Raw genomic sequence first — 144,179 nt, 5'->3', positions numbered from 1 at the left:
CCTCGCTTGTGACTTTATTTAGCCACAATCAGTGAGTAAGTGATCCCTGAAGACCACAAGTATCCTTCGTCTGGGCCTGTTGTCGACAGAAAAGTGTACTTGGCCCTTTGCACACCACCATGTTTGAGGGACATTGGCGTGATCACTGCTGATAGGTTGAGGGACAAATATGAATTAACACCTATTTCTGGACAGGAGCAGTTGGGAACAAAGAGTGTGTTGTGGAGTGAAGTGTTTATTTGAGTGTCCAAACTTCCCTCTTTAGGTGGTTATTACTTCTTTACATTCGTGAACATGATAAAAAGCAATGATTATAAATGCCCAGACGCATATTATTACAGCAATTCATTTGATGAGGTGAGAGGAAATGAGAAGGAAGTTGCTGCACCACTAAATCTATGCCTGAGCACTGCTGAAACCAAACAAAAAGAATTCACGGTGGCTAGATAGGGCTATTTTCTACTGACTCTCTCTGGGGTCCAAAACAGAATCCATTTCTTTCTTTGTTTCTCAGTTTCACTTGTGTAGGGTACCTGTCCCCGCCCCTTCAGCTTGTAGTATGTCTGTGTCCTTGGATCTCAAGTGAGTCTCCAGTAAGGGAGCACGTAGGTGGTCTTGAGTTTTCATCAGTACTTCTTACCCTGTGTCTTTTGATTGGAGCACTCAAAGGCTGTACTTTTATTCTGATATTTGAGAGCTGTGCTCTTACTGCACTTTGAAATTCTTTTTGTTCTCATTAATATACAATCACATGCAGAAAATTATGTTATTCTGTCTACCCTCTTCACCAAGTGACCCCAAATCCCAGTTACAGCCGCTCTCCGTCAGCATGTACTAAGATGCTGTAGAATGACTACATGTCTTCTCTGTGTTGTACAGCCCTACCCATGACACCCCACGCTACACGTTATACTTGCTAATCCTAATGCCCCCATTCTTTTTCCCTGCACTTATTACTCCCTTCCCACAAACTCTACCCAGTCCCTTTCTCTTTGGTAGCTGTTAGTCCACTCTCTGGTTCTGTGAGTCTGCTGCTATCTTTTCCTTCAGTTTTTCTTTGTTATCATACTCCACACATGAGTGAAATCATTTGGTACATGTATTTCTCCGCCTGGCCTATTTGACTGAGCGTAATACCCTCTGGCTCCATCCACGTTATTGCAAATGATAGGATTTGTTTTCTTCTTATGGGTGCTTACTGCACTTTTTAAACTGGATTTCATTCTTCTTTTTTGTTTGTAGTTTTTCTATGTGATTTCACCATTGCTCTCCTTGTTATGAGCAGTAGATTTGTGTTAACCGATATGTACCTATATCTATCTATCTGTCTGTCTGTCTATTTATCAATCACTCACTCAATCATCTTTTTGTCTGTCCATCTGTCCATGTGTACAGAACGGTTAACCATATACCCTATAGCACTTTCCTACACTATGCTCCCAAATATCCTGCAAAGTATCTAGGCTGCAGAGGGATCACTGGGTTCACCGAGACACTTGCAGTTCGAGTCGGCCGCCTGTACCTACAAAACCAGGAAATGGTTTTGCTGGGACTTGAACCCGTGTCTCTATCCTCTGTCCTCTTTCATCTCCTTCTAACTTGCTGTCTGTATTTAGCCACATTCATTGACTAAGTGCTCCCTGAAGATCTCAAGTATCATTTCTCTGGGCCTGTTGTCGACAGAAAAGTAAACTTGTTGCTTCGCTCACCACCATGTTTGAAGGACATCAGCGTGATCACCGCCGATAGGATGGAGGGTCAAATAAAAAGGAACACCAATTTCTAGACAGGAGCAGTTGGGAGCTAACAGTGTATTGTGGAGTGACGTGTTTATTTGAGTGTCCAAACTTCCCTCTTTAGGTGGTTATTAGATTTTCACATTCGTGAACATCATAAAATCCACTGATTTCAAAGGCCCAGATGCTTATTATAACAGCAACTCAGTTGTTGAGCTGAGAGAATATGAGAAGTATGTTGCTGCACCACTAAATCTATGGCTGGGAACTGTTGAAACCAAACAAAAAGAATTCACGGTGGCCAGATAGGGCTATTTTCTGCTGACTGTCTCTGGGGACTCAAACAGAATCCATTTGCTTGATTGTTTGATTTTCAGTTTCACTCGTGTTGGATACTTGTCCACACACCTTCGGATGGTAGTTTGTCTGTGTCCTTGGATCTCAAGTGTGTCTGCTGTAAGTAAGCACGTAGGTGTCTTGAGTTTTCATCCCTTCTTTTATCCCTGTGTCTTTTGTTTGCAGCACTCAGTGCCTGACCTTTTATACTGATGATTCAGAGCTGTGCACTTATTGCACTTAAAGAATATTTTTTATCATTAATCTACAATCACGTGAAGAACATTATGTTTACTATGCTCCCCCCTTCACCAAGTCCCCCCGAAAAACCTCTTCAGTCACTGTCGATCAGCGTAGTTGGATGCTGTAGACCCCTTCACCATGTCCCCCCCAAAAGTCCCCGTTACAGTCACTGACCATCAGTGAGTAGTAAGATGCTATATGATCTCTACTAGTCTTCTCTGTGTTGTACAGTGCTCCCCATGCACACCCGACCCCGCGCATTATACATGCTAAACTTAATGCCCCCATTCTTTCTCCCCACACTTATCCCTCCCTTCAGACTCACCCTGCCCAGTCCTTTTTCCTTTGGTTACTTTTAGTCAACTCTCGGGTTCTGTGAGTCTGCTGCTGTTTTTTTACTTCAGTTTTTCTTTGTTGTTATACTCCACACATGAGTGAAATCACTTGGTACTTGCCTTTATCCGCCTGCCCTATTTTTCTGAACATACTACCGTCTTGCTCCATCCACGTCATTGCAAATGGTAGTATTTGTTTTCTTCTAAGGCTGCTTACTGCACTTTTTAAACTGGATTTCATTCTTCCTTTTTGTTTGTAGTTTAGCTCTGTTATTCACCATTCAACTCCTGGTTATGAACAATAGCTTTGTGTCAATCGACATGTATCTGTATCTATCTATCTAAAGGTCTGTCTGTCTATCTATGTATCTATGTATGTGTATATCTATGTATCTATGTATCTATCTTTCTATCTTCCTATCATCTATCTGTGATGTCTATCATCTATTAATCTATGTACCTATCTATCTCTCTTTCACCTGTCGTCTGTCTACCTATCTATCTATGAAACAATCATCTTTTTGTCTTCCCATCTATCCTTATGTACAGAACAGTTAACAACATAGCCTATGTCTCTTCCCTACATTATGCTTCCAGAAATCTTGCAAGGTAAATAAGCCATAAGGAGAGCACTGTGTTCACCGATACGCTTTCAGGTAGAGTCAGCAGACTGTGCTAACAAAACCAGTAAATGGAGGTGAAAGGACTTGAACCCGTATCTTTGTCCTCTGTCCTCTTATACTTCCTCCTCGCTTGTGACTTTATTTAGCCACAATCAGTGAGTAAGTGATCCCTGAAGACCACAAGTATCCTTCGTCTGGGCCTGTTGTCGACAGAAAAGTGTACTTGGCCCTTTGCACACCACCATGTTTGAGGGACATTGGCGTGATCACTGCTGATAGGTTGAGGGACAAATATGAATTAACACCTATTTCTGGACAGGAGCAGTTGGGAACAAAGAGTGTGTTGTGGAGTGAAGTGTTTATTTGAGTGTCCAAACTTCCCTCTTTAGGTGGTTATTACTTCTTTACATTCGTGAACATGATAAAAAGCAATGATTATAAATGCCCAGACGCATATTATTACAGCAATTCATTTGATGAGGTGAGAGGAAATGAGAAGGAAGTTGCTGCACCACTAAATCTATGCCTGAGCACTGCTGAAACCAAACAAAAAGAATTCACGGTGGCTAGATAGGGCTATTTTCTACTGACTCTCTCTGGGGTCCAAAACAGAATCCATTTCTTTCTTTGTTTCTCAGTTTCACTTGTGTAGGGTACCTGTCCCCGCCCCTTCAGCTTGTAGTATGTCTGTGTCCTTGGATCTCAAGTGAGTCTCCAGTAAGGGAGCACGTAGGTGGTCTTGAGTTTTCATCAGTACTTCTTACCCTGTGTCTTTTGATTGGAGCACTCAAAGGCTGTACTTTTATTCTGATATTTGAGAGCTGTGCTCTTACTGCACTTTGAAATTCTTTTTGTTCTCATTAATATACAATCACATGCAGAAAATTATGTTATTCTGTCTACCCTCTTCACCAAGTGACCCCAAATCCCAGTTACAGCCGCTCTCCGTCAGCATGTACTAAGATGCTGTAGAATGACTACATGTCTTCTCTGTGTTGTACAGCCCTACCCATGACACCCCACGCTACACGTTATACTTGCTAATCCTAATGCCCCCATTCTTTTTCCCTGCACTTATTACTCCCTTCCCACAAACTCTACCCAGTCCCTTTCTCTTTGGTAGCTGTTAGTCCACTCTCTGGTTCTGTGAGTCTGCTGCTATCTTTTCCTTCAGTTTTTCTTTGTTATCATACTCCACACATGAGTGAAATCATTTGGTACATGTATTTCTCCGCCTGGCCTATTTGACTGAGCGTAATACCCTCTGGCTCCATCCACGTTATTGCAAATGATAGGATTTGTTTTCTTCTTATGGGTGCTTACTGCACTTTTTAAACTGGATTTCATTCTTCTTTTTTGTTTGTAGTTTTTCTATGTGATTTCACCATTGCTCTCCTTGTTATGAGCAGTAGATTTGTGTTAACCGATATGTACCTATATCTATCTATCTGTCTGTCTGTCTATTTATCAATCACTCACTCAATCATCTTTTTGTCTGTCCATCTGTCCATGTGTACAGAACGGTTAACCATATACCCTATAGCACTTTCCTACACTATGCTCCCAAATATCCTGCAAAGTATCTAGGCTGCAGAGGGATCACTGGGTTCACCGAGACACTTGCAGTTCGAGTCGGCCGCCTGTACCTACAAAACCAGGAAATGGTTTTGCTGGGACTTGAACCCGTGTCTCTATCCTCTGTCCTCTTTCATCTCCTTCTAACTTGCTGTCTGTATTTAGCCACATTCATTGACTAAGTGCTCCCTGAAGATCTCAAGTATCATTTCTCTGGGCCTGTTGTCGACAGAAAAGTAAACTTGTTGCTTCGCTCACCACCATGTTTGAAGGACATCAGCGTGATCACCGCCGATAGGATGGAGGGTCAAATAAAAAGGAACACCAATTTCTAGACAGGAGCAGTTGGGAGCTAACAGTGTATTGTGGAGTGACGTGTTTATTTGAGTGTCCAAACTTCCCTCTTTAGGTGGTTATTAGATTTTCACATTCGTGAACATCATAAAATCCACTGATTTCAAAGGCCCAGATGCTTATTATAACAGCAACTCAGTTGTTGAGCTGAGAGAATATGAGAAGTATGTTGCTGCACCACTAAATCTATGGCTGGGAACTGTTGAAACCAAACAAAAAGAATTCACGGTGGCCAGATAGGGCTATTTTCTGCTGACTGTCTCTGGGGACTCAAACAGAATCCATTTGCTTGATTGTTTGATTTTCAGTTTCACTCGTGTTGGATACTTGTCCACACACCTTCGGATGGTAGTTTGTCTGTGTCCTTGGATCTCAAGTGTGTCTGCTGTAAGTAAGCACGTAGGTGTCTTGAGTTTTCATCCCTTCTTTTATCCCTGTGTCTTTTGTTTGCAGCACTCAGTGCCTGACCTTTTATACTGATGATTCAGAGCTGTGCACTTATTGCACTTAAAGAATATTTTTTATCATTAATCTACAATCACGTGAAGAACATTATGTTTACTATGCTCCCCCCTTCACCAAGTCCCCCCGAAAAACCTCTTCAGTCACTGTCGATCAGCGTAGTTGGATGCTGTAGACCCCTTCACCATGTCCCCCCCAAAAGTCCCCGTTACAGTCACTGACCATCAGTGAGTAGTAAGATGCTATATGATCTCTACTAGTCTTCTCTGTGTTGTACAGTGCTCCCCATGCACACCCGACCCCGCGCATTATACATGCTAAACTTAATGCCCCCATTCTTTCTCCCCACACTTATCCCTCCCTTCAGACTCACCCTGCCCAGTCCTTTTTCCTTTGGTTACTTTTAGTCAACTCTCGGGTTCTGTGAGTCTGCTGCTGTTTTTTTACTTCAGTTTTTCTTTGTTGTTATACTCCACACATGAGTGAAATCACTTGGTACTTGCCTTTATCCGCCTGCCCTATTTTTCTGAACATACTACCGTCTTGCTCCATCCACGTCATTGCAAATGGTAGTATTTGTTTTCTTCTAAGGCTGCTTACTGCACTTTTTAAACTGGATTTCATTCTTCCTTTTTGTTTGTAGTTTAGCTCTGTTATTCACCATTCAACTCCTGGTTATGAACAATAGCTTTGTGTCAATCGACATGTATCTGTATCTATCTATCTAAAGGTCTGTCTGTCTATCTATGTATCTATGTATGTGTATATCTATGTATCTATGTATCTATCTATGTATCTATCTTTCTATCTTCCTATCATCTATCTGTGATGTCTGTCATCTATTAATCTATGTACCTATCTATCTCTCTTTCACCTGTCGTCTGTCTACCTATCTATCTATGAAACAATCATCTTTTTGTCTTCCCATCTATCCTTATGTACAGAACAGTTAACAGCATAGCCTATGTCTCTTCCCTACATTATGCTTCCAGAAATCTTGCAAGGTAAATAAGCCATAAGGAGAGCACTGTGTTCACCGATACGCTTTCAGGTAGAGTCAGCAGACTGTGCTAACAAAACCAGTAAATGGAGGTGAAAGGACTTGAACCCGTATCTTTGTCCTCTGTCCTCTTATACTTCCTGCTCGCTTGTGACTTTATTTAGCCACAATCAGTGAGTAAGTGATCCCTGAAGACCACAAGTATCCTTCGTCTGGGCCTGTTGTCGACAGAAAAGTGTACTTGGCCCTTTGCACACCACCATGTTTGAGGGACATTGGCGTGATCACTGCTGATAGGTTGAGGGACAAATATGAATTAACACCTATTTCTGGACAGGAGCAGTTGGGAACAAAGAGTGTGTTGTGGAGTGAAGTGTTTATTTGAGTGTCCAAACTTCCCTCTTTAGGTGATTATTACTTCTTTACATTCGTGAACATGATAAAAAGCAATGATTATAAATGCCCAGACGCATATTATTACAGCAATTCATTTGATGATTTGAGAGGAAATGAGAAGGAAGTTGCTGCACCACTAAATCTATGCCTGAGCACTGCTGAAACCAAACAAAAAGAATTCACGGTGGCTAGATAGGGCTATTTTCTACTGACTCTCTCTGGGGTCCAAAACAGAATCCATTTCTTTCTTTGTTTCTCAGTTTCACTTGTGTAGGGTACCTGTCCCCGCCCCTTCAGCTTCTAGTTTGTCTGTGTCCTTGGATCTCAAGTGAGTCTCCAGTAAGGGAGCACGTAGGTGGTCTTGAGTTTTCATCAGTACTTCTTACCCTGTGTCTTTTGATTGGAGCACTCAAAGGCTGTACTTTTATTCTGATATTTGAGAGCTGTGCTCTTACTGCACTTTGAAATTCTTTTTGTTCTCATTAATATACAATCACATGCAGAAAATTATGTTATTCTGTCTACCCTCTTCACCAAGTGACCCCAAATCCCAGTTACAGCCGCTCTCCGTCAGCATGTACTAAGATGCTGTAGAATGACTACATGTCTTCTCTGTGTTGTACAGCCCTACCCATGACACCCCACGCTACACGTTATACATGCTAATCCTAATGCCCCCATTCTTTTTCCCTGCACTTATTACTCCCTTCCCACAAACTCTACCCAGTCCCTTTCTCTTTGGTAGCTGTTAGTCCACTCTCTGGTTCTGTGAGTCTGCTGCTATCTTTTCCTTCAGTTTTTCTTTGTTATCATACTCCACACATGAGTGAAATTATTTGGTACATGTATTTCTCCGCCTGGCCTATTTGACTGAGCGTAATACCCTCTGGCTCCATCCACGTTATTGCAAATGATAGGATTTGTTTTCTTCTTATGGGTGCTTACTGCACTTTTTAAACTGGATTTCATTCTTCTTTTTTGTTTGTAGTTTTTCTATGTGATTTCACCATTGCCCTCCTTGTTATGAGCAGTAGATTTGTGTTAATCGATATGTACCTATATCTATCTATCTGTCTGTCTGTCTATCAATCACTCACTCAGTCATCTTTTTGTCTGTCCATCTGTCCATGTGTACAGAACAGTTAACCACATACCCTATAGCACTTTCCTACACTATGCTCCCAAAAATCCTGCAAAGTATCTAGGCTGCAGAGGGATCACTGGGTTCACCGAGACACTTGCAGTTCGAGTCGGCCGCCTGTACCTACAAAACCAGGAAATGGTTTTGCTGGGACTTGAACCCGTGTCTCTATTCTCTGTCCTCTTTCATCTCCTTCTAACTTGCTGTCTGTATTTAGCCACATTCATTGAATAAGTGCTCCCTGAAGATCTCAAGTATCATTTCTCTGGGCCTGTTGTCGACAGAAAAGTAAACTTGTTGCTTCGCTCACCACCATGTTTGAAGGACATCAGCGTGATCACCGCCGATAGGATGGAGGGTCAAATAAAAAGGAACACCAATTTCTAGACAGGAGCAGTTGGGAGCTAACAGTGTATTGTGGAGTGACGTGTTTATTTGAGTGTCCAAACTTCCCTCTTTAGGTGGTTATTAGATTTTCACATTCGTGAACATCATAAAATCCACTGATTTCAAAGGCCCAGATGCTTATTATAACAGCAACTCAGTTGTTGAGCTGAGAGAATATGAGAAGTATGTTGCTGCACCACTAAATCTATGGCTGGAACTGTTGAAACCAAACAAAAAGAATTCACGGTGGCCAGATAGGGCTATTTTCTGCTGACTGTCTCTGGGGACTCAAACAGAATCCATTTGCTTGATTATTTGATTTTCAGTTTCACTCGTGTTGGATACTTGTCCACACACCTTCGGATGGTAGTTTGTCTGTGTCCTTGGATCTCAAGTGTGTCTGCTGTAAGTAAGCACGTAGGTGTCTTGAGTTTTCATCCCTTCTATTATCCCTGTGTCTTTTGTTTGCAGCACTCAGTGCCTGACCTTTTATTCTGATGATTCATAGCTGTGCACTTATTGCACTTAAAGAATATTTTTTATCATTAATCTACAATCACGTGAAGAACATTATGTTTACTATGCTCCCCCCTTCACCAAGTCCCCCCGAAAAACCTCTTCAGTCACTGTCGATCAGCGTAGTTGGATGCTGTAGACCCCTTCACCATGTACCCCCCAAAAGTCCCCGTTACAGTCACTGACCATCAGTGAGTAGTAAGATGCTATATGATCTCTACTAGTCTTCTCTGTGTTGTACAGTGCTCCCCATGCACACCCGACCCCGCGCATTATAAATGCTAAACTTAATGCCCCCATTCTTTCTCCCCACACTTATCCCTCCCTTCAGACTCACCCTGCCCAGTCCTTTTTCCTTTGGTTACTTTTAGTCAACTCTCGGGTTCTGTGAGTCTGCTGCTGTTTTTTTACTTCAGTTTTTCTTTGTTGTTATACTCCACACATGAGTGAAATCACTTGGTACTTGCCTTTATCCGCCTGCCCTATTTTTCTGAACATACTACCGTCTTGCTCCATCCACGTCATTGCAAATGGTAGTATTTGTTTTCTTCTAAGGCTGCTTACTGCACTTTTTAAACTGGATTTCATTCTTCCTTTTTGTTTGTAGTTTAGCTATGTTATTCACCATTCAACTCCTGGTTATGAACAATAGCTTTGTGTCAATCGACATGTATCTGTATCTATCTATCTAAAGGTCTGTCTGTCTATCTATGTATCTATGTATGTGTATATCTATGTATCTATGTATCTATCTTTCTATCATCTATCTGTGATGTCTATCATCTATTAATCTATGTACCTATCTATCTCTCTTTCACCTGTCGTCTGTCTACCTATCTATCTATGAAACAATCATTTTTTTGTCTTCCCATCTATCCTTATGTACAGAACAGTTAACAACATAGCCTATGTCTCTTCCCTACATTATGCTTCCAGAAAACTTGCAAGGTAAATAAGCCATAAGGAGAGCACTGTGTTCACCGATACGCTTTCAGGTAGAGTCAGCAGAATGTGCTAACAAAACCAGTAAATGGAGGTGAAAGGACTTGAACCCGTATCTTTGTCCTCTGTCGTCTTATACTTCCTCCTCGCTTGTGACTTTATTTAGCCAAAATCAGTGAGTAAGTGATCCCTGAAGACCACAAGTATCCTTCGTCTGGGCCTGTTGTCGACAGAAAAGTGTACTTGGCCCTTTGCACACCACCATGTTTGAGGGACATTGGCGTGATCAGTGCTGATAGGTTGAGGGACAAATATGAATTAACACCTATTTCTGGACAGGAGCAGTTGGGAACAAAGAGTGTGTTGTGGAGTGAAGTGTTTATTTGAGTGTCCAAACTTCCCTCTTTAGGTGGTTATTACTTCTTTACATTCGTGAACATGATAAAAAGCAATGATTATAAATGCCCAGACGCATATTATTACAGCAATTCATTTGATGAGGTGAGAGGAAATGAGAAGGAAGTTGCTGCACCACTAAATCTATGCCTGAGCACTGCTGAAACCAAACAAAAAGAATTCACGGTGGCTAGATAGGGCTATTTTCTACTGACTCTCTCTGGGGTCCAAAACAGAATCCATTTCTTTCTTTGTTTCTCAGTTTCACTTGTGTAGGGTACCTGTCCCCGCCCCTTCAGCTTCTAGTTTGTCTGTGTCCTTGGATCTCAAGTGAGTCTCCAGTAAGGGAGCACGTAGGTGGTCTTGAGTTTTCATCAGTACTTCTTACCCTGTGTCTTTTGTTTGGAGCACTCAAAGGCTGTACTTTTATTCTGATATTTGAGAGCTGTGCTCTTACTGCACTTTGAAATTCTTTTTGTTCTCATTAATATACAATCACATGCAGAAAATTATGTTATTCTGTCTACCCTCTTCACCAAGTCACCCCAAATCCCAGTTACAGCCGCTCTCCGTCAGCATGTACTAAGATGCTGTAGAATGACTACATGTCTTCTCTGTGTTGTACAGCCCTACCCATGACACCCCACGCTACACGTTATACATGCTAATCCTAATGCCCCCATTCTTTTTCCCTGCACTTATTACTCCCTTCCCACAAACTCTACCCAGTCCCTTTCTCTTTGGTAGCTGTTAGTCCACTCTCTGGTTCTGTGAGTCTGCTGCTATCTTTTCCTTCAGTTTTTCTTTGTTATCATACTCCACACATGAGTGAAATCATTTGGTACATGTATTTCTACGCCTGGCCTATTTGACTGAGCGTAATACCCTCTGGCTCCATCCACGTTATTGCAAATGATAGGATTTGTTTTCTTCTTATGGGTGCTTACTGCACTTTTTAAACTGGATTTCATTCTTCTTTTTTGTTTGTAGTTTTTCTATGTGATTTCACCATTGCTCTCCTTGTTATGAGCAGTAGATTTGTGTTAATCGATATGTACCTATATCTATCTATCTGTCTGTCTGTCTATTTATCAATCACTCACTCAATCATCTTTTTGTCTGTCCATCTGTCCATGTGTACAGAACAGTTAACCATATACCCTATAGCACTTTCCTACACTATGCTCCCAAAAATCCTGCAAAGTATCTAGGCTGCAGAGGGATCACTGGGTTCACCGAGACACTTGCAGTTCGAGTCGGCCGCCTGTACCTACAAAAAAAGGAAATGGTTTTGCTGGGACTTGAACCCGTGTCTCTATTCTCTGTCCTCTTTCATCTCCTTCTAACTTGCAGTCTGTATTTAGCCACATTCATTGACTAAGTGCGCCCTGAAGATCTCAAGTATCATTTCTCTGGGCCTGTTGTCGACAGAAAAGTAAACTTGTTGCTTCGCTCACCACCATGTTTGAAGGACATCAGCGTGATCACCGCCGATAGGATGGAGGGTCAAATAAAAAGGAACACCAATTTCTAGACAGGAGCAGTTGGGAGCTAACAGTGTATTGTGGAGTGACGTGTTTATTTGAGTGTCCAAACTTCCCTCTTTAGGTGGTTATTAGATTTTCACATTCGTGAACATCATAAAATCCACTGATTTCAAAGGCCCAGATGCTTATTATAACAGCAACTCAGTTGTTGAGCTGAGAGAATATGAGAAGTATGTTGCTGCACCACTAAATCTATGGCTGGGAACTGTTGAAACCAAACAAAAAGAATTCACGGTGGCCAGATAGGGCTATTTTCTGCTGACTGTCTCTGGGGACTCACACAGAATCCATTTGCTTGATTATTTGATTTTCAGTTTCACTCGTGTTGGATACTTGTCCACACACCTTCGGATGGTAGTTTGTCTGTGTCCTTGGATCTCAAGTGTGTCTGCTGTAAGTAAGCACGTAGGTGTCTTGAGTTTTCATCCCTTCTTTTATCCCTGTGTCTTTTGTTTGCAGCACTCAGTGCCTGACCTTTTATTCTGATGATTCAGAGCTGTGCACTTATTGCACTTAAAGAATATTTTTTATCATTAATCTACAATCACGTGAAGAACATTATGTTTACTATGCTCCCCCCTTCACCAAGTCCCCCCGAAAAACCTCTTCAGTCACTGTCGATCAGCGTAGTTGGATGCTGTAGACCCCTTCACCATGTCCCCCCCAAAAGTCCCCGTTACAGTCACTGACCATCAGTGAGTAGTAAGATGCTATATGATCTCTACTAGTCTTCTCTGTGTTGTACAGTGCTCCCCATGCACACCCGACCCCGCGCATTATAAATGCTAAACTTAATGCCCCCATTCTTTCTCCCCACACTTATCCCTCCCTTCAGACTCACCCTGCCCAGTCCTTTTTCCTTTGGTTACTTTTAGTCAACTCTCGGGTTCTGTGAGTCTGCTGCTGTTTTTTTACTTCAGTTTTTCTTTGTTGTTATACTCCACACATGAGTGAAATCACTTGGTACTTGCCTTTATCCGCCTGCCCTATTTTTCTGAACATACTACCGTCTTGCTCCATCCACGTCATTGCAAATGGTAGTATTTGTTTTCTTCTAAGGCTGCTTACTGCACTTTTTAAACTGGATTTCATTCTTCCTTTTTGTTTGTAGTTTAGCTCTGTTATTCACCATTCAACTCCTTTTTATGAACAATAGCTCTGTGTCAATCGACATGTATCTGTATCTATCTATCTAAAGGTCTGTCTGTCTATCTATGTATCTATGTATGTGTATATCTATGTATCTATGTATCTATCTATGTATCTATCTTTCTATCTTCCTATCATCTATCTGTGATGTCTATCATCTATTAATCTATGTACCTATCTATCTCTCTTTCACCTGTCGTCTGTCTACCTATCTATCTATGAAACAATCATCTTTTTGTCTTCCCATCTATCCTTATGTACAGAACAGTTAACAACATAGCCTATGTCTCTTCCCTACATTATGCTTCCAGAAATCTTGCAAGGTAAATAAGCCATAAGGAGAGCACTGTGTTCACCGATACGCTTTCAGGTAGAGTCAGCAGACTGTGCTAACAAAACCAGTAAATGGAGGTGAAAGGACTTGAACCCGTATCTTTGTCCTCTGTCCTCTTATACTTCCTGCTCGCTTGTGACTTTATTTAGCCACAATCAGTGAGTAAGTGATCCCTGAAGACCACAAGTATCCTTCGTCTGGGCCTGTTGTCGACAGAAAAGTGTACTTGGCCCTTTGCACACCACCATGTTTGAGGGACATTGGCGTGATCACTGCTGATAGGTTGAGGGACAAATATGAATTAACACCTATTTCTGGACAGGAGCAGTTGGGAACAAAGAGTGTGTTGTGGAGTGAAGTGTTTATTTGAGTGTCCAAACTTCCCTCTTTAGGTGGTTATTACTTCTTTACATTCGTGAACATGATAAAAAGCAATGATTATAAATGCCCAGACGCATATTATTACAGCAATTCATTTGATGAGGTGAGAGGAAATGAGAAGGAAGTTGCTGCACCACTAAATCTATGCCTGAGCACTGCTGAAACCAAACAAAAAGAATTCACGGTGGCTAGATAGGGCTATTTTCTACTGACTCTCTCTGGGGTCCAAAACAGAATCCATTTCTTTCTTTGTTTCTCAGTTTCACTTGTGTAGGGTACCTGTCCCCGCCCCTTCAGCTTCTAGTTTGTCTGTGTCCTTGGATCTCAAGTGAGTCTCCAGTAAGGGAGCACGTAGGTGGTCTTGAGTTTTCATCAGTACTTCTTACCCTGTGTCTTTTGATTTTAGCACTCAAAGGCTGTACTTTTATTCTGATATTTGAGAGCTGTGCTCTTACTGCACTTTGAAATTCTTTTTGTTCTCATTAATATACAATCACATGCAGAAAATTATGTTATTCTGTCTACCCTCTTCACCAAGTCACCCCAAATCCCAGTTACAGCCGCTCTCCGTCAGCATGTACTAAGATGCTGTAGAATCACTACATGTCTTCTCTGTGTTGTACAGCCCTACCCATGACACCCCACGCTACACGTTATACATGCTAATCCTAATGCCCCCATTCTTTTTCCCCGCACTTATTACTCCCTTCCCACAAACTCTACCCAGTCCCTTTCTCTTTGGTAGCTGTTAGTCCACTCTCTGGTTCTGTGAGTCTGCTGCTATCTTTTCCTTCAGTTTTTCTTTGTTATCATACTCCACACATGAGTGAAATCATTTGGTACATGTATTTCTCCGCCTGGCCTATTTGACTGAGCGTAATACCCTCTGGCTCCATCCACGTTATTGCAAATGATAGGATTTGTTTTCTTCTTATGGGTGCTTACTGCACTTTTTAAACTGGATTTCATTCTTCTTTTTTGTTTGTACTTTTTCTATGTGATTTCACCATTGCCCTCCTTGTTATGAGCAGTAGATTTGTGTTAATCGATATGTACCTATATCTATCTATCTGTCTGTCTGTCTATTTATCAATCACTCACTCAATCATCTTTTTGTCTGTCCATCTGTCCATGTGTACAGAACAGTTAACCATATACCCTATAGCACTTTCCTACACTATGCTCCCAAAAATCCTGCAAAGTATCTAGGCTGCAGAGGGATCACTGGGTTCACCGAGACACTTGCAGTTCGAGTCGGCCGCCTGTACCTACAAAACCAGGAAATGGTTTTGCTGGGACTTGAACCCGTGTCTCTATTCTCTGTCCTCTTTCATCTCCTTCTAACTTGCTGTCTGTATTTAGCCACATTCATTGACTAAGTGCTCCCTGAAGATCTCAAGTATCATTTCTCTGGGCCTGTTGTCGACAGAAAAGTAAACTTGTTGCTTCGCTCACCACCATGTTTGAAGGACATCAGCGTGATCACCGCCGATAGGATGGAGGGTCAAATAAAAAGGAACACCAATTTCTAGACAGGAGCAGTTGGGAGCTAACAGTGTATTGTGGAGTGACGTGTTTATTTGAGTGTCCAAACTTCCCTCTTTAGGTGGTTATTAGATTTTCACATTCGTGAACATCATAAAATCCACTGATTTCAAAGGCCCAGATGCTTATTATAACAGCAACTCAGTTGTTGAGCTGAGAGAATATGAGAAGTATGTTGCTGCACCACTAAATCTATGGCTGGGAATTGTTGAAACCAAACAAAAAGAATTCACGGTGGCCAGATAGGGCTATTTTCTGCTGACTGTCTCTGGGGACTCAAACAGAATCCATTTGCTTGATTATTTGATTTTCAGTTTCACTCGTGTTGGATACTTGTCCACACACCTTCGGATGGTAGTTTGTCTGTGTCCTTGGATCTCAAGTGTGTCTGCTGTAAGTAAGCACGTAGGTGTCTTGAGTTTTCATCCCTTCTTTTATCCCTGTGTCTTTTGTTTGCAGCACTCAGTGCCTGACCTTTTATTCTGATGATTCAGAGCTGTGCACTTATTGCACTTAAAGAATATTTTTTATCATTAATCTACAATCACGTGAAGAACATTATGTTTACTATGCTCCCCCCTTCACCAAGTCCCCCCGAAAAACCTCTTCAGTCACTGTCGATCAGCGTAGTTGGATGCTGTAGACCCCTTCACCATGTCCCCCCCAAAAGTCCCCGTTACAGTCACTGACCATCAGTGAGTAGTAAGATGCTATATGATCTCTACTAGTCTTCTCTGTGTTGTACAGTGCTCCCCATGCACACCCGACCCCGCGCATTATAAATAATAAACTTAATGCCCCCATTCTTTCTCCCCACACTTATCCCTCCCTTCAGACTCACCCTGCCCAGTCCTTTTTCCTTTGGTTACTTTTAGTCAACTCTCGGGTTCTGTGAGTCTGCTGCTGTTTTTTTACTTCAGTTTTTCTTTGTTGTTATACTCCACACATGAGTGAAATCACTTGGTACTTGCCTTTATCCGCCTGCCCTATTTTTCTGAACATACTACCGTCTTGCTCCATCCACGTCATTGCAAATGGTAGTATTTGTTTTCTTCTAAGGCTGCTTACTGCACTTTTTAAACTGGATTTCATTCTTCCTTTTTGTTTGTAGTTTAGCTATGTTATTCACCATTCAACTCCTGGTTATGAACAATAGCTTTGTGTCAATCGACATGTATCTGTATCTATCTATCTAAAGGTCTGTCTGTCTATCTATGTATCTATGTATGTGTATATCTATGTATCTATGTATCTATCTATGTATCTATCTTTCTATCTTCCTATCATCTACCTGTGATGTCTATCATCTATTAATCTATGTACCTATCTATCTCTCTTTCACCTGTCGTCTGTCTACCTATCTATCTATGAAACAATCATCTTTTTGTCTTCCCATCTATCCTTATGTACAGAACAGTTAACAACATAGCCTATGTCTCTTCCCTACATTATGCTTCCAGAAATCTTGCAAGGTAGATAAGCCATAAGGAGAGCACTGTGTTCACCGATACGCTTTCAGGTAGAGTCAGCAGACTGTGCTAACAAAACCAGTAAATGGAGGTGAAAGGACTTGAACCCGTATCTTTGTCCTCTGTCCTCTTATACTTCCTCCTCGCTTGTGACTTTATTTAGCCACAATCAGTGAGTAAGTGATCCCTGAAGACCACAAGTATCCTTCGTCTGGGCCTGTTGTCGACAGAAAAGTGTACTTGGCCCTTTGCACACCACCATGTTTGAGGGACATTGGCGTGATCACTGCTGATAGGTTGAGGGACAAATATGAATTAACACCTATTTCTGGACAGGAGCAGTTGGGAACAAAGAGTGTGTTGTGGAGTGAAGTGTTTATTTGAGTGTCCAAACTTCCCTCTTTAGGTGGTTATTACTTCTTTACATTCGTGAACATGATAAAAAGCAATGATTATAAATGCCCAGACGCATATTATTACAGCAATTCATTTGATGAGGTGAGAGGAAATGAGAAGGAAGTTGCTGCACCACTAAATCTATGCCTGAGCACTGCTGAAACCAAACAAAAAGAATTCACGGTGGCTAGATAGGGCTATTTTCTACTGACTCTCTCTGGGGTCCAAAACAGAATCCATTTCTTTCTTTGTTTCTCAGTTTCACTTGTGTAGGGTACCTGTCCCCGCCCCTTCAGCTTCTAGTTTGTCTGTGTCCTTGGATCTCAAGTGATTCTCCAGTAAGGGAGCACGTAGGTGGTCTTGAGTTTTCATCAGTACTTCTTACCCTGTGTCTTTTGATTGTAGCACTCAAAGGCTGTACTTTTATTCTGATATTTGAGAGCTGTGCTCTTACTGCACTTTGAAATTCTTTTTGTTCTCATTAATATACAATCACATGCAGAAAATTATGTTATTCTGTCTACCCTCTTCACCAAGTCACCCCAAATCCCAGTTACAGCCGCTCTCCGTCAGCATGTAATAAGATGCTGTAGAATCACTACATGTCTTCTCTGTGTTGTACAGCCCTACCCATGACACCCCACGCTACACGTTATACATGATAATCCTAATGCCCCCATTCTTTTTCCAAGCACTTATTACTCCCTTCCCACATACTCAACCCAGTCCATTTCTCTTTGGTAGCTGTTAGTCCACTCTCTGGTTCTGTGAGTCTGCTGCTATCTTTTCCTTCAGTTTTTCTTTGTTATCATACTCCACACATGAGTGAAATCATTTGGTACATGTATTTCTACGCCTGGCCTATTTGACTGAGTGTAATACCCTCTGGCTCCATCCACGTTATTGCAAATGATAGGATTTGTTTTCTTCTTATGGGTGCTAACTGCACTTTTTAAACTGGATTTCATTCTTCTTTTTTGTTTGTAGTTTTTCTATGTGCTTTCACCATTGCTCTCCTTGTTATGAGCAGTAGATTTGTGTTAATCGATATGTACCTATATCTATCTATCTGTCTGTCTGTCTATTTATCAATCACTCACTCAATCATCTTTTTGTCTGTCCATCTGTCCATGTGTACAGAACAGTTAACCATATACCCTATAGCACTTTCCTACACTATGCTCCCAAAAATCCTGCAAAGTATCTAGGCTGCAGAGGGATCACTGGGTTCACCGAGACACTTGCAGTTCGAGTCGGCCGCCTGTACCTACAAAACCAGGAAATGGTTTTGCTGGGACTTGAACCCGTGTCTCTATTCTCTGTCCTCTTTCATCTCCTTCTAACTTGCTGTCTGTATTTAGCCACATTCATTGACTAAGTGCTCCCTGAAGATCTCAAGTATCATTTCTCTGGGCCTGTTGTCGACAGAAAAGTAAACTTGTTGATTCGCTCACCACCATGTTTGAAGGACATCAGCGTGATCACCGCCGATAGGATGGAGGGTCAAATAAAAAGGAACACCAATTTCTAGACAGGAGCAGTTGGGAGCTAACAGTGTATTGTGGAGTGACGTGTTTATTTGAGTGTCCAAACTTCCCTCTTTAGGTTGTTATTAGATTTTCACATTCGTGAACATCATAAAATCCACTGATTTCAAAGGCCCAGATGCTTATTATAACAGCAACTCAGTTGTTGAGCTGAGAGAATATGAGAAGTATGCTGCTGCACCTCTAAACGTATGGCTGGGAACTGTTGAAACCAAACAAAAAGAATTCACGGTGGCCAGATAGGGCTATTTTCTGCTGACTGTCTCTGGGGACACAAACGGAATCCATTTGCTTGATTGTTTGAATTTCCGTTTCACTCGTGTAGGTAACTTGTCCACACACCTTCGGCTTGTAGTTTGTCTGTGTCCTTAGATCTCAAGTGAGTCTCCTGTAAGTAAGCACGTAGGTGTCTTGAGTTTTCATCCCTTCTTTTATCCCTGTGTCTTTTGTTTGCAGCACTCAGTGCCTGACCTTTTATTCTGATGATTCAGAGCTGTGCACTTATTGCACTTAAAGAATATTTTTTATCATTAATCTACAATCACGTGAAGAACATTATGTTTACTATGCTCCCCCCTTCACCAAGTCCCCCCGAAAAACCTCTTCAGTCACTGTCGATCAGCGTAGTTGGATGCTGTAGACCCCTTCACCATGTCCCCCCCAAAAGTCCCCGTTACAGTCACTGACCATCAGTGAGTAGTAAGATGCTATATGATCTCTACTAGTCTTCTCTGTGTTGTACAGTGCTCCCCATGCACACCCGACCCCGCGCATTATAAATGCTAAACTTAATGCCCCCATTCTTTCTCCCCACACTTATCCCTCCCTTCAGACTCACCCTGCCCAGTCCTTTTTCCTTTGGTTACTTTTAGTCAACTCTCGGGTTCTGTGAGTCTGCTGCTGTTTTTTTACTTCAGTTTTTCTTTGTTGTTATACTCCACACATGAGTGAAATCACTTGGTACTTGCCTTTATCCGCCTGCCCTATTTATCTGAACATACTACCGTCTTGCTCCATCCACGTCATTGCAAATGGTAGTATTTGTTTTCTTCTAAGGCTGCTTACTGCACTTTATAAACTGGATTTCATTCTTCCTTTTTGTTTGTAGTTTAGCTATGTTATTCACCATTCAACTCCTGGATATGAACAATAGCTTTGTGTCAATCGACATGTATCTCTATCTATCTATCTAAAGGTCTGTCTGTCTATCTATGTATCTATGTATGTATATATCTATGTATCTATGTATCTATCTATGTTTCTGTCTAACTATCTTCCTATCATCTATCTATGATGTCTATCATCTATTACTCTATGTACCTATCTATCTGTCTTTCACCTGTCGTCTGTCTACCTATCTATCTAAGAAACAATCATCTTTTTGTTTGCCCATCTATCCTCATGTACAGAACAGTTAACAACATAGCCTATGTCTCTTCCCTACATTATGCTTCCAGAAATCTTGCGAGGTAACTAAGGCATAAGAAGAGCACTGTGTTCTCCGATACGCTTTCAGGTAGTGTCAGCAAAGTGTGCTTACAAAACCAGTAAATGGAGGTGAAAGTACTTGAACCCGTATCTTTGTCCTCTGTCCTCTTATACTTCCTGCTCGCTTGTGACTTTATTTAGCCACATTCAGTGAGTAAGTGATCCCTGAAGACCACAAGTATTCTTCGTCTGGGCCTGTTGTCGACAGAAAAGTGTACTTGGCCCTTTGCACACCACCATGTTTGAGGGACATTGGCGTGATCACTGCTGATAGGTTGAGGGACAAATATGAATTAACACCTATTCCTGGACAGGAGCAGTTGGGAACAAAGAGTGTGTTGTGGAGTGAAGTGTTTATTTGAGTGTCCAAACTTCCCTCTTCAGGTGGTTATTACTTCTTTACATTCGTGAACATCATAAAAAGCAATGATTATAAATGCTCAGACGCATATTATTACAGCAATTCATTTGATGAGGTGAGAGGAAATGAGAAGGAAGTTGCTGCACCACTAAATCTATGCCTGAGCACTGCTGAAACCAAACAAAAAGATTTCACGGTGGCTAGATAGGGCTATTTTCTACTGACTCTCTCTGGGGTCCAAAACAGTATCCATTTCTTTCTTTGTTTCTCAGTTTCACTTGTGTAGGGTACCTGTCCCCGCCCCTTCAGCTTGTAGTTTGTCTGTGTCCTTGGATCTCAAGTGAGTCTCCAGTAAGGGAGCACGTAGGTGGTCTTGAGTTTTCATCAGTTCTTCTTACCCTGTGTCTTTTGATTGGAGCACTCAAAGGCTGTACTTTTATTCTGATATTTGAGAGCTGTGCTCTTACTGCACTTTGAAATTCTTTTTGTTCTCATTAATATACAATCACATGTAGAAAATTACGTTATTCTGTCTACCCTCTTCACCAAGTCACCCCAAATCCCAGTTACAGCCGCGCTCCGTCAGCATGTACTAAGATGCTGTAGAATCACTACATGTCTTCTCTGTGTTGTACAGCCCTACCCATGACACCCCACGCTACACGTTATACATGCTAATCCTAATGCCCCCATTCTTTTTCCCCGCACTTATTACTCCCTTCCCACAAACTCTACCCAGTCCCTTTCTCTTTGGTAACTGTTAGTCCACTCTCTGGTTCTGTGAGTCTGCTGCTATCTTTTCCTTCAGTTTTTCTATGTTATCATACTCCACACATGAGTGAAATCATTTGCTAAATGTATTTCTATGCCTGGCCTATTTGACTGAGCGTAATACCCTCTAGCACCATCCACGTTATTGCAAATGATATGATTTGTTTTCTTCTTATGGGTGCTTACTGCACTTTTTAAACTGGATTTCATTCTTCTTTTTTGTTTGTAGTTTTGCTATGTGCTTTCACCATTGCTCTCCTTGTTATGAGCAGTAGATTTGTGTTAATCGATATGTACCTATATCTATCTATCTGTCTGTCTGTCTATTTATCAATCACTCACTCAATCATCTTTTTGTCTGTCCATCTGTCCATGTGTACAGAACAGTTAACCATATACCCTATAGCACTTTCCTACACTATGCTCCCAAAAATCCTGCAAAGTATCTAGGCTGCAGAGGGATCACTGGGTTCACCGAGACACTTGCAGTTCGAGTCGGCCGCCTGTACCTACAAAACCAGGAAATGGTTTTGCTGGGACTTGAACTCGTGTCTCTATCCTCTGTCTTCTTTCATCTCCTTCTAACTTGCTGTCTGTATTTAGCCACATTCATTGACTAAATGCTCCCTGAAGATCTCAAGTATCATTTCTCTGGGCCTGTTGTCGACAGAAAAGTAAACTTGTTGCTTCGCTCACCACCAAGTTTGAAGGACATCAGCGTGATCACCGCCGATAGGACTGAGGGTCAAATAAAAAGGAACACCAATTTCTAGACAGGAGCAGTTGGGAGCTAACAGTGTATTGTGGAGTGACGTGTTTATTTGAGTGTCCAAACTTCCCTCTTTAGGTTGTTATTAGATTTTCACATTCGTGAACATCATAAAATCCACTGATTTCAAAGGCCCAGATGCTTATTATAACAGCAACTCAGTTGTTGAGCTGAGAGAATATGAGAAGTATGCTGCTGCACCTCTAAACGTATGGCTGGGAACTGTTGAAACCAAACAAAAAGAATTCACGGTGGCCAGATAGGGCTATTTTCTGCTGACTGTCTCTGGGGACACAAACGGAATCCATTTGCTTGATTGTTTGAATTTCCGTTTCACTCGTGTAGGTAACTTGTCCACACACCTTCGGCTTGTAGTTTGTCTGTGTCCTTAGATCTCAAGTGAGTCTCCTGTAAGTAAGCACGTAGGTGTCTTGAGTTTTCATCCCTTCTTTTATCCCTGTGTCTTTTGTTTGCAGCACTCAGTGCCTGACCTTTTATTCTGATGATTCAGAGCTGTGCACTTATTGCACTTAAAGAATATTTTTTATCATTAATCTACAATCACGTGAAGAACATTATGTTTACTATGCTCCCCCCTTCACCAAGTCCCCCCGAAAAACCTCTTCAGTCACTGTCGATCAGCGTAGTTGGATGCTGTAGACCCCTTCACCATGTCCCCCCCAAAAGTCCCCGTTACAGTCACTGACCATCAGTGAGTAGTAAGATGCTATATGATCTCTACTAGTCTTCTCTGTGTTGTACAGTGCTCCCCATGCACACCCGACCCCGCGCATTATAAATGCTAAACTTAATGCCCCCATTCTTTCTCCCCACACTTATCCCTCCCTTCAGACTCACCCTGCCCAGTCCTTTTTCCTTTGGTTACTTTTAGTCAACTCTCGGGTTCTGTGAGTCTGCTGCTGTTTTTTTACTTCAGTTTTTCTTTGTTGTTATACTCCACACATGAGTGAAATCACTTGGTACTTGCCTTTATCCGCCTGCCCTATTTATCTGAACATACTACCGTCTTGCTCCATCCACGTCATTGCAAATGGTAGTATTTGTTTTCTTCTAAGGCTGCTTACTGCACTTTATAAACTGGATTTCATTCTTCCTTTTTGTTTGTAGTTTAGCTATGTTATTCACCATTCAACTCCTGGATATGAACAATAGCTTTGTGTCAATCGACATGTATCTCTATCTATCTATCTAAAGGTCTGTCTGTCTATCTATGTATCTATGTATGTATATATCTATGTATCTATGTATCTATCTATGTTTCTGTCTAACTATCTTCCTATCATCTATCTATGATGTCTATCATCTATTACTCTATGTACCTATCTATCTGTCTTTCACCTGTCGTCTGTCTACCTATCAATCTAAGAAACAATCATCTTTTTGTTTGCCCATCTATCCTTATGTACAGAACAGTTAACAACATAGCCTATGTCTCTTCCCTACATTATGCTTCCAGAAATCTTGCGAGGTAACTAAGGCATAAGAAGAGCACTGTGTTCTCCGATACGCTTTCAGGTAGTGTCAGCAAAGTGTGCTTACAAAACCAGTAAATGGAGGTGAAAGTACTTGAACCCGTATCTTTGTCCTCTGTCCTCTTATACTTCCTGCTCGCTTGTGACTTTATTTAGCCACATTCAGTGAGTAAGTGATCCCTGAAGACCACAAGTATTCTTCGTCTGGGCCTGTTGTCGACAGAAAAGTGTACTTGGCCCTTTGCACACCACCATGTTTGAGGGACATTGGCGTGATCACTGCTGATAGGTTGAGGGACAAATATGAATTAACACCTATTCCTGGACAGGAGCAGTTGGGAACAAAGAGTGTGTTGTGGAGTGAAGTGTTTATTTGAGTGTCCAAACTTCCCTCTTCAGGTGGTTATTACTTCTTTACATTCGTGAACATCATAAAAAGCAATGATTATAAATGCTCAGACGCATATTATTACAGCAATTCATTTGATGAGGTGAGAGGAAATGAGAAGGAAGTTGCTGCACCACTAAATCTATGCCTGAGCACTGCTGAAACCAAACAAAAAGATTTCACGGTGGCTAGATAGGGCTATTTTCTACTGACTCTCTCTGGGGTCCAAAACAGTATCCATTTCTTTCTTTGTTTCTCAGTTTCACTTGTGTAGGGTACCTGTCCCCGCCCCTTCAGCTTGTAGTTTGTCTGTGTCCTTGGATCTCAAGTGAGTCTCCAGTAAGGGAGCACGTAGGTGGTCTTGAGTTTTCATCAGTTCTTCTTACCCTGTGTCTTTTGATTGGAGCACTCAAAGGCTGTACTTTTATTCTGATATTTGAGAGCTGTGCTCTTACTGCACTTTGAAATTCTTTTTGTTCTCATTAATATACAATCACATGTAGAAAATTACGTTATTCTGTCTACCCTCTTCACCAAGTCACCCCAAATCCCAGTTACAGCCGCGCTCCGTCAGCATGTACTAAGATGCTGTAGAATCACTACATGTCTTCTCTGTGTTGTACAGCCCTACCCATGACACCCCACGCTACACGTTATACATGCTAATCCTAATGCCCCCATTCTTTTTCCCCGCACTTATTACTCCCTTCCCACAAACTCTACCCAGTCCCTTTCTCTTTGGTAACTGTTAGTCCACTCTCTGGTTCTGTGAGTCTGCTGCTATCTTTTCCTTCAGTTTTTCTATGTTATCATACTCCACACATGAGTGAAATCATTTGCTAAATGTATTTCTATGCCTGGCCTATTTGACTGAGCGTAATACCCTCTAGCACCATCCACGTTATTGCAAATGATATGATTTGTTTTCTTCTTATGGGTGCTTACTGCACTTTTTAAACTGGATTTCATTCTTCTTTTTTGTTTGTAGTTTTGCTATGTGCTTTCACCATTGCTCTCCTTGTTATGAGCAGTAGATTTGTGTTAATCGATATGTACCTATATCTATCTATCTGTCTGTCTGTCTATTTATCAATCACTCACTCAATCATCTTTTTGTCTGTCCATCTGTCCATGTGTACAGAACAGTTAACCATATACCCTATAGCACTTTCCTACACTATGCTCCCAAAAATCCTGCAAAGTATCTAGGCTGCAGAGGGATCACTGGGTTCACCGAGACACTTGCAGTTCGAGTCGGCCGCCTGTACCTACAAAACCAGGAAATGGTTTTGCTGGGACTTGAACTCGTGTCTCTATCCTCTGTCTTCTTTCATCTCCTTCTAACTTGCTGTCTGTATTTAGCCACATTCATTGACTAAATGCTCCCTGAAGATCTCAAGTATCATTTCTCTGGGCCTGTTGTCGACAGAAAAGTAAACTTGTTGCTTCGCTCACCACCAAGTTTGAAGGACATCAGCGTGATCACCGCCGATAGGACTGAGGGTCAAATAAAAAGGAACACCAATTTCTAGACAGGAGCAGTTGGGAGCTAACAGTGTATTGTGGAGTGACGTGTTTATTTGAGTGTCCAAACTTCCCTCTTTAGGTGGTTATTAGATTTTCACATTCGTGATCATCATAAAATCCACTGATTTCAAAGGCCCAGATGCTTATTATTACAGCAACTCTGTTGTTGAGCTGAGAGAATATGAGAAGTATGTTGCTGCACCACTAAATCTATGGCTGGGAACTGTTGAAACTAAACAAAAAGAATTCACGGAGGCCAGATAGGGCTATTTTCTACTGACTCTCTCTGGGGTCCAAAACAGAATCCATTTCTTTCTTTGTTTCTCAGTTTCACTTGTGTAGGGTACCTGTCCCCGCCCCTTCAGCTTCTAGTTTGTCTGTGTCCTTGGATCTCAAGTGAGTCTCCAGTAAGGGAGCACGTAGGTGGTCTTGAGTTTTCATCAGTACTTCTTACCCTGTGTCTTTTGATTGGAGCACTCAAAGGCTGTACTTTTATTCTGATATTTGAGAGCTGTGCTCTTACTGCACTTTGAAATTCTTTTTGTTCTCATTAATATACAATCACATGCAGAAAATTATGTTATTCTGTCTACCCTCTTCACCAAGTCACCCCAAATCCCAGTTACAGCTGCTCTCCGTCAGCATGTACTAAGATGCTGTAGAATGACTACATGTCTTCTCTGTGTTGTACAGCCCTACCCATGACACCCCACGCTACACGTTATACTTGCTAATCCTAATGCCCCCATTCTTTTTCCCCGCACTTATTACTCCCTTCCCACAAACTCTACCCAGTCCCTTTCTCTTTGGTAACTGTTAGTCCACTCTCTGGTTCTGTGAGTCTGCTGCTATCTTTTCCTTCAGTTTTTCTTTGTTATCATACTCCACACATGAGTGAAATCATTTGGTACATGTATTTCTCCGCCTGGCCTATTTGACTGAGCGTAATACCCTCTGGCTCCATCCACGTTATTGCAAATGATAGGATTTGTTTTCTTCTTATGGGTGCTTACTGCACTTTTTAAACTGGATTTCATTCTTCTTTTTTGTTTGTAGTTTTTCTATGTGATTTCACCATTGCTCTCCTTGTTATGAGCAGTAGATTTGTGTTAATCGATATGTACCTATATCTATCTATCTGTCTGTCTGTCTATTTATCAATCACTCACTCAATCATCTTTTTGTCTGTCCATCTGTCCATGTGTACAGAACAGTTAACCATATACCCTATAGCACTTTCCTACACTATGCTCCCAAAAATCCTGCAAAGTATCTAGGCTGCAGAGGGATCACTGGGTTCACCGAGACACTTGCAGTTCGAGTCGGCCGCCTGTACCTACAAAACCAGGAAATGGTTTTGCTGGGACTTGAACCCGTGTCTCTATTCTCTGTCCTCTTTCATCTTCTTCTAACTTGCTGTCTGTATTTAGCCACATTCATTGACTAAGTGCTCCCTGAAGATCTCAAGTATCATTTCTCTGGGCCTGTTGTCGACAGAAAAGTAAACTTGTTGCTTCGCTCACCACCATGTTTGAAGGACATCAGCGTGATCACCGCCGATAGGATGGAGGGTCAAATAAAAAGGAACACCAATTTCTAGACAGGAGCAGTTGGGAGCTAACAGTGTATTGTGGAGTGACGTGTTTATTTGAGTGTCCAAACTTCCCTCTTTAGGTGGTTATTAGATTTTCACATTCGTGAACATCATAAAATCCACTGATTTCAAAGGCCCAGATGCTTATTATAACAGCAACTCAGTTGTTGAGCTGAGAGAATATGAGAAGTATGTTGCTGCACCACTAAATCTATGGCTGGGAATTGTTGAAACCAAACAAAAAGAATTCACGGTGGCCAGATAGGGCTATTTTCTGCTGACTGTCTCTGGGGACTCAAACAGAATCCATTTGCTTGATTATTTGATTTTCAGTTTCACTCGTGTTGGATACTTGTCCACACACCTTCGGATGGTAGTTTGTCTGTGTCCTTGGATCTCAAGTGTGTCTGCTGTAAGTAAGCACGTAGGTGTCTTGAGTTTTCATCCCTTCTTTTATCCCTGTGTCTTTTGTTTGCAGCACTCAGTGCCTGACCTTTTATTCTGATGATTCAGAGCTGTGCACTTATTGCACTTAAAGAATATTTTTTATCATTAATCTACAATCACGTGAAGAACATTATGTTTACTATGCTCCCCCCTTCACCAAGTCCCCCCGAAAAACCTCTTCAGTCACTGTCGATCAGCGTAGTTGGATGCTGTAGACCCCTTCACCATGTCCCCCCCAAAAGTCCCCGTTACAGTCACTGACCATCAGTGAGTAGTAAGATGCTATATGATCTCTACTAGTCTTCTCTGTGTTGTACAGTGCTCCCCATGCACACCCGACCCCGCGCATTATAAATAATAAACTTAATGCCCCCATTCTTTCTCCCCACACTTATCCCTCCCTTCAGACTCACCCTGCCCAGTCCTTTTTCCTTTGGTTACTTTTAGTCAACTCTCGGGTTCTGTGAGTCTGCTGCTGTTTTTTTACTTCAGTTTTTCTTTGTTGTTATACTCCACACATGAGTGAAATCACTTGGTACTTGCCTTTATCCGCCTGCCCTATTTTTCTGAACATACTACCGTCTTGCTCCATCCACGTCATTGCAAATGGTAGTATTTGTTTTCTTCTAAGGCTGCTTACTGCACTTTTTAAACTGGATTTCATTCTTCCTTTTTGTTTGTAGTTTAGCTATGTTATTCACCATTCAACTCCTGGTTATGAACAATAGCTTTGTGTCAATCGACATGTATCTGTATCTATCTATCTAAAGGTCTGTCTGTCTATCTATGTATCTATGTATGTGTATATCTATGTATCTATGTATCTATCTATGTATCTATCTTTCTATCTTCCTATCATCTACCTGTGATGTCTATCATCTATTAATCTATGTACCTATCTATCTCTCTTTCACCTGTCGTCTGTCTACCTATCTATCTATGAAACAATCATCTTTTTGTCTTCCCATCTATCCTTATGTACAGAACAGTTAACAACATAGCCTATGTCTCTTCCCTACATTATGCTTCCAGAAATCTTGCAAGGTAGATAAGCCATAAGGAGAGCACTGTGTTCACCGATACGCTTTCAGGTAGAGTCAGCAGACTGTGCTAACAAAACCAGTAAATGGAGGTGAAAGGACTTGAACCCGTATCTTTGTCCTCTGTCCTCTTATACTTCCTCCTCGCTTGTGACTTTATTTAGCCACAATCAGTGAGTAAGTGATCCCTGAAGACCACAAGTATCCTTCGTCTGGGCCTGTTGTCGACAGAAAAGTGTACTTGGCCCTTTGCACACCACCATGTTTGAGGGACATTGGCGTGATCACTGCTGATAGGTTGAGGGACAAATATGAATTAACACCTATTTCTGGACAGGAGCAGTTGGGAACAAAGAGTGTGTTGTGGAGTGAAGTGTTTATTTGAGTGTCCAAACTTCCCTCTTTAGGTGGTTATTACTTCTTTACATTCGTGAACATGATAAAAAGCAATGATTATAAATGCCCAGACGCATATTATTACAGCAATTCATTTGATGAGGTGAGAGGAAATGAGAAGGAAGTTGCTGCACCACTAAATCTATGCCTGAGCACTGCTGAAACCAAACAAAAAGAATTCACGGTGGCTAGATAGGGCTATTTTCTACTGACTCTCTCTGGGGTCCAAAACAGAATCCATTTCTTTCTTTGTTTCTCAGTTTCACTTGTGTAGGGTACCTGTCCCCGCCCCTTCAGCTTCTAGTTTGTCTGTGTCCTTGGATCTCAAGTGATTCTCCAGTAAGGGAGCACGTAGGTGGTCTTGAGTTTTCATCAGTTCTTCTTACCCTGTGTCTTTTGATTGTAGCACTCAAAGGCTGTACTTTTATTCTGATATTTGAGAGCTGTGCTCTTACTGCACTTTGAAATTCTTTTTGTTCTCATTAATATACAATCACATGCAGAAAATTATGTTATTCTGTCTACCCTCTTCACCAAGTCACCCCAAATCCCAGTTACAGCCGCTCTCCGTCAGCATGTAATAAGATGCTGTAGAATCACTACATGTCTTCTCTGTGTTGTACAGCCCTACCCATGACACCCCACGCTACACGTTATACATGATAATCCTAATGCCCCCATTCTTTTTCCAAGCACTTATTACTCCCTTCCCACATACTCAACCCAGTCCATTTCTCTTTGGTAGCTGTTAGTCCACTCTCTGGTTCTGTGAGTCTGCTGCTATCTTTTCCTTCAGTTTTTCTTTGTTATCATACTCCACACATGAGTGAAATCATTTGGTACATGTATTTCTACGCCTGGCCTATTTGACTGAGTGTAATACCCTCTGGCTCCATCCACGTTATTGCAAATGATAGGATTTGTTTTCTTCTTATGGGTGCTAACTGCACTTTTTAAACTGGATTTCATTCTTCTTTTTTGTTTGTAGTTTTTCTATGTGCTTTCACCATTGCTCTCCTTGTTATGAGCAGTAGATTTGTGTTAATCGATATGTACCTATATCTATCTATCTGTCTGTCTGTCTATTTATCAATCACTCACTCAATCATCTTTTTGTCTGTCCATCTGTCCATGTGTACAGAACAGTTAACCATATACCCTATAGCACTTTCCTACACTATGCTCCCAAAAATCCTGCAAAGTATCTAGGCTGCAGAGGGATCACTGGGTTCACCGAGACACTTGCAGTTCGAGTCGGCCGCCTGTACCTACAAAACCAGGAAATGGTTTTGCTGGGACTTGAACCCGTGTCTCTATTCTCTGTCCTCTTTCATCTCCTTCTAACTTGCTGTCTGTATTTAGCCACATTCATTGACTAAGTGCTCCCTGAAGATCTCAAGTATCATTTCTCTGGGCCTGTTGTCGACAGAAAAGTAAACTTGTTGATTCGCTCACCACCATGTTTGAAGGACATCAGCGTGATCACCGCCGATAGGATGGAGGGTCAAATAAAAAGGAACACCAATTTCTAGACAGGAGCAGTTGGGAGCTAACAGTGTATTGTGGAGTGACGTGTTTATTTGAGTGTCCAGACTTCCCTCTTTAGGTTGTTATTAGATTTTCACATTCGTGAACATCATAAAATCCACTGATTTCAAAGGCCCAGATGCTTATTATAACAGCAACTCAGTTGTTGAGCTGAGAGAATATGAGAAGTATGTTGCTGCACCTCTAAACGTATGGCTGGGAACTGTTGAAACCAAACAAAAAGAATTCACGGTGGCCAGATAGGGCTATTTTCTGCTGACTGTCTCTGGGGACACAAACGGAATCCATTTGCTTGATTGTTTGAATTTCCGTTTCACTCGTGTAGGTAACTTGTCCACACACCTTCGGCTTGTAGTTTGTCTGTGTCCTTAGATCTCAAGTGAGTCTCCTGTAAGTAAGCACGTAGGTGTCTTGAGTTTTCATCCCTTCTTTTATCCCTGTGTCTTTTGTTTGCAGCACTCAGTGCCTGACCTTTTATTCTGATGATTCAGAGCTGTGCACTTATTGCACTTAAAGAATATTTTTTATCATTAATCTACAATCACGTGAAGAACATTATGTTTACTATGCTCCCCCCTTCACCAAGTCCCCCCGAAAAACCTCTTCAGTCACTGTCGATCAGCGTAGTTGGATGCTGTAGACCCCTTCACCATGTCCCCCCCAAAAGTCCCCGTTACAGTCACTGACCATCAGTGAGTAGTAAGATGCTATATGATCTCTACTAGTCTTCTCTGTGTTGTACAGTGCTCCCCATGCACACCCGACCCCGCGCATTATAAATGCTAAACTTAATGCCCCCATTCTTTCTCCCCACACTTATCCCTCCCTTCAGACTCACCCTGCCCAGTCCTTTTTCCTTTGGTTACTTTTAGTCAACTCTCGGGTTCTGTGAGTCTGCTGCTGTTTTTTTACTTCAGTTTTTCTTTGTTGTTATACTCCACACATGAGTGAAATCACTTGGTACTTGCCTTTATCCACCTGCCCTATTTTTCAGAACATACTACCGTCTTGCTCCATCCACGTCATTGCAAATGGTAGTATTTGTTTTCTTCTAAGGCTGCTTACTGCACTTTATAAACTGGATTTCATTCTTCCTTTTTGTTTGTAGTTTAGCTATGTTATTCACCATTCAACTCCTGGATATGAACAATAGCTTTGTGTCAATCGACATGTATCTCTATCTATCTATCTAAAGGTCTGTCTGTCTATCTATGTATCTATGTATGTATATATCTATGTATCTATGTATCTATCTATGTTTCTGTCTAACTATCTTCCTATCATCTATCTATGATGTCTATCATCTATTACTCTATGTACCTATCTATCTGTCTTTCACCTGTCGTCTGTCTACCTATCTATCTAAGAAACAATCATCTTTTTGTTTGCCCATCTATCCTTATGTACAGAACAGTTAACAACATAGCCTATGTCTCTTCCCTACATTATGCTTCCAGAAATCTTGCGAGGTAACTAAGGCATAAGAAGAGCACTGTGTTCTCCGATACGCTTTCAGGTAGTGTCAGCAAAGTGTGCTTACAAAACCAGTAAATGGAGGTGAAAGTACTTGAACCCGTATCTTTGTCCTCTGTCCTCTTATACTTCCTGCTCGCTTGTGACTTTATTTAGCCACATTCAGTGAGTAAGTGATCCCTGAAGACCACAAGTATTCTTCGTCTGGGCCTGTTGTCGACAGAAAAGTGTACTTGGCCCTTTGCACACCACCATGTTTGAGGGACATTGGCGTGATCACTGCTGATAGGTTGAGGGACAAATATGAATTAACACCTATTCCTGGACAGGAGCAGTTGGGAACAAAGAGTGTGTTGTGGAGTGAAGTGTTTATTTGAGTGTCCAAACTTCCCTCTTCAGGTGGTTATTACTTCTTTACATTCGTGAACATCATAAAAAGCAATGATTATAAATGCTCAGACGCATATTATTACAGCAATTCATTTGATGAGGTGAGAGGAAATGAGAAGGAAGTTGCTGCACCACTAAATCTATGCCTGAGCACTGCTGAAACCAAACAAAAAGATTTCACGGTGGCTAGATAGGGCTATTTTCTACTGACTCTCTCTGGGGTCCAAAACAGTATCCATTTCTTTCTTTGTTTCTCAGTTTCACTTGTGTAGGGTACCAGTCCCCGCCCCTTCAGCTTGTAGTTTGTCTGTGTCCTTGGATCTCAAGTGAGTCTCCAGTAAGGGAGCACGTAGGTGGTCTTGAGTTTTCATCAGTTCTTCTTACCCTGTGTCTTTTGATTGGAGCACTCAAAGGCTGTACTTTTATTCTGATATTTGAGAGCTGTGCTCTTACTGCACTTTGAAATTCTTTTTGTTCTCATTAATATACAATCACATGTAGAAAATTACGTTATTCTGTCTACCCTCTTCACCAAGTCACCCCAAATCCCAGTTACAGCCGCGCTCCGTCAGCATGTACTAAGATGCTGTAGAATCACTACATGTCTTCTCTGTGTTGTACAGCCCTACCCATGACACCCCACGCTACACGTTATACATGCTAATCCTAATGCCCCCATTCTTTTTCCCCGCACTTATTACTCCCTTCCCACAAACTCTACCCAGTCCCTTTCTCTTTGGTAACTGTTAGTCCACTCTCTGGTTCTGTGAGTCTGCTGCTATCTTTTCCTTCAGTTTTTCTATGTTATCATACTCCACACATGAGTGAAATCATTTGCTAAATGTATTTCTATGCCTGGCCTATTTGACTGAGCGTAATACCCTCTAGCACCATCCACGTTATTGCAAATGATATGATTTGTTTTCTTCTTATGGGTGCTTACTGCACTTTTTAAACTGGATTTCATTCTTCTTTTTTGTTTGTAGTTTTGCTATGTGCTTTCACCATTGCTCTCCTTGTTATGAGCAGTAGATTTGTGTTAATCGATATGTACCTATATCTATCTATCTGTCTGTCTGTCTATTTATCAATCACTCACTCAATCATCTTTTTGTCTGTCCATCTGTCCATGTGTACAGAACAGTTAACCATATACCCTATAGCACTTTCCTACACTATGCTCCCAAAAATCCTGCAAAGTATCTAGGCTGCAGAGGGATCACTGGGTTCACCGAGACACTTGCAGTTCGAGTCGGCCGCCTGTACCTACAAAACCAGGAAATGGATTTGCTGGGACTTGAACTCGTGTCTCTATCCTCTGTCTTCTTTCATCTCCTTCTAACTTGCTGTCTGTATTTAGCCACATTCATTGACTAAATGCTCCCTGAAGATCTCAAGTATCATTTCTCTGGGCCTGTTGTCGACAGAAAAGTAAACTTGTTGCTTCGCTCACCACCAAGTTTGAAGGACATCAGCGTGATCACCGCCGATAGGACTGAGGGTCAAATAAAAAGGAACACCAATTTCTAGACAGGAGCAGTTGGGAGCTAACAGTGTATTGTGGAGTGACGTGTTTATTTGAGTGTCCAAACTTCCCTCTTTAGGTGGTTATTAGATTTTCACATTCGTGAACATCATAAAATCCACTGATTTCAAAGGCCCAGATGCTTATTATTACAGCAACTCTGTTGTTGAGCTGAGAGAATATGAGAAGTATGTTGCTGCACCACTAAATCTATGGCTGGGAACTGTTGAAACTAAACAAAAAGAATTCACGGAGGCCAGATAGGGCTATTTTCTGCTGACTGTGTCTGGGGACACAAACAGAATCCATTTGCTTGATTGTTTGATTTTCAGTTTCACTCGTGTTGGTTACTTGTCCACACACCTTCGGATGGTAGTTTGTCTGTGTCCTTGGATCTCAAGTGTGTCTGCTGTAAGTAAGCACGTAGGTGTCTTGAGTTTTCATCCCTTCTTTTATCCCTGTGTCTTTTGTTTGCAGCACTCAGTGCCTGACCTTTTATTCTGATGCTTCAGAGCTGTACACTTATTTCACGTAAAGAATATTTTTTATCATTAATCTACAATCACGTGAAGAACATTATGTTTACTATGCTCCCCCCTTCACCAAATCCACCCGAAAAACCTCTTCAGTCACTGTCGGTCAGCGTAGTTGAATGCTGTAGACTCCTACACCATGTCCCCCCCAAAAGTCCCCGTTACAGTCACTGACCATCAGTGAGTAGTAAGATGCTATATGATCTCTACTAGTCTTCTCTGTGTTGTACAGTACTCCCCATGCACACCCTAACCCGCGCATTATACATGCTAAACTTAATGCCCCCATTCTTTCTCCCCACACTTATCCCTCCCTTCAGACTCAAGCTGCCCAGTCCTTTTTCCTTTGGTTACTTTTAGTCAACTCTCGGGTTCTGTGAGTCTGCTGCTGTTTTTTTAATACAGTTTTTCTTTGTTGTTATACTCCACACATGAGTGAAATCACTTGGTACTTGCCTTTATCCACCTGCCCTATTTTTCAGAACATACTACCGTCTTGCTCCATCCACGTCATTGCAAATGGTAGTATTTGTTTTCTTCTAAGGCTGCTTACTGCACTTTATAAACTGGATTTCATTCTTCCTTTTTGTTTGTAGTTTAGCTATGTTATTCACCATTCAACTCCTGGATATGAACAATAGCTTTGTGTCAATCGACATGTATCTGTATCTATCTATCTAAAGGTCTGTCTGTCTATCTATGTATCTATGTATGTGTATATCTATGTATCTATGTATCTATCTATGTATCTATCTTTCTATCTTCCTATCATCTATCTGTGATGTCTATCATCTATTAATCTATGTACCTATCTATCTCTCTTTCACCTGTCGTCTGTCTACCTATCTATCTATGAAACAATCATCTTTTTGTCTTCCCATCTATCCTTATGTACAGAACAGTTAACAACATAGCCTATGTCTCTTCCCTACATTATGCTTCCAGAAATCTTGCAAGGTAAATAAGCCATAAGGAGAGCACTGTGCTCACCGATACGCTTTCAGGTAGAGTCAGCAGACTGTGCTAACAAAACCAGTAAATGGAGGTGAAAGGACTTGAACCCGTATCTTTGTCCTCTGTCCTCTTATACTTCCTGCTCGCTTGTGACTTTATTTAGCCACAATCAGTGAGTAAGTGATCCCTGAAGACCACAAGTATCCTTCGTCTGGGCCTGTTGTCGACAGAAAAGTGTACTTGGCCCTTTGCACACCACCATGTTTGAGGGACATTGGCGTGATCACTGCTGATAGGTTGAGGGACAAATATGAATTAACACCTATTTCTGGACAGGAGCAGTTGGGAACAAAGAGTGTGTTGTGGAGTGAAGTGTTTATTTGAGTGTCCAAACTTCCCTCTTTAGTTGGTTATTACTTCTTTACATTCGTGAACATCATAAAAAGCAATGATTATAAATGCCCAGACGCATATTATTACAGCAATTCATTTGATGAGGTGAGAGGAAATGAGAAGGAAGTTGCTGCACCACTAAATCTATGCCTGAGCACTGCTGAAACCAAACAAAAAGAATTCACGGTGGCTAGATAGGGCTATTTTCTACTGACTCTCTCTGGGGTCCAAAACAGAATCCATTTCTTTCTTTGTTTCTCAGTTTCACTTGTGTAGGGTACCTGTCCCCACCCCTTCAGCTTGTAGTTTGTCTGTGTCCTTGGATCTCAAGTGAGTCTCCAGTAAGGGACCACGTATGTAGTCTTGAGTTTTCATCAGTACTTCTAACCCTGTGTCTTTTGATTGGAGCACTCTAATGCTGTACTTTTATTCTGATATTTGAGAGCAGTGTTCTTACATCAGTTTGAAATTCTCTTTGTTCTCATTAATATACAATCACATGCAGAACATTATGTTTTCCAGTCTACCCTCTTCAGCAAGTCCCCCCCAAATCCCAGTTACAGTCGCTGTCCATCAGCATGTACTAAGACGCTGTAGAATCACTACATGTCTTCTCTGTGCTGTACAGCCCTACCCATGACTCCCCACGCTACACGTTATACATGCTAATCCTAATGCCCCCATTCTTTTTCCCCGAACTTATTACTCCCTTCCCGCAAACGCTACACAGTCCCTTTCTCTTTGGTAACTGTTAGTCCACTCTCGGGTTCTGTGAGTCCGCTGCTGTCTTTTCCTTCAGTTTTTCTTTGTTATCATACTCCACACATGAGTGAAATCATTTGGTACATGTATTTCTCCGCCTGGCCTGTTTGACTGAGCGTAATACCCTCTGGCTCCATCCACGTTATTGCAAATGATAGGATGTGTTTTCTTCTTATGGCTGCTTACTGCACGTTTTAAACTGGATTTCATTCTTCTTTTTTGTTTGTAGTTTCGCTATGTGCTTTCACCATTGTTCTCCTGGTAATGAGCAGTAGCTTTGTGTTAGTCGATATGTACCTATATCGATCTATCTGTCTGTCTATCTATTTATCAATCAATCAATCAACTTTTTGTCTGCCCATCTGTCCTGGTGTACAGAACAGTTAATCACATATCCTATAACACTTTCCTACACTATGCTTCCAAAAATCCTGCAAAGTATCTAGGCTGTAGAGAGAGCACTGGGTTCACCGAGGGCCTTGCAGGTCGAGACGGCCACGTGTACCTACAAAACCAGGAAATGGTTGTGCCGGGACTTGAACCCTTGTCTCTGTCCTCTGTCCTCTTTCATCTCCTTCTAATTTGCTGTCTGTAATTAGCCACATTCATTGACTAAGTGCTCCCTGAAGACCACAAGTATCATTCCTCTGGGCCTGTTGTCGACAGAAAAGTAAACTTGTTGCTTTGCTCACCACCATGTTTGAAGGACATCAGCGTGATCAACGCCGATAGGATGGAGGGTCAAATAGAAAGGAACACCAATTTCTAGACAGGAACAGTTGGGAGCCAAGAGTGTATTGTGGAGTGACGTGTTTATTTGGTTGTCCAAACATCCCTCTTTAGGTTGTTATTAGATCTTCTCAGTCGTGAAGTCATAAAACCTACTGATTTCAATGGCCCAGGTGCTTATTATTACAGCAACTCAGTTGTTGAGGTGAGAGAAAATGAGAAGTATGTTGCTGCACCACTGAATCTATCGCTGGGAACTGATGAAACCAAACAAAAATAATTCACGGTGGTCAGACAATGCTATTTTCTGCTGACCGTCTCTGGGGACTCAAACAGAATCCATTTGTTTGATAGTTTGTTTTTCAGATTCACTCGTGTAAGGTACTTGTCCACACACCTGCTTGTAGTTTGTCTGTGTCCTTGGATCACAAGTGAGTCTCCTGTAAGTAAGAACGTAGGTGTCTTGAGTTTTTATCCCTTCTTTTAACCCTGTGTCTTTTGTTTGCAGCACTCAGTGCATGAAGTTTTATTCTGATGATTCAGAGCTGTACATTTATTGCACTTAAAGAATTTTTTTATCATTAATCTACAATACCGTGAAGAACATTATGTTTACTATGCTCCCCCCCTCACCAAGTCCTCCCGAAAAACCTCTTCAGTCGCTGTCTATCAGCGTAATTGAATGCTGCAGATCCCTTCACCATGTCCGCCCCCACAGACCCGTTACAATAATTTTCCATCAGTGAGTAGTAAGATGCTATATGATCTCTACTAGTCTTCTCTGTGTTGTACAGTACTCCCCATGCACACCCGACCCCACGCATTATTCATGCTATTCCCAATTACCACTATTCTTTCTCCCCACACTTATCCCTCCCTTCAGACTCACCCTGCCTTGTCCTTTTCCCTTTGGTAACTTTTAGTCAACTCTCGGATTCTGTGAGAGTGCTGTTGTTTTTTTCCTTCAGTTTCTCTTTGTTGTTTTACTCCACACATGAGTGAAATCACTTGGTACTTGTCTTTCTCCGCCTGGCCTATTTCTCTGTACGTACTACCATCTATCTCCATCCACGTCATTGCCAATGGTAGTGTTTGTTTTCTTCTTAAGGCTGCTTACTGCTATTTTAAACTGGATTTCATTCTTCCGTTTTGTTTGTAGATTAGCTATGTTATTCACCATTCTACTCCTATTTATGAACAATAGCTTTGTGTCAATCGATATATATCTGTATCTATCTATCTAACGGTCTGTCTCTCTATCTATGTATCTATGTATGTAAGTATGTATGTATGTATCTATCTTTCTCTCTATCTTCCTATCATCAATCTATGATGTCTATCATCTATCAGTCTATGTACCTATCTATCTTTCTTTCATCTGTCGTCTCTCTACCTATCTATCTATGAATCAATCACCTTTTTGTCTGCCCATCTATCCTTCTGTACAGAACAGTTAACAGCATATCTTATGTCTCTTTCCTACATTATGCTTCCAGAATTCTTGCAAGGTAGCTAAGCCATCAGGAGAGCACTGTGTTCACCAATACACTTTCAGGTAGAGTCACCCGCGTGTGCTTACAAAACCAGTAAATGGAGGTGAAAGGGCTTGAACCCGTATCTCTGTCCTCTGTCCTCTTATACTTACTGCTCGCTTGGTGACTTTATTTAGCCACATTCAGTGAGTAAGTGATCCCTGAAGACCACAAGTATCCTTCGTCTGGGCCTGTTATCGACAGAAAAGTGTACTTGGTTCTTTGCACACCACCATGTTTGAGGGACATCGGTGTGATCACTGCTGATAGGTGGAGGGACAAACATAAAGGAACATCTATTTCTGGACAGGAGCATTTGGGAAATAAGAGTGTGTAGTGGAGTGAAGTGTTTATTTGATGGTCCAAACGTCCCTCTTGAGATGGTTCTTACTTCTTCACATTCGTGAACACAATAAAACAGTGATTTTAAAAGCGCAGACGCCTATTATTACAGCAATTCATTTGTTGAGGTGGGAGGAAATGAGAAGGAAGTTACTGCACCACGAAATCTATGCCTGAGCACTGCTGAAACAAAACAAAAAGAATTCACGGTGGCTAGATTTGGCTATTTTCTACTGACTCTCTCTGGGGACTCAAACAGAATCCATTTGTTTGTTTGTTTCTCAGTTTCACTTGTATAGGGTACCTGTCCCTGCACACTGCTTGCAGTGTATAAGTTTTATCCTTTCTCCACACCCTTGCCGACATCTGTTGTTGTCTGTCTTTTCGGTGGTGGCCATCCTAACTGGTGTGAGGTGATAGTCCATTGTGGATTTATTGTGCATTTCTCTGATGGTTAGCGATGTGGATCGTCTTTTCATGTGCCTGTCAGCCACCTGAAATTGCTTCTGTGGAGAAGTGTATGTTCATATCCTCTGCCAATTTTTTAATTGGATTCATTTGCTTTTGTGTGTTGAGGTTCGTGAGCTTTTGATACATGTTTTGGATGCAACTCCTTATCAAATATGTCATCAGTGAATATATTCTCCCATACTGAAGGATGTCTTTTGGCTCTAATTATGGTACTCAAACGGAATCATACTGATCCCAGTACCACTTAATTCCTTATCTGACTAATATTTTCTTTCCCAGAACATAAACCAGCCAATAAAACTGGATCGAAGAGTAGAAATGTGATGCAGGAACATCTAGGATAAAACTGAGGGGTGAGGTGGTGTGGACACTGGTAGGTTTTATCTTTCCATGTGCTGCTTTCAAGGGTCATAGCAAAAAAAGATTGCTATTTAGAATAACCCGGGGTGTTGAGGTCACCTGGTATTGGTGGAGCCACGCAGTCTCTAGCCATTGATGGGAAGGCTAGGATGTGACACTGTTGTCTTTCCTGTGGTGTTAGATATGTGGCGTCCCAATTTGCAGTTCAGTCAGAGCCCTTGTTTGACTGTCCTGGCACTGGCCGGGGTGGAACCTAGAGCTGTGCCATTCCTGCTGGGCTGTCGCAGCACCCCTCTCAGAACAGGGCCTTAGCAGCGCTCCTGGGATAGAGAGAGAGAGAGAGAGAGAGAGAGAGAGAGAGAGAATTGCGCTCGAGAGACAGGGAACGTTTTATTTTCTGTAGCTCCCTGAGCATGCTACTGACGTTTATTTTGAGATCTCTTTCTCAGGAAGATTGATTTGAGTCCAGTTACCAGAATCCTTTGAAGGTTCACATTTGTAGGTGGCGTCCTCTAGCTCCCAGAAGCTTTACACTCTGGAGATGCTCAGTCCTTGTGGGGTCAGCAGGGGTCACAGGGGAGCGGTGCCGGTGAACACCCATGCCAGGAGGAAAGAGGTATTTCCTGCTTCCTGGCCGCACTGCCCGTCTCCACTGCCAGGGCCAGTTTACAGAGCATGCAGGGAGAAGCTTCCGTAGGTGGAGGCTGCCATTTTTCAGGCTGCCACCAGCGGGGAGGCAGGCCTTGTACCAGTCACATCACGGTAAGGGGCTTCGGAGCTGCGAGGCCAGCCAGGGGGATGGAGTGCCCAGAGCTCCTGAAAGCTCCCCCGCTGTCCGGCCATAGTGCACCCAGTCAGTTTGGCGCACCTGTCCTTCCTCCTGTGCAGCAAGCCCTGTCTAAGCCTTGCCCCTTAAGCTGTTCTCTCGCTGTTAAGAAGTCTCTCAGACTGTCCGCATTTCTTTTGTTCCACAGAGGCCAGATGTAGATCCCTGTGTTGTCCCACAAGTGGCTGGAATCTCAAGTCTCTCGAAGTGTTCTGCCTGTCTTTGCTTTTCAAACAGACCAATCCTCCAGAGCGCAGCACGTGTACGGTTGGTTCATGCTCCCAGAGCACATCTCCAGGGCTGTACGTCACACTTCTCTTTGATGTGACAGCCTGCCGCAAGCACCGTTCTTCCCTGTTGCTCTTCCAGAATTTGGTGTACTTGGTCTATTTCCATATAGTACGTATGTATGTGGTTTTGGTTTTGGGAGGAGGTTTCCGCCTCTCCTGACACGTGAGCCACCGTCTTTAATCGCATCAGCACATCTATTTTCTTTTCTTTTTTTCAGTTTCACTTGTCTAGTGTACCTGAGCCCACCCCCTCAACTTGTAGTTTGTCTTCGTCCTTGGATCTCAAGTGAGTCTCCTGTAAGGGGGCTCGTAGGTGGTCTTGAGTTCTCATCCCTTCCTTTAACCCTGTGTCTTTTGATTGGAGTACTCAGAGCTTGTAATTTTATTCTGAGAATTGAGAGCTGTGTCCTTATTGCACTTAAAAAAATGTTTTTGTTATCATTAATCTACAATCATGCAAAGACCATTATGATCACCAAGTACACCAAGTCCCCCCAAAAAACCCTGTTAGAGTTGCTGTCCATCAGCGTAGTTGGATGCTGTAGACCCCTTCACCATGTCCCCCCACACACCCTGTTACAGTCGCTGTCCATCAGTGGGTAGTAAGATGCTGTAGAATCACTACTTGTCTTCTCTGTGTTGTACAGCCCTCCCCATGCTCCCCCAACCCCGCACATTATACATACTAATCCAAATGCCGCCTTTCTTTCTCCCCACCCTTATCCCTCCCTTTCCTCCCATCCTGCACAGTCCCTTTCCCTTTGGTAACTGTTAGTCCACTCTTGGATTCTGTGAGTCTGCTGCAGTTTTTTACCTTCAGTTTTTCTTTGTTGTTATACTCCACACAGGAGTGAAATCATTTGGTACTTGTCTTCCTCCTCCTGGCATTTTTCACTGAGCATAATACCATCTAGCTTCATCCACGTTGTTGCAAATGATAGGACTTGTTTTCTTCTTACGGATGCTTACTGAACTTTTTAAACTGGATTTCTGTCTTCTCTTTTGTCTGTAGTTTTGCTATGTGCTTTCACCATTGCTCTCCGGGTTATGAGCAATACCTTTACGTTAATTGATATGTACCTATATCTATCTATCTGTCTGTCTGTCTATCTATCTACTTATCTATCCGTCTATCAATCAATCAATCATCTTTTGGTATGCCCGTCTGATCTTGTGTACAGAACAGTTAACAACATATCCTATGTCACTTTCCTACATTATGCTTCCAAAAATCTTGCAAGGTAACTAGGCCGTAGGGAGAGCACTGGGTTCACCGAGACACTTGCAGGTCGAGTCAGCAGCGTGTACCTACAAAACCATGAAATGGTGGTGCAGGGACTTGAACCTTTGTCTGTATCCTCTTAAACTTCTTCTCACTGGCTGACTGCATTTAGCCACATTCATTGACTAAGTGCTCCCTGAAGACCACAAGAATTGATCCTATGGGCCTGTTGTCCACAGAAATTAAACTTGGTGCTTGGCTCACCACCATGTTTGAGGGACATCGGCATGATCACTGCTGATAGGACTGATTGACAAATAAAAAGGAACACCAATTTCTAGACATGTTCATTCGGGAGCAAAGAGTGTGTTGTGGGGTGAAGTGTATATTTGAGTGACCAAACTTCCCTCTTTATCTGGTTATTGCTTCATTACATTCGTGAACATCATAAAACGCACTGATTTCAAAGACACAGACGCATATTTTTACAGCAAGTTCAGTTGTTGAGGAGAGAGAAAATGAGAAGGACTTTGCTGCACCACTAAATCTATGGCTGGGCACTGCTGAAACCAAACAAAAATAATTCATGCTGGCTAGATAGAGCTATTATCTACTGACTGTCTCTGGGAACTCAAACCGAATCCGTTTGTTTGTTTGTTTCTCAGTTTCACTTGTGTAGGGTACCTGTCCCCGCCCCTTTGTCTTGTAGTTTGTCTCTGTCCTTGGCTCTCAAGTGGGTCTCCTGTAAGGGAGGACGTAGATTGTCTTGATTGAAAGACAGCTTTGTTTACTATGATGTTTTCCTATATACCTACCTACCTATCTCTTTATCTATCTATGTAATCTATCTATCTGTCGTCTATCTATCTATGATCTATCATCTAGTATCATCGGTATATCTATCGAATTAAACTATCATCTATATGTATGTATATCAGTCCAATCTATGTATCAATCATCTGTCTGTCTATGTATCTGCTTTCTCACTATGTCAACGTTCTGTCACTAGGTGCACTTTGATTCCTCTGTGTCCTTCTCAGTCTCAATTCCTTGTGTTTGTTTATGTGAGTTAGCTGTGTGTTTGGGTCTTGAGAGAAGTAGCCTTGGGGGGGAACTTCTCCTGCATAGGTGGCACAAGTCTGCTGGGTTTGGATGGTGTGGTTGGCGGGCAGGTCTCTTGAACATGTGCGGGCCAGGGCCCTCCGGATGCTCCGCCCCTGGGCCGTTCCTGCTGTGGTGGCTGTGTGAGTTGCAGGGCATATCCAAGTCCCCATGCAGGGAGCACACTGGTTTGCCTGTGGGGTCCAAGGCAGATGCATGCCCAATAGTAGGTCCTTTTGCCCATGCCCCGATGTCACCTCGGTGGCCCTGCTTGGTGGCCCATCTCCAGAGAGCATGCTTGTAGTCACTGGTTAAGGGAACTGCCTTGTGGTGACCCGCGAGGCTCTTGTGGGCCGGTGGCCCATGGTCTTGCTGAGGTGGCAGGCCAGCTAGCATGTGGGGAAACTGCTCCCCTCTGCTGTCAAGGTGTAGGTGGAGTTTCAGTTCATTTAGGCATTTAGATGTGAGGTCTATCTGTAATGGAATAGAAGCTTTGAGAGCTATGTTTCCGTTCGTATGAAAAGAGCGCTGAGCAAAAAGAGTTGGGTGATGGTGGCAGGAATTCTAGGAATATTTATGTCCCCTCACTTATTTATTTTATATTAAGGGAGGTGATTCTGAACTAACTTTTTACTCACAGATGAAGGTGGTGCATAAGGTCATCCCACGTCAGCCATGGTCTGATGAAGTGGTGTAATAGAATTAAAGCCTGTACACCTTGGCCTGATACATAGGAGACACACCATTTGTGCTCTTTGCTGCTCTCTTTTACTAACTTATTACCTTAACTAACTTGATGGTTCAGAGTTTTCCAAGCAACATTTCCAGCAATATCTTTCTAAAATTGCATAGAAACACCCTGCAAAGATATCCCCAGAGGGTAGTGGAAAATTTTATTCTTTCTGGTCATAGTTTGCAAGATGTTTGCCCTATCCTGCGTTCCTTTGTTACTTTTGCATCTCCTGTGATTGTAGACCGAGAGGGGCAGTGGTGTACACACACACACACACACACACACGCACAGACACACACACATGGCTGAGAGTTAACGGAGACCGCAGTTAGAGGAAACTGCAGCCCACATTTAAAAAAGAAACGAGCATAAGTTGTGCTTCTGGTGTTCCCCTCATACGGAGGAGACTTCAAAGTGCAGAGGTGGTTGGACACAGATACCTATGCAGACACCTAAGCACATATATCTATGCGTAGGTTCTCTCCATCCATCATCTAAGTGCGTCTCTGTTTACCTACATATCTATGTTTGTCTACTCAAGCTGATAACCAGAGTGTCATTGAGTGGGGGTTTCATCTATAGATACTGATTTCTCACCATTCTGGAAGCAGAAGTCCAAGACGAAGGCAGGTTCAGTTTCTTGTGAGGTCCCTTCTTCTGGCTTGCATATGGCCACATCCCTGCTGTGTCCTCACAGGGTCTAGGGAGAAAGCTCTGTCCTCTGTTCCTCTTAATAGCACTGATTGCATTATGGCAGCTCCACCCAAACCCTCATGATATCTTCCAAACCCAATTACCTCCAAAGGTCCCACCTCCCAGTACCATGACAGTGGGGGTTAGGACTTCAACCCTGTCTCAGTTCAAATATGAACTTGTGTGTGTGTGTGGTGGCGGCGGGGGGTTAGAGGAGCCTAAGATTGTGAAGTGAGGGACCAAAAATTCAGTTAATAACTCTGTATCTATCTATCATCTATCTGTCTAATCTAACCTCCCTATATCATCTATTCTATCTAGTCTATCATCTGTCATCTATATATATCTTATCTTTCTGCAATCTCTGTCAATCTATTCATCTAATCTATGAATATCTTTCATCTATCTGATACATCTATATTTTTGTAGACATAAATTTTTTATTGAAGTGTAGTTGACACAGAGTATTACATTACATTAGTTTCAGGTGTACAACATAGTGATTTAACATTTATATCCATGATAATTCTAGGTACCAGCTATCACCATACCAAGTTGTTACAATATTTTGACTATATTCCTTATGCTATATATCACATCCCGGTTACTTATTTATTTTACAACTGAAAGTGTGTACGGTTTTTTTTTCTTTTGTTCGTGAGGGCATCTCTCATATTTATAGATCAAATGGTTGTTAACAACAATAAAATTCTGTATAGGGGAGTCAATGCTCAATGCACAATCATTAATCCACACCAAGCGTAATTTTTGTCATCCTCCAATCTTCTTAGGCATAACAAACAAGTTCTTACATGGAGAACAAATTCTTACATAGTGAATAAGTTACATGGTGAACAGTACAAGGGCAGTCATCACAGAAACTTTCAGTTTTGCTCATGCATTATGAACTATAAACAGTCAGTTCAAATATGAATACTCATTTGATTTTTATACTTGATTTATATGTGAATACCACATTTCTCTCTTTATTATTATTTTTTAAAATAAAATGCTGAAGTGGTATGTAGATACAAGATAAAGGTAGAAAACATAGTTTAGTGTTGTAAGAGAGAAAATGTAGATGATTAGGTGTGTGCCTGTAGACTATGTGTTAATCCAAGCTAGACAAGGGCAATAAAACATCCACGTATGCAGATTTCTCTTAGAACAAGGGGGGTGAGGTTCTAAGCCTCACCTCTGTTGATCCCCAATTTCTCACCTGATGACCCCCCTGCAACTGTGCCTGTCTTAGGTTTTTCCTCCCTTGAGGAATCTTACCCGTCTCTGGCTAACCACTCATCTTCTGGAGCCATACAGGGAAATGTAAAATTGGTTTGTGATAGAGAAGCCTTATTGTTTGAAATGGCTGCTTTTTATTTCTTTGCATATTTATACCCTGTAGATTCTATGCCCAGCATTTGTCTTGAGGAATCTTTAACACTTGGAAGAATTATGATACTCGGTAACTTTGATATGAAGCACGAATTCTATTTAAGGATTGTAATTAGGAAGGAAGGAGTAAAGCTATAGAAGTAGTAGGTGGAAGAAAAAATGGGAAGATTGATTATTTCTTTGACATATCTTCTTGTAGAGTAACTTCAGCATGTATAGGTTTTAAGCTACTACTTAAATTGTGCACACACTTTAACATAATAGGAGGATAGTTACATAACCAAAGCATACCTGTAATTGCCAACCACCTAAAGTGAAACCAAGAAAACCAGTTCGGCACCTTAGGCATTTGTGAAAACCTATCTAGGACATGGTCGATATTGTCCAACTGAACTTGAACAGTCTGAGAGAAATCAGAAAAATTAAAACAACCCATTCCTGGGGAATGTTCACATCCCTTATGTTCTTTTAACAGTAAATAGTCTGTAGTTGTAAGATTTTGGAGCACTACAATTTGCACTACTAATTCTTGGTTGAGTTCCAACAGTATAGATCCAGTCAAATTTGTTGTTTACTGTTTGCACAGGCCAGCTTAGATATCTCCTTCTTCATTCCCATGGAAAATCCAGGAACTGGTGGGATGAGTGCATCTAAGCTGTAGCTCCGTTTGGATCTTTTTTGGGGTTTTTTGATGATCATCATCTGGTATGAGTCTTCCAGAGAGTGCTGATGTTGGAAGTTCTTTTCAATATCGAATCTTAGTTCATTTTCGGGTTAGCCCAATTAGGCTTTGATCCTCTGTATAAACACAAACAGATCTTTTGCCTACACTTTTATATGCCCTTTATACCCTTTTGTAGATCTCATTGGATGTTACCACACAGGAACTGCCTGTTTTCTTTTTTTTTTTTTGGTATCACTAATCTACACTTACATGACGAACGTTATGTTTACCAGGCTCTCCCCTATACCAGGTACCCCCTATAAACCCCTTTACAGTCACTGTACATCAGCATAGCAAAATGTTGTAGAATTACTACTTGCCTTCTCTGTGTTGTACAGCCCTCCCTTTTCTCCTACACCACCATGCATGCTAATCTTAATACCCCCCTACTTCTCAGCCTCCTTATCCCTCCCTACACACCCATCCTTCCCAGTCCCTTCCCCTTTGGTACCTGTTAGTCCATTCTTGAGTTCTGTGATTCTGCTGCTGTTTTGTTCCTTCTGTTTTTCCTTTGTTCTTATATTCCACAGATAAGTGAAATCATTTGGTATTTCTCTTTCTCCGCTTGGCTTGTTTCACTGAGCATAATACCCTCCAGCTCCATCCATGTTGCTGCAAATGGTAGGAATTTCCCTTTTCTTATGGCTGAGTAGTATTTCATTGTATATATGTAAAACATCTTCTTTATCCATTCATCTGTCGATGGACATTTAGGTTGCTTCCTATTCTTGGATATTGTAAATAGTGCTGTGATAAACATAGGGGTGCACTGTTCTTTCTCATACTTGATTACTGCATTCTTAGGGTAAATTCCTAGGAGTGCAATTACTGCATCAAATGGTAAGTCTGTTTTGAGCATTTTGATGTACCTCCATACTGCCTTCCACAATGGTTGAACTAACTTACATTCCCACCAGTAGTGTAGGAGGGTTCCCCTTTCTCCACAACCTCGCCAACATTTGTTGTTTGTCTTTTGGATGGCAGCCGTCTTTACTGGTGTGAGGTGATACCTCATTGTAGTTTTAATTTGCATTTCTCTGATAATTAGTGATGTGGAGCATCTTTTCCTGTGTCTGTTGGCCATCTGTATTTATTTTTTGGAGAACTGTCTGTGCAGTTCCCCTGCCCATTTCTTAATTGGGTTATTTGTTTTTTGTTTGTTGAGGCGTGTGAGCTCTTTATATATTCTGGACATCAAGCCTTTATCGGATGTGTCATTTTCAAATATATTCTCCCATACTGTAGGGTTCCTTTTTGTTCTATTGATGGTATCTTTTGCCGTTGAGAAGCTTTTCAGCTTAATATAGTCCCACTTATTCATTTTTGCTGTTGTTTTCCTTGCCCGGGGAGATATGTTCAAGAAGAGGTCACTCATGTTTAGGTCTAAGAGGTTCTTGCCTATGTTTTCTTCCAAGAGTTTAATGGTTTCATGACTTACATTCAGGTCTTTGATCCATTTTGAGTTTACTTTTGTATATGGGGTTAGACATTGGTCCAGTTTCATTCTCCTACATAGAGCTGTCCAGTTTTGCCAGCACTATCTGTTGATGAGACTGTCATTTCGCCATTGTATGTCCATGGCTCCTTTATCAAACATTAATTGACCATATATGTCTGGGTTAATGTCTGGATTCTCTAGTCTGTTCCATTGGTCTGTGGCTCTGTTCTTGTGCCAGTACCAAATTGTCTTGATTACTATGGCTTTATAGTAGAGCTTGAAGTTGCGGAGTGAGAACCCCTACTTTATTCTTCTTTCAAAGTATTGCTTTGACTCTTCGGAGTCTTTGGTGTTTCCATATGAATTTTTGAATTATTTGTTCCATTTCATTGAAGAATGTTGCTGGTAGTTTCATAGGGATTGCATCAAATCTGTATATTGCTTTGGGCAGGATGGCCATTTTGACGTTATTAATTCTAATTAGCCACGAGCATGGGATGAGTTTCCTTCTGTTAGTGTCCCCTTTAATTTCTCTTAAGAGTGACTTGTAGTTTTCAGAGTATATGTCTTTCAATTCCTTGGTTAGGTTTATTCCAATGTATTTTTTTTTTATGCAATTTTGAATGGAGTTGTTTTCCTGATTTCTGTTTCTGTTGGTTCATTGTTAGTGTATAAGAAAGCCACTGATTTCTGTTTGTTGATTTTGTATTCTGCAACTTTGCTGTATTTCAATATCAGTTCTAGTAGTTTTGGTTTGGAGTCTTTAGGGTTTTATATGTACAATATCATGTCATCTGCAAATAGTGACAGTTTAACTTCTTCTTTACTGATCCGGATTCCTTGTATTTTTTTAATTTGTCTGATTGCCTTGGCTAGGACCTCCAGAAATATGTTAAATAACAGTGGAGAGAGTGGGCATCCCTGTCTAGTTCCCGATCTCAGAGAAAATGCTGTCAGCTTCTCGCTGTTCAAAATAATGTTGGCTTTGTTTTTATCATAGATGGCCTTTATTATGTTGAGGTACTTGCCCTCTATTCCCATTTTGCTGAGAGTTTTTATCATGAATGGATGTTGAACATTGTCAAATGATTTTTCAGCATCTATGGAGATGATCATGTGGATTTTGTCTTTCTTTTTGTTTATGTGGTGGATGATGTTGATTTACTTTCGAATGTTGTACCATCCTTGCATCCCTGGGATGAATCCCTCTTAGTCATGGTGTATGATGCTTTTGATGTATTTTTGAATTCAGTTTGCTAATATTTTGTTGAGTATTTTTGCATGTATGTTCATCAGGGATATTGGTCTGTAGTTTTCTTTTTTGGTGGGGTCTTGGCCTGGTTTTGGTATTAGGGTGATGTTAGCTTCATAGAATGAGTTCGGCAGTATGCCCTCCTTCTCTATTTTTTGGAAAACTCTAAGGAGAATGGGTTTTATGTTGTCCCTGTATGTCTATTAAAATTCCAAGGTAAATCCATCTGGCCCGGGGGTTTTGTTCTTTGGTAGTTTTTTGATTACTGCTTCAATTTCGTTGCTGGTAATTGCTCTGTTTAGATTTTCTGTTTCTTTCTGTGTCAGTCTTAGAAGGTTGTATTTTTCTAGGAAGTTGTCCATTTCTCCTAGGTTTCCCAGCTTGTTACCATATAGGTTTTCATAGTATTCTCTAATAATTCTTTGTATTTCTGTGGGGTATGTCGTTATTTTTCCTTTCTCGTTTCTGATACTGTTGATTTGTGTTGACTCTCTTTTCTTCTTAATAAGTCTGGCTAGAGGCTTATTTATTTTGTTTATTTTCTCGAAGAACCAGCTCTTGGTTTCATTGATTTTAGCTATTGTTTTATTCTTCTCAATTTTATTTATTTCTTCTCTGTTCTTTATTATGTCCCTCCTTCTGCTGACCTTAGGCCTCTTTTCTTCTTCTTTTTCCAATTTCGATAATTGTGACTTTAGACCATTCATTTGGGATTGTTCTTCCTTTTTAAAATATTCTTGAATTGCTATATACTTTCCTCTTAAGACTGCTTTTGCTGTGTCCCACAGAAGTTGGGGCTTAAAGTTGTTGTCATTTGTTTCCATGTAATGCTGGGTCTTCATTTTGATTTGGTCATTGATCCATTGATTATTTAGGAGCGCGTTGTTAAGCCTCCATATGTTTGTGAGCCTCTGCTTTCTTTGTACAGTTTATTTCTAGTTTTATGCCTTTGTGGTCTGAAAAGATGGTTGGTAGGATTTCGATCATTTGGAATTTTCTGCAGCTCTTTTTGTGGCCTAGTATGTGGTCTATTCTGGAGAATGTTCCATGTTCACTTGAGAAGAATGTATATCCTGTTGATTTTGGATGTACAGTTCGACAGATGTCTATTAGGTCCATCTGCTCTACTGTGTTGTTCAGTGCTTCCGTGTCCTTAGTTATTTTCTGCCCGGTGGATCTATCCTTTGGGGTGAGTGGTGTGTTGAAGTCTCCTAGAATGAAAGCATTGCAGTCTATTTCCCCCTTTAGATCTGTTAGCATTTGTTTCACATATGCTGGTGCTCCTGTGTTTGGCACATATATATTTAGAATGGTTATATCCTCTTGTTGGACTGAGCCCTTTATCATTATGTAGTGTCCTTCTTTATCTCTTGTTACTTTCTTTGTTTTGAAGTCTATTTTGTATGATATTAGTACTGCAACCGCTGCTTTCTTCTCACTGTTTGCGTGAAATATGTTTTTCTATCCCATGACTTTTAGTCTTTACATGTCTTTGGGTTCGAGGTGAGTTTCTTGTAAGCAGCATATAGATGGGTCTTGCTTTTTTATCCATTCTATTACTCTGTGTCTTTTGATTGGTGCATTCAGACCTTTAACATTTAGGTTGACTATTGAAAGATATATACTTATGGCCATTGCAGGATTTAAATTCGTGGTTACCAAAGGTTCAAGTTTAGCCTCTTTAGTATCTTACTGCCTAACTTAGCTTGCTTATTGAGCTGTTATATACATTGTTTGCAGATTCTTTTCTTCTCTCCCTTCTTATTCCTCCTCCTCGATTCTTCATACGTTGGATGTTTTGTGCTGTGGTCTTTCTTGGAGTGCTCCCATCTAGAGAAGTCCATGTAAGATGTTCTGTACAGGTGGTTTGTGGGAAGCAAATTCCCTCAGCTTTTGTTTTTCTGGGAATTGTTTAATCCACTGTCATATTTGAATGATAGTCATGCTAAATACAGTATCCTTGGTTCATGGCCCTTCTGTTTCATTGTATTAAATATATCATGCAATTCTCTTCTGGCCTGTAGAGTTTCTGTCGAGAAGTCTGATGTTAGCCTAGTGGGTTTTTCTTTGTAGGTGACCTTTTTCTCTCTAGCTGCCTTTAAAACTCTTTCCTTGTCCTTGATCTTTGCCATTTTAATTATTATGTGTATTGGTGTTGTCCTCCTTGGATCCTTTCCGTTGGGGGTTCTGTGTATTTCCATGTTCACTTCGATTATTTCCTCCCCCAGTTTTGGGAAGTTTTCAGCAATTATTTCTTCTACAATACTTTCCATGTCTTTAACTCTCTCTTCTTCTTCTGGAACCCCTATAATACGGATATTGTTCCTCTTGGATTGGTCACACAGTTCTCTTAATATTGTTTCATTCCTGGAGATCTTTTTATCTCTCTATGTCAGCTTCTATGCGTTCCTCTTCTCTGTTTTCAATTCCATCAATGGCCTCTTGCATCCTATCCATTCTGCTTATAAACCCTTCCAGAGTTTTTTCATTTCTGTGATCTCCTTTCTGGCATCTGTGATCACCCTCTGGACTTCATCCTATATCTATTGCATATTTCTCTCCATCTCTGACAGCATGTTTACGATTATATTTTGAATTCTTTGTCCGGACGTCTGGTTAGGTCTGTCTCCTTCTCTGGTGTTGTCTCTGTGATCTCTCTCGGCCTGTAGCTTTGCCGTTTCATGGTGATAGGAATAGTTTGCAGAGCTGGGATGAGTGATGGCTGGAAAGACTTCCCTTCTTGTTGGTTTGTGGCCCTCCTCTCCTGGGAGAACAGTGACCTCTAGTGGCTTGTGCTGGGCAGCTACGTGCAGACACGGTTTCTGCTTCCTGCCCTGCTGCTATGGATTTAATCTCAGCTTTTGCTGTGGGCACGGCCTGGCTCGGGCACCTGCTCCAAAGTGGTTGAGTCGCGTTTGAGGGGGGCTTCTGGCAGGCTATTTATCTCCATAAGGGGCCTCCCTGCTCCCTGCAGCCCAGGGGTTAGGGTGCCCAGAGATCCCTGGATTCCCTACCTCTGGATTAAGTATCCCACCCTGCCACCTTAACACTTCCAAAATGTACCCGCCAAAACAAAACAATGACCACAAATAAAAAAGAAAAAAAGAAAAAATAAAAGGTGGCCGCTCATTTTTCTTTATTCTTGGGCGCCAGCCTCAGGCATCTGCTCACCGGTCTTGCTGCCATGTTTCCCTAGGATTGGGGTCCCTATCCCTTTAAGATTTCCAAAAAGCACTCGCCAAACAAAACAGCAAAAAAAAAAAAAAATGGTCGCTCGCTTTTCTGGTGTTCTCCGGCACCAGGCCTCTGGTGCCCGCTCACTGTTCTTGCTGCCCATTTTCCCTAGTACTGGGGTCCCTATCCCTTTTAGACTTCCAAAATGCGCTCACCAAAACAAAGCAGAAAAAAAAAAATGAGCGCTCGCTTTTCTGGTGTCCTCCGGAGCCAGGCCTCCGTTGCCCGCTCACTGTTCTTGCTGCCTTGTTTTCCTTGTATCCAGGGTCCCCTGAGTACACACTGTGTCTGCACTCTGGGAAGAATGGCTGGGGCTGGGTGTTCGGCAGTCCTGGGCTCCATCTCCCTCCCGCTCTGCCTATCCTTATCCCGCTGGGAACTTGGGTGATGGGTGCACGGCTCCCGCCAAGCCGGAGCCTGTATCTTACCCCCTTCATGAGGCTCTAGGTTCTCTCAGGTGCAGATGTGGTCTGGATATTGTCCTGTGTCCTCTGTTCTTTATTCTAGGAAGGGTTGTCTTTGTTATATTTTCATAGATATATGTGGTTTTGAGAGGAGATTTCCGCTGCTCTACTCACGAGGCCATCTTCCGATCCCTCCTCCTGGTATATACATCTTGATATCACATTTATATGTACCCAGTTGCTCTTACATTTCAAAATTCTCTTCTGAGCAGACAATTGATATAGGGCTAGTAACATGACTCTATATCATGTTGGTCTGGCTTTAAAAATATTAATGATTATGAGATATTCCTATCAACAATTACTGAAAGAAACAATCAATATTGCCACCTTTACTGGGCAACCTGCATAGAGTTAATACTTCTAGGTCTGCCTTTAGATGGAATAATACACTCCATTAAATTACATCTATACCTATAAAAGAGGAGAGAAAAAGAGTGATAGAAATTTTAATGCCTTAACATTTTAATAGCTTCCTATAGAAGAAACCATTGTTTTATAGTCCTAAAAATTTATCAAATACTGAAGTAAAAAAGTTTGCCAAAAGTCAGATCCACAATAAATAGCTACTCCGAAAATGACATATTCATCTTATATGGCTTTCCAATTTTTAAAAAAACATTATGAATACATGGAATTCTTTTAAATGAAAAAAATTAAAAACATGAAAGTAAAGAACACACTTGTGATACCACAGGCCCTTCAAGAAGATTCCAGAAAGAAATGGCCTGTGCCTCTAGCTCCTGGTGAGGATGCCACACCCCAGTGACTCAGTGGCCAGGAAGACTATACACTGAACCCGAGTCAAGGGTAAATCCCATTGCTCCACTGCCGACACTCCATACTGTCTAACTTTTATTTAATGTCCAGCCCAATACTGACATGAGACACTTCTATTTTTCATCCAGTGAGCAAACAAATACAAGTATTTTAACAAGAGAAAACAAAAAGAGCCAAATTTGGCTCTTATTCCTCATTAAAACTTATAGAGTGTCAAGCTCCAAACCCCAAGGAAGATGCTGAGGCCGTATCGGGAGACTTAACCACCCGGGAAAGGCAGGGAGAGGTGGAGAGAAGCATAGAGCGATCGCCCATGATCGTCTCTGACATTTTACAGGTCTCACTGTGGGGATCCCGGGCTGCGGCAGGAGTTTGCTTTATGTGCTCGAGGCCACGTCTGTCACCCTTCAGCCCCACTGCTGCATCCCAAGGCCCGCGGTCTTGGCTGTGTTCATGCCAGGAGGGTTGACGTGGGTCCTGCCTGCGCAGCAGACCTGGGGAAACATTGCAGACTCAACACTAACAGAACAAAAATGCCCTAACTCATTTACTTTTCACTCCGACCCATTGTAAGGGCGTCTCCATCCTCATTTTGTACATGAGGAAATTGAGGTTTAGAGAGATTACAGAGGTTGGAAGTGATTACAACCATTAAAAGATGTCTCAGGATGCAATCATGGGACTCCTGTCCAGGGTGAGGGTAGAAATGGCAAAACACCCCCTTTAAAAAGACGTGTGTTTCCTACATTTTCTAGTTGCTCCTGAGTAGCAAGGGGAAAGAAACCTCGAGGAAGTGTGAGGTAGTGGATGGAGGCAGAGTGGCCTTGGGGACGCCAGGTGTATGGGAGTTGCCATCAGTCCTCACAGCATTCCTGGGAGGCATCGGCATCGTCCCCATTTGCTCACAAGGGGCTAAGGCTACTGCTCCACATGGGCCCCAGGCCACATAGGCAGGAAATGGAGTTGCTGAAAGGGGAGACCTGCCCACTTTCATCAGCTGCCCCTGAACTCTCCCTGTCCTGGGATATGCCCCAAGCTGCACTGTGTGCCTATTATTTACTTAATGCTCACGCAGCCGCCTACGTGGTGTTTCACTGTGCATTTACAATCACCTAGTGTTAGAGCTTTGAGAATGCCGCATGAAATGCAGTCTCTTTTGTTTTCAGTCCTTGCATTGTTTCCAAGTTTTGGGCAATCTGAGAACAGTCAGGCAGGTGACACATTGTCCATTTTTACAATATTTCATCTCTGGGTCTGAAAGACCTAGAGATCAGAAGAGGGGAAAAAGTCATAAAATATGCGGAGAAGATTAAAGTTGTCTGTTTTCTAAAAGAATTAAAAATGGAGAAAAGTTATTTCTCTTTTCATTCAACTAGACTAAGTAACAAGCAACCTCTCAACATCACTCCACATGACAGCAAGCAGCCTCCTCGACATTACCATTACTCATTTGAGGCTGACACTGAGTTTATACTAAGTATCACTTAAATTTCTTCATCCCACCATCATAGAATTATGTGTTTACACCTTTTATGACTTTATGTTCTTGAAATTAGCTGTGAATCAGGAAAATGCTTGCCTGGAGCTGCTGCATTTCTTGATATTATAAAGTGAGAGTCACATGTGTAATACACATGTCTGAGTTGTGATGTTTTGTGAAAGTTTGCAAATAGGTCCTTTGGAACAAAAGGGAAAATGTAGGATTTTCCTTTTGTGGGGCAAGGTAATGCTCAGAGAAATGTTGGGAGCTGGGCTCTGAACTCTGCCTCTGCTCCTCAAGGTGGCATTCTGAGTCCTGCTCTTGGGGAGGGTGAGGAGGTGAGCAGGGACCTGGGAGATTCCTGGCTGACGGGCAGGACTCTGGGTCCTGTGGGAGGTGGGGGTATGACTGCCTAAAATTCATTAATCTGTCCATCTGTTTTAGGCAGTGTTCTGAGTTTGTGTTATATTTAACAGTTTAAAAAGTAGGTTGGCTTTAAAGAGGCTTACTGTATACAAGGCAGGGTACCAAGCTCCACAGGTTTATGATCCTTTGTGTATGTTTCATTCAGAGTCGAATCTTCAGCACCTAGAAAAGTTCCTGGCTTCTAGTAGGGACTTGATAAACATTTTTTTAGAAAGATTACAACAGATGAAAAAGTCATGAATTCACTCATTCCTTCATTGAGATGGGATATGTGGTAAAATAGGGATGCCAGCAAGGATTTAGGATAATTTGGTGGGTCTGGGTTGGAGCCTAGAAATCAGAATTGCTTTTAACTTTTTATCGTAAATATATCCAAACACACAGGAAAATAGAGTATAATGACTGCCTATATATCCATTACCTAGATTAATAGTTATTAACAGTTTTGCCATGTTTACATCATCAATTATTTTATCCAAAATATTTTAAATAAGTTAAATGGACATCATGAAAATCAGAACATTTTCCTTCTTAAAATCAATACCATTGTATAGCTAACAAAAGTAATGGTAGTTTTCTATTATCATCATCTAATAACTGATCCATATTCAAAATTTTCCAAAAGCTCCAAAAATTTTATGTTACCCCCGTTTTTGTCCTACCAGGATCCACTCTCCACTGTATTTGGTTGCCACATCTCTTAAGTCACTTATAATCTAGAATGGTGCTCCCCTGCCCCTTTCTCTAGCATGACATTAACTTGGTGAAGAGACAAGGCCAGATGTCCCTCAGAATGGCCTAGTTTCTGAATTTGTCCAGCTTCTGAATTTTTGGTGGCATTTACCTTATTTCACTTACCCATGAATTCTCTGTAACTGGAATGTGGATATAGAGGCTGAATTACATTCAGGTTAAACATTTCAGGCAAGACATCATCATTGATGCTGTATGATATTACTTTACCTCATGAGGTACATCTAACTGACTCTTTATCAGTAGTAAAGAGAGCCTCATCTCTCCTTCATAAAGTTCTATTTCTTTTTTTAAACCATAAGATAATCTGTGGAGTCAGTATTGAGCAGTACTAGGGGATCCAGCTCTCCATAAATGTATCACCTAATTAATGGATTAATCATCCATTGATGATTCTTGCCTCCATCAGTGACTTCACCAGGGGTTGCAAAATGTTGATTTCTCTATTTTTATTATTCCTTTTATGTTTATTAGTTGGCCATCTTTGTCAGAGAGAAAGAGCGAGGGTGAGATTCATCTAATCAACTGCTTCTTCTGGAAAGGCAAGGTAAATAGTTATGTATTTGGATTTTCCCTTTAATAGTAAGGAGTAGACCTCTAATGTTTTTGCCTGTTTTATCTTTGTTTTTCTCTTTTCTGAGTATCATTTTATAGACTTACAGGTTTGCATACAGTCAGTGGATTTCATTCATTTTGAAGTTGCAATTTCCCATCTTTGGCCAGTAAGAGCCCCTTCAAACTGCCTATTTTCCTGGCACAGGAAGGTGTCCCCAGCTCACCAAGTGCACTCCCTCTCCCAGACCCAGAACCAGCCACATCTCTAAAGAGACCTGTTTCCTTTCATGGGGAAACTAGTTAAAGACAAAGCTCTGGCTGCTGAGGGTGCTCACTGCCACTGGGTCATCAATGCTTCTAGGCTCTTCAATGGTCAAAAATAGGGAAAATACAAAGGTATATATTTTTAAATTATTGTTCATATTGAAATTTCCTATACAAATGTAACAATACTGAAGTTCTACTTTAACTTAAATTGTTATACTTACATTGCTTTGCTCTTACACAGAAAACATTTGCTAATATTAACATATATATTTCTGAATCTTTTAATACATATATTAGTTCTCAAATAAATATCAGTATTATTGCTTTTAACTCCTGAGTTAAACTTTACATTTCTTTTATCCTGAGAACACATCCCACTAAGCCGGTTAAGTATTTGCCTTAAAGCATTGCAACAATTATTTTCTTGATCTGTTACCAATTAGGGATGTAAGTGCACTTACTTTCAATTTTAGGAACTCTTGTTTTAAATATTTAAGGATTTACTTGGTCAAAAAAATCAACATTAAATAAAACACATGAGTCTTGCTTCCATCTCTGTCAACTCTATCTTCTGATTAAAAAAAAAATGTGTGCATTTGAACTTTTTGTCTTGCCCTTGTTCTTTCCCCCCTTCTCTTCTGGAAATGTGTTGTTGTAGAGCTCCTAAGGAGGTCTGAGTGAGGTAGGTGGCTGTGGAGGTTGTGTAGGGATGCTGTGATGACTGAAGCAGGGCCCAGAGCCCAGGCAGGATGAAGAGGGCAGCCTCAGTAGGTGGTGGCCTGGCCTGGTATCGGTAATCCGAGCCTGATCAGGGTTTGGAGGGAATATAGAGGGGGGCTACCTTGGAGCCCCAGCAAGGTGTGGGCTTCCACACAGTGTTTCCAACTGATGCAGGTAGCAGAGAACAGGTGGAGGGAGGAGAGTGTCTGCGGTGGGGAAATGGGCAGAGACAGCTGGGGAGCTTGTGTACACACAGGTGGAGCACAGTCTACAAAATATATCTATGCACATAGAAATAAATATATATGTGTCTGTGTACACACAGACATGTACATGTATTCCTCTGTACCCAGCACTGTCTGATAACTCAGGGTAACATTTTAAGTTTTAGATTTTTCTGTGAGTATATATATATACAAATTTTTAATAGTAAAAACGTACACAAACCAAAAGGACTGGACTGGGTTAGGCAAACACATTCTTCCCATTTTCTGCCTGAAACCTGGAAGGAGGGGCAAGTCCCCTGTGTGCACTGCACCCACTCACATTTCCACCCCTCCAACCATGGCTCCTATTTCATCCCAAGTCTATTCAGACGCCTTTTAACCAGGCTCTCTGCACTCACACCTGGCGTCTCTCTGCCATAAGCCAGTGAGCTTCCACAATTCACAGCTCTGCCCTTCTCCTCTTGCTGGTGCCCGTTAATGCATGAAGGCCACTTCCTGGCTGGCCTTTTCCATCTTCTCCAGTCTCATCATTTATCACTTCCTTTTTCCACACTTTCAACATTCACCCTTTGCTCCAGCCCTACTTACAGACATGCGCTTCTCCCACACAACATGCTATTTGAAGTTTGGGGTTGTGTACTTAGTTGCTTCTGTGTGGTTTTTCTCCTTCCTCTAGAATATGGGGTGAGGCGAGTGGAGGCCTTGTCTTTTCTGTGTAAAGCTGCATTCCCAGAATTTTGAATGATTTCTATCACTTCAAAGACACGTTTATAGTATTTGTTGTATAGATGATGGGATGAATTCTCCAGTAACTTTGCACATGCTGTACCTTATGTTTAAACTGTCTTCGTTCTCCCAATGCCCTTCATGAGTTTAATACTATTTCTCTTGTAAAACTTAGTTAAAATATCAATTATTCCATGGAGATATTGCTAAGATCTATCCCTCACCCAAGAAATACACACACACACACACACACATGCACAGTTGGGTAATCTCTCTCCTCTGAGCTTCCCTCACATACCACCTCCATGTATAAGTCCCATGTACAGCTGGCTGTTCAGAAAAGATTAATTCTCCCCCTTCATCCTGTAGAATTGTTACCAGAAAATGGCTGCCCAGGTACTGCATTATGTGGGGCAAATGTGACCAGCTCTGAAAAATGGCTTGTGGGCACCACTTCCAAACCTAGCCCAAAAAATATTCCTGTGACACCCTCTAGTTTCCTCTTTCTTCTACCTGTTGTCTGGATGAGAAGAATCCAAAAGAGAACTCTAAGGCCATGGGAATAGTTATAGCCACATGAAAACTACCTTGCAAACTCCTGCACTATTCTGCAATGACGGCAGGAAATGCCATCTATTGTGGCTAGCAACAGGGCTTGGGGCCCTTTGTTACTGAGGTTACCCTTCCCAACTTACACAGCAAGCATTTCCACAGCACAGAGTGCTGTCACTGCCATGCATCTCTCCTTGTCTGTAGTCTGAGCTACTTGGGGCAGGGAATGTGTGTCACATCCCACATGACCAGGGTGTAGTCCATGGTCTGGCATATAACTTTGAGCACTTAATCTGTCTGGCAGTGGGTTGATGACTCAGGAAAAGTAAGACAAGGCCAGTTATTGCTTTTCTCCCTGACAAAGGTTTTCCTGTGAATTCGTCTGCTATTTCCACTATAGATGATGTTTTACCTTGAGCATCACTGGGGCCCCCTCCTCTCTTCTGAGACACTTCACCTGTCTTCCCAAGGCCCTGTGCTGGCAGGCTGTTCATCTCAGGCTCTACCCACGGAGCTCACGGAGGAGAACTAATTTTTGAAAAGCCATCTACGCCTGACCTTTATTCTACCCTGCTCTGAAACACTTTATTTTTATTTTTTTGCATTATGTGTCAATTTTTCCCTGTTCACAATGAAATTTTGCCTAATTTCCATTCTCCTTTCCAGCTTAAACTGGTCTTTACTGCTTCTTGCTATGGTGGCTTTATTCTCGTGAGCCCTACATTCAGTTGAGATTGTAAAACAAAATTAGGTAGGCGTTATTTGTTTCTTAAACAAAGTGCAAAAAGAAAGTGGACTTTTCAGTTCTAAGCTCACATCCAGCTCACCACATCAAGTAATCCACTGAGGTCTGGTGGGAAGATCACTTCAAATAATCATTAATAACAGTAGAAGTTACCATCTAAAGGATCTATGTACTGGGCACTATAGTAGACACCTAAAATGCCTCATTTTTATGGTCTGTTCAAAATACTTGAGACATTGAACAGAGGCAATATTGATGAGTATGTCAGGATACACAGCATACACCTAGACTTGCCCAGAAATAGCAGTTCAAATGGTGACCCTGGCCACATGTCAAATGAAGGAACAGTGACAGGGTGGAGTAGGCAGCTTATCAGGTCACACAGCTTGGGAGGTGGGAGGATTCAAAGACAGGTGTGCCTGACCCCAAAGCTCATGTTCTATTGCCTTTGTCTAAAGTCCTGGGGAGAGTGGGAGAGGTGGGAAGGCAGAGGGTGGAAGTGAGGAGAAGGGGAGATGAGGGTGATAGACTGGTTATATCAGCCTGATCAGCTGATCAGACCCCCAGACTGCCATTCCCACTGCCTAGCTGCCCCCTTCTGGGATGCAAAGACACATGGAGAGTATGATGGGAAACAGTCAACACATGTTCAGTAATGATGACTTTCTATATTTTTCTTGGAGAAAGAAAGAGAAAGTGAGAAAAAAGCAACCAAAACAGAGGCTTGGGAACCACAAGGTAATCTAAAGAGGTTCATGGGAAATCAAACTCCTGAGGCTTCACAGAAGACCCCAGGTTTTACCAGAAATTGTAACTTATGTTTCAGCTTTAAGACTATTTCATGACTCAACCAAAGTTGTCAGGAAATTGTTTACCATTGCATATGCAGGTGGGTTTATACAATAAAGCCTCACGTTAGCAAATGCTTACCACAGAATAAGAAACTTCATTTGACTTGTGAATGCTATATTGTTTCAAATCTGTTACTTTATAAATAAATGTTTTACTTCTGCATTTTACATTAGCTAACATGCCTTGGTTGCATCTGAAGAAATATGAAATTTAAAGAAATGACAAGCACTTCAACTGAACAAAAAATCAATCCCACTGGGTATCTTAAATGGCAGTTCATACTGAGTCACTTGATTGATGTGACTCTGCCTATTTCCCTTCAAGTGCTATAAACAGATATTTATCCAGTCCACATCCAGCACATTAATTCGTGGAAAGGTACAATTATTTCTGCAAGTAAACCTGCCAAATGTTAGAAATGAGTTAGGAGGCAGCAACATGGATATTGAGTTCTGAAAGTTTTAGGATGGAAAAATTTGGTAAAGAAAACAGCAGAGAGAAAGAGAGAAGGAGCATTAAAAAATCTTCAACCCAAATCATGATAGGCTCAGGGTTGGGGAGAAAAGCTGGGTTTTGCGTTTTTCTGATAGCTGCTGGTTCTGATGCTGTCAATTGCATATCAGCTCACTTTTCCATTAGATCTCAGGTCCCTGACAGGTCAGCACTGACGGTACAGGACATGCAGCTGAACAAATATCCATTTTTTAAACAAGGTAAAAGAAATGTTTTAAACTGAAACTGCTGCCACTAATATCTAGCTGTGTTTCTACCAATCTGTGTTCTTACATCTTAATGCTTTCCTGTATTAATAGCCTTTCCTGAAATCCCCTGATGAGCTCTGTTTGGTTAATTCATTCTCCTTGGCCATCAGTGATCTAGAGAATTCCTGAAAGGTCATCTTGCCATTCAACAATGCTGTGACACAGACTGGTGCAGCGTCATTTGATGAATAGGAAGAGTCTTAGCCTCCGCTGGTAGTACAGGTAAGGCTGCAGTGAAACCACCATTTGCAGATGAGGCATATTTTTGCCTCTGGGAAAATGCAGGCATCAGCTGTCAGTTCATTTTGAGTTTACAAAATGAGCTAAGATTCAGGAAATTGTTTTATACAATTCAGAAATGTTCACAAAGGTGTTATCTTTGTCTCTTACATACTCAGGAAGACTTGTAAATGTCTTCCCCATCTAATCTTGTCCAGTTATGTCTCTTTATGATAACCAGTGGGAAGGAAAAGTATTGCCCATCAGCACTTAGTGCTGAAATATGACTAAGCAAATTATCCTCAGTTGAATGATTCATATCCAAGTCTCCTCAATTCATTTGAGTGATATTACATCATATGTGCACAACTGCAGGGTTAACTAGGTATTATTTATTAAACATTTATTATGTACCATGCCCAGGACTAAACATTTTATATTCATTGACTCATTTAAGCCTCATAAATACAATTTGAGGTAAATACTATTATTATCTCACTTTATGGATATTCAAGAACAATATTTAGTAGAAGAATTAAAACACAAATTTGTCTTACTCCAGACAGACTTATAACTTCTGTAGAATGATTCTAGGAGTGGCTAAGACTACAGATTCCAGGTCATCTCAACCACTGTAATGATGGGGTCCAGGATATTCTACCCCAAACTATGGTAACTTGGCATGTTGAATATTTTAAACTGAAGGATTTTCGTAAAATCAAAGAGGCAGGAAGTTCACTCTGACCTTCTCCCTGTCCTTATATCCTGAAACAGATCATATATTCCTTATGACACGTGCCCTCCCTATACGCAGAGGAAAGGAGAATCCTTGTGTTTGAAGACATAGGGACAAAAAGAAGAATCCTAATGAGCAGGCCTTGATAAGTTTCCCGTATTTATTACAGTACCTCATACTCATTAACCTGTACTATTTTTCCACAACTGTCCACTCATTATCAAACCCAGCACAAAAATGCTGATGGCCAACTGTTTCTGTGGGTCATCCCTTCCCTGTGAAGTCTCGCATATCACACAAAACTTATAAATAAGTGGGTGTACTTTTCTCTGGTTAGTCTGTCTGTCAGTTTAGTTTTCAGACCCAGAAATCCTAAGGTGGTCAAGAATAATGCCCCACCTCCTGCTGTGGTCCCAGTTGATGCTAAGCACAGCACTCTACAGTGGACATCATACTATCATTTATATAAGGAAACTGAAGCTCCAAGCATTTACATGACTGGCCTAAGTTAGGGCTGTTAAATGGGGTGAAAACCCAGGATATAGTTCAGATGATAGCAAAAAATATTTTAATATAGGTATGTCCAAAATATAATTCCTTCTCTGAAATTCAAATTTAACTTGTGTTTGTATGGCAACTTTAGGCTGAAGTACCAGTTCTGGTGTAACACGAGCTTCTCCTCAGAGCCCAGGGCTCTTTCCACTACTCCATGGGAGGGGTCTACACTCCCAACCCAGAGCTGCAAATGGACAGGTATAGAAACTGCCTCAGTCAGACCATCACATAGCCGTGGAAGCTAACATTTGGCAAAACAGTCACATCAGCTTTGTAGTTGGAATCTAATGCATACACCTTGGCATCTAACATTACAACTTTTTTTAATAAGTCAACTTAGCTTTTGTTGTAAATCCTGCTTCTCCTGGGATAGTGCAAATACAGCTTTCTGACCCTCTCCCTGGATGTGCCAACATGAACACAGAAATACAATAGAAAGTGTATATTGGTCTGGGCCTCATTCCTGACACTGGGTTCCTAAAGCCCTGGGAATTTCCTGGGTAATAGCAGCATCTTTTATTGTAAGTAGGTGGTTCTGGGTGGGCTCTGCTTGGGTGCCTGAAAGGCAGAAAGCCCAAGCCATGACTAGAAGCTTGGAATTTTCAGCCTCACCCCTCCATTCTCCAGAGAAAGGGGAGCGGATAAAAACAGAGTTAATAATACATCATACCTGTGTCTCAACAATTGGAGTTTGGAGAGATTCAAGGTTGGTAAACACATCCATGTGGTGTACTGGGAGGGTGATGAGTCTCAACCCCACAGGGAAGAATGAAGCCTTCTGCTGGCTCAAGGGAGATCCCTCACAGTAACAAAAAAGTGTTAGAAACCATTTCTCACATGCGGTAGACCTTCTGTAACCTCCATTGATCATGGCACCTGCTTCACTGGGCAAATCGTACAAGTCTTAATGAAAGGTAATGGATGTACCCCAGTTCGCTAATGCATTCATCTACTGAAGCACATCCTGATTTCCTTAGGCTTTTAGCCATTATGAATAGAGGTACTGTGTAAAATTGCATGGTGAATTTTGTTGAGAAACAGTTTTTCAAAGCAGTTGTCTAAATAACAGCGACGTAATTCTTGGATCCTAAAGTGAGACTTATCTTTTCAATGGTAAGATAGTTTTTAATGGTTCTTTTTTGTTTTATGGATTTTTGTGTATCTTGAGTACAAATACTTTATAAAATATGTATTTGCCAACATTTTCTCCCAGTGTGTAATTTGTGTTTGGGTTCTTTGAACAAGATTTTATAGAGTAGAAATCTTAATTCTATAAATCCCACATGATGTAACCTTTTTCTTTTTTGTATAGGATTTTGGTGTTGGTGTTTCAAAGTCATCAGCAAGAGTGTATAGATTTTCTTTCTTTTACATAGAATTTTTATAATTTTACACCTAAAAATTGTCTATGGAGAATGTTGAGTGAATTTTTGTTTATGTTGTAAAGCTTGTGCGTACCTTCTTTGCATTCTGTATGTTCTCCAACAAATTATACAAGACATGGGAAATTCCTGCAAATTGGGGTTTGATTTTCCAAAATTTTGTGATTCATCAATCGAGCCACGAGGGGGCGCCACCTTCCTCGAGCTGTGAGCCCTCGTCCCATATCACATAAAACTTAGAAATAAGTGGGTGTTCTCCGCCCACCGTGGCCCTCAGGCGACACCTTTTCCCTGTCTGTGGACCTGCGTGGCGCATGCGCGGATAGGCCCAAGGACATCCTTCTGGCTCTGGCGGCAGCCGGGATTCCTCAGGCTCCAGTGCTGCACCGTCCAGGACACTGCCGTCCGCGGCCGCCATGATAGCTCGGTTTTCTGAGGAGCCACGGGACGGAAAGGTGAGGAGAGGCTCTCCGTGTGTCGCCTGCAGAGCGCTACCCTTCACGGGCCTGCGGAGGAAGGCCTGCGGCAGGGAAAGGGGTCTCAGTTGAATTTGGGGGAGCAGCTGATGCGACGGGTGGAGTTGAGGGGGCGGGTGGGTCCGGGACACAGCTGAGTCCGTGCTGGGGCGAGTGAGCGGCGCCCAGCACGTCCCCAGGAGCCCGTGCAGCGGGTGGATTGGCCGCACCTGCTGGAGGCCCTCCAGGCTCCAGGCGTCTTTCCTGACAAGGCTCTGAGACGGTAATGGAGCAGAGGGGACTTAGTTGCTGAATGGCCTGCTTTCCTGGGGTTCAGGTCTTGCGGTGTGCTGAGCACACAGGGTGGGTTCCTGAGAAGATTCCCCTGTGTGGGGTCCGCCTGGGAGGCTCTCCCCAGTCTCAGCACGGCACTGACACAGCCCAGCTTCCCGAGGGCTGCTCCCCATCTGTGGCCCATGACCGGACCTCGTGCGCTGCCTCCAGGGGAAGAGCCGGATTGGTGAAGCAGAGGGCGCCCCGTGTTCTGTTACCACACCCGCTTCTGCTTGGGCGCCACACAGGGTCTCGGTTGCTGCAGCACTGCATTGTAATGGGATGAAAGGGCACCATGCTCCTGCTCCGCTTTCCCAGGACGGCTGTAGGGATGGGGTCCCGTGCAGTTCCACCAAGCCTGCAGGGTGTTTGCTTAGTTTCTGTGAGAAGTTTGATGGAATTTTGGTGAGGGTCACAGGGGTTGTGCACATTGCTGTGTGTGGAGGGACTTGTAACAACCTAACTCTTCCCGTCCACGTCTGCAGGGTCCACAATTTTCAGGTCTCCCACCTCCTCAGTTAAGTTTGTTCTTAGGTACCTGTAACTTCTGGAGAAAATTCCTGAACTAAATACCTTTGAGCCGAAATCAGTCAAAGGGAGAAATAAAGTGTGAGAAACTCGTTTGTTACTTACTAGTAGTCATCCACTTCAGCTTGCCCGTGTCTGTCACAACCAGGCTTCAGAAGAAGGGGCCACACTGAACTTCTCCAGTGCAAATATGCCCTCTCTCGCCCTCGTAATTACCTGTTGATAGAGAGATGGACTATTTCTCTCCACTTCTTGGAAGCACCTACTGATGTGGAGATGCATGAAGGCTAGGTGAGATACTTTGGAAATACTACAGTTTATTCCACAGCACTTTAGTCTTATTTTTTTATTTCTTTGGTATCATTAATCTACAATGACATGAGCAACATTATGGTTACTAGTTTCCCCACATCATCAAGTCATCAGCACACACCCCATTACAGTCACTGACCATCAGTGTAGTAAGATGCTGTAGAATCACTAGTCTTCTCTGTGTTGGACAGCCCTCCCCATACCTCTCCTGGCACATTTTGTGGGCTAATCATAATGCCTTTCCCCGCTTACCCTCCCTTCCCACCCTCCCTCCCCAGGGCCTTTCTCTTTGGTAACTGTTAGTCCATTCTTGTGTTCTGTGAATCTGCTGCTGGTTTGTTTCTTCCGTTTTTTTCTTTATTCTTACACTCCACGTATGAGTGAAATCATTTGGTACTTGACTTTTTCCATCTGGCTTATTTCACTGAGCATAATACCCTCTAGCTCCATCCAAATTGTTGCAAATGGTAGGAATTGTTTTATTCTTACACAACACTTTCTTCTTTATGATGCACTTGTAAAGGGCATTATTTTCTTAATCTCTGATGGTTCGTTATTAGTGAATACAAGCAAACGACTTTTATAAGTTGGTTTGGTATCTTACAAGTTTACTGAATTCATTTTTAGTTCTAACAGGTCTTTGGTGAAGTAGGGCGGGAAATTGGAATTCTAAAATTCCACTTTTTGAACCCCAGGTCTTCCCAACATTCAAGGCCAAGTGGCTGCAAGGGAACCTCCCACAGGCCTTCTAATGAGCCCTGGACCCCTGCAAGGTGCCATTTGTTTGAACTGGGTGGAAGGGCTTGGCCTCTCTTGACAGGGTTTTATGTCTGCTGTTTTTTTCTTATGGTTATTTTGCAAACTAACTTACTTTCCAGCCATTTAAAACCTACAGAAAACTTGTAGTGTCAGTACAGATTCACTTTATACTGAATTTCCTAGCATCTCACTTTGCCACAGTTTCCACTTCACACAAAATTTCTGTAGTGTCTACCCCAAACAGGGACACGCTTCCAGGGAAACAACATCTGACTGCAAATGAGGGAAGTATTAGGGTCTCCACATGATAATCCAATGCACAGAACCACCACAGCTGTCACCATCCGCTCCAGCTGTGTGCACATGTCTTACTATCATAATGCAGTTTCCTTTTCTGGAACTGTTCCCGAGACTTTACCTCAGTTGGTTTCTCTGGGATCTTGAATAAGCAGGATCACATAATATTTGTCCTTCTTGGAGGGGCGCATTTCCCTCAGCATAATGGCTTTATGGGTCCATCTGTGCAGCAGGTTCTAAGACTCCTTGTTTACTCCACTGTGTAGAGACCGCATTGTTTTCATCTGTCTGTGGACACCCGGGTCGTCTCCACCTTTTGGCTGTTGTGACTCATGCAGCTGTAAACAGAGGTGTGCAATATCTACATCCCTGCTTTCCTGTCATTTGCGCAAATGCCCTGAAATGGAATTGCTAATTATATGTTAACTATGCTCGAGTTTTGGGGGACACTCTTCACACACAGTGTTTACAAATCAGCTTTGGACCATTCTTCCTTATTTCTATATTTGGCAGAATAATGTAGTTTATGGACAACCCTGTTTTGTTCATCTGTTCATCCCTTGATGGGCATTTGAGTTGTGTCTACCTTTTTACTGTGGTGAGCAGTGCTGCTAATAACGCTTGGGCCAGTTTCTGTTTGAACAGCATTTTCATTTATTTGTGGTATTTATCTAGGATCGGTTCTTAACCCACAATTAGGTAACTGTATTATATATTATGAGGAAATGCCAAGCTGTTGTATACAAGCTGCATGTTTTATATTTCCACAAGCCAATGTTAGGGGCTCTAATTCCTATGCATCCTTGGTAACATGTGATTTTGAATTTTCCTGAGTATGGCCAATGATATGTGCTTGCATTGGGTGGGGGTCTCTGTGGTCTAATTTGCATTTCCATAGCAACTAATGCTGTGTGAGACCTCTTCATGTGCTTGTTGAACATTTGTATGTCTTACCTGGAATCTTAATCCACTTTAAACATTTGTCTTGTCTTGTTGCCTTGTACTAGTTTGTGGTGTTTCTTGGGTTACAGGCTCTTTTTAGATGTACAACGTGGAGATATTTCCTTTCATTCTGTGACTGTTTTTCAATTTCTGGTTGGTGACTTTTAACGCAGAAAAGTTTTTAATTTTATGCTCTCTTCTGTTGCTTGTCCTTTGGTGTCAGATCTGAGAAATCATGGCTAAATCCAAGGTCATGAACGTTTATCCTCATGTTTTCTTCTAGACTCTGTTGTTTTTTAAAAATTATGTAAGCCCTTTGTCTGTTCTGAGTTAATTTTTGTATGTGATATGTGTTAAGGGTTCAGTTTCATTCATCTGCATATGGACAGCTATTTGCCCAGCACCGTTTGCAAGGAAGACAATTCTTTATCTAATTTAATTTTGTCCACGCTTGTCAGAAAGCAAGTGACTGTATATGGTTTGGGTCACTTCAGGGCTTTCCACTCACTTCTGTTGATCTGTGCATACAGTTGATCCTTGAACAAAATGGGTCGTTGTGTAGCTGACATCTCACAGAGTCAGAATACACATAAAACATCTCTCTCCCCCCAAACTTAAGTATTATCCTAATCTCATTGCTTATTTTTACTGGAAGACTTACCAATAATATAAACAGTTAACACATACTTTGTACATTACACATGTTTTGTGCTGTATTATAACTGTAAGTTAAGCTAGAAAAATCAAGTGTTTCTAATTGTCTTAAGTCTTATGTGTGAGGTACCCTCCCATTACGAAGAGGAAAGGAAAATCCTTTTCTTTGAAGACAAAGGGACAGAAAGAGGAATCTTAATGAGCAGGCCTTGATAATTTCCCCCTATTTACAACACTATCTCATACTCCTGAACCTGTCATATTTCTCCACAAATGTCCACTCCTTATCAAACCCAGCACAAATTGCTCAGGGCCAACTGCTTCTCTGGGTCTTCACTTCCTTGTGAAGTCTCCCATATCACATAAAACCTATTAATAAATGGGTGTGCTTTTCTCTGGTTAATCTTTGTCAGTTTCATTTTCAGACCTAGCAACCCTAAGAGGGTCAAGAACAACTCCCCCAGCCCTTGCAGTGTTCCCAGTTGATACTAAGCACAGCACTCTACAGGGGGCATTATTCTATCTCTCAGATGAGTAAATCGAAGCTCCAAGCATTTAGATGACTGGCCTTAGATAGGGCTGCCAGTCTTGGGGTAAAAACACAGGATATAGTTCAGATAATAGCAAGAATTATGTTAATATAAGTATGTCCAAAAAATTATTTGTTCTCTGAAATTCAAATTTAACTTGTGTTTCTATGGCAACTTTAGACCAAAGTCCCAGTTCTTTTGTAAGATAGGCTTTTCTCTGAGCCCAGGGCTCTTTCTACCACTATAAGGGAGGGGCCTACACTCCCCACCCAGACCTGCGAATGGATAGTCATAGAAACTGCCTCGGTCAGACCCTCAAATAGCTGTGGAAGCTAATACTTGTCACTACAGCCATATCAGCCTTTTAGTTGGAGTCTAATCCATACACATTGGGGTAAAACATTATAACATTTTAAAGAAGTAAAGAGTTTTTGTTGTAAATCCTCCTTATCCAAGGATACTAGAAGCAGAACTTCCTGACCCTCTTCCTGGGATGTGCCACTGTGAACACAGAAATACAACAGAAAACATATTCTGGTCTTTGCCTCATTCCTGATCCTGGGCTCCTAAATCCCTGGGAATTTCCTGGGTAAGAGAGTCTTTTATACTAAGTAGGTTGTTCTGGGTGGGTTCTGCTCAGGTGTCTGACAGGCAGAAAGCCCATGCCATGATTAGAAACTTGGAATTTTCAGCCTCAAACCTCCATTCTCCAGAGAAAGGGGAGGAGATAAAAATGGAGTTAATAATACATCATACAAGTGTCTCAAAATATGGATTTTGGAGAGCTTCCAGGTTGGCAAACACATCCATGTCGTGTACTGGGAGGGCGATGTGTTCCAACCACACAGGGAAGAATGAAGCCTTCTCCTGGCCCAAGGCCGAAGCCTTCATAATTACAAAGAAGCTGTTAGAAACCATTTCTCATTTGGGGTACACCTGTGAGCACCAGTGATCAAGGCACCAGTTTCACTGGGCAAATCACTGTACATTTCACTGTACAAATTGTAGTGAAATGTAATGGATGTACCCCAATTTGCCAAAGCATTCATCTGCTGAAACACATCCTGATTTCTTTAAGTTTTTAGCCTTTATGAATAGAGCTATTATGTAAAACTGCATGGTGGCTTTTGTTGGGACATAGTTTATCAAAGCAGTTGTATAAATACTGGTGATGTAATTCTTGAATATCATGGTGAGACCTTTTTTAATTGTAAAATATTTTTAATGGCTCATTTTTGTTTTATGTATCTTTGTATATCTTGAGTACAAATCCTTTATCAAAAATGTATTTTGCAAATATTTTTTTTTAGTTTGTGTCTTGTGTTTGGGTTCTCTGAGCAAGGTCTTTTAGAGTAGAAATTATAACTCTATAAAGCACATGTGATTAATTTTCTTTTGTGGATAGGCCTTTGGTGTTGGTTTCAGCAAGGTTGTGTAGATTTTCTTGCTTTACCTACCAATTTTATAATTTTGCATCTAAAATTTGACTATGAAAAATTTTTTTATGATTGTACCACAAAAAATTTTTAAAAATTAAAGTATTATTGACATACACTCTTATGAAGGTTTCACATGAAAGAACACTGTGGTCACTACATCTGCCCATATTATCAAGTCCCCTCCATGCCTCATTGCAGTCACTGTCCATCAGTGTAGTAAGATGCCGCAGAGTCACTACTTGTCTTCTCTGTTCTACACTGTCTTCTCTGTGGTCCCCCACACCATGTGTGCTGATCATAATACCCCTCAATCCCCTTCTCCCTCCATTCTCACCTGCCCTCCCACCCCCTCCCCTTTGGTAACTGCTAGTCCCTTCTTGGCGTCTGTGAGTAAACTGCTGTTTTGGTCCTTCATTTTTACTTTGCCTTTATTTTCCAGAAATGAGGGAAATCATTTGGCATTTGTCTTTCTCCACCTTGCTTATTTCACTGAGCATAATATCTTCCAGCTCCAACTATGTTGTTGCCTATGGTAGGATATGTTTTTTCTTATGACTAAGAAGTATTCCATTGTGTTTATGTACCACACCTTCTTTATTCATTGATCTCCTGATGGACACTTAGGTTGCTTCCATATCTTGGCTCTTGGAAAAAGTGCTGCAACAAATATAGTGGTGCATATGTCTTTTGGAATCTGAGAAACTATATTCTTTGGGTAAATTCCTAAGAGTGGAATTACCGGGTCAAATGGTATTTCTATTTTTAGTTTTCTAAGGAACATGCCTATGGGGAATTTCGAGTTAATTTTGGTGTAAGTTGTATAGCCTTTGCCTACTTCATTTCATTCATTTCACTCTCAATCAAAGTGGAGAAGACACAAGAAATTTGTGCCCATTGTGGCTTGAATTTCCAAAGATTTGTGGTTCATCAGTTTAGCCACAAGGGGGCACCACCTTCCCTGAGCTGTAAGCACGCATCCTGCAATGCTCACCGTGACCCGCAAGCGGCACCTCTGCCCTCTTTGTGGACCAGGGCTCATGCGCGGTCAGGACGCAAGCCTTTTCTCCTGGCTCTGACCGGTGCCGGTATTGCTCCGGTTCCCCTGCAGCTCCGTGACACCGCGGGCCGCGTCCACAGGGGCACCTCGGTTTCCTGATGAGCTGCAGTATGGAAAGGTAAGGAGAAGCTTTCCGTGCATCTCGTACTGAGCACTCCTCTTCAGGGGCCGGGAGAGGAAGGCCTGCGATGGTTAACGGAGTATTTGCGGAGTCTGGGCCACGACGGGTGCAGCTGAGTTCAGGGTGTGGCGCGCGGCACTCAGGGAGAGTTCGGGCCCGGGCTGAGACCTGGCTGGGGCGGGTATGTGGTGTCCAGCGCTTCCCCGGCAGCCTGTGTCTACACGCTGCGTGCCTCGGGCCCCTTGCAATTGGTGGATTGTCCACACCTGCGGGAAACCTTCCAGGCTGCAGGCATCCTTCCTAACAAGGCTCTGAAATGGGAATGTGGGCGGAGGGGAGTTGGCTGCTTAAGCGGCTCGCTTACCTGTGCTTCAGCCTTTGCTGAGCGCCCAGCACACAGGGTGGTTTCTTTCGAAGGGTCCCCGAAGTGGGGTCCACCTGGGAGGCCCCCCTGGGCACAGCATGGCGCTGACCCAGCCTGGATCCCTGAGGGTGGCCAACACCCACTGCCTGCGACCGATGCCTCGTGAGCTGGTTCTTCATGCCGAGCAGGTTGGGGGATGAAGGGCACTTGGTGTTCTGTTTAGACTCCCGCTTCTGCTTGGGCGAAACATGGGGTCTCCGTTGCTACAGGTCCACAGTGTAGTGGGAGGTCAGGGCACGATGCCCGGGCTCTGCTTTCTCATGTCGTCTGTGGGGATGGGGTCCTGTGTGGTTCTATCCAGCCTGTTGGGTGTTTACTTCTTTGTGAAGTGTGGTGGAATTTCGATGGGGGGGTCCCACGGAGTCTGAAGGTTCCTGTTGGTGCACAGGACTTGTAATAACCTAACCCACCCCCGCAACATCCTGGTCTGCAGTGTCCACAGTGTTCAGACCTCAAGCTTCAAGCCTCCCGCCTCATTGGTTATTCTTCTGCTTAGGTACTTCATTCTTTATGATGCAGTTGTAAAGGGCATTGTTTTCTTAATATCTCTTCCTGACGTTTGGTTATTGGTGAACAGAAGCAAACAACTTCTGTATGTTGATTTTGTATCCTGCAACATTATTGATTTTATTTTTAGCTGTAACAGGTTTTTGGTGGAGCCGTGTGGAAATTGGAATTTAAAAATCCCAGTGTTCCACTCCAGGTCGTCCCAACACCCAAGCCCAGTGTCTGCAAGGGAATTTTACGACGTTCCTTGTAGTGACTCCCGCAGGCTAAGTAGTGGTCCACTTCGGGTGAACTGAATGGGGAGGTCTTGGCCTCTGTGACAGGGTGTGATGTCTGCTCTGCTTTTCTGGTGCAGGACTGACATGGTTGTTCTGCAAAGTAATTTACTTTCCAGCAATTTCAAGCACACAGAAAACTTGCAGTGTCAGTACAAACACTCTTTACACTAAATGTCCCATGGTCCCACTTTACCACACCTGCCACTTCACACAAAATTCTCTTAGCCTCTACCCTAAATAGGGACAAGTTTATAGGGAGCCACCACCTGACCCTAAATGAGGGAAGTATCATGGTCTCCACATGATAATCCAGTGCACAGACCCAGCACAGCTCTTTCCATCTACCCCAGCTGTGTGCAAATGTCTTTCTATTCTGATCACATTTCCTTTTTCTGGAACTCTTCCAGGGACTTTCGCTCAGATGGGCTCCACCAGATCTCACATAAGTGGGATCACATAGTATTCATTCTTCTGTGACTGGTGCATTTCACTGAGAAAATTGGCTTTAGGATCCATCCATGCAGCAGGTGCCAGGATGCCCTTTTTCACTCCACTGTGTGGAGACGACACTTTGTTCATCCATTTGTCTGTGGACACGTGGGTCTTCTCCACCTTTTAACCATTGTGAGTCATGCAGTTGTGATAACAGGTGTCCAAATATCTAAGTCCCTGCTTTTGGCAGATGCCCTGTGGTTTGGGCAGATGCTCTGAAATGGAATTGCTGCTCATATATTAACTGTATCTTCAATTTTCTGGGGAAACCTTCCTCACACTCCACACCGTTTTCCAGGAGGCTGTGGACCATTTTCCTTTCTTTCTGTATATGGCAGAAAAATGCAGTTTATGGATCAACCCGTTTTATTCCATCCATTCACCCCTTGATGGGCATTTGAGTTGTTTCTGACTTTTTGCTGTTCTGATCAATGCTGCCAAGAACTCGTGGGCCAGTTTCTGTTTTGAACATCATAGTCATTTCTTTGCAGTATTATCTAGGAGTGGATGTAGAACCACAATTAAGTAATTGTGTTTTATCTTTATGAGGAAACACCAAGGTGTTGTACACAGGCTGCACGTTTTACATTTCCACAAGCAAAGGTTAGGGGCTCCAGTTCTTCTGCATCCTTGGCAATGTGTGATTTTGTTTTCCTGAATATAGCCATTCCCATGTGTGTGCAGGGAATTCTATGGGACACCTTTCTATGTGCTTGTTCGAGCATTTGTATGTCTTGGGGACTCTCATCCATTTAAAAAGTTGGGATGTTGTCTTGTTGCACTGTACAAGTTCATGGTGTATTCTGGATAACAGGCTCTTGTCAGATGTACAGTGTGCAGATATTTTCTTCTATTCCGTGACTTTTTCACTTCTTGGTTGGAATCTTTTGATGCAGAAAAGATTTTAATTTGGAGGAAATTAATTTATTCTTTCTCTTGTTGCTTGTACTTTGGTTTCAGATCTGAGAAACCATAGCTAAATCCAAGGTCATGAAGACTTATCCCCATGTTTTACCTATTACATGTAAGCCTTTATGTATTTTGAGTTAATTTTTGTATGTGATATAAGTTAGGATTCATTTTCATTCTTCTGCATGTGGACAGGAGGTTGCCAAGCACCATTTACTGGAAAGACACTTTCTCTCCATAAGTTAATGTTGTCCACCCTTTTCAGAAATCAACTGGATATTTCCATTCAGGTACTTTGCTCTTTATATACAGTCGTCCCTTGAACAACATGGTGGCTAGTGGTGCTGACTCCCCCAGAGAATCACAATCTACATAAAACATGTGACTCTGCCAAACCTTTGTTATCCTAAAACTGATTGCCTATTTTGACTGGAAGCCTTACCAATAATATAAACACTCGATTAACAATATTTTGTACATTATATCTATTATGTGCTATATTCTTACAGTAAAGTAAGCTAGAGAAAAGGTAACGTTTCAAATTGTTGACTTAACATTTTCCCAATATACTTGTGGGGAAAAATCAGTTTAAGTTGCCCTGTGGAGTTCACATGCCTACTTTCCAAGGGTCAACTGTGTATCTTTATGACAGTGTCACAGTGTTTCATTTACTGCTCACTTTGTACTAAGATTAGATTTTGGGAAGCCTGTGCCTCCAGCTTTGATTTTCTTTATCAAGATTCTGCTCAAGGGCTCATTGTGGTCCCTTGCAATTTAATATGTGACAGGATCAGCAGGAGCAATTCTTCCCAAAAGCTTTGGGAATTTTCATAGGAACCACATTGAGTCTGTAGGGTGCATTTGTGCCATTGCCATCTTAGAGATATTAAGTCTGCCATCACCACAGCAGGACCTTACATTTATTTTGCTTTTATTTATTTTTCCTATTATCAATGTTTTATGATTTTAAATGCATAATACTTGCACTTAAATTAAGTCTGTTCCCATGTATATTATTAATGTTGACATTATTTAGTAGAGAATTTAAAAATTCCTTTTTTGATTATTCATCGCTAATGTATACAAGGAAAACATGTTTGTGTAATGTTCTTTTTTCTTGTAACTTCGCTTAGTTAATTTAGAAGCTTACATTTGGAATTTAAGGGTTCAGAGCATTGGGATTTAATAATTTAGATATTTAGGATTAAAATAATACTGCCTGATATTTAATAAATGGAGGATTGGAACACAGTGAAGAGTAGTGTTTGTTGTAGGGGTTTTGTTTGAAATAAGACAATAGGAAGAGAAGGGGTTAGAACTATGGATAGGGTACAGGAACGGGTTAGGGTACGGGAATGGGTTAGTGTTGGGTTAGGGTAATGTGATAGAGTGAGGCTATCAAATACAGCTAGGAGGCTTCAAACAAAATCCAGCCTTTTTCGACATCTTCCTCAGACTTTGCAGGCATGAAAGTGGTCTCAGGCTGCCTGGTAGTTCTGCTGGATTCAGAACCCTAGGTGGGAAATCTTTCTGGCCACCCAGATTTATTATCATCTGCTCTCCAGTGCTGCAGTGGACAAGTCTGAGGTCGTTTTCCTTGATCTTTTGCATGTTTTTGTCATTTTCTTCTGTGCTAGTTTTTAGGTCTCTTACTCATGTTTATCCTAGAAATTGTTGGTGAATTAACCACAATGTAAACTATTTTTCCTTCATTGAGTTGAGTGCTCAGTGGGTCCTTACAACCTAAGAATTATGTTTTTGAGTTATTTAATATGTTCTTATAGTGTTTCCTTTGAAGATTTTCTCCTTTTTCCCTTTTTTTTGACTGCATATTAATTTTGGTATAAAACTTTTTAACATTGATTTTCCACTGTTCATACCTTTTTTTTGTATTGTCAACTTCTCTAAATTTTTGTTCTCCCTTCCATGAGATTTCTTTAACCTCTGAATCCTTTCCTTGATTTTTTTGTTTCTTTTCCATTCTTTCTGATTTTTTTCTTTTTAATAATAGGCTCTTATGAGATGAATGTAGCATCTTAGCTCAATGGAGATATTAAATATGATTTATTTGAAGTTTTCTTCTTTTACCAGTATTGTCTGTTTCCACTACTATACTTTTTTTCACGTTATTTTGGTCTTTTCTCCTAATTATTGTGGGCTTACTCAGATGTCTGGTCATCCTTCTCTTTCGCTTATTTAAGAGGTGAGGCACTGGAGATCTATCAAGAAATGGAGTGTGCCCATTTGTGGCACGTGCGCCTCTATGTCTGTGGTCTTGTTTTCTGCCAGACTTTGTAGGGTGACTGGGTCCCCAGGTGGCATTCTCATTGCAGATACTGATAGTTTATCTGTAAGTCTTTTCAGTAGATGGGTTAATTTTCCCAGGGATGGCCCCTTGGTCTCTTGTTTTGGGAATATCAGTCCAGATACTGGAGTTCTTGACCTGCGTGAATAGAGTTCCTGTAGGCCTGGAGGATCTCGTGCTCTGAAATGCACATGTGTACTTTCTAACCTGGTTTTCACCCCTATTTCCTTCACTGCCTGTGTTACGACATTGTTGCTCTACAAAAAAGGGGAAAGTGGAGTATACTTGGAGTCTTACTGCTCCTTGCACAGGCTTTCAAATGGTCTCCCTGTTTCTGCCTTTGCCCACAAGCCACCTTCACAGGTGGTCCTGCAGCCTGTTTATGTTGATGCTGCCTCTCAGACACTGAGGTTTGGCCGTCCTCTGTGTCTCACATTCCTCACCATTTCAACATACATTTTGCATATGTTGTGGTGCAGGTATCTGGATGTCTCCTACTTTTACTTTAAAAAATGGATTTCAGTTTTTTCTAAAGGCTTGTTCTGTTGACTTTTCAAGAAAATAAAGTTGTTAGAGACATCTTTGCTCTATCATCATAAAAGTAGAAGCCCTTTGAACAGAGGAATTTCAAAGGATTTTGAGTAGAGAAATGTGTTGAATGAAAAGAGAATGTAATGTTATGAAAGTCCTCTGTCCTTACTTTCACCTCTTTGTGACTTTCTAAATCTCTGTGCATCTTTGCCCTACAGTATCTGTGGGAGTTTGTTCATATAGACGGGAAGTTGGTTAGAGGCTTTCATATTGACCAAACTGTGCCAGATAAATGGCATATTTTCTCCTTGGGTATTGTTAGCCCCATAATGCTGGGGTGTACACTCTGTCCTTACTCTGTTCTGGCATGAGTTTGGAAGACATTGTCTGCTCTGATCAAGGTCAAGCAGGTTTGACAGACAAAAGCAAAAGGCTTAGAGGGCAACTAACCATGGCCTCATTCATTCCACCTGCTTTTGTGCAGCTTGCTTAACCCATGATGGTCTATGACTAGTCTTATCTGGTGATAATGTGTGGAAACCTACCGCATCGCAAGTGGCAGGATCCAGTCATCATGAAGATTCTGTTTCCTGGAACTCACTGGAAACTTACTTATTTTAAACGGAATGAGCTAGACCTGCAGTAATAAATGGCTACTAAGCTCCTTGGTATCCACTGTGGAAAATTGCCTTCTCTCTGTCCTCAGCATTTGAATCTGCTGTCTATTGGGAGGAATTCTCCACTGAAAAGAAGCTCCCTGGTATGCCCATTCGGTTCTTCCCACCCCAGAATCTGAACACTGAGGGAACAGTACAGAAACACAGGACCAGTTGGAGGTGGTAGTAAGTGCACAGGGGTGATGGTCTGATCCTGGGGTAAGGCAAGGTGTGTTCTTGGGTACAGTCATGGAAATTCCTTCTAAGTAAACTAGTCCTCTGCCTTTAGTGTGAATTCTGTGGCCTCCTACTGTACCGCCACGGTTTCCTTTCCCTTTTAAGTTGCCAGTGTTCATTTCTGTTGTTTGAGGTTAAGAACCAGATTGGCACAGACTGGTTGATCTTGCTATTTCCTTCTGGTGACCCACAGTGAGCTAGATTTCTCTCTTGAAATGGTGTCCCAAAACCTAGTCTTTTCTGAGGAGCTTTAGTGACTGATTCGGACTTTAGGAAGCTCAGGTAATCATGTTCAAGGTTTTTATACTTTGTTGTTTCTCTGTGGAACTCGCATGTGTGGAATGCAACAGAAGTTAAAACACACACATCTACTAAACAAAAGGAGAATATTTGCTCCCCTTTCTTTTCTTGTCTTACCTTTTCAGGGAAAAACTGATGTGGGTTTCATTAAAACTTTTTTAAATTTTGTTTTTCATTAAAAATTTTTCTTGTGGTAAAAACATATTACGGAATTTACTATCTTAACTGCTTTCAATTGTACATTTCAGTAATGTTAAGTTTATTCACATTGTAAAACACAGTTCCAGAATTTTTTCACGTAAGTCTTGTATGATTATAAAGAGAGGATGGCTCAGTTGAGAGAAAGAAGACTGTTTTTATAGAAGAATAACCTTTTTGCCATTTTACATAAAGCAAGTTAAAAGATTAGTTATCTTTAAAAACTTTTGAATTTTTGTAATTTTAGATGATACTTGTGGAGTATTAACTTTGTACCTAAGCATTAGTTATATTGGTAACCAAATAAGTTTATATAAAAGTTTCCTTGTGTAAGTAATGATTTGGGGTCAACTGTGACAGCATTTCCCCATTTTACTTTGTTAACTGGAGCCTGAAGTAGACTGGAGATGGTTGCAGCTGGTCTTGAGGAGGTGCAGAAAGTCTCATTACCCAGCAGTGGTTCATTGTGGCATCTCTTCTCCTTTTCTTTTCCATGAATAGAGACAAGATGTATTGGCATCTTGTAACCACTGGTGGAGGCTCAGAAGTGCACCACAAAATCTCCTACGTTTTATGAAGCTGTGTTGTTCCCCAGTTACGTATTTATGTAAGACATTTGGGAAGATCATTGTGAGGGATATATTTAGTGTATTTCGGGTTGTCTTTTGAAGCATGAGGAAACAACTCTCTTAATTAGCAGATTTTCAAATCCCTGATTCATACATATATTATTCAAAAGAAAGAGTTATTCATATGTATGTGTGTCACACACACACATACCCACACATAAATATATGAAAAGCTGTTTAGACAACGGTCTCACAGGAAGTTGTTAGAAAGAGTTATTTAAAGTTTTCAAACTGAACTTGTTACTCAGTGGTCTTTTTGTCATTTCTTTTTCCCAGCACTAAAATGAATATGAAAGCAGAGAATATTAGAAAAATGAGAATGAGAAAGAAGAGTGGGAGTAATCAGTTTTATCTTTCAAGGAAGACAGCAAACATTTGGTCTATGTGTTTTTTTAAATATTAAGATATTACTGATATACAGTCTTATGAAGGTTTCACATGAAAAACAGTGTGTTTACTACAATCACCCATATTATTGAGTCCCCCCATACATCTTTTTTTTGGATCATTCTGTATTTACCATTTTTTGTCCTCCTTTGTTGTCTAACAAAAATAGTTTGCAAATACAGGTAACTTATTTTTGGATACATGTCATTCCTTTAAAGGATTATTATCGTTAATGTAATCATTTCTCTGCTATAGGCTATTTAGTTTGTTACTAGCCATATTAGTTTGCAACTGGCAAGCTATTCCAAAGAGTTTATTAAATTGAATGTTATTTTAGAAAGTACATTTTCATATTAAGCTATTTCACTATTTGTTTTAGTAATCTGCCACAAAAAAAAAGTACTTTGGGGCATACTGTTGTCAGGCTATGATGGGTTATGTTGGTGGCCCCGGATGAGTTCAAGGTCAAGAAATAGTCACTTGGTGAAATGGAAACTAGGAAAAGTTAAAATGATTATTATCTGTGTTGCTGGCAAACCATAATTGTTTTTCTCAGGGCCTAGGACTTCCCAAAGTCACAGAATAAAGATAGCTCTCTGCCCAGAGCATCCTTTTGACTTGATGATTTTGAATACATTGTGAAACAAGGTTTAGTAGCAAGACAAACACTGATATATAGTGGGGCAGGATGCCTTGACTGATTTCCCTGAATTTTTAAGATTAAAATGCCATATTCAATTTAAGAAATTTAAGATTTAAGAAATTTTACATTAGCAAGGGCTACTTCAAAGTATATCCTCCAATCCCCTATATCATGAGTTGGGCCATTTGGTGAATACTTTAGACTTTGTGTGCCACATAGTTCTCTCCTGCATATTCTGTTTGGTTGTTTTGTTTTGCTTTCTAACCCTTTAAAAATGACAAAAGCACACTTGCTCACAGGCTCCTCCATTGCTAACACCTGCTGTAGACAGTCCATTCACATGTCCTGCTACCTCCTGGGGCTCCTGAGTGATCACACATGAGAAACACAGTCTTGGCTGTTCCCAAACTCTCCTTCATTAAAATTAAGCATATATTTAGGCAGAATGGAAAAGAATGTATTGATGGACAGAAATTTTGACCTATGTTGAAGCCCAACTGGGTGCAGCAGTTATGTGCTAATAGAACTCTTCAGAGACAAAAAGGGAAGCTAAAGTTCCAAATTTCATTGTTGTTCACAGGAGATTTTGCTCTGTCTTTAAAATGTAGACATTATTAACATAGGGTTAATGGCTACATCTACAGAGTGCATCCCTGCAAGTAGCCCCACCCCATTTGCCTCAACTCATTACCCAGTTGGTTGCCAAATCCTGTCTTTTCACCTAATGCATAGTCGGTACTGTTTCTGTCTCAAAACCCAATTTGAGCAGGCCTTGTTGTTGATCTTCCTCTAACTGACCAGAACTCTCATTATTTCTCTCTCCCCCGTGCCCAGAAATCCTTATTACTCTTAGGACATTTATTATCTTGGAGTGTTTTTTTTCTTGTCTTTGCCTTCAGCTAGGCTCTGAGTGCCTTGTGCTTGTCCTCAGCTGGCTCTGTGGTGTCTTTACTGTAGGGTCTGTCACCTGTTGTGATGCTAGGAACACAGAATGTACTCAACAAAAATTGTTATTTGAAGGGGCAATAGCTACAGGTGTTTTCAGCTGAGTGTGTGTAACCAGTTCTTTTGGGTCTCGCCTCATCCAGCATTTGCACACTTGTTCTAATAGCAGTCAGAGCCAAGTGTCTCCAAAGCAAGCTTACTGAACCTTCTGGTTTTTATGATGAAATCTGTTTGTGATATTGCCTCAATTAGAACCTCGCATATCCTGCAGTTAATATTTTCTTAGGAAATTTGATCTGAATTTAAAAATCAGTATTATTCTGTCTAAAACATCACTTACCTAATCAAGGAGGTCTTCACTTCTCTTACCTTCTGTCCGAATGTTTAGTCTTCCATTTTCACTTTACTTTGATGTCTACCAAAGTGTTCTACAGTGATGAGGCCCTGGGGCATGTCTTTCTTTAGAACAATGCCTTGTGCTGTGAATATTGAAAGGCCACACCATTGTGCTTCCAGCCATTTATCTTATGTAATCCAAACTGGTGATTTTCTTTCCATTAAAACTTTTCTCTCATTCTTAGTCTTATGCAGCAAAGTGAATGAAAAGGAAAGAGAACGCTTAAGATACTAGGGCCATGTTAATGCCAATGTTCACCCAGTAAAGCCTGTTGACAGGAGGGTCAAAGGTAACGAGTAAGTTTTCCTCTGCCCCTATTTTCATGTGACCTCTCCCAGGTCCCCAAGATGTATCTTCTTTATGAGGTTCTGCTTGCAGTTTTATGATCACCCTGTCCCTCATACTAGTGTCTATAATCCTTGATTATAAATTTGGACAGTATTTACTACTTTCTTTAAAAGATGACAAATTTGCATTTCTTAGAACTTCTCTCATCTCACCCATTTGATTTATACACGGAAAATTGTTAGTTTTTAAGTCTCATTCTCTTCTGTAACTAATAACTATTATAAAGTAAAAATTCAATACATGTTATATTTGTATTGTTTTAGACAAGTAAATACTGTTCTCTACAGAGCTGTTCAGTTGTGTGAGCAGTGAGAGGAGGGCAAATAATCCTATTTTACTAAATTACTGTGGTTTAAGAAGGACATAAATGTCAATAGCCAAGAGATTATCTTTCTTAATTGATTTTGTTCTTTCCACTTACTCCTCTGATATTTCTTAAAATTTTATTACTGGTTTCTTTTCCTTTTGATCTCAAGAAAACTTTTCCCATGCAATTTCAGTTGGTGCTTGTAGACACACCTGCTTGCTCTTCCACCTTTTACCAGTAGGGTTTGAATTGGGAATTTAAAATCCTCAGCAGCATATCCTTTTTTTGTATTTGGCATAAAAATTGCTGAATGAAGCTGTTTCAGACAACTGCATCGCACATATCCTACCAGGATTAGAACTGCCAACTGTGTTTTCCTTCTATACTCAGATTCCATAAAATGGAATATAGCATTAATGGTCCTTATCCACTAAATGAGGAAACTGCCCAGAGGCTACCCTCATGCTTAAAAGACTTTTTTAGAAGGAGCCTGTGGTCATTTTCCACAGCTGCAGCAACTCATAGACTTAGAGAGAATGTCTTTTAAAATTCTGTGGGAAACAAGGTTTGCTGTGGCTCACTGAGAACCCGTGGCTGCCACTGTTCACTCGGGCCTCATCCTTTTCTTGCTCCTTGTACCATCCTATCAGTGAAGTGTCACAAGAGAGCATGGGAAGTGGGACAACCTTCCAGTGAGCCTGCTGTGGGCCCTCCTCACTGCTCCTGGGGCACTGGGTGTATGGAGCACATCCCTGTCTCTGTCTGAGATGGTTGTTGAGCCCATGACCATCCCATTGTAGAACCGGTGAGTTCCTTAGTGAGCCCTGAAGAAAGGCTCTTGTGGGCTCTGCCAGTTGTAAATTTTATCAGGAGCTTATGAATGTCTCTCCCACTGGTTCTCACTGGAACACAAACAAGTACAGGTGAAGTAAGCTTTTTTTTCTTTTCCTTTTTAACAGCTGTTTAGCTTGCTTTATTCTTAAAATTGTAGTGTTTTGGTAAATGTGCCATTAAGAAAAATGTCAGTTATCCTGATATCTATATAATTCAGAAATTTTCTTTTCATAGGCAGTTGGCACTACAAACAAAGTGAATTTATCATCCCTTTTCCTAAATGAAATAAAAATGTATTGTCATCTGAAATGGGGCAAATTTATCTTGAATACACTTTGTGTGTCTGTGCCTTCTCAAAAGACATATTATCTGATCATTGTTGTTATAGTTACAGAAGGTTGATTGTCCAGAATGTGCAATTTGCAGGTGTGCATTTACAAGCACCTCAGAGACAGTATCTTTGATCATAAAAAATTCAGCAAGCCTATCTAGAGACAATAGTGAGTTTTTAAAATACTGTATTTTTAATTTCCATAGTATGAACTCTAATATATATATTTAAAAATAGATGCCTGATAAGTGAAGTGAATATAAGAAAACAGATCTTCCTCTTTTATTGGGGAATGCCTCAGGACAAAATATAAGAATGTATATCATAAAAGGATGTGATTTTTAAATAACTATTTTAAACTATTTCACATCATACTGTATGTTATTATCTCTGAAAGGAGGTATTAACTATTAATAAATCCTAGATTTTGGATTATCACTCCCCTACTCTGCTTAAATGTGACAAAGAAAACAATTTAACCTCTTATTTCAGATTCATCAGGACACTCAAAAACTTTTGAATGTCAGAAAGGATTTTTTTACACTATTCTTTAAAACCTGTAGTTAATAGAGTAGAAATCGGATTTACTCAAATTATGTTTCTAGCATGAGGTTAATCTAAAGCATGGCACATTGGAGAGGGGCGGAAGATGGTGGCATGAGTAGAGCAGTGGAAATCCCCTTCCAAAACCACATATATCAATGAAAATATAACAAAGACAACCCCTGGTAGAATAAAGACAACAGGACACAGGACAATATCCTGTCCACATCCGCACCAGACAGAACCAAGCACTTCACGAAGGTGGTAAGAAACAAGCCACGGCCCAGTGGGAGCCGAGCGCCCATCTCCCCAACTCCCGGCGGGAGAAGAATAGGCAGAGCGAGAGGGAGACAGAGCGCAGGACTGCCAAACACCCAGCCCCAGCTCTCCGGGCCAGAGTGCAGGGCCCTGGATACTAGGAAAACAGGGCAGCAAGAATAGTGAGCGGGCACCGGAGGCCAGGCCCCGGATACATAAGAAAAGCGAGCGAAATTTTTTTTTTCCTGTTTTGTTTTGGCTAGCGCTTTTTGGAAGTCATAAAGGGATAGGGACCCCAATGCTAGATAAAGAGGGCAGCAAGACCGGTGAGCAGATGTCTGAGGCTGGCACCGGAGAATAAAGAAAAACGAGCAGCCACATTTTTTTTTTTAATTAAAATTTTTTTTTTTGTTTCTGTTGTTTGGTATTTAATCCCATCAGCACATCATTTTTTTTTTTCAGTTTCACTTATCTAGGGTACCGGTCCCCACCCCCTCAACTTGTAGTTTGTCTTCGTCCTTGGATCTCAAGTGCGTCTCCTGTAAGAGAGCACGTCGGTGGTCTTGAGTACTTATCCCTTCTTTTAACCATGTGTCTTTAATTGGAGCACTCAGAGCCTGTCTTTTTATTCTGACAATTGAGAGCTGTGACCTTATTGCACTTAAAAATTATTTTTTGTTATCATGAACCTACAATCACATAAAGAACATTATGATCTCCAAGTACATCAATTCCCCCCCATAAAGCCCTTTACAGTCGCTGTCCATCAGGGTGTAGTAAGATGCTGTACAATCACTACTTGACTTCTCTGTGTTGTACAGCCCTGCCCATGACCCCCCCACCCCACGCATTATTCATGTTAATCCTAATCCGCCCTTTCTTTCTCCCCGCCCTGATCCCACCCTTCCCACACACCCTGGCCAGTCCCTTTCCCTTAGGTAACTGTTAGTCCACTCTCGGGTTCTGTGAGTCTGCTGCTGTTTTTTTCCTTCAGTTTTTCTTTGTTGTTATACTCCACACATGAGTGAAATCATTTGGTACTTGTCTTTCTCTGCCTGGCATATTTCACTGAGCATAATACCATCTGGCTCGATCCACATCATTGCAAATGGTAGGATTTGTTTTCTTCTTATGGCTGCTTACTGCACTTTTTAAACTGGATTTCATTCTTCTTTTTGTTTGCAGTTTTGCTGTGTGTTTTCACCATTGCTCTACTAGTTATGAGCAACAGCTTTGTCTTAATTGATATGTACCTATATCTATCTGTCTGTCTATCAATCTATCATCTATCATCTATCTATCTTTCCGTCTATATATCTATGAATCAATCATCTTTTTGTCTCCCCATTTATCCTTGTGTACAGAAGAGTTAACAACATAGCCTATGTCACTTTCCAACATTATGCTTCCAAAAATCTTGCAGGGTATCCATGCCATAGGGAGAGCACAGGGTTCACTGAGACACTTGCAGGTCGAGTTAGAAGCGTGTGCCTACAAAACCAAGAAATGGTGATGCAGGGACTTGAACCTGTATATATGTCCTCTGTCCTCTTTTACCTCCTTCTCACTTACTGACTGTATTTAGCAACGTTCATTGTCTAAGTGCTCCCTGAAGACCACATGTATCCTTCCTCTGGGACTGTTGTCGACAGAGAAGTGAAGATGGTGCTTTGCTCACCACCATGTTTGAGGGACATCTGCATGATCACCGGTGATAGGACGAGGGACATATAAAAAGATAAACCAATTTATACAGAGGAGCATTTCTGAGCAAAGTGAGAGTTGTGGAGTGACGTGTTTATTTGAGTGTCCGAACTTCCCTCTTTATGTGGTTATTACTCCTTTACATTCGTAAACATCATAAAGCTCATTGATTTCAAAAGCCCAGATGCATATAATTACAGGAATTCAGTTGTTGCGGTGAGAAAAAAAGAGAAGGAGTTTGCTGTCCCACTAAATCTATGGCTGGGCACTGCTGAAACCAAACAAAAAGAGTTCACGGTGGCTAGATAGGGTTATTTTCTACTGACTGTCTCTGGGGACACAAACAGACTCCATTTGTTACTTAGTTTGTTTCTCAGTTTCACTTGTGTAGGGTACCTGTTCCCGCCATTTTGGCTTGTATTTTGTCTGTGTCCTTGGATCTCAAGTGAGTCTCCAGTAAGGGAGAACATAGGTGGTCTTGAGTATTCCTCCGTTTTTCTAACCCTGTGTCTTTTGATTGGAGCACTCAAAGCCTGTCCATTTATTCTGATAATTGAGAGCTGTGCTCTTACTGCACTTTGAAATTATTTTTTTGTTATCATTAATATACAATCACATGAAGAACATTATGCTTACTAGACTACCCACTTCACCAATTCCTCCCCTAAACCCCGTTACGGTCGCAGTCCATCAGAATGGTTGGGTGCTGTAGACACCTTCACCATGTCCCCCTCACACACCGCGTTACAGTCGCTGTCCATCAGCGTGTATTAAGATGCTGTAGAATCACTACTTGTCTTCTCTGTGTTGTACTGCCCTACCCATGCCCCGCCCACCCGACACATTATACTTGCTTATCCTAATGCTCCCTTTATTTCTCCCCACCCTTATCCTTCCCTTCCCACTCACCCTGCACAGTCCTTTTCCCTTTGGTAACTGTTAGTCCACTCGGGTTCTGTGAGTCTGCTGTTTTTTCCTTCAGTTTTTCTTTGTTGTTATACTCCACAAATGAGTGAAATCATTTGGTACTTGCCTTTCTCAGTCTGGCCTATTTCACTGGCCATAATACCCTCTAGCTCCATCCACGTTGCTGCAAATGGTAGGATTTGTTTTCTTCTTACGGTTGCTTACTGCACTTTTTAAACTGGATTTCTGTCTTCTCTTTTGTCTGTAATTTCTCTATGTTCTTTAACCATTGCTCTGCTTGTTATGAGCAATAGCTTTGTGTTAATCGATATGTACCTATGTCTATCTGTCTGTCTATATATGTATCTATCTATGCATCTATATATCTATCAATCCATCAATCATATTTTTGTCTGCCCATCTGTCCTTGTGTACAGAACAGTTAACAACATAGCCTATGTCATTTAACTACATAATGTTTCCAAAAATCTTGCAAGGTAACAAGGCCATAGTGAGAGCACTGGGATCAACCGAGACAATTGCTGGTCGAGTCAACAGTGTGTACCTACAAAACCAGGTTATGGTTGTGCAGGGACTTGAACCCATGTTTCTGTCCTCTGTCCTCTTTTATCTCCTTCTCACTTGCTGACTGTATTTAGCTACATTCATTGACTAAGTGGTCAATGAAGACCACAAGTATCATTCCTCTGGGCCTGTTGTCAGCAGAAAGTAAACTTGGTGCTTTGCTCACCGCCATGTTTCTGGGACATCGGCGTGATCACCGCTGATGGGAGGGAGGGAAAATAAAAAAGAACACCAATTTCTAGACAGGAGCAGTTGGGAGCAAAGAGTGTGTTGAGGAATGACGTGTTTATTTGAGGGTCCAAAGTTCCCTCTTTATCTGGTTATTACTTCTTTACATTCGTGAACATTATAAAACCCACTGATTTCAAAGGCCCAAATGCATATCATTACAGCAATTCAGTTGTTGAGGTGAGAGAAAATGAGAAGGACGCTGCTGCACCACTTAATCTATGGCTGGGCACTGCTGAAACCAAACTAAAAGAATTCACGTTGGTCAGATAGGGCTACTTTTTAGTGAAAATGTCTGGGGACTCAAACAGAATCCATTTGTTTGATTGTTTCTCAGTTTCACTTGTGTAGGGTACCTGTCCCCACACCTTCGGCTTGTAGTTTGTCTGTGTCATTGGATCTCAGGTGAGTCCCCTTTAAGGAAGCACGTAGGTGTCTTGAGTTTCCATCCCTTCTTGTAACCCAGTGCCTTTTTACTGAAGCACTCAAAGCCTGTTATTTTATTCTGATGATCACAGCTTTGCCCTTATTGCACTTAAAAATTTTTTTTTGTTATCATTAATCTACAATCACGTGAAGAACATTATGTTTACTAGGCTCCCCTATTCACCAAGTCCCCCCAAAAAACCTCTTACAGTTGCTTTCAACCAGCAGAGTTGGATGCTGTTGATACAATCATCATGCACCCCCACACACACCACATAACAGTCGCTCTCCATCAGCGTGTAGTAAGATGCTTTAGAATCTCTACTTGTCTTCTCTGTGTTGTACAGCCCTCCCCATGCCCCCCCGACACCACGCATTATACAAGCTAATCCAATTGTCCCCTTTCTTTCTCCCCGCCGTTATCCCTCCCTTCCCACCCACCTGCCCTGTCCCTTTCCCTTTGGTAACTGTTAGTCCACTTTCGGGTTCTGTGAGTCTGCTGCTGTTTATTTCCCTCAGTGTTTCTTTGTTGTTATACTCCACACATGAGTGAAATCATTTGGTACTTGACTTTGTCCGCCTGGCCTATTTCACTGAGCATACTACCGTCTAGCTAAATCCATATCATTGTAAATGGTAGGATTGTTTTCCTTCTTATGTCTGCTTAGTTCACTTTTTAAACTGGATTTCTTTCTTCCTTTTTGTTTGTAGTTTTGCTATGTGCTTTCACCATTGATCTCCTTTTTCTGAGCAATAGCTTTATGTTAATCAGTATTTATCTGTATCTATCTATCTGTATGTCTGTCTGTCTATCTATCCATTTATCTACTTATCTATCTATCTATCTTCCTATGATTTATCTATGATGTCTATCATCTATCAATCTATGAACCTATCTATCTATCATCTGTCATCTATCTATCTATCTATCTATGAATCAATCATCTTTTTGTCTGCCCATCTATTCTTAGGTACAGAACAGTTAACAACATTGCCTATGTCACTTCCCTACATTATGCTTCTAAAAATCTTCCAAGGTACCTAGGCCTTAAGGAGAGCACTGGGTTCACTGAACATTTCCAGGTCGAGACAGCCGCGTGTGCTTATAAAACCAGTAAATCGAGGTGCAGGGACTTGAATCCGTTTATCTGTTCTCTGTCCTCTTATACCTCCTACTCACTTTGTGACTGTATTTAACCACATTCACTGACTAAGTGCTCCATGAAGACCACAAGTATCCTTCCTCTGGGCCTGTTGTAGACAGAAAAGTATACATGGTGCTCTGCTCAACCCCATGTTTGAGGGACATCGGCGTGATCAACGCCGATAGGACGGAGGGACAAATAAACGGAACACCGATTTCTAGACAGGAGCAGTTGGGAGCTAAGAGTGTATTGTGGAGTGACAGTTTATTTGAGTGTCCAAACTTCCCTTTTAATGTGGTTATTACTTCACAATCGTGAAGATCATAAAACCCACCGATTTCAAAGGCACAAATGCTTATTATTATAGCAACTCAGTTGTTTAGATGAGGGAAAATGAGGAAGACTTTTCCGCAACACTAAATGTATGGCTGGGCCCTGCTTAAAACAAACAAAAAGAATTCACGGCGGCCAGACAGGGCTATTTTCTACTGACTGTCTCTGGGGACTCAAACAGAATCCATTTGTTTGATTGTTTGTTTTTCAGTTTCACTCGTGTAGGGCACTTGTCCCCACACCTTCAGCTTGTAGTTTGTCTGTGTCCCTGGATCTCAAATGAGTCTCCTGTAAGGAAGCACGTAGGTTTCTTGAGTTTTCGTCCGTTCTTTTTACTCTGTGTCTTTTGTTTGTAGCACTCAGAGACTGACCTTTTATTCTGATGATTCAGAGCTCTGCCCTTATTTCACTTAATAATTTTTTTGTTATCATTAACCTACAATCACGTGAAGAACATTATGTTTACTATGCTCCCCCTTCACCAAGTCCACCCCCAAAAACCTCTCACAGTCGCTGTCCATTAGCATATTTGGTTGCTATAGACCCATTCACCATGTACCCCTTCTCAGACACCGTTACAGTCGCTGTCAATCAGTGAGTAGTAAGATGCTATATAAACTCTACTAGTCTTCTCTGTGTTGTACAGCACTCCCCATGCCCCCCCGACCCCACGCAATATACATGCTAATCCTAATGCCCCCATTCTTTATCCCCGCACTTATCCCTCCCTTCAGAACCACCCTGCCCAGTCCTTTTCCCTTTGGCAACTTTTAGTCAACTCTCGGGTTCTGTGAGTCTGCTGCTGTTTTTTTCCTTCAGTTCTTCTTTGATGTTATACTCCACACATGAGTTAGATCATTTGATAATTGTCTTACTCCACCTGACCTATTTCTCTGAACATAATACCCTCTAGCTCCATCCACGTCATTGCAAATGGTAGGTTTGTTTTCTTCTTATGGATGTTTACTGCACTTTGTAAACTGGATTTCATTCTTCCTTTTTGTTTGTAGTTTAGCTATGTGCTTTCACCGTTCATCTGCTGGTTATGACCAACAGCTTTTTGTCAATCGAGATGTATCTGTATCTATCTATCACTCTATCTGTCTCTATATCTATCTATCTTTCTATATCTCCTTCTATCTATCTATCTCTCTATCCATCTCTCTATTTATCTATCCGTCTATCTAGCTTCCTATCATCTATCTCTGAAGTGTATCATCTGTCTATCATCTGTCATCTATCTATCTGTCTATCTATGAATCAATCAGCTTTCTGTCTGCCCATCTATACATATGTACAGAACAGTTAACGACATCACCTATGTCACTTCCCTACATTATGCTTCCAAAAACATTGCAAGGTCACTAGGCCGTAGGGAGAGCACTGTGCTCACTGAGACAATTGCAGATCGAGTCAGCCACGTGTCCTTTCAAAATCAGTAAATGGTGGTGCAGGGACTTGAACCTGTATCTCTGTCCTCTGTCCTCTTAAACCTCCTTCTCGCTTGCTAACTTTATTTACCCACATTCATTGACTAAGTACTCACTGAAGACCACAATTTTACTTCCTCTGGGCCTGTTATAGACAGAAAAGTATACTTGTTGCTTTACTCATCACCATGTTTGAGGGACATAGGCGTGTTCACCACTGATAGGAGGAGGGACAAATAAAAAGGAACACCTATTTCTAGACAGGAGCATTTGGGAGCAAAGTGTGTGTTGTGGAGAGACGTGTTTGGTTGAGTGTCCAAACTTCCCTCTTTATGTGGTTTTTACTTCATTACTATCGTGAACATCATAAAACACAGTGATTTCAAAAGCCCAGACTCATATTATTGCAGCAATTCATTTGTTTATGTGAGTAAAAATGAGAAGGACATTGCATTACAACTGAATCTATACCTGGGCACTGCTGAAACCAAACAAAAAGAATTCACGGTGGCTACGTAGGACTATTTTCTAGTGACTGTCTCTGGGGACTCAAACAGAATCCATTTGTTTCTTTGTTTCTCAGATTCACTTGCATAGGTTACCTTTCCCCGCACCTTCAGCTTGTAGTTTGTCTGTGTCCTTGGATCTTAAGTGAGTCTCCAGTAAGGGAGCACATAGGTGATCTTGAGTTTTCATCAGTACTTCTGTCCCTGTGTCTTTTTATTAGAGCAGGAAAAGCCTGTACTTTTATTCTGATATTTGAGAGCTATGCTCTTACTGCACTTTGAAAATTTTTTGTTCTCATTAATATACAATCACATGCAGAACATTATGTGTACTAGTTTGCCCATTTCACCAGTTCCTCGCCAAATCCCAGTTACAGTCGCTGTTCGTCAGCGTGTAGTAAGATGCTGTAGAATCACTACATGTCTTCTCTGTGTTGTATAGCCCTCCCCATGACCCTACACCCTATACATTATTCATGCTAATCCTAATGCCCCCATTCTTTTTCCTCGCCCTTCCCACTCCCTTCCCACAAACCCAACCCAGTCCCTTTCTCTTTGGTAACTGTTAGTCCACTCTCGGGTATTGTGTGTCTGCTGCTATTTTTTCCTTCAGTTTTTCTTTGTTATCGTACTCCACACATGAGTGAAATCATTTGGTATATGTATTTCTCCGACTGGCCTATTTGACTGAGCAAAATACCCTTTAGCTCCATCCACGTTATTGCCAATGAGAGGATTTGTTTTCTTCTTATGGCTGCTTACTGCACTTTTTAAAATGGATTGTATTCTTTTTTGTTTGTAGTTTCGCTATGTGCTTCAACCAATGCTCTCATTGTTGTGAGCAATAGCTTTGTGTTAATCGATATGTACCTATATCTATCTATCTGTCTGTCTAACTGTCAATCTATTAATCAATTAATCATCTTTTTGTCTGAACATCTGTCCTGGTGTACAGAACAGTTAACCACATAGCCTATGTCACTTTCCTACATTATGCTTCCAAAAATCCTGCAAGGTGTCTAGGCTGTAGGGAGAGCACTGGGTTCACCGAGACACTTGCAGGTCGTGTCGGCCGCGTGTACTACAAAACCAGTAAATTGTTGTGCAGGAACATGAACCAGTGTCTCTATCTTCTGTCCTCTTTCATCTCCTTCTCACTTGCTGTCTGTATTTAGCCACATTCATTGACTAAGTTCTCCCTGAAGACCACAAGTATCCTTACTCTGGGCCTGTTGTCGACAGAAAAGTAAACTTGTTGCTTTGCTCACCTCCATGTTTGAAGGACATCGGCATGATCACTGCTGATAGGACGGAGGGTCATATAAAAAGGAACACCAATTTCAAGACAGGAGCAGTTGGGAGCTAAGAGTGTATTGTGGAGTGACATGTTTATTTGAGTGTGCAAACTTCCCTCTTTAGGTGGTTAATACTTCACATTCGTGAAGATCATAAAACCCACCGATTTCAAAGGCCCGATTCTTATTATTACAGAAACTTAGTTGAGATGAGAGAAAATGAGAAAGACTTTGCTGCACCACTAAATCTATGGCTGGTCCCTGCTGAAAACAAACAAAAAGAATTCACGGTGGCCAGATAGGGCTATTTACTACTGACTGTCTCTGGGGGCACAAACAGAATCCATTTGTTTGTTTGTTTGTTTTTCAGTTTCACTCGTGTAGGGTACTTGTGCCCGCACCTTCAGCTTGTAGTTTGTCTATGTCCTTGGATCTCAAGTGAGTCTCCTGTAAGGAAGCACGTAGGTTTCTTGAGTTTTCATCAGTTCTTTGAACCCTGTGTCTTTTGTTTGCAACACTCAGAGCCTGACCTTTTATTCTGATGATTCAGAGCTATGCCCTTATTGCACTTAAAAAATTTTTTTTGTTATCATTAATCTACAATCACGTGAAGAACATTATGTTAACTATGCTCCCCGTTCACCAAGTCCACCCCCAAAAACCTGTCACAGTCGCTGTCCATCAGCATAGTTGGTTGCTATAGACCCCTTCTGAATGTACCCTTCACAGACAACATTACAGTCGCTTTCAATCAGCGAGTAGTAAGATGCTATATAATCACTGCTAGTTTTCTCTCTGTTGTACAGCACTCCCCATTCCCCCGCCAACCCCACGCAATATACATGCTAATCCTAATGCCCCCATTCTTTCTCCCTGCACTTATCCCTCCCTTCAGAACCACCCTGCCAGTCCTTTTCTCTTTGGAAACTTTTAGTCAACTCTCGGGTTCTGTGAGTCCGCTGCTGTTTTTTTCCTGCAATTTTTCTTGGTTGTTATACTCCACACATGAGTGAAATCATTTGATTCTTGTCTTTCTCCGCCTGACCTATTTCTCTGAACATACTATCATCTATCTCCATCTACGTCATTTCAAATGGTAGGATTTGTTTTCTTCTTATGGCTGCTTACTGCACTTTGTAAACTGGATTTCATTCTTCCTTTTTGTTTGTAGTTTAGCTATGTGCTTTCACCATTCATCTCCTGGTTATGAGCAACAGCTTTGTGTCAATCGATATGTATCTGTATCTATCTTTCACTCTGTCTATCTGTATATCTATCTATATTTCTATATATCCTTCTATCTATCTCTCTATCCTTCTATTTATCTATCCATCTATCTAGCTTCCTATCATCTATCTATCATGTGTATCATCTATCTATCATCTTTCATCTATCTATCTGTCTATCTATGAATCAATCATCTTTCTGTCTGCACATCTGTCCTTATGTACAGAACAGTTAACAATATCACCTATGTCACTTCCCCACATTATGCTTCCAAAAACATTCCAAGGTCACTAGGCCGTAGGGAGAGCCCTGGGCTCACTGAGACAGTTGCAGATCTAGTCATACACGTGTGCTTACAAAACCAGTAAATGGTGGTGCAGGGACTTGAACCCGTATCTCTGTCCTCTGTCCTCTTAAAACTCCTTCTCGCTTGATAACTTTATTTAGCCACATTTATTGTCTAAGTGTTCACTGAAGACCCCAAGTATACTTCCTCTCTGCCTGTTGTAGACATAAAAGTATACTTGGTGCTTTACTCACCACCATGTTTGAGGGACATTGGCGTGTTCACCACTGATAGGAGGAGGGACAAATAAAAGGGAACACTGATTTCTAGAGGGAACTGTTTGGAACAAAGTGTGTGTTGTCGAGTAACGTGTTCTATTTGGCATGCAAACTTCCGTCGGTATCTGGTTATTGCTTCTTTACATTTGTAAACATCATAAAGTCCACTGATTTCAAAAGCCCAGACGCACATTATTACAGCAATTCAGTTGTTGAGGTGAGAGAACATGAAAAGTTCCTCCCTCTCCCACTGAATCAATGACTCGGCACTGCCAAAACCATACACAAAGCATCCACGGTTGCGGGAATGGCTATTTTCTACTGACTGTCTCTCTGGGCATTCAAACAGAGTCACTTTTATTTTTTGGTGTCAGTAATGTACAATTATTTTAACAACATTGTGGTTACTAGACTACCCCTTCTCACCCCTCCCTACCATTATCAAGTCCACTATCTTCACCCCATTACATTCGCTGTCCATCAGTATAGTTAGATGCTATAGAATCACTACCTGTCTTCTGTGTGCTATGCTTCAATCCCCGTGGCCCACCACCCCCTTCATTACATTTGTGGATCGTAATGCCCCTTTACACCCTTATCCCTCCCTTCCCACCCATCCTACCAGGTCCCTTTCCCTTCGGTAACTGTTAGTCCATTCTTGGGTTCTGTGAGTCTGCTGATGTTTTGTTCCTTCCCGTTTTTGCTTTGTTCTCATACCTCACAGAGGAGTGAAAGCTTGGGTACGTGTCTTTCTCCACCTGGCTTATTTCACTGAACATAACAACCTCTAGCCCCGTCCGTGTTCTTGCAAATGGTAGTAGGATTACTTTTCTTCTTATGGCTGAATAATATTCCATGGTGTGTATGTACAACCGCTTCTTTATTGTCGGGAGCCGTAGGCCATAGAAACAATGGTCTCTCCCTTTTCGCCTAGGCCTCTATTTTCTCAAGCCTGTACCGTTTAAGAAGCATCATTTGACACAGCTTGCGATTAGATCGCTGGGATAGAGATTATGCAGCTGCCGTGATAACATCTCCTCCTTAGTTAAATCTTCTGTCTTTTCTCAGTAATCCCCCACCCATGATCTTTTCCAGAGAACATTCCTCAGTTAGGTATCCTAGCAACCTAGATAAATCTTGCCACTTCAGCTGGGGCTGTTTCCCCTTCCTAGCTCCTATATAATATTGCTTGTAAAAATAAACATTGAGACCTTGATCAGACTTTCGACTGTGTCTCCTTCTTTGTGCCTGGTTTGTCTCTCATCCAGGTTAACTTCCCCTCGAGCCCTTGTTGAACTCCCCACCTGCCGGGGCATGTGATGCCCAACGTGGGGCTCGAGGTATGAAGCCTGATCTGGACATCGCTAATATGGACGGGCATCCTTCTTTGTTTGGATCACCACCCCACCGGTGATACAAGATTCGCATGAAGATCACCACAGGAGTACCCGCCTGTGACACAGATCGATAAAGGTAAGGAATGCGACGCAGTCATGGATCAAACACTAAATAAGCATAAGTTATTTCTTAAGGGACTTAAGGCTTCTCTCAAGACATGAGGAATACGGGTTAAGAAAAAAGATTTGGTTAAATACTTTATCTTGCTAGAGGATGTCGGCCCATGTTTCCCCCAGGAAGAAACTATAGATGAAAAACAGTGGCCCCGAGTTGGTAACTGCCTCAATGATTATTATCATTCCTTTGGCCCTGAGAAGGTCCCAGTACAGGTATTTTCTATTGGAATCTCATAAACGATATGTTGCAGGTACGCAACTGTCACCCAGATGTTTCAAAGATTTTTGACGATAGTGAAAATTATTTGAAGGGAAAGTTTAAAACCAGTCAAACTTCTCTCCAAAAAAGGAAGTCTCCGAGGAACTTCATCCATCCTCCCCAGCCTCTAATTGTCCCTCTTTCTCCTTTCCCATGCCCGAGGTTAAGGGTGATCCACCGTCTAATGGCCCCCCCAAAAATCTATTTACCCAGTCCTGCCGGTCTCAGGTCCAACAGCCCTGATGATGATCCAATCTACCCTGAAGAGGGGGTCAAAATAAAAGACGCTGCCAGTAAGCACCATAATCTTGATTGGCCCCCTCAAGCACCTTTAGGTGCAGGTCCACCACCCTATAACTTACAACGCCCTATAACATACCACTGCCCTAAGACATACCACCCCCTTTAACAAGCCACTGTTAAACTCTCTCGGGAGGCGCAGTCCCTTAAGGCACTGCTTCAGAACAAAAGGGAGAGATCCCAATTGTTTAGGCAATTACGTGAACTTGACTTAGAAATAAGCTCCCCCCGACCACCCTGTTCAGAAAATAAAAGTAAGTTCCCCCTCTGCTCCCCCCGTTCAGAAAGTTAAAACCAAAAATAAAACCCTTCATGTCTTCCCGGTGACCCGATCCCAAACTAGACCAACCGAGGGAGAACCGACTGAGGGAGAGTCAAATGAGGATGAACCACGAGAATCAGAAGAGGCAGATACGGATGCAGAGGAGCCTATATCCCAGCTTGAGTCAGAAAACACTGAGGGAAAGGACGAGAATGCAACTTCAACCATTAGGACTCATTGGAACCGCCACCTTAAATTTAAAAGTATAAAAGACTTAAAGAATGTTGTTTCCTCATATGGCCCTGTTGCCCCCTTTACTATTTCATTGTTAGAGTCTCTAAGCGAAGACTGGCTTACAGCTAATGATTGGGGCATGTTTACTAAAGCCACCTTAACAAGAGGTGACTTTCTCTTAAGGAAAGCTGATTACACTGAAAGATGCCAGGATACTGCATACCGCAATATGGCTGCCGGCAGTCCTTCCATATCCTGGATGTTAGACAATCTTCTGGGCAATCGCCCCTATGACACAAATGAAAAACAGGCTAAGTTTTCTCCAGGCTTACTCACACAAATCCAACATGCAGCCCTTAAGGCCTTGAAGAGCCTCCCTTCTAAAGGGTCAGTTATCACCTCTCTTGACAATGTTAGACAGGGGCCTCAGGAACCTTACAGTGAATTCACAGGCCGCCTTACAGAGGCCGCCTAACGCCTCATGGGAAGGGAGGAAACAGATAATGAATTCATTAAACATCTTGCTTTTGAAAATGCTAATTCAGCTTGTCAAGCGGCTATGCGTCCCCATCACAGCGGCAAAAAGTTCTCTGATTTTATAAAACTTTGTGTCGATGACCCAACATCTCGCTATATCGGAATAGCCATAGGAAGAGCTCTTAAAGAGTTTACTCAGGGATCCAGGCCCAAGACCTGCTTTAATTGCAAGCAAACAGGTCATTTTTCAAGAGAGTGCACTGCCCCTAGGACCAAACAATCGCTCCCATCATTCCTGTGACCGCGATGCAAATGGGGTAAGCATTGGGCCTCCGAATGCCGCTCCAAGGCTGATATACAGGGTAATCCTCTGCCTCCAAAGCAGGGAAAATTGATAAAGGGCCCACCCCAGTTCCCCAAAACCTACCAATGATAGAACCCTGTTGTCATCAGGTTCGTTCCCAGTCAGTCCAAAATCCAGCATCACTCTCCTCTCTGGAGCAACCGCCGGTAGCGCAAGACTGGACCTCTGTTCCACCTCCCAGTCAATATTGACCCCATAAATGGGAAATCAAATTCTTTCAATGGGGATTTTTGGCTCTTTGCCGCAAGGCACCTTTGTTCTTATAATGGGTCGTGCCAGCTCCACTATTCAGGGCCTCACTATTTCTCCAGGAGTCATTGACAACGATTATAGTGGAGAAATTAAATTTATGGCTACAGCCTTTCAGGGACCAATTACCATTTCCCCTGGGCAACGGATTGCTCAATTAATATTACTCCCCCTCGATGATAAAATTCCTAGCTAAAAGTAAAAGAGAGGCCCCCATGGGTTTGGATCATCAGATGTTTATTGGGCACAATAGATCACTCAAAAAAGACAACTTCTTAACTAAAAATTAAAAGGAAAAACCTTTGAAGGCCTTATAGATACCGGTGCGGATGCCACAACTATTTCCAGTAAGGATTGGCTTTCATCTTGACCTCTCACCGCTTCCATGACTCACCTTAGAGGTATTGGACAGACCTCCAACCCCCTACAAAGCTAAAAAGTTATTCAATGGGAAGATGAAGAAGGCAATCACAGTACTGTTCAGCCCTACGTGCTTTCAGGCCTACCTATCAACCTCTGGGGCAGAGATATTCTCTCTCAAGTGAAGCTCATTATGTGCAGCCGTAATGAGCTAGTCACTCACCAGATGCTCAATTAAGGCTTTCTCCCTGTGCAAGGGATGGGCAAACACTCTCAGGGCTCTAAAGAGCCGGTCCTGGTCACCATTAAAACTGATCATGCTGGAATTGGCTATGAAAATTTACCATAACGGCCGTTGACATGCCTGTACCCCATGCAGATAAAATATCCTGGAAAACAAATTACCCTGTATGGGTTGATCAATGGCCCTTAACTTCTGAAAAACTGGCTGCAGCCACAATGTTAGTACAGGAACAACTTGCTGCAGGCCATATCGAGCCTACCACCTTCCCCTGGAATACTCCAATTTTTGTGATAAAGGAAAAAATCAGGATAACGGAGGTTACTTCAAGATCTTAGAAAAATTAATAAAGCTATGATACCTATGGGGGCCCTTCAACCAGGCCTCCCACTCCTGTGGCGATTCTAGTGGGATACTGTGAAATCATAATTGACCTAAAAGATTGCTTTTTCACAATCCCCCTACATCCTAAAGACTGCAAGCATTTTGCATTTAGTTTACTGGTGATTAATTTTAAAGGCCGTATGGCAAGATTCCAATGGAAAGTTCTGCCCCAAGGAATGGCAAACAGCCCTACGCTGTGCCAAAAATTTGTAGCTCAAATTATAGACCCATTTAGACAAAGATGGCCTTCTACATATTTAATTCATTACATGGACAACATCCTCATGGCTGGTCCTAACCCCACTGAACTCCTTGCTTATTCCCAAGAGCTTTCTAGGGCCCTTAACAGAGCTGTCTTTATATAGCCCCTGATAAAATTCAATTAAAACCCCCTTACTTGCTTTTAGGCTTTGAACTCTTTCATAATAAGATTCTTTCACAAAAGGTTCAACTTAGAACCGTTAGCTTAAATACTTTAAATGATTTTCAAAAATTTCTAGGAGATATTAAATGGCTCAGGCCTTATCTCATGCTAACTACTGGAGAGCTTAAACCCTTGTTTAATATTCTTAAAGGGACCCAGATCCTACTTCGAGTTGCTCATTAACAGCCCCTGCCCTAGAAGCCCTGAAGGCATTGGAAGCTGCAATTCTAAACCAAAGGGTCACCTTTATCTCTTATGAGAAGCCTCTTCTCCTAGTCATTTGTGCTACTGATTTTACACCAACCGGAGTGTTCTGGCAAGAGGGTCATCTTTTTTGGTTCCATTTACCTGCCTTCCCAGCCAAAGTCCTTATCCCCTATACCTCCTGGGTGGCTGAACTGATAAAAATCGGATGCGAACAGAGCAGGAAAATATTCGGTAAAGACGCCGACAAAATTATCCTACCCTATTCCCCTACCTAAATCCAGTGGTTGATAGAGAATGACGATGAATGGGCAACATCCTGCAATTCTTTTCAGGGAGCCCTTGACAATCATTACCCTGCTAACAAGCTTCTCCATTTTCTAAGGACGCAACCATTTGTTTTCCCTACATTGGCCTCCTCCCATCCCCATCCTAATGACCCCAAGTTCTCACCGATGGCTCCTCCAACGGAGTGACAGCCTTCACCGTAGATAATCAAATCACTTCCCTACAATCCCCATTCCACTCCACTCAATTGGTTGAACTCTTCGCTATTTTACAAGTTTTTCAACAACTCCCAAATACTCCATTTAACCTATACACAGACAGTGCTTATATTGCTCAATCCATTTCCCTTTTAGAGACCGTGCCCTATATAAAACCCACTACAAATGCCACCCCTCTGTCTTTTTCCATCCAGCAGTGCATACATTCCAGGCAACATTCCTTTTATATAAGCCATATTCTTGCCCTTTGTGGTCTTCCTGGACCTCTAGCCACAGGCAATGCTGTGACCGATAAAGCTACCCAACTTTGTCTTCTCGTTGAGCTTGATCCTGCGGCTCAAGCCAAAGAAGCTCACTCTTTACACCACCATAATGCTCAAACCTTACGTCTTCTTTTTAAAATTACTAGAGAACAAGCCCGTCAGATTGTTAAACAATGTGCAAATTGTGTCACTCTCCTGCCTGTTCCTCACTTGGGTGTGAACCCTAGGGGCCTAGTTCCCAATGAGATCTGGCAAATGGATGTAACACACGTCCCCTCATTCAGAAATCTTAAATATCTTCATGTTGCTGTAGATACATTTAGTGGATTTATTTTTGCCAGCCTTCACGTAGGAGAAGCTTCAAGAAATCGTATTGCTCATGTACTCAATTGTCTTAGTGTCACGGGAAAACCCGAGATTATCAACACTGCTAATGGTCCTGGATATACTGGAAAAAATTTCCAAGAATTTTGTCGCCAATTACAAATTAAGCCTGTTACAGGCATACCATACAATCCCCAAGGTCAAGGGATTGTCGAACGAGCCCATTTAACTATTAAGCATACCTTCCACAAATTAAAAATGGGAGATTTATATCCCATGAAAGGCTCTCCAAGAAATATTCTTCATCATGCCTTGTTTATTCTTAATTTTCTAACTTTGGATGCTCATGGCAAACCTGCAGCTCGTCGCCTTTGGCACCCACAACATGATAAATCTATGCCACTGTCATGTGGAGAGACAACCTCACATCCCATTGGAATGGCCCCGAGCCCATACTCATATGGGGCCGGGGATCTGCCTGTGTTTTCGACACCAAAGAAGGAGCTGCTCGCTGGCTGCCAGAGCGTTTGATTAAACCAGTAGATCTACCATAAGATTTTTAAAATTCTTATCCAACTGTTCAGGGTGGTGACATTCCCTGAGACATCCTTTTTCTTCTTCTCTCCATAGATTCTAGTCGTCGGTTTAGTCCTTGCCTTTATCTTAGGCATACGACTCGCCACCTCCACCCCTCACCAGTGGACCCTTGTACAGCAGACTATTCTTGTTACCACTTACTGGATCCTTGCTGGTGTATTCGCACTTCTTAACAGCACCTTATAAAAAGATGAAGTCCATCAACTCTCTCATTTTCACCTTCTTCGCGGAACCTTACAAGTTCTTCAAGACCAAATAGATTCCCTTGCAGAAGTAGTCTTACAAAACAGACGTGGCCTAGACCTTCTCACCGCAGAACAAGGCGGAATCTGCTTAGCCTTAGAAAAGAAATGCTGCTTCTATGAAAGCAAGTCTGGAGTAGTTCGTGACAAAATAAAAAGACTCCAAGAAGATCTCGTGCAAAGAAAGAAAAAACTGTTTGAATATACCCTATGGTCTTGGATGAGCAGGTTTCTTCCTTATCTTCTCCCTATACTAGGACCCTTCCTTAGTCTCATGCTTGTGCTCTCCCTTGGCCCTTGGGCCTTCCAGAGAATTACCACCTTCATTAAAGAACAGATCAATATGGCCCTCGGCAGACAGATACAATTCCACTGTCACCATTTTGTCCTGGTGGACCAAGGCTATGATGTGCTCTTTGACTCCCCTCCTTTAGAAGCTGGATAGGATACAGACCTATGCATATCGGCTCACAATAAAGTGAGTGCGATATGGGCACCAATGTGGTTGCGAAGCTAAGCATTGGAAGGGAAGGTCCGTGAACCGCCTCTGAATTCCCTGAGAGAAAAACCTGTCTTGCATGGAGGTTAGTATCTAAAATAAATACGCCCTTCCTCCTCTCCACAAAAGATACCAAGGGCCAACGTTGACCCCCATAAATGGGGAGTCTCAGAGGAGCCAAGTCACTAATCCCCAAATTGGTTAATGCCCACCGCTAAATATCAGGCCTACCACTCTTTTCTATAAAAGAAGGGAGGAGATATCGGGAGCCGTAGGACATAGAAACAATGGTCTCGCCCTTTTCGCCTAGGCCTCTAATTTCTGCCCCGTTTAGGAAAGATCAGTTGACCAACTTGAGAATAGACGCTGGGATAGAGATTAAGCAGCTGCTGTGATAACATCTCTTCCTTAGTAAAACATTCTGTCTTTCTCAGTAATCTCCCACCCATGATCTTTTCCAGAGAACATTCTTCATTTAGGTATCCTAGCAACCTAGATAATCCTTGCCATTTCAGCTGGGGCTGTTTCCCCCTCCTATCTCCTATATAATCTACCTTGTAACAATAAACTTTGAGACATTGACAACACTTTCGACTTGGTCTCCTTCTTTGTGTCTGGTTTGTTTCTCATCCAGTTTAACTTCCCCTCGATCCCTTGTTGAACTCCCCACTGGCCAGGGAATTTATCCATTCATCTCCTGATGGATACTTAGGTTTCTTCCATTTCTTGGGTATTGTAAAGAGTGCTGGATCAACATAGGGGTGCATCTGTCTCTTTCATACTGGGCTCCTGCACTCTTAGGGTAAATTCCAGGAGAGGAATTCCTGGGTCCGATGGTATTTCTGTTCTTTGTTTTTTTCGGGATCATCCATACTGCTTTCCACAATGGTTGGGCTGACTGACATTCCCAACAGCAGTGTAGGAGGGTTCCCCTTTCTCCACACCCTTGCCGACATCTGTTGTTGTCTGTCTTTCGGGTGGTAGCCATCCTAACTGGTGTGAGGTGATACCCCATTGTGGTTTTAATGGGCATTTCTCTGATGGTTAGCAATGTGTAGCGTCTTTTCATGTGCCTGTCAGCCACATGAAATTACTTCTGCAGAGAAGTGTCTGTCCAGATCCTCTGCCCATTTTGTAATTGGATTTATTTGCATTTTTTGTGTTGAGGTTCATGAGCTCTTGATACATGTTTTGGATGGCAATGCCTTATCAAATATGTCATCAGCGAATATATTCTCCCATACAGAAGGATGCCTTTGGTTCTACTGATGGTGTTCAAACAGAATCTTACTAAACCGCCTACCACTTCATTCCCAATCTGACTAAATTTTTTTTTAAGAACACCAACCAGCCGAGAAAACTGGAACGAAGAGGAGAAGCTGTGATGCAGGAACATCTAGTGTAAAACTGAGAGGTGAGGTGATGTGGAGACTGGTAGGTTGTATCTTTCCATGTGCTGCTTTCACGTGTCATAGGTAGAAAAGATTGCCAAGGATATGAAGCCCGGGGTGTTGATGTCACCTGGTATCAATGGAGCCACGTAGCCTCTAGCCATTGATGGGAAAGCTAGCATGCGGCACTGTTGTCTTTCCTGCGGAGTTAGACGTGCAGCGTCACCCAATTGCAGTTCAGTCAGAGCCCGTGTGGGACTGTCCTGGCACTGGCCGGGGTGGACCCGACAGCTGTGCCATTCCTGCTGGGCAGTCGCAGCACCCCTCTCGGAACAGGGCCTCAGCAGTGCTTCCTGGAGAGAGAGAGTAGAGAGAGAATTGCGTTCGAGAGAAATTGACTGTTTTGTTTTCTGTAGCTCCATGAGCATGCTCCTGATGTTTATTTTGAGATCCCTTTCTCACGAAGATTGATTTGAGGTCAGTTACCAGGTTCCCTTGAAGGTCCATATTTGTAGGTGGTGCACTCTAGCTACCAGATGCTTTACTCTCTGGAGATGAACAGCCCTTGGTTGGATGGCAGGGGTCCAAGGGGAGCGGTGCCGGTGCCCATTCCCACCGGGAGTAAAGAGGTCTTTCCTGCTTCCCGGCAACAGTACCCATCTCCACTGCCAGGGCCAGAGTGCAGAACATGCAGGGAGAAGCTGCCGTAGGTCGGGGCGGCCGTTTTGCAGGCCGGTGACGGCGGGGAGGGAGGCCATGTACCATTCACAGCACGGTAAGGGCCTCGGAGCTGCGAGGCCAGCCAGGGGGATGGAGCGACCGGAGCTCCTGAAAGCTAACCCGCCTGCCGGGCAGAGTGCACCCGCGCAGTTTGGCGCACCTGTACTTTCTCCTGAGTGGCAAGCCGTGTGGAAGCCTTGCCCCTTTAGCAGCTCTCTCGCTGTTAGGAAGTCTCTCAGACAGTCCGCCTTTCTTTTGTCAAGCAGCGGCCGGATGTGGATCCCTCTGTTGTCCCACAAGTGGCTGGAACCTCAAGTCTCTCGAAGTCTTCCGCCTCCCTTTGCTTTCCAACCCCACCGATCCTCCAGTATGCACCACATGTACGGTAGGTTCGTGCTCAGAGAGCACATCTCCACGGCTGTACGTCACACTTCTCCTTGAGGTGAAAGGCTGCCGCAGCAGCGTTCCTCCCTACTGCTCTTCCACTATTTGTTATAGTTGTTCTATTTCCATATAGTACGTATTTATGTGGTTTTGATCTTGGGAGAAGGTTTCCGCTCCACTCTCATGTGAGCCTGCGTCATTAATCCCATCAGCACATCTTTTTTCTGTTTTTTCTCTTCAGTTTCACTTGTTTAGGGTACCTTTCAGCACCCCTCAATTTGTAGTTTGTCTTCGTCCTTGGATATCAAGTGAGTCTCCAGTAAGGGAGCAGGTAGGTGTTCTTGAGTTTTCATCCCTTCTTTTAACCATGTGTCTTTTGATTGGAGAACTCAGAGCCTGTCCTTTTATTCTGATAATTGAGAGCTGTGTCCTTATTGCACTTAAAAAATCTTTTTTGTCATCATTAATCTACAATCACGCGAAGAACATTATGATCACCAAGTACACCAAGTCCTCCCCATAAAACCCGTTATAGTGGCAATCCATCAGCATTGTTGGATGCTGCAGACCCCTTCACCATGTCCCCCCGCACACACCTCGTTACAGTCGCTGTCCATCAGCATGTAGAAAGATGCTGTAGAATCTCTACTTGTCTTCTCTGTTTTGTACAGCCCTCGCCATGTGCCCCCGACACCCCGCATTATACATGCTAATCCTTATGTCCCCTTTCGTTCCCCTGCCCTTATCCCTCACTTCATACCTACCCTGCCCAGTCACATTCCATTGGTAACTGTTAGTCCACTCCCGGGTTCAATGAATCCGATGCTGTTTTTTTCCTTCAGTTTCTCTTTGTTGTTATACTCCACACATGAGTGAAATCATTCGGAACTTATTTTTCACTGCCTGGCCTATTTCACTGAGCATAATACCCTCTAGCTCCATTCACGTTGTTGCAAATGATAGGACTTGTTTTCTTCTTATGGCTGCTTACTGCACTTTTTAAACTGGATTTTATTCTTTTTTGTTTGTAGTTTCGCTATGTGCTTTCACCATTGCTCTCCTGGTTATGAGCAATAGCTTTGTGTTAATCGATATTTACCTATATTTTTCTATCTGCCTGTCTATCTATCTATCATTCAATCAATCAGTCATATTTTTATCTGAAAATCTGTCCTTGTATACTGAACAGTAAAGAACATAGACTATGTCCCTTCCCTACGTTATGCTTACAAAAATCTTGCAAGGTAACTAGGCCATAAGGAGAGCACTGGGTTCACCGAGACACTTGCAGGTCGAGTCAGAAGTGTACCTACAAAACCAGGAAATGGTGGTGCAGGGACTTGTACCCGTGTCTCTGTCCTCTCTCCTCTTTTATGTCCTTCTCACTTGCTGACTGTATTTAGCCACATTCATTGACTAAGTGCTCCCTGAAGACCACAAGTATCGTTCCTCTTTGACATTTTTCGACTGAAAAGTAAACTTGGTGCTTGCTCACCACCATGTGTGAGGGATATCGGCGTGACAAACCCTAATAGGAGGGAGGGTCAAATAAAAAGTAATACCGATTTCTAGACAGGAGCAGTTGGGAGAGAAGTGTGTGTTGTGGAGTGAAGTGTTATTTGAGTGTCCAAACTTCCCTCTTTACCTCGTTATTACTTCTTTATATTCGTGGACATCATAAAATCCACTGGTTTCAAAGGCCCAGACCCATATTATTACAGCAATTCATTTGTTGAGTTGAGAGAAAATGAGAAGGATGCTGCTGCACCACTAAATCTATGGCTGGGCACTGCTGATACCAAACAAAAAGCATTCACGGTGGCCAGATAGGTCTATTTACTACTGACTGTCTCGGGGGCACAGACAGAATCCATTTGACTGATTGTTTGTTTTTCAGATTGACTTGTGTTGGGTACCTCTCCCTACCCCTTCGGCTTGCAGTTTGTCTGTGTCCTTGGATCTCAAGTGAGTCTCCTGTAAGGGAGCACGTAGTTGTTTTTGAGTTTTCATCCCTTCTTTTAAACCTGTGTCTTTTGTTTGGAGCACTCAAAGCCTGTCCTTTTACACTGATGATTCAGAGCTGTGCCCTTATTGCACTTTAAAATGCTTTTTTTGTGATCATTAATCTACAATCACATGCACAACATTATGTTTACTAGGATCCCCCTTTCACCAAGTTCGCCCCAAAAACCTCTTACAGTCGGTGTCCATCAGTGTAGTTGTATGCTGTATACTACTTCACCATGAACCCCCACACACACCCCGTTACAGTCGCTGTCCATCAACGTGTATTAAGATGCTGTAGAATCTCTAAATTTCTTCTCTGTGTTGTAAAGCCCTCCCCATGCCCAGCCGACCCACGCATTATTCATGCTAAAAATAATGTCCTGTTTCTTTCTTCCCACCCTTTTCCCTCCCTTATCACCCACCCGGCCCAGTCCTTTTCCCTTTGGGATCTGGTAGTCCACTCTCTGGTTCTGCGATTCTGCTGCTGTTTTTGTCCATCAGTTTTTTTTTTTTATACTCAGCACATGAGGTAAATCATTTGGTACTTGTCTTTCTCCTCCTGGCCTTTTCAATGAGCATACTACCATCCAGCTCCACCCACATCATTGAAAATGGTAGGATTTTTTTTCTTCTTATGGCTGCTTACTGTACTTTTTAAACGGCATTTCATTCTTCCTTTTTGGTTGTAGTATCGCTATGTGCTTTCACCATTTATCTCCCGGTTATGAGCAATAGCTTTCTGTTAATTGGTATGTATCTGTAACTATCTATCTCTCTATCTATCTATCTATATATTTATCTATCTATCTATCTATCATCTATCTATCTATCTGTCTGTCTATCTATCAATCTATCTATCTGTCTATCTATCTATCTATCTATCTACCTATATTCCTATGTATCTATCATGATTATCATCTATCTATCATGTCTATCATCTATCTATCTATCATCTGTCATCTATTTATCTGTCTATGAATCAATCATCTTTTTGTGTGCCCTTCTGTCCTTATATACAAAACAGTTAACAACATCGCCTATGTCACTTTCCTACATTATGCTTCCAAAAATCTTGCAAGGTGAGTAGGCCGTATTGAGAGCATTGGGTTCACTGAGACACTTGCAGGTAGAGTCAGCAACGTGTGCTTACAAAACCAGTAAATGGTGGTGCAGGGACTTGAACCCATATCTCTGTCCTCTGTCCGCTTTTCCCTCCTTCTCGCTTGCTGACTGTATTTAGCCACATTCATTGACTAAGTGCTTCCTGAATACCACAAGTATCCTTCCTCTGGGCCTGTTGTAGACAGTGAAGTATATTTGGTGCTTTGCTTACCACCATCTTTGATGGACATCGGCGTGATCACCGTTGATTGGAGGATTGTCAAATAAAAAGAAACACCTATGTGTAGACAGGAGCATATGGGATCCAAGAGAGTGTTGTGGAGTTCCATGTTTGTTTGAGGGTCCAAACTTCCCTCTTTTGGGGGTTATTACTTCTTTTAATTCGTGAACATCATAAAAACCACTGATTTCAAAAACTCAGACTCATATTACTACAGCAATTCAGTTGTTGAGTTGAGGAAAAATGAGAAGTACAATGGTGTACCAGTAATCTATGGCAGGGCACTGCTGATACCAAACAGAAAGAATACACGGTGGCAAGATAGGGCTATTTTCTACTGACTGTCTCTGGGGACTCAAATAGAATCCATTTGTTTGTTTGTTTGTTTCTCAGTTTCACTTGTGTAGGGTACCTATCTCCACCCATTCGGCATGAAGTTTGTCTGTGTCCTTGGATCGCAAGTGAGTCTGCTGTAAGGGAGCACATAGGTGGTTTTGAGTTTTCATCACTTCTTCTAGCCTTGTGTCTTTTGGTTGGAGCACTCAAAGCCTGTCCTTTTATTCTGATGACTCAGGGCTGTTCCCTTATTGCACTTAAAAAATTTTTTTTTGTTATCATTAATCTACAATCACGTTAAGAACATTATGTTTACTAGGCTTCCGATTCACCATTCCCCCCCTAAAACCTCTTAGGTCACTGAACATCAGCGTGTAGCAAGATGGTGTATAATCCCTACTATCCTCTCTGTGTTGTACAGCCCTCACCATGCTCCTCCCACCACACATATTATACACGCTAATACTAACGCGCCCTTTCTTTCTAACCGCCCTTATCCCTCCTTTCCCAGCCAACCTGCCCAGTCCCTTTCCCTTTGGTAACTGTTGGTCCACTCGCGGGTTCTGTGAGTCTGCTGCTATTTTTTTCCTTCAGATTTTCTTGGTTGTTATACACCACACATGAGTGAAATCATCCGGTTCTTGTCGTACTCTTCCTGGCCTATTTCACTGAGCATTCTACCTTCTAGCTCCATCCACGTTGTTGCAAATTGCAGGATTTGTTATCTTCTTATTGCTGCTTACTGCACTTTTTAAACTGTATTTTTGTCTTCTCTTTGGTCTGTAGTTTCGCTATGTGCTTTCACCATTGCTCTCCTTGTTATGAGCAATAGCTTTGTTTTAATTGATATGTACCTGTATCTATATATCTGTCTGCCTATCTATCTATTTATCTATCAGTTTATCAATCAGTAAATCATCTTTTTGTCTGCCCATCTGTCCTTTTGTACAGAACAGTTAACAACATAGCCTGTGTCACTTCCTTACATTGTACTTCCAAAAATCTTTCAAGCTTACTAGGCTGCAGGGAAAGCACTGGGTTCACCAAGACACTTGCAGGTAGAGTCAGCTGAATATTCCTACAAAACCAAAAAAGTTTGCTGCAGGGTCTTGAACTCGTGTCTCTGTCCTCTCTCCTCTTTTATCTCCTTCTCACTTACTGACTGTATTTAGTCACATTCACTGAATAAGTGCTTCCTGAAGAACACAAGTATCCTTCCTCTGGGCCTGTTGTAGACAGTAAAGTATACTTGGTGCTTTGCTTACCACCATGTTTGAGGGACATCGGCGTGATCACCATTGATAAGAGGAGGTTCAAATACAAAGGAACACCTATGTCTAGACAGGAGCATTTGGGAGAAAAGAGAGTGTTGCAGAGTTACGTGCTTGTTTGAGTGTCCAAACTTCCCTCTTTAGGGGGTTATTACTTCTTTACATTCGTGAACATCATAAAACCCACTGATATCAAAAGCCCAGACTTCTATTATTACAGCAATTCAGTTGTTGAGGTGAGAAAAAATGAGAAGGACGTTGGTATACAACTAAATCTGTGGCTGGGCACTGCTGAAACGATACAAAAAGAATTTGCGGTGGCTAGATAGGGCTATTTTCTACTGACAGTCTATGGGGACCCTAAGAGAATCTATTTGTTTGTTTGTTTGTTTCTCAGTTTCACTTGTGTAGGGTACCGATATCCACCCATTCGGCATGAACTTTCCCTGTGTCTTTGAATCGCAAGGGAGTCTGTTGTAAGAGAGCACATAGGTGGTCTTGAGTTTTCATTCCGTCTTCTAGCCCTGTGTCTTTTGGTTGGAGCACTCAAAGCCTGTCCTTTCATTCTGATGACTCAGAGCTGTGCCCTTATTGAACTTAAAATTTTTTTTTTGTTATCATTAATCTACAATCACGTGAAGTACATTATGTTCACTATGCACCCCCTTCACCAAGTCCCTCCCAAAAACCTCTTACAGTCGCTGTCCATCAGCATAGTTGGATGCTGTAGACCCCTTCACCATGTATCCCCCCACAGACACCGTTACAGTCGCTGTCCATCAGCGATTAGTAAGATGCTATATAATCAATACTAGTCTTTTCTATGTTGTACAGCATTACCCATGCCCACTCCGAACCCATGAAATATACATGCTAATCCTAATGCCCCCATTCTTTCTCCTCACACTTATCCCTAACTTCAGACCCACCCTGCCCAGTCCTTTTCCCTTTGGTAACTTTTAGTCAACTCTCGGTTTCTGTGAGTCTGCTGCTGTTTTTTTCCTTCAGTTTCTCTTTGGGTTGAAATCATGTGATTTCACACATGAGTGAAATCATTTGGTAGTTGTCTTTCTCCGCCTGGCCTATTTCTCTGAACATAGTACCGTCTAGCTCCATCCACGTCACTGAAAATGGTAGTATTTTTTTCTTCTTATGGCTTCTTACTGCACTCTTTAAAATGGATTTTATTCTTCCTTTTTTGTAGTTTAGCTGTTATTCACCATTCAACTCCTGGTTATGAACAATAGCTTTGTATCAATCGATATGTATCTGTATCTATCTAATGGACTGTCTGTCTATCTATATATCTATGAATGTATGTATCAATGTATCTAAGTACGTATATATCTATGTATCTATCAATGTATCTATCTATCTATCTATCTATCTAACTTCCTATCATGTATCTATGATGTATAACATCTATAAATCTATGTACCTATCTATCCTTCTTCGGTCGTCTGTATACCTATCTATCTATGAATCAATCATGTTTTTGTCTGTCCATCTATCCATATGTATAGAACAGTTAACAACATAGCCTATGCCACTTCCCTACATTATGCTTCCAGAAAACTTGTAAGGTAACTAAGACATAAGGAGAGCACTGTGTTCACCGATACACTTTCAGGTAGAGTCAGCCGCGTGTGCTTACAAAACCAGTAAATAGAGGTGAAAGGACTTGAACCCGTATCTCTGTCCTCTGTCCTCTTATACTTCGTGCTCACTTGGTGACTTTATTTAGCCACATTCAGTGAGTAAGTGATCCCTGAAGACCAAAAGTATCCTTCGTCTGGGCCTGTTCTCGACAGAAAAGTGTACTTGGTACTTTGCACACCACCATGTTTAAGGGACATTGGCGTGATCACTACTGATAGGTGGAGGGACAAATATAAAGGAACACCTATTTCTGGACAGGAGCAGTTGGGAACAAAGAGTGTTGTGGAGTGAAGTGTTTATTTGAGGGTCCAAACTTCCCTCTTTAGGTGGTTATTACTTCTTTACATTCCTGAACATCATAAAAAGCAATGATTTTAAAAGCCCAGACGCATATTATTACAGCAATTCATTTCTTGAGTTGAGAGGAAATGAGGAGGAAGTTGCTGCACCACTAAATCTATGCCTGAGGACTGCTGAAAAAAAACAAAAAGAAATCACGGTGGCTAGATAATGTTATTTTCTAATGACACTCTCTGGGGACCAAAACAGAATGCATTATTTCTTTGTTTCTCTGATTCATTTGTGTAGGGTACCTGTCCCCGCCCCTTCAGCTTGTAGTTTGTCTGTGTCCGTGGATCTCAAGTGATTCTCCAGTAAGGGAGCACGTAGGTGGTCTTGAATTTTCATCAGTCCTTCTAACCCTGGGTCTTTTGATTGGAGCACTCAAAGCCTGTACTTTTATTCTGATATTTGAGAGCTGTGCTCTTACAGCACTTTGAAATTTTTTTTGATCTCCTTAATGCACAATCACATGCAGAATATTATGTTTTCTAGTCTGCCCTCTTCACCAAGTCTCCCCCAAATCCCAGTTACTGTCGCTGTCCATCAGCATGTACAAAGATTCTGTAGAATCACTACATGTCTTCTCTGTGTTGTACAGACCTACCCATGACCCAACACCCTACACATTATACATGCTAATCCTAAAGCCCCCATTCATTTACCCCGCCCTTATTACTCCCTTCCCACAAACCCTACACTGTCCCTTTCTCTTTGGTAACTGTTAGTCCACTCTCGGGTTCTGTGATTCTGCTGCTGACTTTTCCTTCAGTTTTTATTTGTTATCATACTCCACACATGAGTGAATTCATTTGGTGCATATATTTCTCCGCCTAGCCTGTTTGACTGAGCATAATAGAATCCAGCTCCATCCACGTTATTGCAAATGATAGGATTTGTTTTCTTCTTATAGCTGCTTACTGCAGTTTTTAAACTGGATTTCATTCTTCTTTTTTGTTTGTAGTTTCGCTATATGCTTTCACCATTGCTCTCCTGGTTATGAGCAGTAGCTTTGTGTTAATCGATATGTACCTATATCTATCAATCTGTCTGTCTATTTTTTAACAATCAATCAATCATCTTTTTGTCTGCCCATCTGTCCTTGGGTACAGAACAGTTAACCATATATCCTATATCACTTTCCTACACTATGCTTCCAATAATCCTGCAAATTATCTAGGCTGTAGAGAGAGCACTGTGTCCACCGAGACACTTGCAGGTCGAGTCGGCGCATGAACCTACAAAACCAGGAAATGTTTGTGCCGGGACTTGAACCTGTGTCTCTATCCTCTGTCCTCTTTCATCTCCTTCTCACTTGCTGTCTGTACTTAGCCACAATCATTGACTAAGTGCTCCCTGAAGACCTCAGTTATCATTCCTCTGTGCCTGTTGTCGACAGAAAAGTAAAATTGTTGCTTTGCTCACCACCATGTTTGATGGACATCAGCGTGATCACCGCCGATAGGACGGAGGGTCAAATAAAAAGAAACACGAATTTCTGGACAGGAGCAGTTGGGAGCTAAGAGTGTATTGTGGGGTGACGTGTTTAATTGAGTGTCCAAACTTCCCTCTTTAGGTGGTTATTAGATCTTCAACTTCATGAACATCATAAAACCCACTGATTTCAAAGGCCCAGATCCTTATTATTACAGCAACTCAGTTGTTGAGTTGTGAGAATATGAGAAGTATGTTGCTGCACAACTAAATCTATGTCTGGGAACTGCTGAAACCAAACAAAAAGAATTTCTCTGAACATACTACTGTCTAGCTCCATCCACGTCATTGCAAATGGTAGTATTTGTTTTCTTCTTAAGTCTGCTAACTGCACTTTTTAAACTGGATTTAATTCTTCCTTTTTGTTTGTAGTTTAGCTATGTTATTCACCATTCAACTCCTGGTTATGAACAATAGCTTTGTATCAATCTATATGTATCTATATCTATCTCTCTAATGGTCTGTTTGTCTATCTATGTATCTATGTATGTATATATCTATGTATGTATGTATCCATCTATCTATCATCCTATCATCTATCTATGATGTCTATCATCTATCAATCTATGTACCTATCTATCTTTCATCTGTCGTCTGTCTACCTATCTATCTATGAATCAATCATCTTTTTGTCTCCCCATCTATACTTATGTACAGAACAGTTAACAACATAGCCTATGTCTCCACCATACTTTATGCTTCCAGAAATCTTGCAAGGTAACTAAGCCACAAGGAGAGCACTGTGTTCACCGATACACTTTCAGGTAGAGTCAGCCGCGTGTGCTTACAAAACCAGTAAATGGAGATGAAAGGAACTGAACATGTATCTCTCTCCCCTGTCCTCTTATACTTCCTGATCGATGGTTACTTACTTAGCCACATTCAGGGAGTAAGTGCTCCCTGAAGACTTCAAGTATCATTCCTCTGGGGCTGTTGTCGACAGAAGTGTAAACTTGTTGCTTTGCTCACCACCATGTTTGAAGGACATCAGCGTAATCATCACAGATAGGACGGAGGGTCAATTAAAATGTAACACCAATTTCTAGAGAGGAGCAGTTGGGAGCTAAGAATGTATTGTGGAGTGACGTGTTTATTTGAGTATCCAAACTTCCCTCTTTAGGTGGTTCTTAGATCTTCACATTCGTGAACATCATAAAACCCACTGATTTCAAAGGCCCAGATGCTTATTATTAGAGCAAATCAGTTGTTGAGGTGAGAAAAATTGAGAAGTACGTTGCTGCACCACCAAATCTATGGCTGGGAACTGCTGAAACCAAACAAAAAGAGTTCACGTTTGCCAGAAAGGGCTATTTTCTACTGACTCTCTCTGGGGATTCAGACAGATTTCATTTGTTTGTTTGTTTCTCAGTTTCACTTGTGTAGGGTAATTTCCCCACACCTTTGGCTTGTAGTTTGTCTTTGCCCTTGCATTTCAAGTAAGTCTCCTGTACCAAAGCACATAGGTGTCTTAAATTTTCATCCCTTCTTTTAACACTGTATCTTTTGTTTGCAGCACACAGAGCCTGAACTTTTATTCTGATGATTCAGAGCTGTGCCCTTATTGCACTTAAAAATTTTTTTTGTTATCATTAATCTACAATCATGTGAAGAACATTATGTTTACTATGCTCCCCATTCACCAAGTCCCTCCCAAAAACCTCTTACAGTCGCTGTCCAACAGCGCAGTTTCAATGCTGTAGACCCCTTCACCATGTACCCCCCAACAGACACCGTTACATTCGCTGTCCATCAGCGATTAGTAAGATGCTATATAATCAATACTAGTCTTTTCTACGTTGTACAGCTCTACACATGCCCACTCCGATCCCACGCAATATACATGCTAATTCTAATTCCCCCATTCTTTCTCCTCACACTTATCCCTCACTTCAGACCCACCCTGCCCAGTCCTTTTCCCTTTCGTAACATTTAGTCAACTCTCGGTTTCTGTGAGTCTGCTGCTTTTTTTTTCCTTCATTTTCTCTTTGTGTTGAAATCATGTGATTTCACACATGAGTGAAATCATTTGGTACTTGTCTTTCTCCGCCTGACCTATTTCTCTGAACATACTATCGTCTAGCTCCATCCACGTCATTGCAAATGGTAGTATTTTTTTCTTCTTAAGGCTGCTTACTGCACTCTTTAAACTGGATTTCATTCTTCCTTTTTTGTAATTTAGCTGTTATTCAAAATTCAACTCCCTGTTATGAACAATAGCTTTGTGTCAATCGATATGTATCTGTATCTATCTAACGGTCTGTCTGTCTATCTATGTATCTATGTATGTATATATCTATGAATGTATGTATGTATGTATGTATGTATGTATGTATGTATGTATCTATCTATCTATCGTCCTATCATCTATCTATGATGACTATCATCTATCAATCTATGTACCCATCTCTCTTTATTTCATCTGTCGTCTATTTACATATCTATCTATGAATCAATCATCTTTTTGTCTCCCCATCTATCCTTATCTACAGAACAGTGAACAACATAACCTATGTCTCTTCCCTACATTGTGCTTCCAGAAATCTTGCAGGGTAACTAAGCCATAAAGAGAGCACTGTGTTCACCGATACACTTTCAGGTAGTGTCATCCGCCTGTGCTTACAAAACCAGTAAATGGAGGTGAAAGGACTTGAACCTGTATCTCTCTCCTCTGTCCTCTAATACGTCGTGCTCGCTTGGTGACTTTATTTAGCCACATTCAGTGAGTAAGTGATCCCTGAAGACCACAAGTATCCTCCGTCTGGGCCTATTGTCGACAGAAATGTGTAGTTGGTTCTTAGCAAAACACCATGTTTGAGGGACATCGGCGTGATCACTGCTGATAGGTGGAGGGACAAATATGAAGGAACACCTATTTCTGGACAGAAGCAGTTGGGAAAAAAGAGTGTGTTGAGGAGTGAAGAGTTTATTTGAGGGTCCAAACTTCCCTCTTTATCTGGTTACTACTTCTTTACATTCGTGAACAACATTAAAAGCAGTGATTTTAAAAGTCCAGACGCATATTATTACAGCAATTCATTTGTTGAGGTGAGAGGAAATGAGGAGGAAGTTGCTACACCACTAAATCTATGCCTGGGCACTGCTGAAAGCAAAAAAAAAGAATTCACGGTGGCCAGATAGGGCTATTTTCTACTGACTCTCTCTGGGGACTCAAACAGAATCCATTTGTTTGATTGTTTCTCAGTTTCAATTATATAGGGTTCCGGTCCCCGCCCCTTCGGATTTTAGTTTGTCTGTGTCCTTGGATCTCAAGTGAGTCTCCAGTAAGGGAGCACATAGGCGGTCTTGAGTTTTCATCAGTTCTTCTAACCCTGTGTCTTTGATTGGAGAACTCAAAGCCTGTACTTTTATTCTGATATTTGAGAGCAGCGCTCTTTCTGCACTTTGAAATTTATTTGTTCTCATTAATGTACAATCACATGCAGATCATTATGATTTCCAGTCTACCACCTTCACCAAGACCCCTCCAAATCCCAGTTACAGTCGCTGTCCGTCAGCATGTACTAAGATGCTGTAGAATCACTACATGTCTTCTCTGTGTTTTACAGCCCTACCCATGACCCCCCACCCTACACATTATACATGCTAATCCTAATGCCCCCATCTTTTTCCCCTCCCTTATTACACCCTTCCCACAACCCCTACCCAGTCCCTTTCTCTTTATTAACTGTTAGTCCACTCTCGGGTTCTTTGAGTTTGCTGCTGTCTTTTCCTTCAGTTTTTCTTTGTTATCATACTCCACACATGAGTGAAATCATTTGGTACATGTACTTCTCCGCCTGGCCAATTTGACTGAGTATAATACGCTCTAGCTCCTTTCACGTTAATGCAAATGATGGGATTTGTTTTCTTCTTATGGCTTCTTAGTGAACTTTTTAAACTGGATTTCATTCTTCTTTTTTGTTTGTAGTTTCTCTATGTGCTTTCACCATTGCTCTCCTGGTTATGAGCAGTAGCATTGTGTTAATCGATATGTACCTATATCTATCTCTCTGTCTATTTATCAATCAATTAATCAATCATCACTTTGTCTGCCCATCTCTCCCTGTGTACAGAACAGTTAACCATATATCCTATATCACTTTCCTACACTATGCCTCCAAAAATACTGCAAAGTATCTAGGCTGTAGAGAGAGCACTCGGTTCACCGACACACTTGCAGTTCGAGTCGGCCATGTGTACCTACAAAACCAGGAGATGGTTGTGCCGGGACTAGAACCCGTGTCTCTGTCCTCTGTCCTCTTTCATCTCCTTCTAACTTGCTGTCTGTATTTAGCCACATTCATTGACTAAGTGCTCCCTGAACCACAAGTATCATTCCTCTGGTCCTGTTGTCTCGAGAAAAGTAAACTTGTTCTTTGTTCACCACCATTTTTGAAGGACATCAGCGTGATCACCGCCGATAGGACAGAGGGTCAAATAAAAAGGAACACCAATTTCTAGACAGGAGCAGTTGGGAGCTAAGAGTATTGTGGAGTGACTTGTTTATTTGAGTGTCCAAACTTCCCTCTTTAGGTCGTTATTGGATCTTCATATTCGTGAACATCATAAAACCCACTGATTTCAAAGGCCCAGATGCTTATTGTTACAGAAACTCAGTTGTTGAGGTGAGAGAAAATGAGAAGTATGCTGCTGCACTGCTAAATCTATGGCTGGGAACTGCTGAAACCAAACAAAAAGAATTCATGGTGGCCAGATAGGGCTATTTTCTGCTGACTGTCTCTGGGGACTCAAACAGAATCCATTTGTTTGATTGTTTGTTTTTCAGTTTAAATCGTGTAGCGTACTTGTCCACACACCTTCGGCTTGTAGTTTTGTCTGTGTCCTTGGATCTCAAGTGTGTCTCCTGTAACTAAGCACGTAGGTGTCTTGAGTTTTCATCCCTTCTTTTAACCCTGTTTCTTTTGTTTGCAGCACTCAGAGCCTGACCTTTTGTTCTGATGATTCAGAGCTGTGCACTTAGTGCACTTAAAGAATTTTTTTTATCATTAGTCTACAGTCACGTGAAGAACATTATGTTTACTATGCACACCCCTTCACCTAGTCCCCCGGAAAAACCTTTTCAGTCACTGTTAATCAGCATAGTTGGATTCTGTAGACCACTTCACCATGTCCCCCCCACAGACCCCGTTACAGTGGCTGTCCATCAGTGAGTAGTAAGATGCTATATGATCTCTACTAGTCTTCTCTGAGTTGTACAGTACTCCCCATGCACCCACGATCCCACGCATTTTACCTTTTAATCCTAATGCCCCCATTCTTTCTCCCCACACTTCTCCCTCCCTTCAGACCCACCCTGCCCATTCCTTTTCTGTTTGGTAACTTTTAGTCAACTCTCGGGTTCTGTGAGTCTGCTGCTGTTTTTTTTTCTTTTTTTTTGTTGTTATACTCCACACATGAGTGAAATCACTTGGTACTTCTCTTTCTCCGCCTGGTCTATTTCTCTGACCATACTACCGTCTACCTCCATCCACGTCTTTGCAAATGGTAGTATTTGTTTTCATCTTAAGGCTGCTTACAGCACTTTTTTTTTTCCTTTTAAAAAAATTTTTATTAAGGTATTATTGATATACACTCTTATGAACTTTTCACAAGAAAAACAATGTGGTTACTACATTCACACATATTATCAATTCCCCACCCATACCCCATTGCAGTCACTGTCAATCAGTGCAGCAAGATGCCACAGATCCACTATGTGCCTTCTCTGTGCTCCACTGTTCTCCCCATGATCCCCCACACCATGTATACTAAACATAATACCCTTCAGTCCACTTCTCCCTCCCTCCCCACCCGCCCTCCCACACCCCTCCCCTTTGGTATCTGCTAGTACCTTTTTTTTTTTAAATAATTATTTTTTATTGAAGGGTAGTTGACGCACAGTATTACATTACATTAGTTTCAAGTGCACAACACAGTGATAATACATTTATATACATAATTCTAGGTTCCAGCTATCACCCTACCAAGCTGTTAAAATATCTTGACTATATTCCTTATGATATACATTATATCCCGGTTATTTATTTATTTTATTATTGGAAGTCTGTCCCTTTTTTGTGAGGGAATCTCTCATATTTATTGATCAAATGGTTGTTAACGACAATAAAATTCTATATAGGGGAGTCAATGCTCAATGCACAATCACTAATCCACCCCAAGCGTAATTTTCGTCAGTCTCCAATCTTCTGAGGAAGAACAAACAAGTTCTTACATGTAGAACAAATTCTTACATAATGAATAAGTTACATAGTGAACAGTACAAGGGCAGTCATCACAGAAACTTTCGGTTTTGCTCATGCATTATGAACTATAAACAGTCTGTTCAAATATGAATACTCATTTGGTTTTTATACTTGATTTATATGTGGATACCACATTTCTCTCTTTATTATTATTATTTTTAATAAAATGCTGAAGTGGTATTTAGATACAAGATAAAGGTAGAAAACATAGTTTAGTGTTGTAAGAGTGCAAATGTAGATGATCAGGGGTGTGCCTGTAGACTATATGTTAATCCAAGCTAGACAAGGGCAATAAAACATCCATGTATGCAGAAGATTTCTCTCAGAACAGGGGGAGTGAGGTTCTAAGCCTCACCTCTGTTGATCCCCAATTTCTCACCTGCTGGCTCCCCTGCGACTGTGCCTGTCTTAGGTTGTTCCTCCCTTGAGTAATCTTACCCGTCTCTGGGTAACCAGTCATCTTCCGGGGCCATACAGGGAAATGTGAAGTTGGTAAGTGAGAGGGAAGCCTTATTGTTTGAAAAGGTTAGCTTTTTATTTCTTTGCATATTTATGCCCTGTGGCTTCTATGTCCAGCATTTGTCTTGAGGTGTCTTTACCACTTGGAAGAATTATGATACTCGGTAAATTTGAAATGAGGCACGAATTCTATTTAAGGGTTGTAATTAGGAAGGAAGAAGAAAAGCTATAGAAGTAGCAGGCGGAAGAAAACATGGGAAGATTGACTATTTCTTTGACATATCTTCTTGTAGAGTAACTTCAGTATGTATAGGTTTTAAGCTACTACTTAAATTGCGCACACACATTAACATAATAGGAGTATAGTTACATAACCAAAGCGTATTTGTAATTACCAGCCATCTCCAGCGAAACCAAGAAAACCAGTTAGGCACCTTAGGCATTTGTGAAAACTTATCTATGATATGGTGGATATTGTCCAACTGAACTTGAACAGTCTGAGAGAAATCAGACAAATTAAAAGAACCCATTCCTGGGGACTGTTCACATGCCATATGTTCTTTTAACAGTTATTAGTCTGTAGTTGTAAGACTTTGGAGCGCTACAATTTGCACTTCTCCAAATTCTTGGTTGAGTTTTAACAGTATAGATCCAGTCAAATTTGTTGTTTTACTGTATGCACAGGCCAGCTTAGATATCTCCTTCCTCATTCCCATGACAAGTCCAGGAACTGGTGGGATGAGTGCATCTACAGCTGTAGCAGTGCGTGGATATTTGTTGGGGTTTTTGATGATCATCTTCTGGCATGAGTCTTCCAGAGAGTGCAGATGTTGGAAGTTCTTTTTCAAATCGTATCTTAGTTCATTTTCGGGGTAGCCCAATTAGGCTTTGATCCTCTGTATAAACACAAACAGACCCTTTGCCTACACTTTTATATGCCCTTTATACCCTTGTGTAGAACTCGTTGGAGGTTACCACACAGGAACTGCCCTCTTTTTTTTTTTTTGCTTTGTTTTTGGTATCACTAATCTACACATACATGACAAATATTATGTTTACAAGGCTCTCCCCTATACCAGGTCTCCCCTATAAACCCCTTTACAGTCACTGTCCATCTGCATAGCAAAATGTTGTAGAATCACTACTTGCCTTCTCTGTGTTGTACAGCCCTCCCTTTTCTCCTAACCCCCATGCATGTTAATCTTAATACCCCCCTACTTCTCCCCCCCTTATCCATCATTGCACACCCATCCTCCCCAGTCCCTTTCCCTTTGGTACCTGTTAGTCCATTCTTGAGTTCTGTGATTCTGCTGCTGTTTTGTTCCTTCAGTTTTTCCGTTGTTCTTATATTCCACAGATAAGTGAAATCATTTGGTATTTCTCTTTCTCTGCTTGGCTTGTTTCACTGAGCATAATACCCTCCAGCTCCATCCATGTTGCTGCAAATGATTGGATTTGCCCTTTTCTTATGGCTGAGTAGAATTCCATTGTGTATATGTACCACATCTTCTTTATCCATTCATCTATTGATGGACATTTAGGTTGCTTCCAATTCTTGGCTATTGTAAATAGTGCTGCAATAAACATAGGGGTGCATCTGTCTTTCTTAAACTTGATTGCTGCGTTCTTATGGTAAATTCCTAGGAGTGGAATTCCTGGGTCAAATGGTAAGTCTGTTTTGAGCATTTTGATGTACCTCCATACTGCTTTCCACAATGGTTGAACTAACTTACATTCCCACCAGCAGTGTAGGAGGGTTCCCCTTTCTCCACAGCCTCTCCAACATTTGTTGTTGTTTGTCTTTTTGATGGCAGCCATCCTTACTGGTGTGAGGTGATACCTCACTGTAGTTTTAATTTGCATTTCTCTGATAATTAGCGATGTGGTGCATCTTTTCATGTGTCTGTTGGCCATCTGTATTTCTTTTTTGGAGAACTGTCTGTTCAGTTCCTCTGCCCATTTTTTAATTGGGTTATTTGTTTTTTGTTTGTTGAGGCGTGTGAGCTCTTTATATATTCTGAACGTCAAGCCTTTATCGGATGTGTCATTTTCAAATATATTCTCCCATACTGTAGGGATCATTCTTGTTCTATTGATGGTGTCTTTTGCTGTACAGAAGCTTTTCAGCTTAATATAGTCACACTTACTCATTTTTGCTGTTGTTTTCTTGCCCGGGGAGATATGTTCAAGAAGAGGTCACTCATGTTTATGTCTAAGAGGTTTTTGAATATGTTTTCGTCCAAGAGTTTAATGGTTTCATGGCTTTCATTCAGGTCTTTGATCCATTTTGAGTTTACTTTTGTATATGGGGTTAGACAATGGTCCAGTTTCATTCTCCTACATGTAGCTGTCCAGTTTTGCCAGCACCACCTGTTGAAGAGACTGTCATTTCGCCATTGTATGTCCATGGCTCCTTTATCAAATATTAATTGACCATATATATCTGGGTTAATGTCTGGATTCTCTAGTCTGTTCCATTGGTCTGTGGCTCTGCTCTTGTGCCAGTACCAAATTGTCTTGATTACTATGGCTTTATAGTAGAGCTTGAAGTTGGGGAGTGAGATCCCCCTACTTTATTCTTCTTTCCCAGGATTGCTTTGGCTATTCTGTGTCTTTGGTGTTTCCATATGAATTTTTAAATTATTTGTTCCAGTTCATTGAAGAATGTTGCTTGTAGTTTCATAGGGATTGCATCAAATCTGTATATTGATTTGGGCAGGATGGCCATTTTGACATTATTAATTCTAACTAGCCACGAGCATGGGATGAGTTTCCTTCTGTTAGTGTCCCCTTTAATTTCTCTTAAGAGTGACTTGTAGTTTTCAGAGTATAAGTCTTTCACTTCTTTGGTTAGGTTTATTCCTAGGTATTTTATTTTTTTGATGCAATTGTGAATGGAGTTGTTTTCCTGATTTCTCTTTCTGTTGGTTCATTGTTAGTATATAGGAAAGCCACAGATTTCTGTGTGTTGATTTTGTATCCTGCAACTTTGCTGTATTCCGATATCAGTTCTAGTACTTTTGGGGTGGAGTCTTTAGGGTTTTTTATGTACAGTATCATGTCATCTGCAAATAGTGACAGTTTAACTTCTTCTTTACCAATCTGGATGCCTTGTATTTCTTTATTTTGTCTTATTGCCGTGACTAGGACCTTCAGTACTATGTTAAATAAATGTGGAGAGAGTGGGAATCCCTGTCTAGTTCCCGATCTCAGAGGAAATGCTTTCAGCTTCTCGCTGTTCAATATAATGTTGGCTGTGGGTTTATCATAGATGGCCTATATTATGTTGAGGTACTTGCCCTCTATTCCCATTTTGGTGAGAGTTTTTAAAATGAATGGATGTTGAACTTTGTCAAATGCTTTTTCAGGATCTATGGAGATGATCATGTGGTTTTTGTCTTTCTTTTTGTTGATGTGGTGGATGATGTTGATGGACTTTCGAATGTTGTACCATCCTTGCATCCCTGGGATGAATCCCACTTGGTCATGGTGTATGATCCTTTTGATATATTTTTGAATTCGGTTTGCTAATATTTTGTTGAGTATTTTTGCATCTACGTTCATCAGGGATATTGGTCTGTAGTTTTCTTTTTTGGTGGGGTCTTTGCCCTGTTTTGGTATTTGGATGATGTTAGCTTCATAGAATGAGTTCGGGAGTATACTCTCCTCCTCTATTTTTTGGAAAACTTTAAGGAGAATGGTTATTATGTCTTCCCTGTATGTCTGATAAAATTCCAAGGTAAATCCATCTGGCCCGGGGGTTTTGTTCTTTGGTAGTTTTTTGATTACCGCTTCAATTTCGTTGCTGTTAATTGGTCTGTTTAGATTTTCTGTTTCTTTTTGGGTCAGTCTTGGAAGGTTGTATATTTCTAGGAAGTTGTCCATTTCTCCTAGGTTTCCCAGCTTGTTACCATATAGGTTTTCTTAGTAGTCTACAATAATTCTTTGTATTTCTGCGGGGTCCACCGTGATTTTTCCTTTCTCATTTCTGATACTGTTGATTTGTGTTGACTCTCTTTTCCTCTTAATAAGTCTGGCTAGAGGCTTATCTATTTTGTTTATTTTCTCGAAGAACCAGCTCTTGGTTTCATTGATTTTTGTTATTGTTTTATTCTTCTCAATTTTATTTATTTCTTCTCTGATCTTTATTATGTCCCTCCTTCTGCTGACCTTAGGCCTCATTTGTTCTTCTTTTTCCAATTTTGATATTTGTGACATTAGACCATTCATTTGGGATTGCTCTTCCTTTTTTAAATATGCTTGGATTGCTATATACTTTCCTCTTAAGGCTGCTTTTGCTGTGTCCCACAGAAGTTGTGGCTTAGTGTTGTTGTTGTCATTTGTTTCCATATATTGCTGGATCTTCATTTTGATTTAGTCATTGATCCATTGATTATTTAGGAGCGTGTTGTAAAGCCTCCAAGTTTTTGTGAGCCTCTTTGTTTTCTTTGTACAGTTTATTTCTAGTGTTATGCTTTTGTGTTCTGAAAAGTTGGTTGGTAGCATTTCAATCTTTTGGAATTTTCTGAGGCTCTTTTTGTGGCCTAGTATGTGGTCTATTCTGGAGAATGTTCCATGTGCACTTGAGAAGAATGTATATCCCGCTGCTTTTGGATGTAGAGTTCTATAGATGTCTATTAGGTCCATCTGCTCTATTGTATCGTTCAGTGCTTCCGTGTCCTTACTTATTTTCTTCCCAGTGGATTTATCCTTTGGGGTGAGTGGTGTGTTGAAGTCTCCTAGAATGAATGCATTGCAATTTCCCCCTTTAGTTCTGTTAGCATTTGTTTCACATATGCTGGTGCTCCTGTGTTGGGTGCATATATATTTAGAATGGTTATATCCTCTTGTTTGACTGAGCCCTTTATCATTATGTAGTGTTCTTCTTTATCTCTTGTTACTTTTTTTGTTTTGTAGTCTCTTTTGTCTGATATTAGTACTGCAACCCCTGCTTTCTTCTCACTGTTGTTTGCTTGAAATATGTTTTTCCATCCCTTGACTTTTAGTCTGTACATGTCTTTGGGTTTGAGGTGAGTTTCTTGTAAGCAGCATATAGATGGGTCTTGTTTTTTTATCCATTCTGTTACTCTTTGTCTTTTGATTGGTGCATTCAACACATTAACATTTAGTGTGACTATTGAAAGATATGTACTAATTGCCATTGCAGGCTTTATATACGTGGTTACCAAATGTTCAATTTTAGCCTCTTTAGTATCTTACTGCCTAACTTAGCTCGCTTATTGAGCTGTTATATACACTGTCTGGAGATTCTTTTCTTCTCTCCCTTCTTGTTCCTCCTCCTCGATTCTTCATATGTTGGGTGTTTTGTGCTGTGCTCTTTCTAGGAGTGCTCCCATCTAGAGCAGTCCCTGTAAGATGTTCTGTAGAGGTGGTTTGTGGGAAGCAAATTCCCTCAGCTTTTGTTTGTCTGGGAATTGTTTAATCCCACCGTCATATTTGAATGATAGTCGTGCTGGATACAGTATCCTTGGTTCAAGGCCCTTCTGTTTCATTGTATTAAATATATCATGCCATTTTCTTCTGGCCTGTAGGGTTTCTGTTGAGAAATCTGACGTTAGCCTGATTGGTTTCCCTTTATAGGTGACCTTTTTTCTCTCAACTGCCTTTAACACTCTTTCCTTGTACTTGATCTTTGCCATTTTAATTATTATGTGTCTTGGTGTTGCCCTTCTTGGATCCTTTCTGTTGGGGGTTCTGTGTATTTCCGTGGTCTGTTCGATTACTTCCTCCCCCAGTGTGTTGAAGTTTTCAGCAATTATTTCTTCTAAGATACTTTCCATCTCTTTTCCTCTCTCTTCTTCTTCTTTGACCCCTATAATGCGGATATTGTTCCTTTTGGATTGGTCACACAGTTCTCTTAATATTGTTTCATTCCTGGAGATCCTTTTGTCTCTCTCTATGTCAGCTTCTATGCGTTCCTGTTCTCTGATTTCAATTCCATCAATGGCGTCTTGCATTTTATCCATTCTGCTTAAAAGCCCTTCCTGAGTTTGTTTCATTTCTGCGTTCTCCTTTCTGGCAACTGTGATCTCCTTCCGGACTTCATCCCATTTCTCTTGCGTATTTCTCTGCATCTCTGTCAGCATGTTTATGATTCTTATTTTGAATTCTTTTTCAGGAAGACTGGTTAGGTCTGTCTCCTTCTCTGTTGTTGTCTCTGTGATCTTTGTCTGTCTGTAGCTTTGCCTTTTCATGGTGATAGGAATAGTCTGCAGAACTGGGACGAGTGACGGCTGGAAGGACTTCCTTTCTTGTTGGTTTGTGGCCCTCCTCTCCTGGGAGAACAGCGACCTCTAGTGGCTTGTGCTGCACAGCTGCGCGCAGACAGGCTTTCTGCTTCCTGCCCGTCTGCTATGGAGTTAATCTCCACCGTTGATGTGGGCGTGGCCTAGCTCGGGCCGCTACTCCAAAATGGTGGAGTCGCGTTGGAGCAGGAGCTGCTGGGAGGCTATTTATCTCTGTAAGGGGCCTCCCTGCTCCCTGCATCCCTGGGGTTAGGGTGCCCAGGGATCCCGGATTCCCTACCTCTAGATTAAGTGACCCGCCCTGCCCCTTTAAGCTTCCAAAAAACACCCGCCAAAACAAAACAATGACCACCAAAAAAAAAAAAAGAAAAAAAAAATTTCAAATTAAAAAAAGAAAAGGTTTTATTTAAAAAAAAAAAAAAGGTGGTCCTTCGTTTTTCTTTATTCTTCGGTTCCAGCCTCAGGCCTCTGCTCACCGGACTTTCTTCCCTGTTTCCCTAGTATTGGGGTCCCTATCCCTTTAAGACTTCCAAAAAGCGCTCGCCAAAACAAAACAGCAAAAAAGAAAAAAAAGAAATGATCGCCTGCTTTTCTTATGTCCTCTTTCGCCCAGCCTCCAGTGCCCGCTCACTGTTCTTGCTGCCCTGTTTTCCTTGTATCAAGCGCCCTGCAGTCTGGCCCGGATGGCTGGGGCTGGGTGTTCGGCAGTCCTGGGCTCCATATCCCTCCCGCTCTGCCTACTCATTTCCCGCGGGAGCTGGGGGGAGGGGCGCTCGGCTACCGCGAGGCCGGGACTTGTATCTTACCCCCATCGCGAGGCGCTGGGTTCAAACAGGTTCGGATGTGGTCTGGATATTGTCCTGTGTCCTCTGGTCTTTATTCTAGGAAGGGTTGTCTTTGTTATATTTTCATAGATATATGTTGTTTTGGGAGGAGATTTCTGATGGTCTACACATGCCGACATCTTCCGCCCCCTCCTGGTAGTCCTGCTTACAGCACTTTTTAAACTTGATATCATTCTTCCTTTTGTTTGCAGTTCAGCTATGTTATTCACCATTCAACTCCTGATTATGAACAATAGCTTTGTGTTAATCGATATGTATCTGTATCTATCTATCTAAAGGTCTATCTGTCTATGTATCTATGTATCTATGTATCTATGTATCTATCTATCTGTCTATCTATCTATCTTCCTGTCATCTGTCTATGATGTCTATCATCTACCAATCTATGTACATATCTATGTATCTTGCATCTGTCGTCTGTCTACCTATCTATCTATGAATCATTCATCTTTTTGTCTACAAATATATCCTTCTATACAGAACAGTTAACAACATAGCCTATGTCTCTTATCTACATTATTCTTCCAGTAATCTTGCAAGGTAACCAAGCCGTAAGGAGAGTACTGTGTTCAAATAAAAAGAACACCAATTTCTAGAGAGGAGCAGTTGGGAGCTAAGAGTGCATTGTGGAGTGACGTGTTTATTTGTGTATATAAACTTCCCTCTTCATGTGGTTATTAGATCTTCACATTCGTGAACATCATAAAACCCACTGATTTCAAAGGCCCAGATGCTTATTATTACAGCAACTCAGTTGTTGAGGTGAGAGAAAATGAGAAGTATGTTGCTGCACCACTAAATCTATGGCTGGGAAATGCTGAAAACAAACAAAAAGAATTCACGGTGGCCAGATAGGGCTATTTTCTGCTGACTGTCTCTGGGGACTCAAACAGAATCCATTTTTTGATTGTTTGTTTTTCAGTTTCACTCGTGTAGCGTACTTGTCCACAAACCTTCGGCTTGTAGTTTGTCTGTGTCCTTGGATCTGAAGTGAGTCTCCTGTAAGTAAGCACGTAGGTGTCTTGAGTTTTCATCCATTCTTTTAACCCTGTGACTTTTGTTTGCACCACTCAGTGAATGGCCTTTTATTCTGATGATACAGAGCTGTGCACTTATTGCTCTTAAAGAATTTTTTTTATCATTAATCTACAATCACGTGAAGAACATTATGTTTACTATGCTCCCCTTTCAACAAGTCCCCCAGAAAAACCTTTTCAGTCTCTGTCTATCAGCGTAGTTGGATGCTGTAGACCCCTTCATCATGTCCCCGACAAAGACCCGTAACAGTCGCTGTCCATCAGTGAGTAGAAAGATGCTATGTGATTTCTACTACTCTTCTCTGTGTTGTACAGTACCCCCCTAGCACACCCGACGCCAAGCATTATACATGCTAATCCAAATGCCCCCATTCCTTCTCCTCACACTTATCCCTCCCTTCACACCCACCCTGCCCAGTTATTTTCCCTATGGTAACTTTTAGTCAACTCTCGTGTTCTATGAGTCTGCTGCTCTTCTTTTCCTTCAGTTTTCCTTTGTTGTTATACTCCACACATGAGTGAAATCACTTGGTAGTTGTCTTCTTCCGCCTGGCCTATTTCTCTGAACATACTACCGTCTAACTCCATCCATGTCATTGCAAATGGTAGTATTGTTTTTCTTCTTAAGGCTCCTTACTGAACTTTTTAAACTGGATTTCATTCTTCCTTTTTGTTTGTAGTTTAGCTATGTTATTCAAAATTCAACTCCTGGTTATGAACAATAGCTTTGTGTCAATCGATATGTATCTGTATCTATCTATCTAATGGTCTGTCTGACTATGTATGTATGTATGTATGTATGTATCAATGTATCTATCTATCTATCTATCTTCCTATCATCTATCTGTGATGTCTATCATCTATCAATCTATGTACCTATCTATCTATCTTTCATCTGTCATCTGTGTACCTATCTATCTATGAATCAATCATCTTTTTGTCTGCCCATCTATCCTTCTGTACAGAACAGTTAACAACATAGCCTATGTCTCTTCCCTACATTATGCTTCCAGAAATCTTGCAAGGTAACTAAGCCATAAGGAGAGCACTGTGTTCACCGATACACTTTCAGGTAGAGTCAGCCGCGTGTGCTTACAAAACCAGTAAATGGAGGTGAAAGGACTTCAACCTGTATCTCTGTCCTCTGTCATCTTATACTTCCTGCTCGCTTGGTGACTTTATTTAGCCACATTCAGTGAGTAAGTGATCCCTGAAGACCACAAGTATCCTTCGTCTGGTCCGGTTGTCGAAAGAAAAGTGTACTTGGTTCTTTGCACACCACCATGTTTGAGGGACATCGGCGTGATCACTGCTGATAGGTGCAGGGATAAATATAAAGGAACACCTATTTCTGGACAGGAGCAGTTGGGAACAAAGAGTGTGTTGTGGAGTGAAGTGTTTTTAGAGGGTCCAAACTTCCCTCCTTAGGTGGTTATTACTTCTTTACATTCGTGAACATCATAAAAAGCAATGATTTTAAAAGCCCAGAAGCATATTATTACAGCAATTCATTTGTTTAGGTGAGAGGAAATGAGAAAGAACTTGCTGTACCACTAAATCTATGCCTGAGCACTGCTGAAATCAAACAAAAAGAATTCACGGTGGCTCGATTGGGCTATTTTCTACTGACTCTCTCTGGGGACTCAAACAGAATTCATTTGTTTGTTTGTTTCTTATTTTCACTTGTATAGGTAATCTGTCCCCGCCCCTTCAGCTTGTAGGTTGTCTGTGTCCTTGGATCTCAAGTGAGTCTCCAGTAAGGGAGCACGTAGGAGGTCTTGAGTTTTCATCAGTTCTTCTAACACTGGGTCTTTTGATTGGAGCACTCCAAGCCTGTACTTTTATTCTGATATTTGAGAGCTGTGCTCTTACTGCACCTTGAAAGTCTTTTTGTTCTCATTAATATACAATCACATGCAGAACATTATGTTTTCCAGTCTACACCCTTCACCAAGTCCCCGGCAAAAGCCAGTTACAGTCGCTCTCCGTCAGCGTGTACTAAGATGCTGTAGAATCACTACATGTCTTCTTTGTGTTATGCAGCCGTACAAATGACCCGCCAAGTTACACACTATACATGCTAATCCTAATGCCCCCATTCTTTTTCCCCGCCCTTATTACTCCCTTCCCACAAACCCTACCCAGTCCCTTTCTCTTTGTTAACTGTTAGTCCACTCTCGGGTTGTGTGAGTATGCTGCTGTCTTTTCCTTCAGTTTTTCTTTGTTATCATACTCCACACATGAGTGAAATAATTTGGTACATGTATTTCTCCAACTTGAATATTTGACTGAGCATAATACCCTCTAGCTCCATCCACGTTATTACAAATGATAGGATTTGTTTTCTTCTTATGGCTGCTTACTGCACTTTTTAAACTGGATTTCATTCTTCTTTTTTGTTTGTAGTTTCTCTATGTGCTTTCACCATTGCTCTCCTGGTTATGAGCAGTAGCTTTGTGTTAATCGATATGTACCTATATCTATCTATCTGTCTGTCTATCTATTTATCAATCAATCAATCAATCAATCAATCATCTTTTTGTCTACCAATCTGTCCTTGTGTACAGAACAGCTAACCATATATCCTATATCACTTTCCTACAATATGCTTCAACAAATCCTGCAAATTATCTAGGCTGTAGAGAGAGCACTGGGTTCACCGAGACACTTGCAGGTCGAGTCGGCCGCTTGTACCTACAAAACCAGGAAATGGTTGTTCCGGGACTTGAACCCGTGTCTCTATCCTCTGTCCTCTTTCATCTCCTTCTAAATAACTGTCTGTATTTATCCACATTCTTTGAATAAGTGATCCCTGAAGACCACAAGTACCATTCCTCTGTGCCTGTTGTCGCGAGAAAAGTAAACTTCTTCTTTGCTCACCACCATGTTTGAAGGACATCAGCGTGATCACCACCGATAGGACTTAGGGTCAAATAAAAAGGAACACCAATTTCTAGACAGGAGCAGTCGGGAGCTAAGAGTGTATTGTGGGGTGACATGTTTATTTGAGTGTCCAAACTTCCCTCTTAGGTAGTTATTAGATCTTCACATTCGTGAACATCATAAAACCCACTGATTTCAAAGGCCCAGATGCTTATTATTACAGCAACTCAGTTGTTGAGGTGAGAGAAAATGAGAAGTATGTTACTGCACCACTAAATCAATGGCTGGGAATGGTTGAAACCAAAAAAAAAAAATTCACAGTGGCCAGATAGGGCTATTTTCTTCTGACTGACTCAGGGGACTCAAAGAAAATCCATTTGTTTGATTGTTTGTTTTTCAGTTTCACTCGTGTAGAGTACTTGTCCACACACCTTCGGCTTGTAGTTTGTCTATGTCCTTGGATCACAAGTGAGTCTCCTGTAAGTAAGCACGTAGGTGTCTTGAGTTTTCATCCCTTCTTTTAACCCTGTGTCTTTTGTTTGCTGCACTCAGTGCCTGACCTTTTATTCTGATGATTCAGAGCTGTGCACTTATTGCACTTAAAGAATTTTTTTATCAATAAGCTAAAATCACTTGAAGAACATTATGTTTACTATGCTACCCCCTTCACCAAGTACCCCTGAAAAACCTCTTCAGTCGCTGTCGATCTGCGTAGTTGGATGCTGTAGACCCCATCACCATGTCCCTCCCAACAGACCCCGTTACAGTCGCTCTCCATCAGTGAGTAGTAAGATGCTATATGATCTCTACTAGTCTTCTCTGTGTTGTACAGCACTCCCCATGCCCCCTCGACCCCAAGAATTATACATGCTAAAACTAATGCCCCATTCTTTCTCCTCACACTTATCCCTCCCTTCAGAATCACCCTGCCCAGTCCTTTTACCTTTGGTAAATTTTAGTCAACTCTTGGGTTATGTGAGTCTACTGCTGTTTTTTTCCTTCAGTTTTTCTTTGTTGTTATACTCCACACATGAGTGAAAACACTTGGTTCTTGTCTTTCTCCGCCTGGCCTATTTCTCTGAACATACTACCGTCTAGCTCCATCCAGGTCATTGCAAATGGTAGGATTTGTATTCTTCTTAAGACTGCTAACTGCACTTTTCAAACTGGATTTCATTCTTCCTTTTTGTTTGTAGTTTAGCTATGTTATTCAAAATTCAACTCCTGGTTATGAACAATAGCTTTGTGTCAATCGATATGTATCTGTATCTATCTATCTAATGGTCTGTCTGTCTATGTATGTATGTATGTATGTATGTATGTATCTATGTATCTATCTATCTATCTATCTTCCTATCATCTATCTATGATGTCTATCATCTATCAATCTATGTACCTATCTATCTATTTATCATCTGTCATCTGTGTACCTATCTATCTATGAATCAATCATCTTTTTGTCTGCCCATCTATCCTTCTGTACAGAACAGTTAACAACAGAGCCTATGTCTCTTCCCTACATTATGCTTCCAGAAATCTTGCAAGGTAACTAAGCCATAAGGAGAGCACTGTGTTCACCGATACACTTTCATGTAGAGTCAGCCGCGTGTGCTTACAAAACCAGTAAATGGAGGTGAAAGGTCTTCAACCTGTATCTCTGTCCTCTGTCCTCTTATACCTCCTGCTCGCTTGGTGACTTTATTCAGCCACATTCAGTGAGTAAGTGATCCCTGAAGACCACAAGTATCCTTCGTCTGGTCCGGTTGTCGAAAGAAAAGTGTACTTGGTTCTTTGCACACCACCATGTTTGAGGGACATCGGCGTGATCACTGCTGATAGGTGCAGGGACAAATATAAAGGAACACCTATTTCTGGACAGGAGCAGTTGGGAACAAAGAGTGTGTTGTGGAGTGAAGTGTTTATTTGAGGGTCCAAACTTCCCTCCTTAGGTGGTTATTACTTCTTTACATTCGTGAACATCATAAAAAGCAATGATTTTAAAAGCCCAGACGCATATTATTACAGCAATTCATTTGTTGAGGTGAGAGGAAATGAGAAGGAACTTGCTGCACCACTAAATCTATGCCTGAGCACTGCTGAAATCAAACAAAAAGAATTCACGGTGGCTAGATAGGGCTATTTTCTACTGACTCTCTCTGGGGACTCAAACAGAATTCATTTGTTTGTTTGTTTCTTATTTTCACTTGTATAGGTAATCTGTCCCCGCCCCTTCAGCTTGTAGTTTGTCTGTGTCCTTGGATCTCAAGTGAGTCTCCAGTAAGGGAGCACGTATTAGGTCTTGAGTTTTCATCAGTTCTTCTAACACTGTGTCTTTTGATTGGAGCACTCAAAGCCTGTACTTTTATTCTGATATTTGAGAGCTGTGCTCTTACTGCACTTTGAAATTCTTTTTGTTCTCATTAATATACATTCACATGCAGAACATTATGTTTTCCAGTCTACACCCTTCACCAAGTCCCCGGCAAAAGCCAGTTACAGTCGCTGTCCGTCAGTGTGTACTAAGATGCTGTATAATCACTACATGTCTTCTCTGTGTTATGCAGCCGTACAAATGACCCGCCAAGTTACACACTATACATGCTAATCCTAATGCCCCCATTCTTTTTCCCCGCCCTTATTACTCCCTTCCCACAAACCCTACCCAGTCCCTTTCTCTTTGGTAACTGTTAGTCCACTCTCGGGTTCTGTGAGTCTGCTGCTGTCTTTTCCTTCAGTTTTTCTTTGTTATCATACTCCACACATGAGTGAAATCATTTGGTACATGTATTTCTCCGCCTGGCCTAATTGACTGAGCATAATACCCTCTAGCTCCATCCACGTTATTGCAAATGATAGGATTTGTTTTCTTCTTATGGCTGCTTACTGCACTTTTTAAACTGGATTTCATTCTTCTTTTTTGTTTGTAGTTTCGCTATGTGCTTTCACCATTGCTCTCCTGGTTATGAGCAGTAGCTTTGTGTTAATTGAGTTGTACCTATATCTATGTATCTGTCTTTCTATCTATTTATCAATCAATCAACCAATCATCTTTTTGTCTGCCCATCTGTCCTTGTGTACAGAACAGTTAACCATATATTCTATATCACATTCCTACATTATGCTTCCAAAAATCCTGCAAAGTATCTAGGCTGTAGAGAGAGCACTGGGTTCACCGAGACACTTGCAGGTCGAGTGGGCCGCGTGTACCTACAAAACCAGGAAATGGTTGTGCCGGGACTTGAACACGTGTCTCTATCCTCTGTCCTCTTTCATCTCCTTCTAACTAACTGCCTGTATTTAGCCACATTCTTTGACTAAGTGCTCCCTGAAGACCACAAGTATCATTCCTCTGTGCCTGTTGTCGCGAGAAAAGTAAACTTGTTCTTTGCTCACCACCATGTTTGAAGGACATCAGCGTGATCACCACCGATAGGATGGAGGGTCAAATAAAATGGGACACCAATTTCTAGACAGGAGAAGTCGGGAGCTAAGAGTGTATTGTGGGGTGACATGTTTATTTGAGTGTCCAAACTTCCCTCTTTAGGTAGTTATTAGATCTTCACATTCGTGAACATCATAAAACCCACTGATTTCAAAGGCCCAGATGCTTATTATTACAGCAACTCAGTTGTTGATGTGAGAGAAAATGAGAAGTATGTTGCTGCACCACTAAATCAATGGCTGGGAATGGCTGAAACCAAACAAAAAGAATTCACGGTGGCCAGATAGGGCTATTTTCTCCTGACTGACTCAGGGGACTCAAACAGAATCGATTTGTTTGATTGTTTGTTTTTCAGTTTCATTCGTGTAGAGTACTTGTCCACACACCTTCGGCTTGTAGTTTGTCTATGTCCTTGGATCTCAAGTGAGTCTCCTGTAAGTAAGCATGTAGGTGTCTTGAGTTTTCATCCCTTCTTTTAACCCTGTGTCTTTTATTTGCTGCAGTCAGTGCCTGACCTTTTATTCTGATGATTCAGAGCTGTGCACTTATTGCACTTAAAGAATTTTTTTTATCAATAAGCTAAAATCACTTGAAGAACATTATGTTTACTATGCTACCCCCTTCACCAAGTACCCCTGAAAAACCTCTTCAGTCGCTGTCGATCTGCGTAGTTGGATGCTGTAGACCCCATCACCATGTCCCTCCCAACAGACCCCGTTACAGTCGCTCTCCATCAGTGAGTAGTAAGATGCTATATGATCTCTACTAGTCTTCTCTCTGTTGTACCTACAAAACCAGGATATGGTTGTGCCGGGACTTGAACCCGTGTCTCTATCCTCTGTCTTCTTTCATCTCCTTCTGACTTACTGTCTGTATTTAGCCACATTCTTTGACTAAGTGCTCCCTGAAGACCACAAGTATCATTCCTCTGGGCCTGTTGTCGTGAGAAAAGTAAACTTGTTCTTTGCTCGCCACCATGTTTGAAGGACATCAGCGTGATCACCGCCGATAGGACGGAGGGTCAAATAAAAAGGAACACCTATTTCTAGACAGGAGCAGTTGGGATCTAATAGTGTATTGTGGGGTGACGTGTTTATTTGAGTGTCCAAACTTCCCTCTTCAGATAGTTATTAGATTTTACCATGCGTGAACATCATAAAACCCAATGATTTCAAAGTCCCAGACGCTTATTATTACAGAAACTCAGTTGTTGAGGTAAGAGAAAATGAGAAGTATGTTGCTGCACCACTAAATCAATGGCTGGGATCGGCTGAAAGCAAACAAAAAGAAATCACGGAGGCCAGATAGGGCTATTTTCTTCTGACTGTCTCAGGGGAATCACACAGAATCCATTTGTTTGATTGTTTGTTTTTCAGTTTCACTCGTGTAGAGTACTTGTCCACACACCTTCGGCTTGTAGTTTGTCTGTGTCCTTGGATCTCAAGTGAGTCTCCTGTAAGTAAGCACGTAGGTGTCTTGAGTTTTCATCCCTTCTTTTAACCCTGTGTCTTTTGTTTGCTGCACTCAGTGCCTGACCTTTTATTCTGATGATTCAGAGCTGTGCACTTATTGCACTTAAAGAATTTTTTTATCAATAAGCTAAAATCACTTGAAGAACATTATGTTTACTATGCTACCCATTTCACCAAGTACCCCTGAAAAACTTCTTCAGTCGCTGTCGATCTGCGTAGTTGGATGCTGTAGACCCCATCACCATGTCCCTCCCAACAGACCCCGTTACAGTCGCTCTCCATCAGTGAGTAGTAAGATGCTATATGATCTCTACTAGTCTTCTCTCTGTTGTACAGCACTCCCCATGCCCCCTCTACCCCAAGAATTATACATGCTAAAACTAATGCCCCATTCTTTCTCCTCACACTTATGCCTCCCTTCAGAATCACCCTGCCCAGTCCTTTTACCTTTGGTAACTTTTAGTCAACTCTCGGGTTATATGAGTCTACTGCTGTTTTTTTCCTTCAGTTTTTCTTTGTTGTTATACTCCACACATGAGTGAAAACACTTGGTTCTTGTCTTTCTCCGCCTGGCCTATTTCTCTGAACATACTACCGTCTAGCTCCATCCAGGTCATTGCAAATGGTAGGATTTGTATTCTTCTTAAGACTGCTAACTGCACTTTTCAAACTGGATTTCATTCTTCCTTTTTGTTTGTAGTTTAGCTATGTTATTCAAAATTCAACTCCTGGTTATGAACAATAGCTTTGTGTCAATCGATATGTATCTGTATCTATCTATCTAATGGTCTGTCTGTCTATGTATGTATGTATGTATGTATGTATGTATCTATGTATCTATCTATCTATCTATCTTCCTATCATCTATCTATGATGTCTATCATCTATCAATCTATGTACCTATCTATCTATTTATCATCTGTCATCTGTGTACCTATCTATCTATGAATCAATCATCTTTTTGTCTGCCCATCTATCCTTCTGTACAGAACAGTTAACAACAGAGCCTATGTCTCTTCCCTACATTATGCTTCCAGAAATCTTGCAAGGTAACTAAGCCATAAGGAGAGCACTGTGTTCACCGATACACTTTCATGTAGAGTCAGCCGCGTGTGCTTACAAAACCAGTAAATGGAGGTGAAAGGTCTTCAACCTGTATCTCTGTCCTCTGTCCTCTTATACCTCCTGCTCGCTTGGTGACTTTATTCAGCCACATTCAGTGAGTAAGTGATCCCTGAAGACCACAAGTATCCTTCGTCTGGTCCGGTTGTCGAAAGAAAAGTGTACTTGGTTCTTTGCACACCACCATGTTTGAGGGACATCGGCGTGATCACTGCTGATAGGTGCAGGGACAAATATAAAGGAACACCTATTTCTGGACAGGAGCAGTTGGGAACAAAGAGTGTGTTGTGGAGTGAAGTGTTTATTTGAGGGTCCAAACTTCCCTCCTTAGGTGGTTATTACTTCTTTACATTCGTGAACATCATAAAAAGCAATGATTTTAAAAGCCCAGACGCATATTATTACAGCAATTCATTTGTTGAGGTGAGAGGAAATGAGAAGGAACTTGCTGCACCACTAAATCTATGCCTGAGCACTGCTGAAATCAAACAAAAAGAATTCACGGTGGCTAGATAGGGCTATTTTCTACTGACTCTCTCTGGGGACTCAAACAGAATTCATTTGTTTGTTTGTTTCTTATTTTCACTTGTATAGGTAATCTGTCCCCGCCCCTTCAGCTTGTAGTTTGTCTGTGTCCTTGGATCTCAAGTGAGTCTCCAGTAAGGGAGCACGTATTAGGTCTTGAGTTTTCATCAGTTCTTCTAACACTGTGTCTTTTGATTGGAGCACTCAAAGCCTGTACTTTTATTCTGATATTTGAGAGCTGTGCTCTTACTGCACTTTGAAATTCTTTTTGTTCTCATTAATATACATTCACATGCAGAACATTATGTTTTCCAGTCTACACCCTTCACCAAGTCCCCGGCAAAAGCCAGTTACAGTCGCTGTCCGTCAGTGTGTACTAAGATGCTGTATAATCACTACATGTCTTCTCTGTGTTATGCAGCCGTACAAATGACCCGCCAAGTTACACACTATACATGCTAATCCTAATGCCCCCATTCTTTTTCCCCGCCCTTATTACTCCCTTCCCACAAACCCTACCCAGTCCCTTTCTCTTTGGTAACTGTTAGTCCACTCTCGGGTTCTGTGAGTCTGCTGCTGTCTTTTCCTTCAGTTTTTCTTTGTTATCATACTCCACACATGAGTGAAATCATTTGGTACATGTATTTCTCCGCCTGGCCTAATTGACTGAGCATAATACCCTCTAGCTCCATCCACGTTATTGCAAATGATAGGATTTGTTTTCTTCTTATGGCTGCTTACTGCACTTTTTAAACTGGATTTCATTCTTCTTTTTTGTTTGTAGTTTCGCTATGTGCTTTCACCATTGCTCTCCTGGTTATGAGCAGTAGCTTTGTGTTAATTGAGTTGTACCTATATCTATGTATCTTTCTTTCTATCTATTTATCAATCAATCAACCAATCATCTTTTTGTCTGCCCATCTGTCCTTGTGTACAGAACAGTTAACCATATATTCTATATCACATTCCTACATTATGCTTCCAAAAATCCTGCAAAGTATCTAGGCTGTAGAGAGAGCACTGGGTTCACCGAGACACTTGCAGGTCGAGTGGGCCGCGTGTACCTACAAAACCAGGAAATGGTGTGCCGGGACTTGAACACGTGTCTCTATCCTCTGTCCTCTTTCATCTCCTTCTAACTAACTGCCTGTATTTAGCCACATTCTTTGACTAAGTGCTCCCTGAAGACCACAAGTATCATTCCTCTGTGCCTGTTGTCGCGAGAAAAGTAAACTTGTTCTTTGCTCACCACCATGTTTGAAGGACATCAGCGTGATCACCACCGATAGGATGGAGGGTCAAATAAAATGGGACACCAATTTCTAGACAGGAGAAGTCGGGAGCTAAGAGTGTATTGTGGGGTGACATGTTTATTTGAGTGTCCAAACTTCCCTCTTTAGGTAGTTATTAGATCTTCACATTCGTGAACATCATAAAACCCACTGATTTCAAAGGCCCAGATGCTTATTATTACAGCAACTCAGTTGTTGATGTGAGAGAAAATGAGAAGTATGTTGCTGCACCACTAAATCAATGGCTGGGAATGGCTGAAACCAAACAAAAAGAATTCACGGTGGCCAGATAGGGCTATTTTCTCCTGACTGACTCAGGGGACTCAAACAGAATCGATTTGTTTGATTGTTTGTTTTTCAGTTTCATTCGTGTAGAGTACTTGTCCACACACCTTCGGCTTGTAGTTTGTCTATGTCCTTGGATCTCAAGTGAGTCTCCTGTAAGTAAGCATGTAGGTGTCTTGAGTTTTCATCCCTTCTTTTAACCCTGTGTCTTTTATTTGCTGCAGTCAGTGCCTGACCTTTTATTCTGATGATTCAGAGCTGTGCACTTATTGCACTTAAAGAATTTTTTTTATCAATAAGCTAAAATCACTTGAAGAACATTATGTTTACTATGCTACCCCCTTCACCAAGTACCCCTGAAAAACCTCTTCAGTCGCTGTCGATCTGCGTAGTTGGATGCTGTAGACCCCATCACCATGTCCCTCCCAACAGACCCCGTTACAGTCGCTCTCCATCAGTGAGTAGTAAGATGCTATATGATCTCTACTAGTCTTCTCTCTGTTGTACCTACAAAACCAGGATATGGTTGTGCCGGGACTTGAACCCGTGTCTCTATCCTCTGTCTTCTTTCATCTCCTTCTGACTTACTGTCTGTATTTAGCCACATTCTTTGACTAAGTGCTCCCTGAAGACCACAAGTATCATTCCTCTGGGCCTGTTGTCGTGAGAAAAGTAAACTTGTTCTTTGCTCGCCACCATGTTTGAAGGACATCAGCGTGATCACCGCCGATAGGACGGAGGGTCAAATAAAAAGGAACACCTATTTCTAGACAGGAGCAGTTGGGATCTAATAGTGTATTGTGGGGTGACGTGTTTATTTGAGTGTCCAAACTTCCCTCTTCAGATAGTTATTAGATTTTACCATGCGTGAACATCATAAAACCCAATGATTTCAAAGTCCCAGACGCTTATTATTACAGAAACTCAGTTGTTGAGGTAAGAGAAAATGAGAAGTATGTTGCTGCACCACTAAATCAATGGCTGGGATCGGCTGAAAGCAAACAAAAAGAAATCACGGAGGCCAGATAGGGCTATTTTCTTCTGACTGTCTCAGGGGAATCACACAGAATCCATTTGTTTGATTGTTTGTTTTTCAGTTTCACTCGTGTAGAGTACTTGTCCACACACCTTCGGCTTGTAGTTTGTCTGTGTCCTTGGATCTCAAGTGAGTCTCCTGTAAGTAAGCACGTAGGTGTCTTGAGTTTTCATCCCTTCTTTTAACCCTGTGTCTTTTGTTTGCTGCACTCAGTGCCTGACCTTTTATTCTGATGATTCAGAGCTGTGCACTTATTGCACTTAAAGAATTTTTTTATCAATAAGCTAAAATCACTTGAAGAACATTATGTTTACTATGCTACCCATTTCACCAAGTACCCCTGAAAAACTTCTTCAGTCGCTGTCGATCTGCGTAGTTGGATGCTGTAGACCCCATCACCATGTCCCTCCCAACAGACCCCGTTACAGTCGCTCTCCATCAGTGAGTAGTAAGATGCTATATGATCTCTACTAGTCTTCTCTCTGTTGTACAGCACTCCCCATGCCCCCTCTACCCCAAGAATTATACATGCTAAAACTAATGCCCCATTCTTTCTCCTCACACTTATGCCTCCCTTCAGAATCACCCTGCCCAGTCCTTTTACCTTTGGTAACTTTTAGTCAACTCTCGGGTTATATGAGTCTACTGCTGTTTTTTTCCTTCAGTTTTTCTTTGTTGTTATACTCCACACATGAGTGAAAACACTTGGTTCTTGTCTTTCTCCGCCTGGCCTATTTCTCTGAACATACTAAAGTCTAGCTCCATCCAGGTCATTGCAAATGGTAGGACTTGTTTTCTTCTTAAGGCTGCTAACTGCACTTTTTAAACTGGATTTCATTCTTCCTTTTTGTTTGTAGTTTAGCTATGTTATTCACCATTCAACTCCTGGTTATGAACAAGAGCTTTGTGTCAATCGATATGTATCTGTATCTATCTATCTAATGGTCTGTCTGTCTATGTATGTATGTATGTATGTATCTATGTATCTATGTATCTATCTATCTATCTATCTTCCTATCATCTATCTATGATGTCTATCATCTATCAATCTATGTACCTATCTATCTATTTATCATCTGTCATCTGTGTACCTATCTATCTATGAATCAATCGTCTTTTTGTCTGACCATCTATCCTTCTGTACAGAACAGTTAACAACAGAGCCTATGTCTCTTCCCTACATTATGCTTCCAGAAATCTTGCAAGGTAACTAAGCCTTAAGGAGAGCACTGTGTTCACCGATACACTTTCATGTAGAGTCAGCCACGTGTGCTTACAAAACCAGTAAATGGAGGTGAAAGGACTTCAACCTGTATCTCTGTCCTCTGTCCTCTTATACTTCCTGCTCGCTTGGTGACTTTATTCAGCCACATTCAGTGAGTAAGTGATCCCTGAAGAACACAAGTATCCTTCGTCTGGTCCGGTTGTCGAAAGAAAAGTGTACTTGGTTCTTTGCACACCACCATGTTTGAGGGACATCGGCGTGATCACTGCTGATAGGTGCAGGGACAAATATAAAGGAACACCTATTTCTGGACAGGAGCAGTTGGGAACAAAGAGTGTGTTGTGGAGTGAAGTGTTTATTTGAGGGTCCAAACTTCCCTCCTTAGGTGGTTATTACTTCTTTACATTCGTGAACATCATAAAAAGCAATGATTTTAAAAGCCCAGACGCATATTATTACAGCAATTCATTTGTTGAGGTGAGAGGAAATGAGAAGGAACTTGCTGCACCACTAAATCTATGCCTGAGCACTGCTGAAATCAAACAAAAAGAATTCACGTTGGCTAGATAGGGCTATTTTCTACTGACTCTCTCTGGGGACTCAAACAGAATTCATTTGTTTGTTTGTTTCTTATTTTCACTTGTATAGGTAATCTGTCCCCGCCCCTTCAGCTTGTAGTTTGTCTGTGTCCTTGGATCTCAAGTGAGACTCCAGTAAGGGAGCACGTAGGAGGTCTTGAGTTTTCATCAGTTCTTCTAACACTGGGTCTTTTGATTGGAGCACTCAAAGCCTGTACTTTTATTCTGATATTTGAGAGCTGTGCTCTTACTGCAATTTGAAATTCTTTTTGTTCTCATTAATATACAATCACATGCAGAACATTATGTTTTCCAGTCTACACCCTTCACCAAGTCCCCGGCAAAAGCCAGTTACAGTCGCTGTCCGTCAGCGTGTACTAAGATGCTGTAGAATCACTACATGTCTTCTCTGTGTTATGCAGCCGTACAAATGACCCCCCAAGTTACACACTATACATGCTAATCCTAATGCCCCCATTCTTTTTCCCCGCCCTCATTACTCCCTTCCCAAAAACCCTCCCCAGTCCCTTTCTCTTTGGTAACTGTTAGTCCACTCTCGGGTTCTGTGAGTCTGCTGCTGTCTTTTCCTTCAGTTTTTCTTTGTTATCATGCTCCACACATGAGTGAAATCATTTGGTACATGTATTTCTCCTCCTTGAATATTTGACTGAGCATAATACCCTCTAGCTCCATCCACGTTATTGCAAATGATAGGATTTGTTTTCTTCTTATGGCTGCTTACTGCACTTTTTAAACTGGATTTCATTCTTCTTTTTTGTTTGTAGTTTCGCTATGTGCTTTCACCATTGCTCTCCTGGTTATGAGCAGTAGCTTTGTGTTAATTGAGTTGTACCTATATCTATGTATCTGTCTTTCTATCTATTTATCAATCAATCAACCAATCATCTTTTTGTCTGCCCATCTGTCCTTGTGTACAGAACAGTTAACCATATATTCTATATCACATTCCTACATTATGCTTCCAAAAATCCTGCAAAGTATCTAGGCTGTAGAGAGAGCACTGGGTTCACCGAGACACTTGCAGGTCGAGTGGGCCGCGTGTACCTACAAAACCAGGAAATGGTTGTGCCGGGACTTGAACACGTGTCTCTATCCTCTGTCCTCTTTCATCTCCTTCTAACTAACTGCCTGTATTTAGCCACATTCTTTGACTAAGTGCTCCCTGAAGACCACAAGTATCATTCCTCTGTGCCTGTTGTCGCGAGAAAAGTAAACTTGTTCTTTGCTCACCACCATGTTTGAAGGACATCAGCGTGATCACCACCGATAGGATGGAGGGTCAAATAAAATGGGACACCAATTTCTAGACAGGAGAAGTCGGGAGCTAAGAGTGTATTGTGGGGTGA

Source organism: Manis pentadactyla, chromosome 16, assembly GCF_030020395.1.
Source record: "Manis pentadactyla isolate mManPen7 chromosome 16, mManPen7.hap1, whole genome shotgun sequence".
NCBI lineage: Eukaryota > Metazoa > Chordata > Mammalia > Pholidota > Manidae > Manis > Manis pentadactyla.
The sequence above is the reverse complement of the archived record's forward strand: the minus strand, read 5'-3'. Positions refer to the sequence as shown.